This window comes from Pholcus phalangioides, unplaced genomic scaffold (assembly GCF_987345545.1).
Source record: "Pholcus phalangioides strain wild (caught in Gottingen) unplaced genomic scaffold, Ppha-v1.0 ptg000018l_1, whole genome shotgun sequence".
NCBI lineage: Eukaryota > Metazoa > Arthropoda > Arachnida > Araneae > Pholcidae > Pholcus > Pholcus phalangioides.
In genome coordinates this window covers 8,061,055-8,197,493 of record NW_028301611.1, presented here as the reverse complement: position 1 = coordinate 8,197,493, position 136,439 = coordinate 8,061,055, and the positions used below count along the sequence as shown (strand labels likewise).

Sequence of the window (136,439 nt, the reverse complement as noted above, 5' to 3'; positions counted from 1 at the left end):
TCATGCTGTCCTTTCCCAACTTTTCTCTGATTTTTGAATTCGAATATCTGAGCGGATATTGCACATACAAAATTGGAATGTTTTTGTTAGCCTCAGGAGAGACGGGGGAACAATTCTGTAATTAGAAGTTAGAAGGCAGAGGAACCGTGCAAAAATGTAGATGTTTTAGACACTGTGTACTTCATTCTCAATACTGGTGCAAGGTAATTTTTGAACGTCTTTTGAGCATTTTTTAAATTGGAAACCTCTACGACGGACGTTTGATGAGATAAAGGCCGCTTACAGGACACCCTGTATATGGAGTAAAAGACTTTTAAGAAGGCGAGATATCTCGTCAACGCAGGTGAATGAGTTAAAAGTTAATAATAAGTCAATCCAAATAACAAAATGAAAAGTAGAAAACACGCCAACGTGAATGCTATGAGGCTTTTATTTTCATCCATCCAAAAAGACTACATAGGAATACAGAAAAAAATTTAAAAAATTTAACAGTGAAATTTTTCAACGCTGTAATAATTTTCTCCCGTGGAAACCATCGGATGGAAGAAGTGCGCCCATATCTTTTCTCCATAGCATTTCATTTTCTCTGAAAGGTAAAAGTCTAGATATATATGAGACAACATTATAGTTTAATTATTTTTAAACACTATGAGACAACAATATTTTAGTAACGGCAATCAGATGCCATTTTCGGGTAATTTTCCTCCTCCTCTTTGTCAATTCCAGATAAATACCAAGGATTGAGCAATGTTTCAAAATATTATATATAGTGTGCAGCGTTTCTCAACCTCTCTAAACTCAAGGATCAGTGAAACAATAAGACGGACGACTTGTGTCCCGTATTACGGGACATTCCGGTATTTTCAGGTTATTCCGAATTGTTTTACTGTAAAGTTTTTTATCAACTATGCTTATTCAAGTTTGTAATGGCTACTAAAATCGTGAATAAACAGCGTTTTCATAATTATAGTATTATGATAATTATGGCTATTATAAATACAATTTTTTTTTTGTTTCTTTCCTCAAATTTTTCAGCGATTTCAACTGCAATTAAGTATTTTGCTGGCAACGTTTTTGATGACAATTGGCGACGTCTCGTATTTTAGAGATCCCAATTCCCCCCTTACAAGTAAAGTTGGCAACTGCAGCCAAAAAAAAAGTTGTCGAAAATGAGCGAAGTTGACAATTACAGCAAAACAAATTCTTTTTTACTTGCCAATTACAGCCGGAAAGTTATCAAAGGGCAGAAAAGTTGCCAATTGCAGCCCATTACACCCCAAAAAAAATGTCAAACACAAGTAAAGTTGGCAATCGAAGCCAATTTTAGCTTGACCGAAAAATTGTTTAAGTCAAGTCTTTGCAAGATTGCCAATTACGGCCAAAAAAATTTGTCAGAAGTGTCTGTCGTCATGAAAATGATCTCAATTCTTGTTTTCAAAAATTCAAATAAGCTTGATTCAAAATGAGGGTTAAAAACGGAACATTTTACAAGAAAGCTGAACGACCGAAATTACGAGAATGTCCTGTGAAATACCGGGTATATGCTGGTAATATGGTCATCCTGTAGAAACAAATTTCTGACTCGCGAGTGGCGGAGAAACCGCATATTTGTCCCGAGGACTGAAAAGTTTATTAAGCACCTCTACCCTAAGGCAACCCGCAGCATATTAACGAACGTTACATTCGTAAGAGCGAAGAGGAAGTGTAGACTCCTGTGATTGGTCGCGACGAATGATGAAAGTCAATTACGTCACGATTGCCAGGTTATTCTTGGCGAAATTTCCTGTAGAATGGCGCCAAATAAAGAATTTGTCCCACCCATAACCATACGGGGGAAAAACGAAAATAGGTGTTCGTCACGGGTTACTAAATGTATTGTTGTTTCTTAGTTGCAGATCAAAGTGACCCAGAGCCCCAAATCAAACAGGGAGAAACCCTACATTACCAAAGGCTTTCACCAATTCTTGAACTCATTAATTATTAATTCAGCAATTCATACAATTAAATATTTCTTTCATACAAATACAAATACAACGCCACAACAGGCAAACTGCCCAAAGAGGTGGCTGACTCGTTCATCAATTCTGAAGTTTCATAAAATCTTCTGGAAGTATTTCTTTCATTAATTCTGGAAGTATTTCTTTCATTAATTCTGGAAGTATTTCTTTCATTAATTCTGGAAGTATGTATTTCATTAATTCTGGAAGTATGTATTTCTGAATTTTTCATCGATTCTGAAATAATTTCTTTCATAAGTTCTGATATAGTATTCTTTTCCACAAATTCTGATAGTATTTTTTCAAAATAATTCCTTCATTAATTCTGGAATTTCATAATTTTCTGGGGAAAATTATTTATTTATTTGTTGTTGCTATCTATGGTCAATTCATCAGTTATAAATTTGGATTAGTTCTCAGATTATTGCTTTCACCAGGCCTTAACGTTCATTAATTTCGTTATTATTTCTTTCATCAATCTAAAATTTTCCCTCAGTATTCTTGTACATTCTGTACGCATGAATTTTAGGATGACGATTTGACTCCCACAAAGTATATAAAATCGGGGTTTTCGGGGGCGCCCCGGACCCCACGTCTGGTAATGCTAATCCCGCGTATCGTAAAATTTAAATTTAAGTATAACTCGACAAAAACATCATTGAAAACTTCATTCGGGTAACCTAACAAGCTATCAATCTAATTTTAAAACAGGTTTGGAGAAAAGTATCGTTTACGAAAATCGAAAATAACAGGGTTTTTATAAAGACAGAGACAAAAAGAAAATTTATACTTACAAGCTGAAACATGAATAATAGTTATTTATAATTAGGTTGACTCAAATATAATCTTAAAACACTTGCGCAATTACTTACGGTTCAATATAAACTATGTTTCACATAAAAGTTTTGAAACTTCATCTCTGAAGCCGGGATTACACTATAAAACTTTGATAAAGGTTCTTTTATAAAACTTGAAAAATGCCACCAATAAGCGCATTGGTTACATTGGAGCAAATGTAATTGATACGATAATTTGTTGTGTTTCCTAAGTTTTATAAAAGGACTTTTATCGAACTTTTATAGTGTAATCTCGGCCTTTTAGTTCCTTTTCCATAGTCAAAAATCCACTAGTGCGTACTCTTAGCCTCTTTTCAACTATTGATTTTCTCTGTGCCCAAAGCCGCAATTTTTAGAGTGTGTGACAGGTGCGGTCGCACCGCCCCCCCCCCTCCCGAACTCACGGGGTAAATTATTGGAGGCTTTCCCCAGTTCTAAAATTATTTTTACATTAATTATGAATTTTCATCAATTCTGGGGAATTATTTCTTCCGTTAATTCCGAACTGTCTATCAATGCTGAAATTATTCATTATTAATTCGTCTAAAATTTTCATTTAGTTTCGGGAATCGTTTCTCTCATTAGTTTAAAACAGTGATTCCCAACGTGGGCGTCAACGCCCCCTGGGGACGGTAGAAGCTACGGGTTTAACATAGGATCCTATGGGTTAGATTGCGTTGGGGGCGATGGGACAAAAAAAAAGGGTTAGGAAACTATGGTTTAAAACATATGTGCCAATGCTTCCGATTTACCCGGAAGCCTTCTGATTTTTCAGCCTCATTAAAATCTTCCGGTCGGAAATCCAATTCTTCCGATTTTTCTTACCTTCATAGAAAAATCCCTAAAAGTCATCGAATTGAGCTTTGTTTTAAATGGAAAATCCCCAAAGAAAATATACTCTTCCAGTCCTAGCAATTTCAGGCTGACCCCGTTTCCTCAGGAAAAATATGGGGGAATCAGGATTTTCAAGTACGAAAAATTGGTAACTGTCGCCAAGTATGAAGCCAAAAGCAAGCAAAGTGGCTAATTATATCTAAAATAAAATCGGGACAGCGGAAAAGTCGTCCCGGAAAAACGGGTTTAATATATGGTCACCTATTGAAATTTCTAAGAAGTCCCCGGTTTTTCCCTTTTTATTTGTTTGGAAATGTTTTCCTTGATGCGAAATGCGTCATCACGGGATAAACTACAGATTTTTCGAGTCTGTGAATTGGCATCTATGGTTTAACATTTTTAACAAGTACGAGGACTTCGTCCATTAGCAGCGATCTTCAGCTATTGATTTCCGGTTACAACAGCAGACGAGGAAATTTTCCGATTCCCGTGGGATCACACGGCTCTTGCTGTATCTTCGCAGGCGCAGTACTGGTGTTTACTGTTACCACGCCATTCGCTCCGTTTTTTTGTCTTCTTTCTCTTCTCTCTTCTATTCCCTTCCCCCTCTCTCTTTTCTCCTTCTTTCCCATGTAAGCACGAGAGCTGAAAAATTTGATAATTGCCGTTCATGGGTTATAATAGCAAGTAGTAATCGATTAATTATTATTATTCACTTATTTACAACAAGAAGGCCTTCTCCGAGTTTGTGCCAGATGTCTTATTAACCATTTAAGCGGTGATGACGAGATATCTCGCCTCCATGAAAGCCTGTTATTTTACCATTGACAGGTTCAGATATTTTTTAAGAATACTAATTTATCAATAGAAAACTCCCCCCACCCCCCACAACCCCCCTTAGTTTCCAACTGCTGCAAATCGGAAGAAAATCTACTTAATTAAAGAAAGATATGGCATTTTGAAGGAGGGGGGGGGGGGATTAGTGATTTCTAATTGCCGCTTAAAGGGTTAAGTATGGGTTCTAATGAATAAATTTATTAATATAAATTTTCTCAAAAACTTTAGTTTTCCAATGTTTTCCCTCAAAATTATATTTAACGAACACACTTGTATGCAAATGAGTGCAGTTGCGAACTTAGTAGCGTGTAGAGGTCGCTCTCAGTGGACGCCGTCAGACGTCCTCTTGGCGTCGGACTAATGTCGGCTGTTGCCGCCCGCGTAGCTTGTTGCCGCTTCGAGTGGACGACCGGCCTCAGGCGACTACCTTATCGACTGGACTACCGCACCCGGAGGGAATGAAACGTGTGCGGCCATTATAATCCACGATTTAGTGACTAGTTTTTCGTCAGTAAGGCAGGGATTACACCAGTGATTCCCAACGTGGGCGTTAACGCCCCCTGTGGGACGATGAAATGTTCCCGGGGGGGGGGGGGGTAGAAGCTACAGGTTTAACATAGGATCCTATGGGTTAGATTGCGTTGGGGGCGATGGGAGAAAAAAATTTCTGACGAAGGGGGCGATGGAACAAAAACTATGGATTAACAGATTGATAGAAGTTCGTCTATAGAACTTAAAAAATGCAACCAATAAGATCATCAGTTGTATTTTCTCGGATGTAACCGATATGCTTATTGGATAGATTTTTCAAGTTTTGTAAAAGAGCTTTTGTAAAACTTTTATAGTGTATATAATCCCGACCTAAGAAAATACTCTTTTATATATATTATAATTATTGGTATTCATCGAAATTTTTCTTTTTCCCGTAGAAACGTTTTACTTACGACCTGGAAATGAAGAAAAATACATCAGAAAATATTCTAAAGTACAAAATTATTATAATAAATTGAGGAAAAACAATAAATAACATTTTTATGACTTTGTTGGAACACAATTGTTACCACAAGCTGACCATATTTCAACGGAAAAATACGGCAGTTTTGGATCCCAAATACGGGAAATCCCCAGTCGTCGCCAAAAGTTAGCAAAACTGCCAATTTATGACTAAAAAAAAAAAAAAAAACTGAAACTTCAATTCCCAAATGGCGGAAAATGAAGCGCTACTGCAAAATCACGGTAGATCAATCTGTAGTTCAGGCATCTTCAACCGCGTTGCTCGCGAGCACCGCGGTGCTCCCGGAAGTACCCAGAGTTCTCGATGCTCGTGTTCGATTTCGTGCTCGCGAGCACTTGATCAACACTCCAATTAAACACCTTAGATGAATTGCATTCAAGGAATAATTGAAATCATAATCATTTCATGCAATCATTCGTATGTTAAACTTTGCCGTAAGGGTGCTCTTTTCTTTCGATGATGGGTACTGGCAGTGCTCGCGACTGAGAAAAGGGTTGGAGACCCCTGCTGTAGTTCGTGGGGGGGGGGGCATTGAAAATGAATCAAATAGTGAACTAAAAAGTGAGATGAATATTTATCTTCTCAGTCGATCAAATTACAATTTATGATTTTAATCCTTGATTTCATTGAACAATTAGAATTTCCGGGAAATACGGGAAAAAAATGTGACATTTTTAATTAAAAAAAAACAAAAGAAGTTGCTGAAAAATATGGGAATGTCCCTGGAAATATCGGTGTCATATGGTCACCTTAATCATGACCATAGACGTATGTGTCTTGAAAAAATAGTTTTACTTACTCCCTGTGTTTAAATAACATTCATTTGTGTTAATATGTTCACATACTTGATTTGAATGTGATAATCATTCAGTTCTTTAAAACAATTAGCTCTTTCATAATTTCCGAAATTTTTGAAATTTGCAAGTTGGGAGGGGGTGGGAAATTTGGGGAATGAGCGATCAAGATAATTAGTAGAATGGAACTAGTAGTATGGAGGCAAAATTGGTATAGCCACCATATATCCTAGAGAGCGAAGAACAAGGTCAGTGAGCGACCAAAATATCAACCTAGAGAGCGAGAGACCAGATCAGTGAGCGGTCAAAAGTGTGACCTAGAGAGCGATGGGACCAGGCCAGTGCACGACCAAAAGATTGACTTAGAGAGAGAGAGAGGGACCAGGTCAGTGAGTGACCAAAAGATTGACCTAGAGAGCGAGGGACCAGGTGAGTGAGCGGTCAAAAGTGTGACCTAAAGAGTGAGCGGTCAAAAGTGTGACCTAAAGAGTGAGGGACCAAGTCAGTGCACGACCAAAAGATTGACTTAGAGAGCGAGAGACCAGGTGAGTGAGCGACCAAAAGAGTGACCTAGAGAGCGAGGGACCAGGCCAGTGAACGACCAGAAGATTGACTTAGAGAGAGAGGGACCAGGTCAGTGAGTGACCAAAAGATTGACCTAGAGAGCGAGGGACCAGGTCAGTGAGCGGTCAAAAGTGTGACCTAAAGAACGAGGGACCAAGTCAGTGCACGACCAAAAGATTGACCTAAAGAGCGAGAGACCAGGCCAGTGAACGACCAAACGATTGACCTAGAGAGCAAGAGACCAGGTCAGTGAACGACCAAAAGAGTGACCTAAAGAGTGAGGGAACAGGTCAGTGAACGACACAAAAGGGATTTAAATAATAGCACACTAAAAACAAATAATGCACACTGGAGCGTGTGTAAGCATGTGAATGACCAAAATAGTGACCTAGAAAGTGTGTGTAAGCATGTGAATGATCAAAAGATTGGGTAGAGAGTGTGCAAGCATGGGACTGACCAAAAAGAGTGACTCAGAGAGCGCGTAAGCATGGGAGTCACCAACAGAGTGACATAGAGAGCGAAGAACGAGGTCAATGAGCGTTCAAAGGAGTGACAAAAAGTGTTGAAGCATGTGAGTGACTTTGAGACAGACGTGTATTTACAGGGGAAGGGACTAAGTAGACTGGGAGGGGGGAGCAATACCTCGATTATACATAGCAGGTGCAGGAGGTAAATGTCATAAAAATTTTTGAATACTTCAAATTTATTCAGAGATCTATCTAATAAGTAGAAAAGATTCAAGTCCCGTATGTTAGGGAAGAAGGGGGGGGGGTGACAAGAACGAAAATATTGTCCAGAGCATGGGAGGAAAAAATTACTTACAGGCTGTTTGTTAAACGCAAAAGCATTTTGTCGGTATTTGATTTCATAATATACAATATCTTTCTCACAAAAAAAAACCTATTCTCTATAACAGGGGGTGGCCAACAGCTGGCCCATGAGGGTGATTTTCTGCGGCCCGCGACTGGCGTGGTGGTAAGATACTCGTCTTTCACAATGAAGGTTGCTGTCAAGGTCCTAGGTTCGAACCCGAGGGACGCTGTAGGGAAGATATATTTTTACCTATTGAGCTCGAAGCGACCACCGATAGACAGAGAATTCATTCCCAACCCATCTCATCAATGGCAGTTAATTGCAATTTAGCGATATGGCCAGAGTTGGCGTGTTTGGTGAAGTAGTCATCTCTAAATTTCGACGTGGTAGGTTGGTGGCATCCCAAGTTGAAGCAGACTGAAACTTTCTCGTATTGAAATACCGTTATTCTGTTCTCGAGTAATAAGAATACGCGCGCTATGAAGGTTGTCGTCAAGGTCCATGTGTTCGAATCCAGCCAAAGAATATCAGAAACAAGGTCTTTGCCTACCGAGCCTGGGTCAACCACCGATAGATGTCGCCTTTCTCACCCAACTCAACTGGTTGGAAATTTCCGTATGGCCTAGATATGGTCAATGACCGGAGTTGGTGAGGTAGGTGTGCGCATTCTTTCACATCTGTAGTTTGCTGCTGATCCATGCAAAGCTAGTGCATTTTATTTTGGCACCTTCGCGGGTTTGCCCATTCCTGATAGTCAGTAGTATCCACGCGACACTAGCTTTCGGCACGATCCCAATAATAAAACGGCTTCCATCAACGGCCTATATTTCGGCTTCCATCAACGGCCTATATTTCGGCTTCCATCAACGGCCTATATTTCGGCTTCCATCAACGGCCTATATTTCGGCTTCCATCAACGGCCTATATTTCGGCTTCCATCCCAGTAATGAAACTCCTCTCAGAGTCTACCGGTGCGAATAAATTCCTCGAACGTCTATTCGACCCGTGCGACCCCTACCGGTTGCTAAATCAGAAGTAAGGGGTAAAAATAATTGCAGGGAAAAAATGTTTTGTCTGTAAAATTCAAACTATATATGAATGTAATTGAATGGATTAACTTGCAAGAGGAAACAGTGATGTTTTATGCATTGCATCTATTATGATAACTAATGGATACGCATCAGTTTATGAAGAAGTGGAGCCCAGGGGGTAAAATATTATTGAGTAAATATATTGCCCGTTTTCACCACATTACTCGTGATCTGAGCGTTTTCCGGGTCCATTTACAGGTGTGGCTTATACACCCGGAGTGTTGTCCCTGGTGCGGCACGCCACGTTGCATTATGTTGACCATTACGTTGGCACCTTGAACAGTGAGAAGTTGGCCACCCCCTGCTCTATAATATCAACCGGATTACCATCGACCATTTTTTTTTTTTACAATCATCAACTACTAACACGCATGTAGAAAATCATGGTTAATGAGGAAAAACTGGAGAGAAATTTCAGGATTTTTTGGTTCTAAACACGTAAGGAAAAGAACACGTTTATGAATAATAAATGGCACAATTTTCGCAGAGGCAAACACTTGAAAAATTTTTCCACTTACAACCTGAAACGGATGAATATTTATTTATCAGTAAGAGATAATAATTTAAAAATCGATGAATCATGTTTATGATGATTATAATATCGATTATTTTAAATCCTGAATGTTTTCCCCTCTGATATTATTGATGAAAGTTCACTTGAACTCTTTGAAACTGTTTTGAATTCATGAAAAAATGCATGTATTTCAGAAACACTTCAGCAATTAATTCATAACATTTTTCCGGTTGCGTTGAAATTTAATGTTGGGAAAACATACAGGGTGTCCTGCAAGTACTAATTCGGCCTTTATCTCATCAACCGTTCGTCGTAGAAGGTATGGTTTTCAACTTAAATAATGCTCAAAATGCGTTTAGAAATCACTCTGTACCAATTCCGAAAATGAAAACACAGTGTGTTATAAAATAAAATGGAATCTAACATTTTTTATACGGTCACTCTGTGTCCGAAAACCCAATAAGAAATTAAAATTGCTGCTCTGTCCCTCCCCTGAGGTCAACAAAAAAAAAAATCGCTGAGATATTTGAATTCAAAAAACGGTGAAAGGATGGGAAAGAACAGCGTAAACTAAACGACAACGCGTCTTTCCTTTATTCGTGCTGTTCTTTCCCAACGTTTCTCCAATTTCTGAAATTCAAAAATATCTCGACGAATATCGCACTTAGAGACTTGGAATTTTTTGTTGTTAGTACTCGAAAGAGACGGGACAATACACTTTTCAATTAAAAATTAGATGACTGGGGACCGTATAAAAATTTAGATTTTTTTCTTTTTAATTTTGCGACACACTGTATTTTCACTCTCGAAACCGTGGACTCCTAAGTGATTCCTAAACATATGCCGAGCATTTCTGAAATTGGAATTATACATCTACGACGAACGGTTGTTGAGATAAAGGCCGAATTATAGGAGTCGCAGGGCGCCCTGTGTAAAAATCGTCTCGTCTCGAGCTTTCCTAAATCAAAAAAACTGAATTAAGTTACTTAAAGGAAAATTAATAATCATTCTATGATTGTTAATGATGAGAATGAGAATGAGATGAGAATGATTGTAATGAATGAATGAGAGATCACTTTGATCTCTTTCCAAAAGTTGAGGAAACGAATTTGTGTTTAAAAAAAGACCCTATATTAGAGAAATATACATAGAAAGAGAAATTTTTCGCACTTACGAGCTGAAAATTTTAATTTACAGTCAACAGAGTTACTAAAAACGAATTTAGTGAATTTTTATGGCACAAAATGACTGAGACAAAAAAAAAATTTGAAAAATAATGTTCCAAGGTGTAACAGTCTCCCCTATGTAAGGGCCCCACAAAAATTCATATTTGCCCGAGGGCCCGAACTTACATCGGCATCGATAGAGGGGGAGGGGATTTCGGGTTTGCTGACTTTTGATGACGAGGAGGGCGGAGGTGGGGAGGGTTGTTGAATGATGCTTACGCCATCAAAAGCCTTTATAAAAATATAAAATATTCTTAATGGCATCTTAATCGGTGCGCCAAAAACAAGAAAACATTTCGCTAGTTTGTGGGCACCTGAACTAACATTCTCCCTATTCACGTCCTTTACAGAACCACTTTAGTGATCTCTAAATGTTCCGTGCAATGGCGTCGGAACCGGGGGTGCTGTGGGTGCTCGAGCACCCACGGAAGTTTGTAAAACAGGTCCGAGCACCCACAGAATTGATTCAGAAATCGAAATTTCCTGCATGGAACTCAAGACGAGCACCCACAGGTTCGAAACACTTCCGACGCCCCTGGTTCCGTGGATTCTTTAATGTGTCCGGCTCGCTCAAGTGCTATGTAACTGTGCTACACGTCACTCGAGAGATCCTCTAAATGTGCCACGGCCCGCTAAATGTTCTGGAATTGTGCCACGGGTCACTTAAGCGATCTTTAAATGTGCCGCTTAGTTCATTTTTACAAAATTAGGTTTGAGGTACCACATCAGATAACCCCGAGGGTCGCATTTTGTCCGCGGGCTACGGGTTTTCCCCGCGTACGTCTTTGATCCCAGTATCATGTGTAATATTGGGGGCCGAGCTGACGAAATTTTGCTGACGGGGAAGAAAGGAATCGGAGTTTTGCTGACAATTGCTGACGGGGGTCAAAAATGGCTAAAAATCTGCTGACGTAATACTTGAGTGGCCCCTTATGAGAAACGGGCCGCGAATTTAAATATTCCAAATACTGTGCCTCATTACCTACAGTGTGTGCCTTATTACCGATACTTTTATCAGCTAGTGTGCCTTATGTACACACTTTTAAATTAACGCGCATTAAAAAATACTTACTGGCTGTGTATATAAAATAATTTACTTACTTATATATTTTAATCACATAACATATCCGTGAAAGCATGCAATATATACAATTCCCTCCATTTTTTTTTCCAATATGCAGTCAAACTCGGTTATAACGACAATAGAGATTTCGAGAATTTTTTTTTCATTATAACCGAATCGCCATCGCAACCTAGATTCACGTTTTCACGACCTGTTCTCGATGGAGAAAATATTATCAGACGCAATTATGAAGTAATCATTTCATTATGATCAACATAATAGGGGGGTGATAATATTTGATCGTGAAAATTGCGGTAAATTAGGATCGGAATTCCAGCCGAAAATGTCGCCAGTTGCCGGCAAAATTGCTAACTACAGTCCAACCCGGTTTCAACGAGTACAGTTATAGCGAAAAAATCTCGTTTTAACGAAAACTTTTCTAATCCCCCCCCCAGATAAGTTTACATGGGAACAATGCAAAAAAAACCTGGAATTCCTTTATAACGAAATGATTCTCTTGTCTCTTGAAGTTCGTTATAACGGGATCCTACTGTATTGCATTTATAAATGGAGCCCGGATTATAAACTGAAGAGCCAAAAAAACTGGTACAGGCATGCGTTTGCAAATAAAGAGATCTGGAACCAATCAGAGTACGGCGCTGCGGTCGACAACGCCTATATAACACAACAAGTGTCTGGCATAGTTGTTAGATCGGTTACTGCTGCTACAATGGCAGGTTATCGAGATTTAAGTGAGGTTGAACGTTGTGTTATAGTCGGCGCACGAGAGATGGGTCATAGCATCTCCGAGGTAGCGATGAAATTTGGATTTTCACGTACGACCATTTCACGAGTGTACCGTGGATATCGGGAATCCGGTAAAAAATTAAATCTACGACATCGCTGCGGCCGGAAAAAGATCATGCAAGAACGGGACTGACGAGAATCATTAAACGTGACAGACGTGCAACCCTTCCGCAAATTGCTGCAGATTTCAATGCTGGGCCATCAACAAGTGTCAGCGTGCGAACCATTCAACGAAACATCATCGATATGGGCTTTCGGAGCCGAAGGCCCACTCGTGTACCCTGGATGACTGCACGACACAAAGCTTTACGCCTTGCCTGGGCCCGACAACACCGACATTGGACTGTTGAGGACTGGAAACACGTTGCCTGGTCTGACGAGTCTTGGTTCCAATTGCTTCGAGCTGATGGACGTGTACGGGTATGGAGACAACCTCATGAATCCATGGACCCTACATGTCAACAGGGGACTGTTCAAGCTGGTGGAGGCTCTGTGATGGTATGGGCGTGTGCAGTTGGCGTGATATGGGAACCCTGCAGTTAGCGTGATATGGGACCCCTGATACGTCTAGATACGACTCTGACAGGTGACAGGTACGTAAGCATCCTGTCTGATCACCTGCACCAATTCATGTCCATTGTGCATTCCGACGGACTTGGACAATGCGACACCCCACACGTCCAGAATTGCTACAAATTGGCTCCAGGAGCACTCTTCTGACTTTGGACACTTCCGCTGGCCACCTAAATCCCCAGACATGAACATTATTGAACATATCTGGGATGCCTTGCAACGTGCTGTTCGGAAGAGATCTCCATCCCCTCTCACTCCTACGGATTTATGGACAGCCCTGCAGGATTCATGGTGTCAATTACCTCCAGCACTACTTCAGACATTAGTCGCGTCCATGCCACGTCGTGTTGCGGCACTTCTGCGGGCTCGCGGGGTCCCTACACGATATTAGGCAGGTGTAGCAGTTTTTTTGGCTCTTCAGTGTATATGCGTATTTTAGTACAAACCGCACTTTTCTTTATGAATGCATATTGTAAATAATATTGATTGATGAATAATGATGAAATAAATAAATAAATAATGATGAAATTAATTAATGAATAATGGTTTTTGAAATAAAACATTCAAGTGATAAAAAAATAAAATTTCAAAATTTTTAATTTGGAATATTTTCCTCGCATTTAATTTTCCTGCAAAATTTATTTTTTGACAAATTTATTGTCAATCACAAATTTGACATTAAAAAAAAATGAATTTTTTTTTACTCACTTCTTCGGCTAAAACAAAAAAATTGATTAATTATTGTTTGAAATAGCAATTGACGAAAAATAAATTTGAAATTGCATTTGACAAATTTAGCACCACTTTTTTTTTTTTTTTTTTAATATTGAGAACTTTATTATGAATGAAATACAGGGTGATTCGGAAAAACTTTCTAAGAGGTGATAATACACACAAATACAAACAATTGTTATCAAAGAATGTAAGCGGGCCTTAAAATGGCATTCCTGTTGAAATTTATCGGGAGAAAAAAAAAAGGGCATGCATGCAAATGCACCCTGGGGAAGAAGAAGAACCCGTATGCAAATTTGCGTCACAGTGAATAAACGGCGCAGACGTCAGCCCTGTGAAGTTATTCCAGCGTGAAAAACCCATCTAACGGTTGTTATTTACGGGATAATGGCGCACTTTCTTAATGCTGGAAAAAGCAGACGTTCACCGTAACGCTCACCGTACATTCGCACTGCCTCTGTGTTACTTCCGTTTGCAGCTCCGTAAATGAAATGCATGCCTGCTTCTTCACTATCACCAAAAAGCGCCGTTATCCCGTACGTTGCACGCTGGAATAACTTCACGGGGCTGGCGCATCACCTACTAGAGATAGAAGGCCTCTGCACTGTTTGCCATACACGTCATTCAGACTACCCTAGCAGGTTTGCCACATTTTGAAACACAGCATCCTATTTCGTTTCTTCTTATTTTGGTCTAGAATCTTCCTGATTGGCTCACAAATACCGCATAGTGATTGGATGTGGGGGGCACAGAAATTGCCTATTCTCAGCCCGATCATTTCTTTTCCGCACAACGATGATACTGGCACGAGCAAGGGATTTTTTCCCCCTGAAAATGGATTACATTACTTACTGACGTCACAAGCAGCGTGCGGAGGCCTTCTATCTCTAGGAGGTGCTGGTTGAGTGCTCTACCAATGGGCTCAAATATGGCATACATGAAGCTCCAATGGTAAAATATTCGATCGGCCACTATAGTTTCGTTGGTGGAGCGCTCGACCGGCATTCGAGGGACCTGGATTCGAGTCCTGGCAGAGATGAAATTTTTCTAAAAATCTGGGCCGCCTTACACCGGCACGCATCGAACTTTCGACAGGGATCTCCGGCCACCTCACGAAATGGCCGGCCAAAGTCCGAATCATTACTGCAATTCGGACTTTGGCCAATTCGCGAATCGGGCGCACTTCGGGCTTTGGCAGTAACAGGGTGCATAGGTAACAGGGCGTATGGAATTTTATTGGCGAACCATTGATCCTCTAGAGGCATACTTCCAATTAGAAAAAAGTATCCAAATAGCGTGCAATACTCAGATATGCCATTAATGTTGCAAGGGGCTGTATAGTCATTAAAATAGAAAAAAAATTAACTTTTTATCTCCCGTCCCCGTGTACCTCCAAAACCCCATTAGAAGGTTGTCGTCCTGTCTCTCGTGATGGCAACAAAACAAATTCGACGTTTCTAATTGGAATATTTGCAAAGGTATTCAAATTCGAAAAACGGAGAAAAGTTGGAGAAAAAAAACTCCCAGCATAAATGAGGGTAAAAAGCGTTTTCCTTTAGTTTTATTTTATTTTAATAAGTGGGCCGTTCAAGTATTACGTAAGCAAATTTTTAGCCATTTTTGACCCCCCCCCCCCCGTCAGCAAAATTTCGTCATCAGCTCTGCCCCTCTTAATCCTAACTGATATTTTCATAAAGGGTGGTTGATGACGTAAGCACTATCAAAAACCCCCCTCCCCCCCCCCTTGTCATCAAAAGTCAGCAAATCGGAAACCCCCTCCCCATCGATGATGACGTAATACTTGAACGGCCCCTAACTATACTACTCTATTGGAATACAAATGACATCCGAATTTTACATGTTATTTGGACACTTTTTCTAACTGGAAGTGTACCTCTAAGATCAAGGGTTCGCCAGTATAAAATCCCTCCTGTACGTAAAATAACACGTTCTGACTGGACTGACTAATTCATCATCGCCGCGAGCCGCAACAACACCACCTGTAGGACAAGGCCCCCCCGCACGAAGCTTGTGACGTCAATGAAGGAGGCCATTTCTTCTACAGCCATTGGATATACTGCAAAAAAAAGGTAAAGATATCGCACGCGTCGACCTGCTATATCCAACGGCAATAGGTGGCCTTCTTCAGTGACGTCACGAGCTTCGTGCGGAGGCCTTGTTCTATAGGTGGTGTTGGCCGAAACCGCTGAAGCTATAAATATGAAATTTGGTGGGTATTTTTATTTTATAATGTAATTACTCACTATAAAAGGAGAGATTTTTTTCCAAAATTGAAAAACGGATTCAAAATTCTAAAGGGATCATAAGGGGCAATTTTCAGATTACGGAAGCCACGGGTAACAGCTAGTTGTACATAACATCGTGGCCACGTCACGTCAGAGGGAGGTTCCATAGATTGAATAGGACCGAGAAATACATTAAAGTAAACCTGTCGGACAATAGGAACATAATGAAGAAAATAAAATAAAGAAGAAAAAAAAAACTAGAACGCCATCTGCAATTAAATTTAAAAATTTAACCCAAAGAAAAATTCAAATCATCAGAGAATGATTGAATATAATCCAAAATGCCATTCACTAAAGTCATCGTCCAAAAGTGATGGGAGCAGTTTAAGGGTTAAGCCGAGCTTTATAGATATAGGCCTATATACATATTTTCGAATCAGCCTTTGCGTTAATTCAGAATTAAACTGTTTAATATGAATTTTGATTTTTTTTTTTTTTTTATTACGTACGGTACGGCCAGAAAACTGGATCTGGACAACTGGGAGAAACTGAATAAGAACTGAAAGGGACGAAAAACAAAAACCTCATAATTAATAAATCCCCCTATATAAAATTGATTTTGTATCTGCATGTGTGTGATTATGTTCTCTATACAAATCTACAATTTTGGGCCGATCGTCGCCACATTTTGCACATACACCAAACGGAACCCGACTTGAACGAAGGGCTACTTTAACCACTACACGCACCGTACAAGGTTTTGGAAAGAAATTTGGATTTTCTCTCTATTTTTACGAATCAGCTATAAATCTGGTAACCTCGCCCAAAACTAACCGCACCGTCCGCAGGGGGGAAAGAAAAAATAGAAGAAAAGGAAGGAAAAAGTATAAAAGGAAACCAGTATATATATGTATAATAGATAAGAGAATATATATATATATATTTAGTGTCTTTTCACCCTCAACCGCGTGTTCTCTTTTGCTCTCGCATGTATGTAGTTGTAGAGTTGAAGGAGTATAGAAAAAAACGGAAAAGAAAAAAAAACCAATTTCGGTTCATAGGCTTACAATAAAGGTTCGCGATGATGAGAGGAGAGAGGAAAGAAAACAAGAGAACTGTGTGCGCATATTGAATTTATTCAGCACCCACCTCCTACAGATAGAAGGCCTCTGCACGCTGCTTGTAACGACAGTAAGTAGTCCATTTTCCCTCGGAATATTCTCGAAAAAATTCCCTGCTCGTGTCAGTATAATCGTTGTTGGCGCCCGAGTGGCGCCGTAGTAAGATGCTCGTCTGCCACTACGAAGATTACCATCAAAGTCCATGGGTTCGAATCCGGGTATAGAACATTAGAAGCAAGTTCTTTACCTACCGACCACCGATGGATGGAGCCTTCATTTCCCACCCAACTCCTCTGGTTAAAAATTGCCGTATGGTGATATATGACCGGAGTTGGTGTGCGGTAAAGTAGTATATAATCGTTGCGCGGAAAAGAAATGATCAAGCTCAGAATTGGCGGTTTCTATGCCCCCACATCTAATCACCGCGCGGTATTTGTGAGCCAATCGGGAAGATTCTACGCCAAAATAAGAAGAAACGAAATAGGACGCTGTGTTTCAAAATGTGGCAAACTTGCTTGGGTAGTTTGAATGACGTTTATGGCAACCCGTGCGGAGGCCTTTGCCATTTCCACCGGCGTATGGACGAAATATTTCGACCGTGATCATAAAGTGGGGGTTAACGCTGCCAGCACGGGGGGGAAACCCGGGCAACTCCGGTTATTACAGTTAGTTATACGATAAAATACAAAAAAAAAAATCACATTTAGTATAATATTTCTATCATTGCAAAAGAAATGAAATTAAAAAGCAAAGGTGCTCTTACCCATGGCCGTCCCGAGCAGCACCAACACTGCGACGCAAGCAGAAAGTACAAGAGAGAAGGTGTTCATGGTGTTTTCTTGGATGTCGATCGTTCTTCGTACGAAAGAATGATATCTCGGTCAACCTCGATCACGGCAGTTTATATACCTACCTTTCTCTCTTCCTATTTGCTTTTAAAAATCTCATTAGTCTCTGGAGTGGACCCCGCACACGGCATCTAATCAGGCAAATTTTGTTTATCACATGCATCGGAAATTTGATCAGGGCGAGTTCTGGGTTTGATCAGGTGCATTCCGCAGGTACCGAACAAGATTACGCTGGCAAAATTCGCTTGTCAACACACATATTATTGTTTATTAGCAAAAATTGAGAAACCGTTTCGTTTTCATCAACATCCGTCAAGAAATCAAAACAAGTCGGGGATGTTTTTTGTGTTTTCATTATTTTTGCTTATTTTGCAAGCGTTTTTTTCTATGATACAATTAACACGTTATGGGATCAGTGGTGTATTTGCCGGGGGATCTTATAGCGGGCTACAGCCCCGGGTGGTAAGTTCAGAGGAATGAGAAAATTAGTAGAATGGGAGAAGTGAGGCAAAATTTGCATAACCCTAACTAAATCTACTTCTGCCCAGATAGCTAGGAGGGGACTAGGTTAGTGAGTGACCAAAAGAGTGTCGTAGAGAATTTTCAAGCACGTGAGTGAGCAAACAAAGGGGAGAAACCACAAACCAGTGTAAAAAGACATATGCACGTCAGAAACGCATTGCTAGGGAACCACGGTAATCAAAATAAGCATTCCGAAAGTGATTGTTGAGGCCCCGAAAAACCATTGCTGCCCGGCAGTTTTTTCGCCTATTTTGGGCATTTGCCCAGATCTGATAAACTTTTAAAGTAGCTTATCGTTCAAGTCGGGCCCCGTTTGGTGTATATGCGAAATTTGGCGACAATCGATCTAAAATTGTAGATTTGTATAGAGAACACATACACACACGCGCAGAAAATCAAGAATATAGATTTCAATGACACTTGCTTTTGCCTCCTTTTTAGAATATTTCTACAAAATTTTCCACAGATTCCCCCACATTTTATACGTTTTTTAAAATCTCATTTGAAGTGAGGGACTTCTGTCAATTTGCTCCTCCTCAGACGAGATACTGCCCATAAACTTTTGCTGTTGCGTGCAAAGGAGATCCGCCATCCATCGCCTACATCTTGAATGTCGTTCCCATTCACATCCAATCACATGTCTTCTCCAAGGACTCCATCCCCACCTTTCGACAAATGGTGGCTCCTGTTCATGAGCCGAGGCTTTCTAGCTCCTCGAAGTCACGTTCAATAATGCAAATCAGCCCACAGTTTTCTCCAAGCAGAATTTAAGAAAGAAAACTGCAACCGCACATACGTGTGGTGACTACTATGTTACTTCTAAGTTTCGTATCGTGAACAGAGTCACTCTCGTACGTGTGTTCATTTTTCGAGTGAAGCCAGCACCTCCTAGAGATAGAAAGTCTCTGCACTGTTTGTCAAAAACGTCATTCAGACTTCTTAGCAAGTTTGTCACATTTTTAAGCACAGCATCCTATTTCGTTTCTTCTTATTTTGGCGTACAATCTTCCTGTTCGGCTCACAAATACCGCGCGGTGATTGGATGTGGGGGATAGAAATCGCCAATTCTGAGCCCGATAATTTCTTTTCCTCACAACGATGATACTGGCACGAGCAGGGAATTTTTTTCCCTGAATATTCTGAGGGAAAATAGACTACTTACTGACGTCACAAGCAGACTGCGGAAGCCTTCTATCTCTAGGAGGTGCTGGTGAAGCACGCTGACCGGAGACCGTAGGGGAGAATATTACCCAAACTTCCACTCCAATTCGTACTAGGAGACCTTGCACATATACCAAATGGGACCCGACTTAAACGATAGGCTACTTTAAAATTTCGTCAGAGCAGGGTAAATGCCCCAAATGGGCAAAAAACTGTCCGGCAACAATGGGTTTTGGGCCTCAACAATCACTTTCCGAACGTTTACTTTGGTTACCGTGGTTCCCTAGCACCCTTTCTTTCATGAGTTGTGCAGGAAGTCGCCATATTGGTGAACTTAGACGCGGTTTGCATGTCACTCAAAGAAAGAGGGAGATATCACTTGATCCAAAAAAGCCTCATTGAAGAAAACCCGGGCAACGGGTATTATAGCTAGTATTTTATATAGCTTGTTTTGGACGGATTGCACTGATCTCTTAGGCACAACGGAAGTGGACCATGTATGTTGTACGCGTATGTTCGTAGCAGAGTGTCGTGCAAAACCGTCTCAAGCGCATCATAGGTCCCCGGGCCAAGTGATTTTTTCTGAGGCCCCGGGCCGTGTTCGGGTGGGCCCCCATGCGTTAAGACGGCATCGGTGTGGTTTTGTAATCACTTTCTGTGTCTTTATGTATTGTATGTGTTAATAAATTTCAGTTTCAGTTCAAAAAAAAAAATCCAACTTAGTGCTTAATACCTTGAGCAGCATAAAGTTGGATCTTAGCACCCGTAAAAGTTCATGGTATCGAAGATAGATGTCAGTGAGGATTGACGGACTGTCAAGGAAAATGACTTGCTGTCCTCACTCCATCTCCAACTTCTTGGGAAAAGGAGCTTTCTATTCGACTAAACTAAATAATGGATCTCACTTTCTTTCAAACCGAGCCGAGCACATCCGGTCTATCGCCATGGGCAATTTGCTACCGAGCGAGTTGTGCCGGAAGCGTGTGTACTAGGGTGACCGTACTTCCTGCATTTTCCGGGAGAGTCCCTGTATTTTCTATTTTTCTAGCCGCCCCGACTTTTTTGGCAAAAGGTGTCCCGGTTTTTCCCGTATTTTACACGAAGCTTACTTGAATTTTTATTCCTCGTTGAAGTCAAAGACTGAAATTATTCTCCAACTCATAAATTATATTATGATAATTGCAACTATAAATAAGAATATTCATCCCCCCCCCCCATTTGTCTTCGTGAACGTTTTTTCATCTAATTCATTTTAATCCACGGCAATTCGCAGTAATGCTTCTTTTCCTGCCATTGTGATTTCTCCGTAATTTCAGCGATATTTGGCAACTTTGTCCGGTTTTGGCATCATTTTTGGCGATGTCCCATATTTTCCCGTATTCGGAATCCCAATTCCCCGTATTTCTCTCGAGGAAATATTGTCAGCCTAGTGTGTACCTAACAGTCTGAGTGCGTATATAGCATTCTATATGATCTTTCATTGCCGCCATCCACTGGCGTACGTAAAGAGGGGAGGGTTGGGATTCTAATCCCCCACTTGAGCCAAGATTGTAGTGTTATTTTGCAGGGGGAAAAAAAAGTAAACCCCCCCCCCCCCAGAAAAGGGTGAAAATATCTCGAGAAAATTCTGCGTACGCCTATGCCGCCATCTATATTTCAGAAGTGACGCGAGTGGCGCGTAATGATTGAATATTCGTGCTACTGTAGGCCTGTTGCTCTCTTCGGCGAGACTTTTCCATTGGGGAGATCAGCTCGCATTCGCTCTTCGAAATTTCGAGCCACAGAAAACAACCAACTTCAGCCGAACACCACTATGGGGTCATTCAAGTATTACGTCAGTATCGGGGGGGGGGGGGGTTCGGATTTGCTGACTTTTGATGACAAGGGGTGGGGGGTTTGAAGGACGCTTATACGTCATCAACCACCCCCTTTTTGAAGATATGAAATATTCTAAGTTGCTGACGAAATTTTGCTGACGGGGGGGGGGGGGTCAAAAATGGCTGAAAACCTGCTTGCGTAATACTTGAATGGCCCCAAGGAGGGGGGGGGGCTGGAGGGTGTCAAAAATGGCTGAAAATCTGCTTACGTAATACTTAAATGGCCCCTATGGCGATGGTGGGGGGGGGGGGGAAGAGTGGCGTCACTCTGACCACTCGATGACCACCACCACAGCAATGAATCCCACGGTCTACTAAGTTCATTTAAACCACGGGGTTTCATGGAGAAGAGAATTCAGCAGCCCCCTCTTCCGGCAAATACACAACACCATCTTATTATTCCTTCCAATTATGATTTCTTCTGGTTTTCTCTTCCTCAAACGATGCACATGGAAGTGTTTGTTTTTCCACGGCTGTAGCCTGTTCCAGAACATGGCCATCCAAGAAACCACGCAACGAGAGAATAACCGCAAATCACATAAACATGTTTTGTTCACCCCCCCCCCCTACCCCACCAGATTGGATTTCTAGCAGTTTCTGTTTATTCTCCGTTCGTAAGTAATGCGATTGTTGTTATTGTTGTTTTCTCTCCAATTATTTTCCGAGTGTTTTTCAACTGCTGGTCCGCGGAACACATTTCGCCCAATTCATAATACAGTCGAATCCCGTTATAATGAACTCCAAGAGACCGGAGAAATCACTTCGTTATAAACGAATTTCAGGTTGTTCTCGCGTTGTTCTTATTTAAACTTATTTGAGGTATTAGAAAAGTGTTCGTTTTTTAAAACGAGATTTTCGTTATAACGGAATTCGTTGAAACGGGATTCGACTGTATATAGGTCTCGAATTATTTTCCTCCCATCAATCTGTTTTCTCCCTGTTTGCAAACTATTTCTCCCATTTTCACCAATCCTCAGCTGCAAAAAGAAAAAGAAAAAAAAAAAAACACGTTGGTTTCCTACTACAGTCGAACCCCGTTATAACGAATTCACTTAACGACGCTTCTTCTTCTTCTTACCAGGCAGGGACCTGGCTCTGTCCCGCTAGGGATATTAGCCATTTACTCGGCTGAGTTGGTCCGTGCTGGAGAGTGCTGAAGGTGTCCGACCGGGAAGCCCTCGAGATACATTCGAAGGCCATCCGGTCCGGCACATCCAGCCCTCTTTCCTCTTTTTATCCATGAACTTAACGACGCTGGGGAGGGGGGGGGGCCCAGCGTCAAAGGTGGAGTCGACTGACCTAATGTATATATGTATTGACATCATTATCATCGTGCCCCCCCCCCAGACTTCCAAGTCTATCTCCGCCTATGTACATCATCTTTACATGATAAGTGACGATAGCTGACAAAAACAAGTACTGTTTCAAGGATTAAATTATCTGGCATGATTAAGAATGATAAAATAATTCATTCTGGAGTTAAAAAAAAAAAAGAAAACAGGGAAAAAAAATTTCTACTTCAAAAGGCGGGACGTATGGTCACAAGCACGATAAACAATGGTGTGCGGCTTTTTTTATGGGGGAAAAAAAAATCACGTTATCTCGTTATCCGTATATCTCGCGGTCCCTTTCACTGAAGGTCTGTCAGCCTCCTGCTAGGGTTACCATTAGGGGCGGCATATGAGGCTTTGCAGCCGGGCGGCAGGTAAGCTCTAGCCGCCCCTGACTTTAGTCCTCTCTCAGTTTTTGAATCTGGCAATCCTAGATCCCACCCATGTTTGCGAAAGACAATCTCACTACCCGAAGGATATTGCGACGATCTATACTGCGCCATCTATTAGCTAAAGTTACAACTAATTTCACCGACCGGCGCATATGAAATTTCAGACCCTCTGCCCATTAATCGAAACTAGTACTTGTTTTTGAACTTGAAAAAGACTGAACAAAGGGATCATATTCAGGTACGTGTCCATGTAAGGCTGCGGTTATAGTAGAGAAAAAAAGAGATGTCTACACATTGTAAACGAGGCGGAGAAGAGCGAAAATGACCAGAGGGGTCCTGAAATGTAAGGGTGATGATGATGCCTCCGCAGAAGAGAGAGAGAGAGAAACAGTGGAGAAACGAACCAATCAGCAGATAGCGAAAATCCTCTCCTCGTGGTAAAAAAAAAACCAAACCTGATTATTCAAATCGCGCACCTACTTGAGTGGCTTCTTTGTCACGCTGCTCCAGTACGCGCGCGCGTGAGGTGTAGAACAAAACAGTACAATTCTTTTTTTCCCGTCATCGCTTGTAAACAGCGGTGACCGTTAATCTAGGGTATTGAAAAGCATTCTTTTATTATACACGGGAAATTATTATTTGGCCGTAAAAGAGGGGTGGGGGGTGGTCGCATCCGTGGGGGTGTCAGTTGAGTGGGACGAAGAACTATATATTCATACGAGTATATTGCCCCCCCGGAAAGAGTTGAAATGATGGGCCTGTACGGGCTACTTTGGTCCACAATAAAAAATATTATGGAAAGTGGATTAGTTATATCACAGTCGTTTAGAGGAAGGTTTGAACTATCTGAAAATCTCAAGTGTTCTGACGAATAACAGTCTATGTCCTTTGTTTTCCAACTTTACAGGAGATTATAGTTACAGCTGAAAAATAACTGTTTTTTCGCCTCAGAGTAACATAGACCGTTGTTCCAATTATAGAACTCAACATTGCAGCTGTTTAAAACGGTACAACGAAACACGTGGGTCTCTGCAGGAACCTGTTACGCGGAAACTATATGGAATATTACTCAGTCAAAAACCCGCGGGAAAAGAAAATGAGTCAGAAAGATATGTTCCAGTTTTCTCTCTTGAAACCTATAATCTCAGGATAAACTAAAGCTAATTTAGAATCAATTTAGTATTCAAACAACGCGTTTGTTCAACTCGAGCAGATGCAGTCGAACTCGGTTGTAACCACGGCGAAGATTCCGTCGTCATAACCAGATGCGTATTCACAGGAGAAGGAGGGGGGGGGGGGGGTGCCAAGTGAGCTATGGGCCAAGGAGGAAAGTTCGGGGGGGGGGGCGGTAAAATTGAAGAATGGCTGGTGAAGAAAATTATCAGAATGGCTGAGCCCTGTCAAGCCAAATCCTTGTGGGGGCCATAGAATATGAACTCAACTGATGATGGGGGGGGGGGGGGGCTTATTATACATCGATGTCACTCTCAATCGTGTGCAAATAATCATAGAGAAACGTTGTAGGTTACAGGATGTTCGGGAAATGTGAAAAAAAAAGTTTACGGGAAATTAGGAATCCTAAATACAGGACATTGCCAATTACGTAGCTGTCAACTTTGGAGAATGAGAATACGGTTTTCGTGTGTATCCATATTCTGCACAATTGAACAATACCCTTTTATCACAAAAATGAGAAACTTTGCCTGGTTTTAATTTATACAAAAATTGCCTCGTTTTCAAGACAAATAAATTCAATTGGTCAAATGGTCGACCATTCGACCAATTGAATTTATTTGTCTTGAAAACGTGGCAATTTTTGTATAAATACCCTTTTCGAAAAACATGACATAACGACGTATGATCCAAACGCAAGTTCTCATTTTTTCGAATGCCGAAAAGCCTAAATCTCTATCTATTTGTGATATCTATCACAAAAAACCAAACATTTTAGTGATTTAACGCGATGGCGACAATTTACTTACTTGTGACGTCATATTAGAGGGGAAGAAACCAAAAGAAAGGCCTTTTCTGGATGAATGCTTTGGGAGTAATCCCCCCCCCCCCCAAGAGCAGGAATTTCTTTAAAATTCCGATCTCGAAATTCGGGAGATATAAGAAAATTTTTTCACGAGCCCGGGAGATTTGGCAGCTATGCAATTATCACAAAAAAAAAATTGTCAAATTGTTAGTTAAATTTGAATGGCAGGAAATAAAGCACTGGTACGATTCGCTGTGGATTAAAACGCATCCCCCCGAAAAACGTCCAGCATGACAAATTATCACGACATGCTTGCCTACTGTTTTGGACACTCATGTGCTTGCACACTGTTTTGATCACTCGCATACTTGCACATGCTCTAGGTCACGCTTTTAGTCGCTCGCTGACACGGTTCCTTGCTTTATAGGTCGCTCCATTGATCATTTACACTTTTACACATGCTCTATGTCAGTTTTTTTGGACATTCACATGCTTTCACACTCTCTAGGACACTCATTTGATCATTTGCACTTTTACACATTCTCTGTCATATTTTTTGGACATTTATAGGCTTTCACACTCTCTAGGTCACACTTTTTTGGCAGAGGTGGATTTAACGACAGGCGCGCGCCCTGGGCATCGACTTCTAAAGCTCCCCCCGAAAAATCCAAACTTCTCACTTTTTTCTACTGTAAGAGAAGGGGGCCCAATATTTTCTTTTACTTCCGGAGCCTCGACCGACTTTAATCCGCCACTGCTTTCGGTCGTTCACACGCTTGCATACGCTCTAGGTCATTCACTGAAATAGTCCTTCCCTCTGTAAGTCACTCTTTTGGTCATTTACATACTTTCTCACGCTTTAAGTCACCCCCTCCCCTTTGTTTGCTCACTCACGTGCTTGAAAATTCTCTAGGACACTCTTTTGGTCACTCACTAACCTAGTCCCCTCCCTAGCTATCTGGGCAGAAGTAGATTTAGTTAGGGTTATGCAAATTTTGCCGCACTTCTCCCATTCTACTAATTTTCTCATTCCTCTGAAATTACCACCCGGGGCTGTAGCCCGCTATAAGATCCCCCTGCAAATACACCACTGATCCCATAACGTGATAATTGTGTCATAGAAAAGATCAATAACAAAAAAACGCTTGCAAAATAAGCAAAAATAATAATGAAAACACAAAAAACATCCCCGACTTGTTTTGATTTCTTGACGGATGTTGATGAAAACGAAACGGTTTCTCAATTTTTGCTAATAAACAACAATATGTGTGTTGACAAGCGAATTTTGCCAGCGTAATCTTGTTCGGTACCTGCGGAATGCACCTGATCAAACCCAGAACTCGCCCTGATCAAATTTCCGATGCATGTGATAAACAAAATTTGCCTGATTAGATGCCGTGTGCGGGGTCCACTCCAGAGACTAATGAGATTTTTAAAAGCAAATAGGAAGAGAGAAAGGTAGGTATATAAACTGCCGTGATCGAGGTTGACCGAGATATCATTCTTTCGTACGAAGAACGATCGACATCCAAGAAAACACCATGAACACCTTCTCTCTTGTACTTTCTGCTTGCGTCGCAGTGTTGGTGCTGCTCGGGACGGCCATGGGTAAGAGCACCTTTGCTTTTTAATTTCATTTTTTTTTTGCAATGCTAGAAATATTATACTAAATGTGGTTTTTTTTTTGTACTTTATCGTATAACTAACTGTAATAACCGGAGTTGCCCGGGTTTCCCCCCGTGCTGGCAGCGTTAACCCCACTTTATGATCACGGCCGAAATATTTCGTCCATACGCCGGTGGAAATGCCAAAGGCCTCCGCACGGGTTGCCATAAACGTCATTCAAACTACCCAAGCAAGTTTGCCACATTTTGAAACACAGCGTCCTATTTCGTTTCTTCTTATTTTGGCGTAGAATCTTCCCGATTGGCTCACAAATACCGCGCGGTGATTAGATGTCGGGGCATAGAAACCGCCAATTCTGAGCTTGATCTTTTCTTTTCCTCGCAACGATTATACTACTTTACCGCACACCAACTCCGGTCATATATCACCATACGGCAATTTTCAACCAGAGGAGTTGGGTGGGAAATGAAGGCTCCATCCATCGGTGGTCGGTAGGTAAAGAACTTGCTTCTAATGTTCTATGCCCGGATTCGAACCCATGGACCTTGATGGTAATCTTCGTAGTGGCAGACGAGCATCTTACTACGGCGCCACTCGGGCGCCAACAACGATGATACTGACACGAGCAGGGAATTTTTTCCTCCCTGAATATTCCGAGGGAAAATGGACTACTTACTGTCGTTACAAGCAGCGTGCAGAGGCCTTCTATCTCTAGGAGGTGGGTGCTGAATAAATTCAATATGCGCACACAGTTCTCTTGTTTTCTTTCCTCTCTCCTCTCATCATCGCGAACCTTTATTGTAAGCCTATGAACCGAAATTGTTTTTTTTTTCTTGTCCGTTTTTTTCTATACTCCTTCAACTCTACAACTACATACATGCGAGAGCAAAAGAGAACACGCGGTTGAGGGTGAAAAGACACTAAATATATATATATATATTCTCTTATCTATTATATATACTGGTTTCCTTTTATACTTTTTCCTTCCTTTTCTTCTATTTTTTCTTTCCCCCCTGCGGACGGTGCGGTTAGTTTTGGACGAGGTTACCAGATTTATCGCTGATTCGTAAAAATGGAGAGAAAATCCAAATTTCTTTCCAAAACCTTGTACGGTGCGTGAAGTGGTTAAAGTAGCCCTTCGTTCAAGTCGGGTTCCGTTTGGTATATGTGCGAAATGTGGCAACGATCGGCCCAAAATTGTAGATTTGTATAGAGAACATAATCACACACATGCAGATACAAAATCAATTTTATATGTATAGATACATATAGATAAATTTCAATTTGCTTTGAAGTTTAACGGCAATTCTATTCGAATAAAAATAGAGAGGGATTTATTAATTATGAAGTTTTTGTTTTTCGCCCCTTTCAGTTCTTGTTCAGTTTCTCCCAGTTGTCCAGATCCAGTTTTCTGGCCGATAAACTTTCTCGAGGGTTTTGTGAAACGTACCGTACGTAATAAAAAAAAAAATCAAAATTCATATTAAACAGTTTAATTCTGAATTAACGCAAAGGCTGATTCGAAAATATGTATATAGGCCTATATCTATAAAGCTCGGCTTAACCCTTAACCTGCTCCCATCACTTTTGGACGATGACTTTAGTGAATGGCATTTTGGATGATGTTCAATCATTCTCTGATGATTTGAATTTTTCTTTGGGTTAAATTTTTAAATTTAATTGCAGATGGCGTTCTAGTTTTTTTTTTCTTCTTTGTTTTATTTTCTTCATTATGTTCCTATTGTCCAACAGGTTTACTTTAATGTATTTCTCGGTCCTATTCAATCTATGGAACCCCCCCCCCCCCTCTGACGTGACGTGGCCACGATGTTATGTACAACTAGCTGTTACCCGTGGCTTCCGTAATCTGAAAATTGCCCCTTATGATCCCTTTAGAATTTTGAATCCGTTTTTCAATTTTGGAAAAAAATCTCTCCTTTTATAGTGAGTAATTACATTATAAAATAAAAACACCCACCAAATTTCATATTTATAGCTTCAGCGGTTTCGGCAAACACCACCTGTAGAACAAGGCCTCCGCACGAAGCTCGTGACGTCACTGAAGAAGGCCACCTATTGCCATTGGATATAGCAGGTCGACGCGTGCGATATCTTTACCTTTTTTTTTGCAGTATATCCAATGGCTGTAGAAGAAATGGCCTCCTTCATTGACGTCACAAGCTTCGTGCGGGGGGCCTTGTCCTACAGGTGGTGTTGTTTCGGCTCGCGGCGATGATGAATTAGTCAGTCCAGTCAGAACGTGTTATTTTACGTACAGGAGGGATTTTATACTGGCGAACCCTTGATCTTAGAGGTACACTTCCAGTTAGAAAAAGTGTCCAAATAACATGTAAAATTCGGATGTCATTTGTATTCCAATAGAGTAGTATAGTTAGGGGCCGTTCAAGTATTACGTCATCATCGATGGGGAGGGGATTTCCGATTTGCTGACTTTTGATGACAAGGGGGGGGAGGGGGGTTTCTGATAGTGCTTACGTCATCAACCACCCTTTATGAAAATATCAGTTAGGATTAAGAGGGGCAGAGCTGATGACGAAATTTTGCTGATAAGGGGGGGGGTCAAAAATGGCTAAAAATTTTCTTACGTAATACTTGAACGGCCCCCTTATTAAAATGAAATGAAACGAAAGGAAAACGCTTTTTACCCTCATTTATGCTGGGTGGGTTTTTTTTTCCAACTTTCCTCCGTTTTTCGAATTCGAATATCTTTGCAAATATTCCATTTAGAAACGTCGAATTTGTTTTGTTGGCATCACGAGAGACAGGGCAACAACTTTCTAATGGGGTTTTGGAGGTACACGGGGACGGGAGATAAAAAGTTAATTTTTTTTCTATTTTAATGACTATACAGCCCCTTGCAACATTAATGGCATATCTGAGTATTGCACGCTATTTGGATACTTTTTTCTAATTGGAAGTATGCCTCTAGAGGATCAATGGTTCGCCAATAAAATTCCATACGCCCTGTTACCTATGCACCCTGTTACTGCCAAAGCCCGAAGTGCGCCCGATTCCCGAATTGCTGTAATGATTCGGACTTTGGTCGGCCATGTCGCGAAGTGGCCGGAGATCCCTGTCCAAAGTTCGATGCGTGCCGGTGTAAGGCGGCCCAGATTTTTAGAGAAAAATTTCATCTCTGCCAGGACTCGAATCCAGGTTCCTCGAATGGCGGTCGAGCGCTCCACCAACGAAACTATAGTGGCCGATCGAATATTTTACCATTGGAACTTCATGTATGCCAAATTTGAGCCCATTGGTAGAGCACTCAACCGGCACCTCCTAGAGATAGAAGGCCTCCGCACGCTGCTTGTGACGTCAGTAAGTAATGCAATGCATTTTCAGGGGGAAAAAATCCCTTGCTCGTGCCAGTATCATCGTTGTGCGGAAAAGAAATGATCGGGCTGAGAATTGGCGATTTCTATGCCCCCACATCCAATCACTATGAGGTATTTGTGAGCCAATCAGGAAGATTCTAGGCCAAAATAAGAAGAAACGAAATGGGATGCTGTGTTTCAAAATGTGGCAAACCTGCTAGGGTAGTCTGAATGACGTGTATGGCAAACAGTGCAGAGGCCTTCTATCTCTAGTAGGTGATGCGCCAGCCCCGTGAAGTTATTCCAGCGTGCAACGTACGTGATAACGGCGCTTTTTGGTGATAGTGAAGAAGCAGGCATGCATTTCATTTACGGAGCTGCAAACGGAAGTAACACAGAGCAGTGCGAATGTACGGTGAGCGTTACGGTGAACGTCTCCTTTTTCCAGCATTAAGAAATTATCCAGCATTAAGCGCCATTATCCCGTAAATAACAACCGTTAGATGGGGTTTTCACGCTGGAATAACTTCACAGGGCTGACGTCTGCGCCGTTTATTCACTGTGACGCAAATTTGCATACGGGTTCTTCTTCTTCTTCCCCAGGGTGCATTTGCATGCATGGCGTTTTTTTTCCCCGGATAAATTTCAACAGGAATGCCATTTTAAGGCCCGCTTACATTCTTTGATAACAATTGTTTGTATTTGTGTGTATTATCACCTCTTAAAAAGTTTTTCCGAATCACCCTGTATTTCATTCATAATAAAGTTCTCAATATTAAAAAAAAAAAAAAAAAGTGGTGCTAAATTTGTCAAATGCAATTTCAAATTTATTTTTCGTCAATTGCTATTTCAAACAATAATTAATCAATTTTTTTGTTTTAGCCGAAGAAGTGAGTAAAAAAACAATTCATTTTTTTTTAATGTCAAATTTGTGATTGACAATAAATTTGTCAAAAAATAAATTTTGCAGGAAAATTAAATGCGAGGAAAATATTCCAAATTAAAAATTTTGAAATTTTATTTTTTTATCACTTGAATGTTTTATTTCAAAAACCATTATTCATTAATTAATTTCATCATTATTTATTTATTTATTTCATCATTATTCATCAATCAATATTATTTACAATATGCATTCATAAAGAAAAGTGCGGTTTGTACTAAAATACGCATATACACTGACGAGCCAAAAAAACTACTACACCTCGCTAATATCGTGTAGGGCCCCCGCGATCCCGCAGAAGTGCCGCAACACGACGTGGCATGGACTCGACTAATTTCTGAAGTAGTGCTGGAGGTAATTGACACCGTGAATCCTGCAGGGCTGTCCATAAATCCGTAGGAGTAAGAGAGGTTGGAGATCTCTTCTGAACAGCACGTTGCAAGGCATCCCAGATATGTTCAATAATGTTCATGTCTGGGGATTTTGGTGGCCAGCGGAGGTGTCTGAAGTCAGAAGAGTGTTCCTAGAGCCACTTTGTAGCAATTGTGGACGTGTGAGGGTGTCGCATTGTCCTGCTGAAATTGTCCAAGTCCGTCGGAATGGACATGAATTGGTGCAGGTGATCAGACAGGATGCTTACGTACCTGTCACCTGTCAGAGTCGTATCTAGACGTATCAGGGGTCCCATATCCGGCCAACTGCACACGCCCCATACCATCACAGAGCCTCCACCAGCTTGAACAGTCCCCTGTTGACATGTAGGGTCCATGGATTCATGAGGTTGTCTCCGTACACGTCCATCAGCTCGAAGCAATTGGAACCGAGACTCGTCAGACCAGGCAACGTGTTTCCAGTCCTCAACAGTCCAATGTCGGTGTTGTCGGGCCCAGGCGAGGCGTAAAGCTTTGTGTCGTGTAGTCATCAAGGGTACACGAGTGGGCCTTCGGATCCGAAAGCCCATATCGATGATGTTTCGTTGAATGGTTCGCACGCTGACACTTGTTGATGGCCCAGCATTGAAATCCGCAGCAATTTGCGGAAGGGTTGCACGTCTGTCACGTTTAATGATTCTCGTCAGTCCCGTTCTTGCATGATCTTTTTCCGGCCGCAGCGATGTCGTAGATTTAATTTTTTACCGGATTCCCGATATTCACGGTACACTCGTGAAATGGTCGTACGTGAAAATCCAAATTTCATCGCTACCTCGGAGATGCCTTGTCCCATCTCTCGTGCACCGACTATAACACAACGTTCAACCTCACTTAAATCTCGATAACCTGTCATTGTAGCAGCAGTAACCGATCTAACAACTATGCCAGACACTTGTTGTGTTATATAGGCGTTGCCGACCGCAGCGCCGTACTCTGATTGGTTCCATATCTCTTTATTTGCAAACGCATGCCTGTACCAGTTTTTTAGGCTCTTCAGTTTATAATCCGGGCTCTATTTATAAATGCAATACAGTAGGATCCCGTTATAACGAACTCCAAGAGACAAGAGAATCATTTCGTTATAAAGGAATTCCAGGTTTTTTTGCATTGTTCCCATGTAAACTTATCTGGGGGGGTTAGAAACGTTTTCGTTAAAACGAGATTTTTTCGCTATAACTGTACTCGTTGAAACCGGGTTGGACCGTAGTTAGCAATTTTGCCGACAACTGGCGACATTTTCGGCTGGAATTCCGATCCTAATTTACCGCAATTTTCACGATCAAATATTATCACCCCCCTATTATGTTGATCATAATGAAATGATTACTTCATAATTGCGTCTGATAATATTTTCTCCATCGAGAACAGGTCGTGAAAACGTGAATCTAGTTTGCGATGGCAATTCGGTTATAATGAAAAAAAGATTCTCGAAATCTTTATTGTCGTTATAACCGAGTTTGGCTGCATATTGGAAAAAAAAATGGAGGGAATTGTATATATTGCATGCTTTCACGGATATGTTATGTGATTAAAATATATAAGTAAGTAAATGTCTTTATATACACAGCCAGTAAGTATTTTTTAATGCGCGTTAATTTAAAAGTGTGCACATAAGGCACACTAGCTGATAAAAGTATCGGTAATAAGGCACACACTATAGGTGATGAGGTACAATATTTGGAATATTTATATTCGGGGCCCGTTTCTTATAAGGGTCCACTCAAGTATTACGTCAGCAGATTTTTAGCCATTTTTGACCCGCGTCAGCAATTGTCAGCAAAACTCCGATTCCTTTCTTCCCCGTCAGCAAAATTTCGTCAGCTCGGCCCCCAATATTACACATGATACTGGGATCAAAGACGTACGCGGGGAAAACCCGTAGCCCGCGGACCAAATGCGACCCTCGGGGCTATCTGATGTGGTACCTCAAACCTAATTTTGTAAAAATGAACTAAGCGGCACATTTACAGATCGCTTAAGTGACCCGCGGCACAATTCCAGAACATTTAAGCGGGCCGTGGCACATTTAGAGGATCCCTCGAGTGAAGAGTAGCAGAGTTACATAGCACTCGAGCGGCCCGCGACACATTCCTAGAGCACTTGAGCGGGCCGGACACATTAAAGAATCCACGGAACATTTAGAGATCACTAAAGCGGTTCTGTAAAGGACGTGAATGTTAGTTCAGGTGCCCACAAACTAGCGAAATTTTTCTTGTTTTTGGCGCACCGATTAAGATGCCATTAAGAATATTTTATATTTTTATAAAGGCTTTTGATGGCGTAAGCGTCATTCAATCCACCCCCCCCCCCTTCATCAAAAGTCAGCAAACCCGAAATCCCCTCCCCCTCTATCGATGCCGATGTAAGTTCTGGCCCTCGGGCAAATATGAATTTTTGTGGGGCCCTTACATAGGGGAGACTGTTACACCTTGGAACATTATTTTTCAAATTTTTTTTTTGTCTCAGTCATTTTGTGCCATAAAAATTCACTAAATTCATTTTTAGTAACTCTGTTGACCGTAAATTAAAATTTTCAGCTCGTAAGTGCGAAAAATTTCTCTTTCTATGTATATTTCTCTAATATAGGGTCTTTTTTTAAACACAAAGTCGTTTCCTCAACTTTTGGAAAGAGATCAAAGTGATCTCTCATTCATTCATTACAATCATTCTCATCTCATTCTCATCTCATTCTCATCATTAACAATCATAGAATGTTTATTAATTTTCCTTTAAGTAACTTAATTCAGTTTTTTGATTTAGGTAAGCTCGAGACGATTTTTACACAGGGCGCCCTGCGACTCCTATAATTCGGCCTTTATCTCAACAACCGTTCGTCGTAGAGGTATAATTCCAATTTCAGAAATGCTCGGAATATGTTTAGGAATCACTTAGGAGTCCACGGTTTCGAGAGTGAAAATACAGTGTGTCGCAAAATTAAAAAGAAAAAAATCTAAATTTTTATACGGTCCCCAGTCATCTAATTTTTAATTGAAAAGTGTGTCGTCCCGTCTCTTTCGAGTACCAACAACAAAAAATTCCAAGTCTCTAAGTGCAATATTCGTTGAGATATTTTTGAATTTCAGAAATTGGAGAAACGTTGGGAAAGAACAGCACGAATAAAGGAAAGAAGCGTTGTCGTTTAGTTTACGCTGTTCTTTCCCAACCTTTCACCGATTTTTGAATTCAAATATCTCAGCGATTTTTTTTTTGTTGTTGACCTCAGGGGAGGGACAGAGCAACAATTTTAATTTCTTATTGGGTTTTCGGACACAGAGTGACCGTATAAAAAATTTTAGATTTCATTTTATTTTATAACACACTGTGTTTTCATTTTCGGAATTGGTACAGAGTGATTTCTAAACGCATTTTGAGCATTATTTAAGTTGAAAACCATACCTTCTACGACGAACGGTTGATGAGATAAAGGCCGAATTAGGACTTGCAGGACACCCTGTATGTTTTCCCAACATTAAATTTCAACGCAACCGGAAAAATGTTATGAATTAATTGCCGAAGTGTTTCTGAAATACATGCATTTTTTCATGAATTCAAAACAGTTTCAAAGAGTTCAAGTGAACTTTTATCAATAATATCAGAGGGGAAAATATTCAGGATTTAAAAAAATCGATATTATAATCATCATAAACATGATTCATCGATTTTTAAATTATTATCTCTTACTGATAAATAAATATTCATCCGTTTCAGGTTGTAAGTGGAAAAATTTTTCAAGTGTTTGCCTCTGCGAAAATTGTGCCATATATATTCATAAACGTGTTTAGAACATCCGTGTTCGCGCGGATACTTTTCCTTATGTGTTTAGAACCAAAAAATCCTGAGATTTCTCTCCAGTTTTTCCTCATTAACCATTATTTTCTACATGCGTGTTAGTAGTTAATGACTGTAAAAAAAAATGGTCGATGGTAATCCGGTTGATATTATAGAGCAGGGGGTGGCCAACTTCTCACTGTCCAAGGTGCCAACGTAATGGTCAACATAATGCAACGTGGCGTGCCGCACCAGGGACAACACTCCGGGTGTATAAGCCGCACCTGTAAATGGACCCGGAAAACGCTCAGATCACGAGTAATGTGGTGAAAACGGGCAATATATTTAGTCATTAATATTTTACCCCCTGGGCTCCACTTCTTCATAAACTGATGCGTATCCATTAGTTATCTGGTTCCCCCCCAGCTAATAGATGCAATGCATAAAACATCACTGTTTCCTCTTGCAAGTTAATCCATTCAATTACATTCATATATAGTTTGAATTTTACAGACAAAACATTTTTTTTTCTGCAATTATTTTTACCCCTCACTTCTGATTTGGCAACCGGTGGGGGTCGCACGTTCGAGGAATTTATTCGCACCGGTAGACTCTGAGAGGAGTTTCATAACTGGGATGGAAGCCGTTTTATTATTGGGATCGTGCCGAAAGCTAGTGTCACGCGGATACTACTGACTATCAGGAATGGGCAAACCCGCGAAGGTGCCAAAATAAAATGCACTAGCTTCGCATGGATCAGCAAACTACAGATGTGAAAGGATGCGCACACCTACCTCACCAACTCCGGTCATTGACCATATATACGCCATACGGAAATTTCCAACCAGTTGAGTTAGGTGAGAAAGGCGACATCTATCGGTGGTTGACCCAGGCTCGGTAGGCAAAGACCTTGTTTGTGATATTCTTTGGCTGGATTCGAACACATGGACCTTGACGCCAACCTTCATAGTGGAAGACGAGCATCTTACCACTCGGGCGCGTCGTACCATTACCTGCTGCTCCTGTGTGTCCATGAGATTACGCGGAACCGGATCTGCGACGCGCGCGCGCGCGTGTTCTTATTACTCGAGAACAGAATAACGGTATTTCAATACGAGAAAGTTTCAGTCTGCTTCAACTTGGGATGCCACCAACCTACCACGTCGAAATTTAGAGATGACTACTTCACCAAACACGCCAACTCTGGCCATATCGCTAAATTGCAATTAACTGCCATTGATGAGATGGGTTGGGAATGAATTCTCTGTCTATCAGTGGTCGCCTCGAGCTCAATAGGTAAAAATATATCTTCCCTACAGCGTCCCTCGGGTTCGAACCTAGGACCTTGACAGCAACCTTCACGGTGAAAGACGAGTATTTTACCACCAAGCCAGTCGTGGGCCGCAGAAAATCACCCTCATGGGCCAGCTGTTGGCCATCCCCTGTTATAGAGAATAGGTTTTTTTGTTTTTTTTGTGAGAAAGATATTGTATATTATGAAATCAAATACCGACAAAATGCTTTTGCGTTTAACAAACAGCCTGTAAGTAATTTTTTCCGCCCATGCTCTGGACAATATTTTCGTTATTGTTACCCCCCCCCTTCTCCCCCAAACATACGGGACTTACATACCCCCTAACATACCTCCTGAACCTGCTATGTATAATCGAGGTATTGCTCCCCAGTCTACTTAGTCCCTCCCCCTGTAAATACACCTCTATCTCTAAGTCACTCACATGCTTCAACACTTTTTGTCACTCCTTTAGACCTCATTGACCTGGTTCTTCGCTCTCTATGTCACTCTGTTGGTGACTCCCATGCTTACGCGCTCTCTGGGTCACTCTTTTTGGTGAGCCCCATGCTTACGCACTCTCTGGGTCATTCTTTTTGGTCAGTCCCATGCTTGCACACTCTCTACCCAATCTTTTGATCATTCACGTGCTTACACACTCTCTAGGTCACTATTTTGGTCATTCACGTGCTTACACACTCTCTAGGTCACTATTTTGGTCATTCACATGCTTACACACTCTCTAGGTCACTATTTTGGTCATTCACATGCTTACACACTCTCTAGGTCACTATTTTGGTCATTCACATGCTTACACACGCTCCAGTGTGCATTATTTGTTTTTAGTGTGCTATTATTTAAATCCCTTTTGTGTCGTTCACTGACCTGTTCCCTCACTCTTTTGGTCGTTCACTGACCTGGTCTCTTGCTCTCTAGGTCACTCTTTTGGTCGCACACTCACCTGGTCTCTCGCTCTCTAGGTCAATCTTTTGGTCGTGCACTGACTTGGTCCCTCGTTCTTTAGGTCGCACATTTGACCGCTCACTGACCTGGTCCCTCGCTCTCTAGGTCAATCTTTTGGTCACTCACTGACCTGGTCCCTCTCTAAGTCAATCTTCTGGTCGTGCACTGGCCTGGTCCATTGCTCTCTAGGTCACACTTTCGACCGCTCACTGATCTGGTCCCTCGCTCTCTAGGATATATGGTGGACTATACCAATTTTGCCTCCATACTACTAATTCCATACTACAAGTTCCATTCTACTAATTATCTTGATCGCTCATTCCCCAAATTTCCCACCCCCTCCGAACTTGCAAATTTCAAAAAATTTCGGAAATTATGAAAGAGCTAATTTTTTTAAAGAACTAAATGATTATCACATTCAAATCAAGTATGTGAACATATTAACACAAATGAATGTTATTTAAACACAGGGAGTAAGTAAAACTATTTTTTCAAGACACATACGTTTATGGTCATTATTAAGGTGACCATATGACACCGATATTTCCAGGGACATTCCCATATTTTTCAGCAACTTCTTTTTTTTTTTAATTAAAAATGCCGCATTTTTTTCCCGTATTTCCCCGAAATTCTAATTGTTCAATGAAATCAAGGATTAAAATCATAAATTGTAATTTGATCGACTGAGAAGATAAATATTCATCTCACTTTTTAATTCACTATTTGATTCATTTTCAATGTTCCCCCCCCCCCCCACGAACTACAGCAGGGGTCTCCAACCCTTTCTTCAGTCGCGAGCACTGCCAGTACCCATCATCGAAAGAAAAGAGCACCCTTACGGCAAAGTTTAACATACGAATGATTGCATGAAATGATTATGATTTCAATTCCTTGAATGCAATTCATCTAAGGTGTTTAATTGGAATGTTGATCAAGTGCTCGCCAGCACGAAATCGAACACGAGCATCGAGAACTCTGGGTACTTCCGGGAGCACCGCGGTGCTCGCCAGCAACGGGTTGAAGATGCCTGAACTACAGTTTGATCTACCGTGATTTGCAGTAGTGCTTCATTTTCCGCCATTTGGGAATTGAAGTTTCAGTTTTGTTTTTTTTTCTAGTCATAATTGGCAGTTTTGCTAACTTTTGGCGACGACTGGGGATTTCCCGCATTTGGGATCCCAAACTGCCGTATTTCTTTTTTTTCCGTTGAAATATGGTCAGCTTGTGGTAACAATTGTGTTCCAACAAAGTCATCAAAATGTTATTTATTGTTTTTCCTCAATTTATTATAATAATTTTGTACTTTAGAATATTTTCTGATGTATTTTTCTTCATTTCCAGGTCGTAAGTAAAACGTTTCTACGGGAAAAAGAAAAATTTCGATGAATACCAATAATTATAATATATATAAAAGAGTATTTTCTTAGGTCGGGATTGTATACACTATAAAAGTTTTACAAAAGCTCTTTTACAAAACTTGAAAAATTCATCCAATAAGCATATCGGTCACATCCGAGAAAATACAACTGATGATCTTATTGGTTGCATTTTTCAAGTTCTATAGACGAACTTCTATCAAACTGTTATAGTGTAATCCATAGTTTTTGTCCCATCACCCCCTTCGTCAGAAATTTTTTTCTCCCATCGCCCCCAACGCAATCTAACCCATAGGATCCTATGTTAAACCTGTAGCTTCTACCGCCCCCCCCCCAGGAACATTTCATCGTTCCACAGGGGGCGTTAACGCCCACGTTGGGAATCACTGGTGTAATCCCTGCCTTACTAACGAAAAACTAGTCACTAAATCGTAGATTATAATGGCCGCACACTTTTCATTCCCTCCGGGTGCGGTAGTCCAGTCGATAAGGTAGTCGCCTGAGGCCCGTCGTCCACTCGAAGCGGCAACAAGCTACGCGGGCGGCAACAGCCGACATTAGTCCGACGCCAAGAGGACGTCTGACGGCGTCCACTGAGAGCGACCTCTACACGCTACTAAGTTCGCAACTGCACTCATTTGCAGACAAGTGTGTTCGTTAAATATAATTTTGAGGAAAATATTGGAAAACTAAAGTTTTTGAGAAAATTTATATTAATAAATTTATTCATTAGAACCCATACTTAACCCTTTAAGCGGCAATTAGAAATCACTAATCCCCCCCTCCTTCAAGATGCCATATCTTTCTTTAATTAAGTAGATTTTCTTCCGATTTGCAGCAGTTGGAAACTAAGGGGGGTTGTGGGGGGTGTTTTCTAAAGAGAGAGGGGGAAGGGAATAGAAGAGAGAAGAGAAAGAAGACAAAAAAACGGAGCGAATGGCGTGGTAACAGTAAACACCAGTACTGCGCCTGCTAAGATACAGCAAGAGCCGTGTGATCCCACGGGAATCGGAAAATTTCCTCGTCTGCTGTTGTAACCGGAAATCAATAGCTGAAGATCGCTGCTAATGGACGAAGTCCTCGTACTTTTTAAAAATTTTAAACCATAGGTGCCAGAAAAATCTGTAGTTTAGTTCAATTTAGTTCCATTTATAAAACCCGTTTTTCCGGGACGCCTTTCCCGCTGTCCCCATTTTTTAGCTATAATTAGCCACTTTGCTTTCTTTTGGCATCATACTTGGCGACAGTTACCAATTTTTCGTACTTGAAATCCTGATTCCCCCATATTTTTCCTGAGGAAACGGGGTCAGCCTGAAATTGTAAGGACTGGAAAAGTATTTTCTTTAGGGATTTTCCATTTAAAACAAATCTCAATTCGATGACTTGTAGGGATTTTTCTATGAAGGTAAGAAAAATCGGAAGAATTGGATTTCCGACCGGAAGATGTTAATAAGGCTGACAAAAATCAGAAGGCGTCCGGGCGTAAATCGGAAGCATTGGCACCTATGTTTTAAACTAACGAGAGAAACGATTCCCGAAACTAAATGAAAATTTTAGACGAATTAATAATGAATAATTTCAGCATTGATGGACAGTTCGGAATTACCGGAAGAAACAATTCCAGAATTGATGAAAATTCATAATTAATGTAAAAATAATTTTAGAACTGGTGAAAGCCTCCAACAATTTACCCCGTGAGTTCGGGGGGCCCCGGTGCGACCGCACCTGTCACACACTCCAAAAATTGCGGCTTTGGGCACAGAGAAAATCAATAGTTGAAAAGAGGCTAAGAGTACGCACTAGTGGATTTTTGACTATTGAAACGGAACTAAGGCCGGTATTAACACTATAAAAGTTTGATAAAAAATCTGTTATAAAACTTGAAAAATGTAACCAATAAGCACATCTGTCACATTCGAGCGAACTTAACTGATCCGCCTATTGGTTGCATTTTCCAAGTTTTATAAACGAGCTTTTATCAAACTTTTATAGTGTAATCCCGGCCTCGGAGATGAAGTTTCAAAACTTTTATATGAAACATAGTTTATATTGAACACCGTAAGTAATTGCGCAAGTGTTTTAAGATTATATTTGAGTCATCTAATAATAAATAATTATTATTATATTAATGTTTCAGCTTGTAAGTACAAATTTTCTTTTGTCTCTGTCTTTATAAAAACCTTGTTATTTTCGATTTTCGTAAACGATACTTTTCTCCAAACCTGTTTAAAGCCGGTATTACACTATAAAACTTTGATAAAAATTATTTTATAAAACTTGAAAAATGTAACCAATAAACACATCTGGTACATTCGAGAGAACTTGACTGATCCGCCTATTGGTTGCATTTTTCAAGTGAACCAGTAAATTAGTAATTTTAATTTTCAAGTAACCAATCCTTATAAATGAGCTTTTATAAAACTTTTATAGTGTAATCCCGACCTTAAAATTAGATTGATAGCTTGTTAGGTTATCCGAATGAAGTTTTGAATGATGTTTTTGTCGAGTTATACTTAAATTTAAATTTTACGATACGCGGGATTGGCATTACCAGACGTGGGGTCCGGGACGCTCTCGAAAACCCCGATTTTATATACTTTGTGTGGGAGTCAAATCGTCATCCTAAAATTCATGCGTACAGAATGTACAAGAATATTGAGGAAAATTTTAGATTAATGAAAGAAATAATAACGAAATTAATGAACGTTAAGGCCTGATGAAAGCAATAATCTGAGAATTAGTCCAAATTTATAACTGATGAATTGACCATAGATAGCAACAAAAATAATAATAATAATTATAATTGAAAGGAATAATTCCCCAGAAAATTATGAAATTCCAGAATTAATGAAAGAATTATTTTGAAAAAATACTATCAGAATTTGTGGAAAAGAATACTATATCAGAACTTATGAAAGAAATTATTTCAGAATCGATGAAAAATTCAGAAATACATACTTCTAGAATTAATGAAAGAAATTATTTCAGAATCGATGAAAAATTCAGAAATACATACTTCTAGAATTAATGAAAGAAATACTTCCAGAATTAATGAAAGAAATACTTCCAGAATTAATGAAAGAAATACTTCCAGAATTAATGAAAGAAATACTTCCAGAATTAATGAAAGAAATACTTCCAGAATTAATGAAAGAAATACTTCCAGAATTAATGAAAGAAATACTTCCAGAAGATTTTATGAAACTTCAGAATTGATGAACGAGTCAGCCACCTCTTTGGGCAGTTTGCCTGTTGTGGCGTTGTATTTGTATGAAAGAAATATTTAATTGTATGAATTGCTGAATTAATAATTAATGAGTTCAAGAATTGGTGAAAGGCTTTGGTAATTTAGGGCTTCTCTTTGTTTGATTTGGGGCCCTGGGTCCCTTTGATCTACAACTAAGAAACAGCAATACATTTAAGTAACCCGTGACGAACACCTATTTTCGTTTTTCCCCCGTATGGTTATGGGTGGGACAAATTCTTTATTTGGCGCCATTCTACAGGAAATTTCGCCAAGAATAACCTGGCAATCGTGACGTAATTGACTTTCATCATTCGTCGCGACCAATCACAGGAGTCTACACTTCCTCTTCGCTCTTACGAATGTAACGTTCGTTAATATGCTGCGGGTTGCCTTAGGGTAGAGGTGCTTAATAAACTTTTCAGTCCTCGGGACAAATATGCGGTTTCTCCGCCACTCGCGAGTCAGAAATTTGTTTCTACAGGATGACCATATTACCAGCATATACCCGGTATTTCACAGGACATTCTCGTAATTTCGGTCGTTCAGCTTTCTTGTAAAATGTTCCGTTTTTAACCCTCATTTTGAATCAAGCTTATTTGAATTTTTGAAAACAAGAATTGAGATCATTTTCATGACGACAGACACTTCTGACAAATTTTTTTGGCCGTAATTGGCAATCTTGCAGAGACTTGACTTAAACAATTTTTCGGTCAAGCTAAAATTGGCTTCGATTGCCAACTTTACTTGCGTTTGACATTTTTTTTGGGGTGTAATGGGCAACCTTACTTGCCTTTGATAATTCTTTTAGCTGAAATTGGCAACTTTTCCACCCTTTGACAATTTTCCGGCTGTAATTGGCAAGTAAAAAAGTTTTTGTTTTGCTGTAATTGTCAACTTCACTCATTTTCGAAAACTTTTTTTTTTGGCTGCAGTTGCCAACTTTACTTGTAAGGGGGGAATTGGGATGTCTTAAATACGAGACGTCACCAATTGTCATCAAAAACGTTGCCATAAGTCCGCTAGCCGCTGTGATGGTCGAGTGGTTGTAGTGACGGACTCACTACCACAGTGGTGGTCGGCTGAAGTTGGTTTTCTGTGGTTTCCAACTTCAAGGCGCGAATGTGAGCCGATCTCTCCGTTAAAAAGTCTCGCCACAGAGAGCAACAGGCCTACAACGTTACAAATATTCAATCATTACACTTCACTCACAATTTGAAGTATAGATGGCAGCACTGAAATATCATACACAACACTAGCTACACACTCAGACTGTTAGGTGCACTCACTTTGTTCCAGACTCTGCCACGAAGCTGGGCTGGAAGAGATCTCGGCAACGGGATAAGTCCGGTGGCAGAGACCCTGGCGTTCATTCATTCATGCCATAAGTCCGCAAAATACTTAATTGCAGTTGAAATCGCTGAAAAATTTGAGGAAAGAACCAAAAAAAAAATTGTATTTATAATAGCCATAATTATCATAATACTATAATTATGAAAACGTTGTTTATTCACGATTTTAGTAAACATTACAAACTTGAATAAGCATAGTTGAAAAAAAAAACTGGACAGTAAAACAATTCCCAACAACCTGAAAATACCGGAATGTCCCGTAATACGGGACACAAGTCGTCCGTCGAAATGTTTCAGATATTTCACTGGTCCTTGGGTTTAGAGAAGTTGAGAAACGCTGCACTATAATATTTTGAAATATTGCTCAATCCTTGGAATTTATCTGCAATTGAGAAAGAGGAGGAGGAAAATTACCCGAAAATGGCATCTGATTGCCGTTACTAAGATATTGTTGTCTCATATCATTTAAAAATATTTAAAATATAATGTCTCATATATATCTAGACTTTTACCTTTCAGAGAAAATGAAATGGAGGAGAAAAGATATGGGCGCACTTCTTCCATCCGATGGTTTCCACGAGAGAAAATTATTACAGCGTTGAAATTTCACTGTTAAATTTTTTAAATTGTTTTCTGTATTCCTATGAATAATGTAGTCTTTTCGGATGGATGAAAATAAAAGCCTCATAGCATTCACGTTGGCGTGTTTTCTACTTTTCATTTTGTTATTTGGATTGACTTATTATTAACTTTTAACTCATTCACCTGCGTTGACGAGATATCTCGCCTTCTTAAAAGTCTTTTATTCCATATACAGGGTGTCCCGTAAGCGGCCTTTATCTTATCAGAGGGGAGGGTATGGTTTCAATTCAGAAAATGCTCAAAAGGTATTCACAAATTACCTTGTACCGGTTTTAAGAGTGAGCGAAATAAAAAAAAAAATCTAAATTTTTAAAGGGCCCCTCTTCCTGTCTTATAACTTCTAATTAGATAGTTGTGCCCCCCCCCCCGTCTCTCCTGATGCCAACAAAAACATTTCTATGTGCTATATCCGCTCAGATATTCGAATCCAAAAATCGGAGAAACGTTGGGAAGGAACAGCATAAATGAGAGAAAGGAGCGAGGAGCGTTGTCCGTTAGTTATTTGCTGTTCTCTCCCAATTCTTCTCAGATATTTGAATTCAAATATCTCGGCGAAAATTGCACTTAGAAACGTGTTTTTTTTTTTTTTGGCCTCAGGAGATACAGGGCAACAACTTTCTAAGTGGAAGTTAGAGGACAAGGGGACCATATGAAATTTTAGATTTTGTCGCACATTGTATTTTCACTCCCAGAACTAGCACGGGGTAATTTCTAACGCCTTTTGAGCATTTTTTAAATTGGACTTTTCTATCTCTACGACAGACGGTTGATGAGATAAAGGCCGTATTATCACTTACAGAACACCCTGTATATAGGCTATATTATATTACATGCAAAACATCATTTAACCGGAACTACTGCTGTCACCTATCTAAGGCCGGTATTACACTATAAAAGTTTGATAAAATCCTGTAAAACTTTTAAAAAATCCAACCAATAAAGCTCATAGGTTACATTCAAGCAAATACAACCAATAAGCTTATTGGTAGAATTTTTCATGTTTTATAACAGGACTTTCATAAAACTTTTATGGTGTAGTATCGGCCTAATAAAATATGCAACATCGTGATTCTTCGATTGAAATTGACGACCGGTTTTTGATTAGTGAGCTGTATCGAAAAACTTAATATAGTATGATACTAGTAAATATTTTTTGAGCAATAATATTAGTCGAATTGTCGAGTTTGCTTCAAAATTTTAACAGTTGGTGTTTGTTTGCGGTAAATTAACGTAAGTAAAATGTACCAAAACGATCTTTGGGGTTTCAAAATTGCAATCGGGAAGAACCAGTTCGATTACAATTATAAAAATTCCTGCGCATGTTATTAATGTTAACTTACCTCACACAAACATTAACTGTTAAAATTTTGAATCAAATTTGACAATTCAATTACTATTATTGCTTAAAAAACATTTGTTAATATCATATTATGTTGAGTTTTTCAATGCAGCTCACTAATCAAAAACCGGTCATCAATTTCAATCGAAGAGATCACAGTAGTTGTATTTTTTATTCGATAGGTGACAGCAGTAGTTCCGGTTAAATGATGTTTTGCATGTAATAGTACTTTATAATGTAGCCTATATACACGGTGTCCTGTAACTGCTAATGCGGGCCTTTATCTCTTCAAACGTCCGTGGTAGAGGTATAGTTTCAATTTAAAAAATGCTCAAAATGTGTTCAGGAATCACCATGTAACAATCGAGAGTGAAATACAGTTCGACATATAAAATAAAAATAATATAAATTTCTGTATGGTCCCCCGTCCCCCTAACTTCCAATTAGAAAGTAATTGCCCTGTCTTTATTTAGCCCAAAAAAAAACGCCAAGTTTCTTTTTACAAGTGCAAAATTCCCTGAGATATTCGAATTCAAAAATCGGACAAAGGTTAGGAAAGGACCATGGCCCCCACATCCTGAAGCAGGGCCCTCAGGCTAGGATGTTTTACGGGCCCCCGACCAGACATTCACGATGGGCCCCCATTTATTAGGAATTTATAGCGTGAAAAAACAAAAAAATGATGAAAATCCTCCCGGGCCCGAAAGCTGGAGCCTTGTCAACCACCCCATGTGGAGGCCATGGAAAGGACACTATAAATTAGAGATCTTCAACCTTTTCCCAGTCGCGAGCACTGCCTTTACCCGCCATCAGAAGAAGAGCACCCTTGCTGCAAGTTTAACATACGAATGATTGCATGAAATGATGATGATTTCAATCCTTGAATGAAATTCCTCTAAAGTGTTTACAATTGGAATGTTGATCAAGTGCTCGCGAGCAAGAAATCGAACACGAGCATCGCGAGCAACGGGTTGAAGATGCCTGAACTATAGTTTGATCCACCGCGATTTGCAGTAGCGCTTCATTTTCCGCCATTTGGGAATTGAAGTTTCAGTTGTTTTTTTGGTCATAATTGGCCGTTTTGCTAACTTTTGGCGACAACTGGGAATTTCCCGTATTTGGGATCCAAAACTGTCGTATTTTTTTCGTTGAAATATGGTCAGCTTGTGGTAACAATACGAATGCACGGAAAAAGGATGATTTCAATCCTTGACTGCAATTTTTCCAAGGTGTTAAGTGCTCGCGAGCACGAAATTGAATACGAGCATCGAGCACTCCGGGTACTTCAGGGAGCACCGTGGTGGGTGCTCGCGAACAACGGGTTGAAGATGCCTGGCATAAATGATGACGAAGGAAACGTTGTCCGATAGTTTCTGCTGTTCTTTCATAACTCTCCTCCGATTTTTGAATTAAAATATCTCAGTGGATATTGCAAGCATGGAATTTTTTTTCTGTTGGCCTCAGGAGATACAGGGCAACAACTTTCTAATTGGAAGTTGGAGAACAAGGGGGTGGGGGGCAACGTATAAAAAATTGAGATTTTTTTTTTATTTTGTGACACACTGTATTTTCACTCTCACAACTGGTACAGGGTGATTTTCGAACGCCTTTTGAACATTTTTTAAATTGGAATCATACCTCTACGACGAACGGTTCATGAGATAAAGACCGCATTAGCACTTACTACTACTACTACTAAACCACACATGCACCTCGTCAATATTCCGCACCTCTGCGGAATCGCTAACGAATTGGTACGTATTGGAATGTGCGTGTACGTGTCCATGTAAGGCTGCGGTTATAGTAGAGAAAAATAGAGATGTCTACACGTTGTAAACGAGGCGGAGAAGAGCGAAAATGACCGGAGGGGGTCCTGAAATGTAAGGGTGATGATGATGCCTCCGCAGAAGAGAGAGAGAAAAAGTGGAGAAACGAACCAATCAGCAGATAGCGAAAATCCTCTCCTCGTGGTAAAAAAAAACAAAAACAAACCGGATTATTCAAATCGCGCACCTACTTGAGTGGCTTCTTTGTCACGCTGCTCCAGTACGCGCGCGTGCGAGGTGTAGAACAAAACAGTACAATTTTTTCTTTCCGTCATCGCTTGTAAACAGCGGTGACCGTTAATCTAGGGTTTTGAAAAGCATACTTTTATTATACACGGGAAATTATTATTTGGCCGTAAAAGAGGGGTGTGGTCGCATCCGAGGGGGTGTCCGTTGAGTGGGACGAACTATATATTCATACGAGTATATTGCCCCCCGGAAAAAGTTGAAATGATGGGCCTGTACGGACTACTTTGGTCCACATATCACAGTCGTTTAGAGGAAGGTTTGAACTATCTGAAAATCTCAGTATTTATTACATGAAGTGTTCCGACGAATAACGGTCTATGTCCTTTTTTTTTCCAACTTTACAGGAGATTATAGTTACAGCTGAAAAATAACTGTTTTTTCGCCTCAGAATAACATAGACCGTTGTTCCAATTATAGAACTCAAGATTGCAGCTGTTTAAAACGGTACAACGAAACACGTGGGTCTCTGCAGGAACCTGTTACGCGGAAACTATATGGAATATTATTCAGTGAAAACCGTTATTCGTCTGAACCCCTCATTTGTCATTTTCTAGTATAAGATTTAAAAAATGTTTTCCCATGAAAGTGGGCCAAAGTAACCCGTGTTTACGGTACCTTCATGAATTTGATAATTTAAAATGCTTTTTTGGAGGTGAGGCCCTTCTTCCACTGAACACGGCCCTCTACAGTTAATTTATAGCATTAAAAAAATGATAAAAATTGTCCCGCGCCCCAGGGCTGGAGACATATCAGCCTCTTCCCTATCACGCGCAGGCTGCTAGTGAAATGCAGTGTTTTCGATATTTGTTAATTTTTTGTTTAATTGCTCAGTTTAGTGATAAATACAGACCACACTTATGAAGCAAGTTTTTCTGTGATCAAACAACAGTCACGATATTTCGTGAGCGTTCTAGATTATTCTGTGATTGCTCAGGGAGCAGGTGCTCGCGGGAAAAGAAAATGAGTCAGAAAGATATGTTCCAGTTTTCTCTCTTGAAACCTATAATCTCAGGATAAACTGAAGCTAATTTAGAATTAATTTAGTATTCAAACAACGCGTTTGTTCAACTCGAGCAGATGCAGTCGAACCACGGCGAAGATTCCGTCGTCATAACCAGATGCGTATTCACAGGAGAAGGGGGGGGGCGGTAAAATTGAAGAATTACTGGTGAAGAAAATTATCAGAATGAAATGGGAGAAGCTTGGTGAAAAGTTTTACGGATCTACAAGGTCTGCCTGTGCCTAGAGAGCGAGACATTAGGTCAGTGAGTGACCTACAGGGTATTCAAGCATGTGAGGGATCAAGAGTGACCAAGGGAACAAAGAACCCGTCAGTGACAGACCAAAAGAGTGATCTAGAGAGCGAAATCAGTGACCGACCGAAAGAGTGATCTAGTATCTGAGCATGCGAGTGGCCTGGAAATCAAGGGAACACGTCAATGACCGACAAAAGGAGTGAATCACACTTCACTAAGAGAGCAAATAACTTGTCAGTGAATGACCAAAAAAGAGCGAGTGACCTAGAACTTAAAGATTACTCATTATAGGCTAGCTTTATGGAAAATATATATTTTCCCTATATATACATATTATGAAAATATATTGCATGCGCAAGATTTATTTGAAGCTGCTCCAGGTCCACCATAAAAAAAATTTGCCACAAAAAGACCCAAGTAAGCCCACCGATTGCGTTCCTAGAGTGAAGTGAAAACTCTTCTGAACTCCGTGAGCACAGAAGAATTACGATCGAAGTAACACTGAGTGATTCGGCGACTACAGTGAAATAACTGAATGCTTCTCCAAACAGAGGAACCGTGATCAAGAATGTCTACAGATCAATTTCTTCAAGTCATCTTCATCAGCAGATCAAGAGCTTGCTCTAGATGGATATTAATCTTTCAACGCATGAATATAAGGCCCGTGATACATATGCTACAACTAGGTAGCACGAGAAGATGAAACTTTTCAAGCATATGCAACCAATGAGACTATTGGTAACATAAATGTTACCAATGATCTTATTGGTTGCATATGCTCGAAAGCGGTAAGCTTTCGTGCTGTTTAAAAGCAATTGTATCATAGGTCTAAACTCGTACGCCAACAAGTAGAAGACTAAGCATGAACTCTATCCTGCTTATTACTGGATTAAGGAATCAAAATTATGTTATCCACCTGGCTTCAAAATAACAGATATCTGCAGAAACCCCATTCATCATCCAAATGAATCCTAATAAAATCCAGATTCATCGAATAGTGATTCAGAGCAGGCTTTTTCCCATCATTATTATTAGCATTTTTTTACTATTAGTTTCTTTGTTTGTATTTTTTTTTTTAAACAATTATTTGTAATTTTCGGCACGAGATATAGTGGAATGAACAATCAATGTAATTTGTATTGCATGTTTATCTTTATGTAACAGAGTAATGGTTGAATTTTGAGCCAATCTACATGTATATCTGCATTTCATTAAAAAAAGTTGAATCCCGTTATAACAAACTCCAAGACACAGGACAAATGAATTCGTTATAACGAAATTCCAGGTTATAGCATTGTTGCAAACGTATCTAAGGGGGATTAGAAAACTGTTCGCCGAAACAAGATTTTCGCAATAACTGTATTCGTTAAAACGGGATTCGACTGTACTGCATTTTATAAACTTTTATTGCAATCTCACTGTAATTTATGGGATAAACTAAATATAACTGAGCATATATATGTATTCATGAATGATACAAGAGATGGGACGAAAACCAAATCTCGATCAATTTAACAACGCAATAAAACAACGCACGGTGTATTGGCTTAAATCGCATGTTAACATACGCTGAAAATAAAAGTCATTTACGACCCTGGGTTCCATTTGCAAAACCGTCCGTCTTGACCACTCATTTTGGCAGTAGAGTTCTGGAACACCCTTGTACAAAGAGAAAAAAAAGGAAATACCCACACACATAACACTGAATAAAATTTATTATGCTATTACCAACATCATTCGCTCTTCTCTCTTTTTTTTTTGGAATAATAATAATTATTATTACAGCAATTTCTCCTATCGATCATTTTTTTTTTTACATGAAAAACTGGTATTTATTTCTCTTCCATTTTACTCCTCGAATGCTGCTGCTGCTATTTCACAAATATAATAATAAATACGCTTTTATTTCCATTTTCATCTAAACCAGGTGATGACCTTTTTTTCTTTCTTGTTAGTACATTTGTAAAATACAATAAATCAAAGGAGACGAAACAGAAAAAAAAATCACAAAATGGCACTGATTTCAACAATGGTTAATAATTATAATACATTTTTGGCAAAAAACTTGTTCAAATATTGTTTTTTTTCCCTCCTATTCGTACATATTTTCAACTAATGGACTAGATATGGCGACGTAGAAGCCGATGGGTGTATATTGCATTTGGTTACAGTAAAAGTGACACCACAGCTTACTCCGTCATAATTTTAAGTCTGCTGCCGACGTTAAGTATAAATCAGGCAAGTATGCAAAGCCTTCCTTAGGCCATGAAGATAGTGCATGTTGGTTTCCGATTCACGAGTCTGCGTTGTTACGGATTGGTTAAAAACTCTTGAAATTCAGGTTTTAAACCAATCAGAAACGACGGCGATTTCCAGAATCGGAAACAGGCGTGTACTATGTTCGTACACTTAGATCCTGAGAAATATCGATTCCGTCCCCGTATTTTACGGGACTTGGATAGATTCGCTATGGATCAGTGCCCGTTTGGATGACGTAACAAACCACCCCTGCGAGTTACCATTGATTTTGAGGCAGATGAAAAATCAAAATACGGCCATTTTCATCCTGGAATTTTCTTGACAATGGCCGCGCAGAAAATATCAACTCATTCGAGATTATGGGTTGGTCATGGCCCTTACATCCTGCCGCAGGGCTCCTATGCTGGGATCTCTGGCGGCCCATTTTTATTAAATTTATAGTGTGAAAAAACAATGATGGGAATGATCTCCAGCCCTGTCAAGCCAAACCCTTGTGGGGGCCATAGAGTATGAACTCAACTGATGATGGTGGGGGGGAGGGGGCTTATTATACATCGATGTCACTCTCAATCGCGTGCAAATAATCATAAAGAAACGTTGTAGGTTACAGGATGTTCGGGAAATGTGAAAAAAAAAAGTTTACGGGAAATTAGGAATCCTAAATACAGGACATTGCCAATTACGTAGCTGTCAACTTTGGAGAATGAGAATAAGGTTTTCGTGTGTATCCATATTCTGCACAATTGAACAATACCCTTTTATCACAAAAATGAGAAACTTTGCCTGGTTTTAATTTATACAAAAATTGCCTCGTTTTCAAGACAAATAAATTCAATTGGTCAAATGGTCGACCATTCGACCAATTGAATTTATGTGTCTTGAAAACGTGGCAATTTTTGTATAAATACCCTTTTCGAAAAACATGACATAACGACGTATGATCCAAACGCAAGTTCTCATTTTTTCGAATGCCGAAAAGCCTAAATCTCTATCTATTTGTGATATCTATCACAAAAAACGAAACATTTTAGTGATTTAACGCGATGGCGACAATTTACTTACTTGTGACGTCATATTAGAGGGGAAGAAACCAAAAGAAAGGCCTTTTCTGGATGAATGCTTTGGGAGTAATCCCCCCCCCCCCCCCCAAGAGTAGGAATTTCTTTAAAATTCCGATCTCGAAATTCGGAGATATAAGAAAATTTTTTCACGAGCCCGGGAGATTTGGCAGCTATGCAATTATCACAAAAAAAATTGTCAAATTGTTAGTTAAATTTGAATGGCAGGAAATAAAGCACTGGTACGATTCGCTGTGGATTAAAACGCATCCCCCGAAAAACGTCCAGCATGACAAATTATCACGATTTAAAAATAATCCTTGATTCCGGTAAAAAAAAAATAAAAACTCGAGTAAGCTTCATTGAAAATACGGGTCATATGGTCACCATTTGTATATAAGCAATGGCCAATTTGGTTTTTTTTGCAGAAAAACCGAATTAGTTGTGTGCTTTGGGGAGGGGGCTTCCAATATCAGTCAATGGCCCCGACAAGTTGCTTAGCGCTTATACGCCACCTGGGAAAGACTGGCCGGGGCCCACCGCGTCCACAGTCGACCCCATGATGAGATCTGGTACTATGATTTTAGAGAGTAAATATGCAAATCAGGAGGCAGGAACTTTCACCCAGCTGAAGCCCCATAGAATATTCTTTTGCTGGTGGGTCCCTCATGCTGTTAAAATGGTGTAGGCCTACCATTGTCTATTCTGCCCCCCCCCCCCCCAATCACAACAAAATGCAGATTCAAACATACACAAACGTCTTATTACCAGTGGGGAAGGAGCATATCCAGCTAGGAAAAGACATCTGGAATTTCCTGGTACATATAAATGGCAGCGCTTCGAAAACATTGCACCCATAAGCATCGGGCATTCCGTATTTCCCCGACATGTACCAATTCATTAAGAATTCCTCACAGAAATGTGATGCAGGAGCGATTCAAGTAGTGATACCTCAAAGGGGGTCAATTAAGATAACAACTAAGTATGGTTCAGGGGGAAAAACCTTTGGGACTTCAAACAGAAAAAAAGGAGAGTTGGTAACAAATCAACTCTGAAATAGTTTGATTATATTTCCGAACACCCTGTACACATAGACTAGATGCAAACTAAAATATACAAACCAAAAACGGTAATTCAGATGGTGGTACATTGTGCAAAATTTTAAGTAACGTATTCTGTATTGCACAGAAGACAAAACACAAACTTATTGCCTTGTAAGTCATTCTATTATAAATCACAATAATAATCTGGTACACCTAAAAAAACCATAAAATAATATAACATGGATACGATATGAAGAAACACTGCAATCGATTCCGAAACCATATTTTTTTGGCAGTATACAGCCAATAATCCATGATATGCAGCGATAACAGACTTGTGTTAGTTAATGGAAGACTTTCAAATTAAAACTAGCTTTTTTTCATACATATGGGAATAAGGAATGAAATGATTTTTCCGTGTATTAAAGAATTCAGAATCCTGGAGTTATGATCCAATCGTTTAACAAGTTTGTTTCGAGTTTCCAAATATTACAGACTTATTACAAATTTGCATACAACTGAGCTCCATTTTCCCTACCACAACAAGTAAATGTAACATTTCACTTCAGAGCAGTGTTCTTCAACCTTTTCACATTTACGGACTAGTTGAACTAAGAGAAATATTTTGCAGTTCTGCGAACGGATGAGACAAAAATGAAAAACAATGTAGATATTTTTTTTCAACTACAGTTTTAAATTGGTGTCAAGGTTAAATCTCATGGTTTTCTGGAACCATATATCAATCAGCGATTTTATATGTTTTAGGATGTTTCTCAAAGTGTGCATTGCGGTGAGATAAAGATATTAATTTGTGTGTCTATTTACTTATGCTTTGAAGTGGTTCTTTTATAAGATAGAAAATATACTAATAAATGCTTCTGGGGAACTGCTGATGAATTATGAATTGGGCAAGGGAGATGCAGGTGACAAAAGTTTGAGAGCCTTCTTTTAGGGGAAGAAATCTCATGGCATCAAAAAAAACAAATGCAATTAATGAGATAATTTTGTAATCAGTGAAAGTTCAGGATTGATATAAGAAATGGTTTTATAATTTATGAAAATTAATGAAAATGGTTTTGGTATTAATGAGAGAAATATTTTTGGAAATTAATGAAGTTTTGAAATAAATGGAAATTTTGAACTAACAAAAGATAAAATTAATGGAAAATTCAGAATTGATGAAAGAAGTAGTTTAAGAATGGAAAATCGGAATTAACCCCTTCGCTTACAAGCTACTGGCAAGAAATTTAGATGATCTTTATTCGACGAATCAGTGATAAATATAGAAACTTTGTTCTAACAGTACAAAAAAAAAGTAAAAAAAGTAAATGAAAGAGTAATGCAAGCATTACCTTAACTTCAGCTTGATTTCTCTGTTGGTTTCTATGACCAATGTAAAATGTCTCTTTAAATTGTTTTTTTTTACACAAATGGGAAATTGAAAATCATAGTGTTCGCCCCCAACCCCCAACAGTGAGGTGCCCAAACATATAGCAGTTACACGATTCAGGCAAAATTATTCTAGGACCAGCACTAGTTGAAGAACACTGCTTTAGAATATCCCAAAAGAAATGTGCTCAAATAATCAATCAATAGCACATAGAAAAGTAATCATTTTTTTTCACGATTCTTTGGTTCCGTAGAAATTTCAGATATAAAAACAATACTGAGAGGGGGAAAGAAACGTCACCTGTGGAATCAATATACTAGTTTTCTTTTGAAAAGACATTTGCATTCGCAGTTAGAGATAATTTAACTATATATATATATACAAACATATACAAAATCGTGATTCTAATGTTAACACCAGACATGATAATAACAGGTGGGAAGGACTAGATTATGAAGTTTTTGAGAGCAACAAAATATTATCTGAATCAAATTCTAAGTAATCGGGAGTTTTTTTTTTTCAGAATAAGCACCACTGCACCTTTTTTCAAAACTTTAGTTTAGAATTTTGTGGAGCTCATTTTATTTATTTATTAGCTTAAACATAACTTGCAGCCATTAATACATCTGGTTTTAGAGGTTTTGTGCAGCTTTGGCTGATATAGAATATGGTTATATAGCCTACAGAATATGGTTTTAATTGAAACATTCTCCAAACGGGGATCATTTCAGAAATTTCCTCGGACAAGTTTTCAACAGTAATCAAATATAGGAAGTGCTAGGATCATGGCAATAGCCAGTTAATATGGCATACCGAATTTACTCCGCCTCCAGGTATGGCTGCCGATTGCAACAATGACAAGCATTTTCAAAATGTTTTCATGATGCTCCACAACAGTGGATCGCCACATGGTCCACTTCTGATTCTCGGATATTTTAAGGGGACCATTGGTAAAAATGAAGTGAAAGTGGAACAGTGAAAGGTGATTTGGGAGGGGGGGAAGGAGGTCTGAGCTGTGATAAAAATATGGATATGAAGAAATAAAGTTTTTAAATAGAATATGGTAGGGGAAAGGGCAAATATATGTATATATATACTTGGTCGTTCATTGAAGGCGACAACTAGGGGCATCTGCACTCGTCCACTGAAAGCATCCTTTACATGCTACTCAGTTTACCACTGCACTCCATGCAGACAAGTTTGTCAGTTAATAATTTTGAACAAATATTGAAAAACAAACATTGAGAAATGAACCCAGATGATAATCCATACAAATAATAATCCTACTACTAATAATAATTAGAGCAATTATCAAAAAAAGCCAAAGATATCAACAACCATTATCATATTGCTTTGTGAATCACACTTCAGGTGTCTGGAATTGATATTGAACCCTCTTAACACGAGCCAATTGAGGCATGACCTGCAGAGGGGGTAGGGAAGAATCCATAGAGGGATACAAGACATCTGGGTGTTAGTTTTCCATGTAAATATGTAAGCCACAAAACATTCACCCAAGAGGCCCACAACGTTGATATGCCCTACGTAGAACCAGGACAAGATGGAAACTAACAGATCATAGGTCTCTGTGCCTAAGAGTGGTTATTTATGAAATGTTTATCCTTTGCAAATTTCAAAGAAAAATTCAACTTAATGAATCGGGGGGGGGGGGGGGGTAGCCATGAATAACGCAGGGGATGCCACAGACAAAAAAAAGTTGAACATCACACTAATTTTTTTTTTCCCCAAACAGTGGCACGTAAGGCCTATATGGTACTTATTCTGAAAAAAAAGTAAACTTTCCATCAATAAGTCATTTTAAAGGGCCTTGCAAATACTACCAAGATGGCGTTTTCCCCAATGCTTGATTCATAACTTTTTTTCTTAATGCAAAATGGATGATACAATATATCATTATCCACTTACTAACCCTATGCCAGTTGTTTTAAAAATTCTCTTTCGGATCTCAAGCTAAGCGAATAGATTACCGCCAACAGAAAAAACAACAACAAATATTTCATTACATTGGTTCGAACTCATCATCGTTGGATAAATACAGTATTAGTTCAGGTACTCCTAAAGAGAGAAATTAAAAATTTGAGCTTAAACTATCGATAGATTCGACATTGGAAACACACGTACACACACGGAAGATGGGAATAACAAGACAAAAATCAGAACAAATGGGGGCGGGGCAAAAAGAGAGGGGCAATGATTGGTCAACAAACGGTAAAGATCACAACAAGATATTTGACAACACTTTGAGAAGCTCGCTTGATGACATTATTAGGCAGAAGGTATATATATAATATATTATATATATTTCGTTGAAAGCTGAGGCTGACAGAACATTTCAAAGATATATTTCATATGTATGTATATATTAATTTATGTATAATTATATGAATATAAATGTGGTATATATATATATATTTGCGTTTCATATTTTTATATATATATACCTTGGGGGAAAAACACCAAGTCTAACCTTACTCTATTATGTACAGTCTGCTGGATCATCATCAATACGCGAGATTTTTTTCAACATAAACTAAAAAACGAGATTCATTTACAAATGAAGATAGAGCAGGGGGTCTCAAATTAAATTCAAAAATCCCAATGTAATAGGTTCTAACACAAGAAAATAAAATCGTTATAAGCTGCTTATTAGGACCACTGATTTATGTTATCATTAGGGCTAGGATTTTTATTACCGAAAAATCCGCAAAATATGCTCCATAAAAAATTCATTTATGCCCTAAAAGAACTAGAAACATGCATTTATAAATAGGCTGACCATATTTTCTCGAGAAATTACAAGAAATCGCAAAATCATTGTCAAAAATGATGACAATGGTACACAAATAAAATTGCCAAGCCAAAAATGATGACAATGGTACACAAATAAAATTGCCAAGCCAAAAATGATTTTAAAGGTAAGTAAAATTGCTAATCATAACTAAAATCACCAATTGTGGGAAATTAAGCTAGGGAAGAGAGATCTTGAAGAAAAAAAATTCATAAGTGTAATAACCATAAGTAATAACAGTGTATTTCCATACACTCGGTTAACAATGCTCTATTCGGTTAGTAGTAGCAGCCCCGCTATAATTTATGCATGCATGAATCTATTTTTTTCAATAGCCTACCTATAGTGGAGGCAAATGTAATGCAAATAAAATCCCTTCCTTTAGTTCTTAGTCAGATTACTTTAGTTGATAACATAGTTACTCATCCAAAAGACTTTCTTTTAGACAGATATGGAACATACATTTTTCCATGCGTAACGAAATTATGAAATCGTTGCGATTTGCAGTAGTTCTCCATTACCGGCCTTCATTGCCCATGATTTTTCAGTAATTTCAGTGATAAATGGCAACTTTTCTTACTTTTAGCAATTAGGGAAATATGATCAGCCTAGGTTATTGTATTATGTTTATTGATATTTTTTTTCTTCCAGGACACCTTTCGCGGGTTGGAAGTTGTGCACCCCTCTGAATTACCTACAAAATCTCATCACCTTCATTCTATGAGATCAGTCAAGGAAGGGAGCTGTGAGAAAATTTTTCTTCTGAGAAAGGGGGCTGGGATAAGGGTAAAACAGAAGTTTAGGAAACTATGCTGCTGCTGATGGTCTTTCTGAAAGGGGCTGATGGGGGTCAATGATCATATCTGTCTGTCTGATGAGACATGAAGCATCTAACAAAGCACAAAAAAAAATAGTGAAATCCAGGAAACCTTTCTCTTTTAATGTCCCCATTATTTTCACACAGATAATAGGATTCAAATGAATGATGAGTTAGTGAGTATGGTCAGCAAAGGCGAGTTCTTAAGACAAGAAGCATAAACAGGTGCATGTGACCAGAATCTGAACCCTTTTCAGTTCTATTGATCAGTGAGTATAGTTGATATTTAAAAACCTTGGGTTTCCTGTGTTTTTTTATTTTAATACTAGTCATAACAAAATACAATATAATGACAAGCTTATAACAATGTAATACATGTCATAAACGAAACAAATAAGTAAAAATATTTCATCGCCAAAAACAGAATTTTCAAATGAGACCCACTGCACTGATTGGGACAAAGATGAATATTAGACACAATTCAAAGAATTTCTGACATTACTAAACACGGCACTAGAACAACATCAACATGAAAACTACATTCTTTCTCTCTCCACAACGACACATATATATATAATCAGTAAGTAGCTGTAACTCGTGTTTTGTATGATACAATATCTTTTTTTCTTATATATTTTTTTAAGTAAAAATAATATGACTCACAACAGCGAATGGAATTATTGTTACACACACATAATATAAATTACTCTGATACAACACACACACACAACAAACATCATTCGTTCACGAAGCCAAAAAATAGCAGTTATATTATAATCTGTTATTGATTATCTTCATTTTTCTTTTTACTGGAGCATGGCGATACTATAAATCACATAAGAAAACAACCACCTTTCTCCTCCTCTATATATAATTTTGAATGTGTTTCACACCCACAACCTATATTTTTCTGTTGACTATGTATTGCATTTGTGAGACATTCGAGAAAAAAAAAAGGCAGAAATATATACAGCTTCCGGGTTGTTATCGATGCTTTGCCCACATCTGAGGTTTAATAATAATACATGTCTTTGAAACAAGCAAGATAAGCATCGTAGATGTCTACTACACACATGGGGGAAAAGTAAGGACAAATTTCCCGGACCATGGCCTAATAGCCTGGAAGTTGTATATATTTCATTGAACACCGGCAGTGAAAGCCTAAGACAATATTTAAATGAAAGACTATCAACAAGCTAACGAGTGATAAATAAATTGTTAATACACATAATCAGTAATCTCACCAATTTCTGACTAGATACGACAGTCACTGGAACAAAACTGGCAATCTTGGCGGCTGTAATCATTACAATTTACTCTTCATATCAAACAAAATATTATCAAATTTGTTTTTGGAAACTCAATATTCGAGAATCAAAAGAAAAAGGATGAAAATTCCCAATTTTTCAAAAACAACACAGCATAGCAGAAATCATTAAACTCTCCATAAACCCATAAAATGCCCCATATCTTTTTAAAATGAAAAGTGGGCTTTCTTCCGATTTTTAGCAGGTTCAAAGTAAAAGGGTATAGGTGTTCCATTGAAAAATCAACTTTACAATACATCTGGGCCTGTCCAGTGCTAAAATAAGAGGCTTTTAATGAGGAGATAATGCCCCTTAGAAAGTTAACTTTACAGACATATGCAAAGGACTAAAGAGTTGTTACAAAGAGCAGTTAACTAGAGTTGTTAGAAAAAGTGACTTAGTGCCCCGATTGCTGCATCATTCACTAGAACAAGAGTTGAACCAAACGCTTTAATTAGCAAAATCTCTTTGAAGACAGTTTCAGAAATGACAACCATGATAATTTTACCTTTCGGATGCAGTAATTAAGATTTACGTCATGTAAAAATAAAGGGGAAAAAATCAATGTAGAATAAGCAAATAACATAATTGGACAGTCTGCATCAGGGATATATACTTGAGATTGTCCCCAAGACCACACTGATCCAACCAACACACATTAAAATACAGATTAAGTGAGGAAAAATGTATCCTCACTTTATAATGAAAAAAAATTTGTACATCGAAAACTCCCAATTTTACAGGAAGAGCAAAGAAAGGATGAGACATCCCATTGAATAACACACAAAAAAGAGGTTAATTTTTTTCTCTTCTATAGAGAGCAGATTGTTGCCATTTTTTCCTCCGAAAGTTATACTAGACAAGACATGTTCTCAATCTAGAACTGTAAAAGTCATTTTTGGAAAAAATTGACATACAAGATTTCCATTACACAAGTTGACAATATGCTAAATGCAGCCGACACTCATTTTAGGAGCTTATGCAGACTTGAAGAATTAGTTTGTAAAATGAGAAAGACCAAAGAAATTGTATAACCAAATAATTAGCCTTTAAATTGAAGGTCCATAAAAGCATTGAATGTCCATACGAGTGTTGAACATAATCAGGACTAGATAATCCTGAGGTTTCACTGAAGGGCTATACTTTAAGCTATTCCAGAATGAAAAATTTTATTTTTCTGATGTATAGATGATCCAGAAAATAAAATCCCTACATCAGAGTCTTGATAACTTGACGTGGATGGGACAGACGCCACCTCAAATTATTCAAAAAATTCTAATTCTTCAAAAAAAAACCCCCATCAAATGCTGGTTTCACTCAGGAAGGGAAAAAAAAAAGAAAGCAGGTAGAAGAGCTCAAGAAGGAAATTGGAAAATTTTCAGTGCCTTGGATTATCAGGCAACTCGAACTTTCAGGGCTCACATTTTCAAGACTACTGTATTTCTTTTACATTTCTCTGAGGGTACCAGTCCCGTCATTTGGGGGGGGGGGGGGGTGTTGCCCCTGGCTTTTGAAAATACACTGAAAATGGTATATATATATACATGTGTTCCCCCCCACCCCGGAAAAAGTTGAAATGACGGCCCTGGAGGGTACCTGTATCAAGAGCTTTTTTTGTTAACACTAAAACAACGGAAGCTGCCATTTTGACTGCAAAAAGCTACTTTGATATGCGATTACATCCTACCCTCACTTGAGTACGGCTCATTTCATTTCATACCGTGCACCGCCCAGGCTCTATTGATCTTAGTCAATTTTAGCCATTGCCCCAGATGAGGGGACTGGACGGTGTCGGGTGCTTTATTGTGTATATATAACACGCGAATATAAAACAGATTAAAAAGAAAAATAGATTTAAAAAGTTACAATTAGAAAAATTCCCAGTGTACAAAATTTAAGTTTATTGGCTCAGTAATTTGGGGACATATTCCTACAGCGATGGGAGTGCACATTGCACAGGTACAATAAAACATTATTGCGATCATTATTCCGGAGGGCTTTCTGTGTGTACGTTCCAGATTCACCTACTTTGGATCCTCTCTTTTTTTTCAAGATGTTGTCTCTCGATAACAGACTTACAATATGAGAACTGTTATTTCTACACAAAAGTTCTCATGGCACAGTTGATGACTCTTACTTGACAAGCCTAATTAGCATCTCCATCCCATCTCATGAGCAACGGGCTCATAGTTTCTATATGATGTTTTTTATTTACCTCATGCACGCACATTTCGGATTTTTCACCCATTTTACAAGCACGTAAAACTATAATACACAGATGAATATTCTCAAATATTTTTCATAAAGATTTCTCATTGCACTAGGTATTGCACATATTTCTCATTAATTTTCCATTTTATCTCTAAGAGTGGCTGTGGCATCATGATTTTTTTCTATCGTTTTCCATATTAATTTCCTTCTGTTTTACTCATGTTTGTACATTGAATTTTTATGAAATGCATTTTTTTCGGTTTTTTTAAAATTATTATTTTGGGTAGACATGGCTTTGCCTTCCTTGTACTGAATTATCAATTTGCATTTCCATTACGTATATATATATTTGTATTATGTGTTTGTTGACGATTTAATTCTTAATGTGTAAATTTGATGAATTATTGCTATTTTTTTTCACTTTTCTTTTAAATTATAACTTTTTATGTCCATGGTGGTTTTTCCATCTCTGTAATTGGACTCAACCCCGTTAAATAAACAATAACTCTGTTATCCAAAATTACAAAAAAGGTACACGAGCAAGGGTTTATTGTAAAAATGAGAACTGAATAGATACTGTTTTAAGAAGTTTCGGTCAAGAAAAATACTTTGATTTTTTTTGCTATTGCAATCAAAATGATCACTTTCATCATTGTAGGTAGCTCAAAATTCCCGTTATTCTAGTGTTAAAGATAAGCTAATAAATTATGAGAGTCAACGGCTTCTATTTTGTTACTGCAATCTTATTTTTGAAAAAAGAAAAGAAAAACTTCCAAATGGTTGAGAAGAATCACAAGGGTATGAAATATACTTGCTCTTAGGCTACTGACAACAAAATGATAATGTAAAAGAAAAAAAATTGAAACATTTGAGGAACACAAAGCAAAAAAGTAGCTCTTCAAATACACCATGGCTTGACAAATCGAAGGGGGGGGGGGGGGCAAATAATTTAGGTGCAAACTGAATTCCTAGGAAACCAAATATACTTATTCCAGAGAAAAATTATCCAAAATTATTATTTTTTAACTTTTCCTATAGGCTTAGTGACAGTCTTTCTACATTGGCAAACACGTCAATATAATTTTCCTGAAAATTTTGTGTTGTCCTCTGACTCCGATTTAAGTAATCAGACATGCAACTTTTTAGTCACTAAAATGAACCGGAATTTGTCAAGACCTGAAATACATACAATTGAAGATAAAATCAAATAAATATGTGAAATATAATATGAATATGAACAACAATTCGCAAATAACAGATTCAGCAATAAAAAATAACAAAAAATCCATTTTGTACAATATACAAATCTTTGTAATACAGTCAAATCCCATTATAACAAACTCCAAGAGACAGGAGAAATCACTTACTTACTAACCGAAACCCAGTAATAATTCAGAATAATTTCTAACCGATAGGTCACCGCCGAGGAAATAATTTGTTACAACAAATTTCGTTATAAAGGAATTCCAGGTTTTCCGTGGTTCCTATGTAAACTTATCTGGGGGATTAGAAAAGTGTTCGTTTAAGCAAGATTTTCACTATAATGGTGTTCGTTAAAATGGGATTAAACTATATATACATATATATTTTAAACAAACTGGTATTTAGCGCATTAAGCAAAACAAAATCATATATATATACCATACATACACATGTCAACAAGTACTTAATAATGGGGAGAAAAATCTCACAGTAAACCAGCTTGCGAGAAGTGCAAACGAATGACAGAACATTATTGTAAAAACATTATTGCGTGTCAATAATACACCTCTCGACAAGCACCACTGATTGGTTTACTTTGAATAAAAATATATAAAAAAACGAAAAGGAGAAAATACTCAAAATTTTACACTGTGAAGATAGATATTTCTGGGCTCCTGAACCGACTAGAATAAAAAAACTCATAGATGTACGTAGCTTGAAATGCAGTGGTACCTCATCTCACACTAATGATTTGTTTTTCTGATATTTACTTGCTTCACAAAAATTGAATACTCAATTGAAAATCTATGGATTTCAAGCGAATGTATATTTTATCTTTCTCATAAGTTCACTTGTAAAAGGAGACATTCATTGATTGAGGTACCACTGAATATATAAAAACCACAGGACTAAATGGAAAAAGCAAAAAATAAATAAATTGAACAAAACAAAACTATAAATAAATAAATAAAACAATTTTTACAACTACATTCATAAAGCATTGGGGTCTGAGAAAAATCCTCATTCTCTCATCGAACTAAAAACCAGACATGTTTTCTTCTACCGTTGTCTGATGAATAAAATAGTTTTGATCAACTGGGTGGGCCATCATAGATTGCTGTTTACACTCAAACGATTCCCAAACTTTCATGGTCGGACTAGGCTCAGGCATTTGGAGAAGAGCTGGTGTCCCTTGAGTTTTACGGCATGCTGGCTGACACAGGAAAATTAAGTAAGAATTGGCTCAGCTTCAATAGAACTGTGCGGTTGTGATTAGTCACTGCTCACTGAATGTGATTGAATGTTGAAGTTTCCAATTTGTTAAAAATGCTCTAATTGGTTGGCTGGGATGGACTTAACCGATTGGCGATGAAGTCATAAAGCTTTTGCTCTTAAAATGGAGAGGGGTGCACGTTTGAGCACCATCTAAGTAACGAAATGCTGTTGTCATCGAATTAAGTTAGGTTTGGATCTGCGCGTTGAATTTCACACTCCAAAGATCTGCCAAATATTGGAGTTGGAAGGAAACTGAGAGAAAACTCCAAACTACAATGGCCTAATAGCCAAAAAACTTTTATTCATCAACATCAGACAGTTCCCATGTTTCAATTAAAAAAAAAAGTTATGCAAACAGAGATGATGCCATGTCCAACTACAGAATAGTGAAGAATTGTATCTCTATATGTTGTCAACTGGTGGCCAATGTCCTTCATGAGCGTTTGATCACTGAGTATCATTAAGTCAGACCAAACTGTCCATTGCACGGTTCTACTCACCATATATTTGCTCGAGGTAAGAAAATTATAAGTGCTTCTGGGGCGTAGTAGTAAACACAATTGCCCAGATTGCAGAGGCCCATGATTTTTTCCCCTCCAAAAACATCTTGGCATCTGAATAGGCTGGTTTCTTGAAACAAATTTCTCAGATGAAGATCGGAAGCTCAACAAATGCTTATGTTTCATCTTTAAGCATTTCAACAAAGAGAGAAACATTTGAAAGGCCAAAAAAAAAAAAATTCAGAAAATTTCTGCAAAGGGAAATTTTATCATTAACTTTGTTCACTAGTGCTTGTAGCAAAAAAAAAAATCACTCACAGCAACATATTGCGACATCAGAACAAATCACCAGTACATATGCATTGAGCTCATTACCCTTCGACATAAAAATTCTGCAATAAAATTGATTCTTTGAAAACTTCATGTTATGATAAATAAAACATTTAAAAAAAATAAACAAAAGATAATTATGAAGAATGCGCGTGATCACATTAAAGCAGGGCTTGACGAATCCATTAAAATAAAAGGTGATGGTCGAATTTCTTAGAAACCAAGCTTTTTTGACAAAAATGGTCAAAATAATTTATTTTCCATGCTTTTTCTGGCTTTGGCAACATTTTTTTTTTTTTTTTGGTGATTTTTTAATATTTTCCATGTCAGTGAGAAATGCTTAGATAAATTTGGAAAATTTTACGTTGGCCTCAGACTCCAATTTAGTCATCATAAATAGAAAAATTTTATAGGTGCCAACACAATTTTTTTAGTCGCCATGGTAATCGAGGACTTGAAATTCGTCAAGCCATGCATTAAAGATGTATCTAAAATCAAAATTAGATAAAGATCATGTAAACTTGATCAAATCTGCAAAGTAAAAACAAAAACATCAGGAAAATTATAACACTGAAAAAAAAAAACAACAGAAATGCTCGAGAAAATAAAAATAAGCACTGTCTGCATCACAGAAACCCAAATATTGGTCTAAGTTTTCGCGGCTAGATGACACAAAGATATGTTTCTTTAAACAATAACTATACATATATTTTTTCTCTACATTTCAATATATATTCTGCTGTTTTTCTTTCCGAAACAAATGCGGGTTTACACGAAATACAGTTCCTTAACCAATCTAAGATATACTAGTTCCGAATGATTGGTCCTCGAGTTATAAGAGGGCGGGTGGGCATCGCCTTTATATACCAACTGAACATCAAACCAAAAAAATAGCTCCGAAAATGTATATATATGTATTTCTGTTACAATTTCCACAACACATGTCCATTTATTGTAATTTTTTTTCTTCAGTCCTCCTTGACCACAGATCTCAGCCTATATGCATATAGGTAATGCTAATATTACTTAAATTGCTAATGTTCTCGTTGTTGCTATGGATTTGCAAAAAATGCACCAACCGAGTTATTTTACATGTTGCATACTGACGTAAAAGGAAAAAAAAATGATAAAGGTTGATGAAAAAGTCTTTTTTTTTTTTCTTTTGTTCGCCAATTACCAATTTGAGAAAACAGTTACGGCAATGATACAGTAAAAATACCTCTATAGCTGCATGTAAAACAACAAAACTCCTTCGATACATATCACGTTGTCATGGGGTCCACTGAGCTTAAGTTTGCTGCCACTTTTTTTTCTGATAATAGCCACACTACTTTCTTTGGCGCACATCCTGGTGGCCTCTCTGTGTTTGGTCACGAACATTTCGGCTGAAATGACAATAATTATAGCAAATTTTAACAAAACTAAATCTCAGTTTTTTCAGGATAACACACACATAATTATAGCTTAGTACTTACACAACATAACAAATAAAAATGACAAATAAATAGACATACATTTGGCACACAATAGATGGCATTGACAAAGGAAAATTGTGATATATAACCAAATGCAAAATCAACAATTGGTCATAACATCTGGCTGACCTAGGATTCCCCATCAAGACCAGCTACGTTTCTCAGCAGACAGAATTATATAAAATCATAGGCTTCACGCACGCACGCTATTAAAATTTAAATACAATGGAGCTTTGTTACAGTTTGAATTATCAAAAATTTAAATTTACCAACTCTCCTTGAGTTTTCTAATTTAATATAAAAATTTCTTGTTTAATTCAATTTTCTTTTCTCGAATGTTTTGGATAGTTTGAAGTTGGAGGAAAAAATTCATGGTTTTTGTAGAATTTCTCCAAATCAAATTTGCTCATACAAGTCAAACTTTCTCTCAATGAAGTTGTTAAAGAACAAATCTCGACAAATAAAAGTTTAAAATTCTGACAGCATACCGTGGATGCTGTTCTTTCTTTCTTGACTACTGGTTTTCAAACTGCTATGCTAACATTCTGTCCACTGAGCAACGAGTAAAAAGGTGTGTAGCCAATCCCAAAAATAAACCAGAATTTCACGATAGTTTTTTGATAAAAAAATTTGTACTTCCTTGAAAATGGCACCTTTTGTATGCTAAAACGTATGTCAGAATTTAGTTTACTCTTTGCATTGAATTTATTGTAACTGAGTTCAAAATAATAATAATAAATGCAGCTGTTGATCAAAAACCGGTTAAAGTTCATGATCTAATTTTGCAAAACAGACTATCTGTGCCTGAATCAATCCAATAAAAGTGTTGGAATGAGTGAACTATTTCAAACATGAATTGTCGATTTGACGTCTATTTTAACACTGTTCAGCTGGAGTGTATCAAGAATGTGTACCACTTGTTATCAATTATATTGTTCAACCCATGGATAAAAAGGTGCACTCTTCAAAATCTGAAACTTTTTATCTTCATTAAGAGTAGAGAAAGTATCGGAAAGTGAAAATTGTAATACGTTGATGGAAGTATATTTCCTTGATAATATAAGAATGATAAACAAAATTTGATAAATAGTTTTGCAGACATGCCAACATTAGTTTAAAGCTCGCCAGTAGTGATGAATGTTCATTTTTGCCATGGGGGTACCCCCTAGGAAAACACAATCACAGTACAACAAAAAAATCAATCAAAAATTAAATTTTTTTTAAAATTTTAATTCTAAGTTCATTAAATACAGCACCTCAGTAGCACTGGAACCTAGAGGGTTCGAACCACATGAGCCCCCTCCACCTCCCTAAAACAATGTTTCGAGGTCGCTGAGTCACTTAATAATTTATTAATATTCAATGCAATCTAAACCTGCATGTGCCCTTGCAGGCCGTATATACAGACGTCTAGCAACCCTAGACTATCTCCCATCCCTGTTTTCTTCGTATTAGAGCTCCTACGACGAAACATACTTTCCGACACAAGTTCTGCGAGCTCAACCATGCACTATACAAATGAAGCTTGGTCCAGACCCATCATGCTAAACCATTCAAAAACCTGTTTTTAGTCCACAGCGCGGGGTGGTTTTGATGGAAAACAGGTTTTTGCGCATTTGGGCATCAAGTAGAGCCAACAAACACGTTCTATATCAGAAAGCTTTCGCGCGAAGCTTTGACGCCACCCATTTCACCTGCAGCCATTGGATAAAGCAGGGCGAGGCGCATTCAAAATTTTTACCTTTTTTTGCTGTATATGCAATGACTATAGGTGAAATGGACAACTTCAGTGATGTCACAAGCTCCACGCAAAGATTTTTTGCAATAGAGGGTGTTGGTAGAGAAGCGGCTTTACAGATTGCTTTTTGCGCAGACAAAACAGATAGGCTCCAAGTTTGTCTTTTCACGAACTCTCTCGCATGCGTAAACAAATTCATCGTTACGATAAAGATTTATGCAATTTTATAAAAATAATAATGAAAATAAGGAGAACATCGCAAGAAACTCAAAGACCCGATTTTTTAAACCATAGTAATAAGAGTCTTCCGTAGTTCATTGTGGCCATCCGTAGAAACTACAGACAATCTGTAGCAGTCGGCAATTCTGGTTTTGTAACTGATGATCATGAACTGTTTCCTTAAGACTGGGATTACACTATAAAAGTTTGATAAAAGAACCTTTATCAAACTTGAAAAATGCAACCAATAATCGTACCAATTACATTCGAACAAATGCAACCAATTGTGTTTCATTGGCTGCATTTTTTAGGTTTTATCAAACTTTTATAGTGTAATCCCAGCCTAAGTCAGGTTTTGAGCATGATCACGAAATTCTACAGGGATGCTTATTTCGAAAAAATGGAGTAATTTAGCAGCTGTGATCACTATTATAATTACAAAAGTATTAAATTTGGGAAATATTTTTGTAACTGGTGACCAAATTTTGTCGCAATTATTTCCCAATGTGAACACTGATGATTAAGTTGTAATTATCAGTATACTGTATATACTCATAATAAGCCAACCTGCCCCCTCCCAACTCGAGGACTACCAAAAAAATTTAAAACCTGTAAAAGAAAAGAAAAATTGGACACATTTTAGGGGGGAAATGAAATTTTTATACTTTTAACGTGCACAATGAAAAATAATAAAAAAAAACTTCATAATCTCTTTACTACTCTTATTTATCCTGCCAACGCTTTATGAAACAGCTATAAAAAAATTTCTATCGTATCAAGGCTACTGTGTGGGCAAGAAGGCATGGGTATACAATATGCTCAGTCTGCTGGCTGCATACGCAAGACAGCTACCATTCGCAGACCACAAACTGGTGTATGTATCGCGTTATGGGAGTTGAATTTTTTTTTTAACAGCTTTCACACAGGGCAGTCTTGATATATGGGCTCAACTGGAAACTTCCCGCAGGGCCTCATGGTGCACGAGGTGCCTTCGATTTTTCCAAATGATTTTTTGCTGGCTTGGATCCTTTGGGGTTCTTCTGTTTCACATTTCGAAATTTTTTGGTGCATATAATCTGGAGTGTTGATAACAAACTTATAAGCTATGGTATTGGCAGCAAGATAAGTACTCACTTTGATGGAAGATCCTGTTCCGTCTCACTGTACTGAGCACTTTTTTTCCTTTCATATACAAAGATTATTGTACATAAAATGGCTACTTCTGCACAAATCCCAAGAAAAGGCCACAGAGCAGCTAACCTATCTGAAAATTAATGACACAGAGCTTTAATTTTGAAACTAAATAGTCATAAAACTCAACTCTTATGAACATCTCACTTATGTACAATCAAAGTTACGACAAATATTCATTATGAAAATATAGTGAGGTAGAAAACAGGCAACAAGGAAAAAAAGTTTCCTTATCAAACAGATTTCTTTGTGCTTGCATATAGTGTTCAACTGCATCGGGTACGATTTCATCTTTTGAAAGAAATACAGACATATCAGCTTTCGGAGTCCAGAAATCCGGAGATTCTCTTGAGGGGGGGGGGGGGGACTCCCCTCCCTGCACTCATATGTAAGATCAAAAGAAAACTTTGCGTGAAAAAAATAAAAATGCGTTTTTTTAAATCGCCCCTTCCTCAAGCAGGTCTTGCATAGCACCTGAGCAAAATATAATAATGGAAGACATTTGCATCTCCTCTTGAAAAGCAACAATTTTTTAAATGAAATCTAATGAACAGAGATCATTAGAATTCCTCAATTTTCCAATAAGGGGCACCTGTATTTTGTTTTTAATTTTTATGCTATCTGGAACAGACGCGAATCTATAAGGGGGGGGGGGGGCTTGCAAGCACTGCAAATAACCAAGAAAAATCAGTCTGCCCCATAAGATACGGGACGATCCCTGAACCTATGCAGTAAATTGCCCTTCCCCTGGATCTGCAATGTCTTTACATTTTATTTTCAATGCAACTGAATCACGGTGTAACACATTTTATTGGATTGCCAGTAGAAACCTGTGGCGAGTAATCATGCATCTTAGTTAAAAGAAAAAATAGTAAATATTTGAAATGTGTTTTACATGAAAATATTCAGAAATGTATTATACATAAAATAAGTGAAAGTGTTTACCTCTCCACACTGATGGCAGGCCACGGACTGCCGTACGGTTAATTTTGTGAATTAATTCAACCTGTAATAGGCCTGATGTTGTTGAACTCTGGTTAGGTTTTCAATCTTTACAATTTACATTTATATTGATGTCAGATTCAAATTGCCATGATCATTCATTATTGTTATATTACGTATACGCATTACAAATTAGATTACAGACATTTGTGCAACTGTGATTTCATGGGAAAGTGGTTCCAGTGATAAAATGGACTTCCCGTTACTCTCTAGTCAGGCTGAAGCTGGTCGGTTGAGATCTGATTCACTAAACTGTATTTTATTGATTTTAAAACTTTAAAAACTACTACTTACTACATTGTGTTAACTTGAAATATAAATTATTCATGTAGCTAAAATTTGATTGTAATAAATATTTCGTCTTGTCGTTCACTAGTCATCGGCCAACCATTTAATTATCGGGAAAAACAAAAACAAAAAATTAACCAGGTATGCAACTGGCTTAAACGTTGAAGTGACAGCTTTACATCACGTGGTCAGCACACAACAGCGACCACGTAGAGTTCCTACAGATCACCATAGCAGCTGTAATCTATGACAATCACAGTCGCAATGTTCAGCAGAATCCAGACGCATGGCCATGCCAAATGAAACAAAAGCAAATTTTGAAGTGTGGGCCGAGGACATTGAGAATGATTTTGATGGCATGAAAGAACTGCAATTAAAGGAGGTGGAAGAACTCTACATATATGCTGAATCTGATTAGCAAGAAATTTGCATGAGCCGGCAAACTAGTTTTTGAAACATTGCGGTAGAAAAATTCAGTTGTGAAACGAGTGTGACTATCCCTGTACAGTGAAGTTGGCAGAACACGTAAATTATCAGATACAAGCGCTAATTTTTTTATGGATGAGCCAGTTTCATAATGGAAAAAACTATCCACTCATCATTTGCTGCGCGATTTTCTTCATCTGCTTTCATCTGACAACTCTAGTACATTCTTTATTCCTCAAAGCGCATGTCGAAAACGATGTATGTGCAGTTAATGCTCGTATGTTTTCTGCTAAAATCGAGAGGAAAATCAAATTTTTGACTAAAATCGGGAAATTTCCGATAATTTTGGAGAGTAGGAAAAAAGGTAAAAAAATCTGGATTCTCTTGCTTAAATTGGGAGAGGTAGCCCCAATACTATTTGCTCATTTTGCAAAACACTCATAAACCCAGTTTCTTGTAATCCAAAGTTCTACAACTGTCTTTCAAACCAAGTGCAACTCAGGTCTATTACATTGGCAATTTACCTTGTGAGTGTGTACCTAATAGTCTGAGTGCATATATAGTGCTGCAATCCATACTTCAAATAGTGAGTGAAGTGATTGAAATATTTTTAACGTTGTAGGCTGTTGCTCTCTGTGACGAGACTTCTATAAATGGGAGATTGGCTCTCACCTCAAAAGTTGGGAACTGCAGAAAATCAACTTTAGTCAACCACTACTGTGGCACTGGTAAGGTATGAAACGAGGTCCTTGCAATGCAAGTCTAACACTATGACTACCACAGCAGCACGAAGTTGTACTTTCATTCTTTCAAACCGAGCACAACTCAGGTCTATCACCATTTATGGGCGATTTACTACCTAGTGAGTTGTGCCGGTGGTGTAACTGTGTGTACCTAACAGTCTGAGTGCATATGTAGTGTTGTGTTTGATTTTTCAGTGCTGCCATCTATATTTCAGAAGGGAAGTGAGTGATGTGTCATGCTTGAATTAAATTTGTGCTGTTGCTCTCTGTGGCAAGACTTTTAAACGGGGAGATCAGCTCGCATCCACGCCTTGAAGTTGGGAATCACAGAAAACCAACTTCAGCCGACCCGGGTCCTCGCGATGTGAGTCCGTCACTATGACCACCACAGCGGCTTAAAGTTCTACTGCATTATTGTATTTCGCATACTTCATATTGAAGACGAGTATTCAAGAAATTATGAAAAAAAGAACAAGGATCTTCATTTTGGAATCCACGCTTGTATTAACACAAACAACAAGAGTGTGAGACAGTCTTTCATGGGATCATTGCGCTATAAATGGGCTCTTTAAGGCTGGCGAAGGAGACCAACTCAAAGCAGGGCCTCAGATCTCTAAAACTATTGAATATTTTTATTGAAAGACACAATATATATTTCAATTTTGTCTTTCCTTAATTATAAACGAAGCCCATAAAAATGACTGTGCCCACCCCCTGAACTCATTACGATAGCTTTATTACAGTAAGAGAGAGCAAACCGTCAGCTTTTACAGCGTGATTATATGACACTCAGCAGATATGCAAAGCCTCTTATAGACTAGTCCTCAACTGGGAGGCTTTGCACTAGAAACATACTACTCATAGAGAGAAATCGCTATTTCATAAAGTCAAAATTTGTTAAATTTTTGTTGCACATCTGGCAAAACATCCGTAAACTGAAGTTTTACTGTACCTACCTTTTATCCTGATGAAAATGGTAGTGTTCACAGAATTCACGCGGTTATATGCTTCACAAGTGTAGTGTGCCCTATCTTCATACTCTGCTTCTTCTATCACAAGCTTACCATTTGGTAAGCCCTCGAAATCTAGGATTTTTATCCGCTGATGAGAGCCATCTATTTCTTCATTTTCTAGTACAATTAGAAACATTTCAAAGAATATACTTTCATGAGGTAGTAAGAAATGTAATAAAATATACAGGATGATTAAAAACTGTCTAAAAAAGTTTATACCTGAAGAAGTGCAATATACTAACCAACATGATGCTGTCTACAGATAAGTTTTATTTAGACGAATCCAACATAAAGACATGAATATTAATCTTATCCAGACATGCCAACTTTTGGAATATAGAAATCTGGAGATTCTCCCGAGGGGGTACCCCCCCCCCTCCCCGGCACTCATGGACACAATCAAAAGGACATTTAAATCAATTAAGACAAAGTTCCATTCCTTCTTTCCCCCTCAAGGCAGGTTCTACACATTACCCCTGAGCAGAATATAATTCCATGTCAGTCTTTCTATGCAGAATAGAGAAATCACGCCTACATACTGTTCATAAAACATAAGTGTTTCCTTTCATGGATGCTATCAGTGATTGATAATCTTGGATATATGAACTCTTAAAAGCTTGATATTTAGCTTTATACAGCTTAAAGTTTTATATTTTTTTTCTGAAGACATATTTAATCAGAGGAAACAATTTAAAAACTTTAAAATGCAAAGCTGCTGACGAAAACACTTGTGTTTACCGCACGGCTTTTAATGGAATACAATAACGATTATACAGGAATTTAGGCAACCAAGGTCATGCCCCTGATAAATGATTGCCGATAAATGCAACGTAAACAGTCACATCTTTGCCAGTTGCTCAAATGCGGTCACCAAGACTTTTTACTTTTTACAGCTGCTCGATGGAAATGACCACGGCTGTCCTCTATGGGTGTTTTCCCTAACCACGATGGCAGTCATTGACATCACGACAACGTGAAAACTCTCGTAAAATCTAATTTTCTGCCAAACTCCGGAGAGCAGGAGGAAGGATGAAAAATCCGCCTAAATTCGGTGAGTTGGCAGGTCTGCTTATCCTATGTTTTAATGTTGATAAGTGCATGGTTGCTCATTTTGATACGAACAACCCAAGTTTCACTTATAAGTTGGATGGTATTACTATCCCGTATGCAACTAAGATCACCACCAATTTGGGAATCCTCATTGATGAGTGGCTTAGGTTTTCTGAACATTGTTCAGCGGTGGTCAGAAAAAGCAAATGGAATGCTGTTTCATTTTCAAAAAAAGTCTCTTCGCATTCTCCTAAAGTCATTCTTTCGCTTTTCCAAGACTTAGTTCGTCCTGAACTGGAGTATGCTGTAAGGTTTTGGAGACGATAGCTACAGAGGGACATAGACTTGGTTGAGTGGTGAGGAGAGAAGAGCTATGCATGTTCTTGTTGGCACACAAGGCTTGAGCTATCATGATAGACTTGATTTTCGTGAATATGTTTAAGATGGAAGAACACAAGTGTCGGGTGGATATGACTGAAGTTTTTAAAATTTTCAATGGTATGGATAGGCTAAACTAGTGTTTCACAAAGTGGGCAATGGAATGGTCGGGGGGGGGGGGTAGCTACAGGTATAACATAGGATCCCATGGGTTGGCTTGAATTGGGGGAAAAAATTTCTACAGAAAGGGGCGATGGAGCAAAAGGTTTGAGACCATGAATTGTTAATACACTGTCAATCCGCTTCGACAAAGGGGAATCCATTGTGATTTGTTTGGCTCATTTCTGTATCTGATACACGCAGATGAAAAAGATGAGCTCCTAGAATGTCCACACTGTTCAGTTTGATGCTAAGGGTCTTACACTGAAATAACATGTACTTTGAAAACACAAGCTTCTTTTATTTTTTCAATGCATTAGCAATGTCTATTAGTTGAATATTTCATTTTATATAGAATGATTTGAAAAATTTCAGAAAGTAAAGGTGCATCTCGAAAAAGATTCTGAGGTGAACAGGCTCGAGTGACATTAATTCTGATGATTAGTGCGAAAATTCAACCATCAATGTGGCTGTTTAGATTAGCATGTGCATCCATATCAACAGAAATGTTCATTAGCCAAGGCAAAAGAAATTATGGAAAAAATATCTTTGCTAGCCAAAAAATTCTTACGCCATGGTATCGTCGTACTTGCCAAGATGGTTTTTTTTTTTTGGCAGTATATTCAACTGGTCTGGAACTCAAAGACATAACTATTGGAGTTTGTGACTAACTGAATGTAATAATAATAAAAGGAGCCACAAACTATCACTACTTACATCTCAGCAAGTATAGAATGCAAGTGAAAGTCAGTGGTATACATGGATAGATTTTGTTTCAAAAAAATATGTACAAAGATATCACACCGATGTGAAGATGTCTTAAAGTTCTGGTATCAGGTTCTGCCAGTTTTGTACCGTAATGTACAGATCAACAAACCCCAGGTGGCTATCGCGAGTCTCTCAGTAACGGCTCTGCCCTTATGGGATGCAAAAGATATGTGCATTATGGGAAAAGGAAATAAATCTGTCATTATCCATAATTTCCAATTATACATAATCACCAATTTCCTCGGTAAGTTTGATAAATTTTTGTACATTTTTTTAAATCACTTTTACAAGTGATTATGCATAATTCTCGAATGAAGTTCATAAATACAAAAAATATGGAAGAAATCATGTGGAGATATCACTTAAATTCAACCACTCATCTGTATCTCTTATACGTTATGGGTGCACTACACATACTTCGCCATAAAAATTAAATTACATTAGGATAAAAACATATAAATTATCATTCTTCTAATGTTAGCTTTGTTCACATTTTTAAACATAATAGACATCATCGATCGAATCCATCATCCTAGACTGAAGTTGGAGCGAAATGTCTGGTAAATTTAAATAATTCATTGACGATTTATTATATTTATTGCTGCTCCTCCTAACCAGATCATGGCCCGCCTGTTTCAATGAAGAGATTGCAGGTGAAGATGACCTGGGCCATGCTGGAAAATGTGCATGTATGTGATGTGAACCTAACATGGAGTTTTGTTTCTGTGTAATGCTTGTTATAGTGCTGCTATCTGCCATCAATTTGTCTATTAGTGAAATGTGATGATTGAATAATTGTATCATTGTAGACCTGTTGCTCTCTGTGGTGAGACTTTTCAACGGGGAGATTAGCTCACGCTAGCATCTCGAAATTGGGAGCTACGGACAGCCAACTACCACTGTGATGCCAGTGAAGTTTGAACCATGGTCATTGCATGATGCAAATCTGTCACTATGACCACCATAGCGGCACGAATACAAGGTAGGGAATTTTATATCATAGCGATAAATTTGCGACATTTTAATCACTAATCAAAATGATCAGTGACTATGCATAATAACTGGCAATTATGCATAATCACAGGATTTATCACATATGCAGGGACATGTGGCCACATCGATTACACAAAAAGGCTTTTTTTCAAATGTAACTATTATCTTTGGCATTTTCTGTTTTCCCAGATACTTTGTTTTCAGTGATTTGAAGAATGTCCTTTTCACCTTGGATTATCGAGACTGTTAAAACATTGATGTGTTTATTACATAACATAAACTCCTCTCGATATATACCAGACATATAACTGAAAACAAACAGTGACTTAAGGTTTGTGTGCATACCTCTAAACCACTTGATTGAAGGTTCTGGAGCACCTTTAGCCAAACATCGGAGCTCAAACCCAGTGCCTTGAACAACCACGTCTGATGGAACAAATTTCTCTAGCTTGATTTCAGCTGTGAGGGAAAAAAATTTATGTTACCAATGAAGTTCATTACTTTAAAATAGAAAAGCCTTACATGAGTATATTAGCACTTGTAAAGCAATGTACGAGTAATCTACTTCAACTTGGAATTAATGTCATATACTTTGTCTTTGTAAGGAGAACTACTTTACTGCACACCAACTGCAATCACATCGCCTCAGGGCAACTTCTTACTAGTGCAGTAGGGTGGGAAATGAAAGCCACATCTATCGTGGTCGGACTAAGCTCAATGGGAAAGCTTGTTTTCTATGGTCTTCCCCCGGATCAAACCTGTAGACTCTGACAGTAACATTCATGGTGGAGGACGAGCATCTCACCACTGCACCACTCTGAATTACAAGGCGAAATGGAATATTCAAACAAAATTGACTAACACTGCTACTATCACGAGTTATTGGCAATTTATAGGTTGCAATCACATTGTGTTAAGGTTGATACACTACTACCTACACACATTAGTTATACATCTGTAAATTGGCTCCCATCAACATCGTGATCAAGTCTATCGAAGTGAGCTCAAGGATATTTCCTTTTGAAACTGGATATAGTTCCTTCAAGGATACTTCTCTTTTTTTGTACAATCTAAAAATTCACCATGACCTATGGTGACTAATCCCACAACCACAAATCAATTGAAGAAGCTCCTACCTGTATCAATTTCATGCAAATGTGTCATGACTTTAACACATTGGACTTGATCGAATACTTTTTGGAAATCTAGATGCAACATCAATTTTTAAACCAAAGTTTTAGTTACAGGATCAATTGTACCAAATGTTATTTTTAATACAATATAATCTCCCAACTTGGAAACTTCTATATTCTGGGCATTTCCCCATGTTGAATGGTTTCAAATGGGACCAGTTATAATCCTATATACAGTTAAACCTTGTTAAGTCATCACTCCGGTTAAGTCATAGTTTTTCTTCAGGCTTGTCTAGCTTTCATAGACGACAATGTTATTAAACCCTCGTTTACTCGTCGCAAATTTCGGTTAACCTGTCACTATGAAAAAGTTTTAGAGAGTGAAATAGATTAATTTTATGGTTCAGTTTAAAAAAAAGCTTGTTAACAGCAATGCAATATGCTTAAAAGTCACCATAAAAGCCTTATGTACCAAAAGGAAACAGTTCAAAGAATGAAAGTTAGCTGGGGGATATAATCTATTTGCCGACTCAAGTTGACCTGATTTCTGCATGGGCCCAATAATTTAGGACTTCAAATTTAAACAAAATATCTTTGTTGAAAAACCAGACATTTTTCCCAAAGTTGAGGTCTTCTAATGCGTGCTTTTCCTCACCCAAGGTCCCCTCAATTAAAAAGTGGGATTAGTCTAAATTAAAAATTACTAGTATGAATCAAAGTGTACCAGTTTATTTTACCATAATAAGCAATAAGAGCTCAAAAAAGGTAAAAATGGATTTTTTTCTTTTGCAATCCTTAAATTTTATTAATATTGTAAATATAATTCATATTTTAAAAAATGTTGTATTACTTTAAATTTATACGATTTTCACAGTATTTCACATTAAACTGACGGCACTTCGGTTAAGTCATCCCTCCGCTTAAGCCGTCATAATTTTTCGATAACATAAGGTGACGACTTATAGAGGTTTTACTGTATATGTGTCTGAGAGTGGCGCATTGGTAAAGTGCTCAACTTCCACTATGAACGTTGCTGTCAAGGTCCATGCATTCGAATCCAGCCAAAAGAGCAGAAGAAAAAGTTCAAAACTTATATTATTTTACAACCAATGAGGTTAAATACATAACAATTATATCAACTACGATTGAACAATAATTAGTGAATTTTTTTTCCTTCCAATTTCTGTTGCTTCTTTCGGAAGAAACCCAACCCTGATTTGTTGGCAACCATCAATTAATATTTCTGTTCAAGTTTTAGAAATGTATTAACATATGTAGCATGCATCGTAGAGATGCATCAATAGCGCAGTAATTTGATATTAAATTATTCAATTTCCTTCCAATTTCTGTTGCTTCTTTCGGAAGAAACCCAACCCTGATTTGTTGGCAACCATCAATTAATATTTCTGCTCAAGTTTTAGAAATGTATTAACATATGTAGCATGCATCGTAGAGATGCATCAATAGCGCAGTAATTTGATATTAAATTATTCTGAAAACTTTACATATAAGCTAATCATAGTTTCAATTTTCTTTAAATTTGTTTCATAGTCCGAGCTTTAAAGATGTTGTATACTATGTTCATAGTATGTATAATTGCTATGATTTGTTGCACTGCAACAATCAAAACTTTTGGTGCACTGTAACTTTTTGAAATTACATTTGCTTTTGGTACTTGGAAAATTCCTCTACGTCTTATATATCCAGGTTTTTTTTTTCAGTGAAACCTCAAGATAAATTTCTTTTCAAATCTTGTTTAGAATAGTCTATAGCAGTTTTCTTCAAACTTTTGTTCCATCGCCCCCTTCAGAAAATTTTTTTTCTCACTGCCCCCAACTCAAAGAAACCCATAGAATCCAATGTTATAATTGTAGTTTCCATTGCTCACCGGGGGACGATATTGCCCACTTTGGGAAACACTAGTCAATAGTATAATGTTAAAATCCTCTCGATACAAAAAATTAAATGACCTGCGGCATATTTACAAATCACAGCAACACAGTTCCAGATTACTCAAGTTACCAGCGGTGCATTCCTAAATAACTTGAGTGGCCTGGGGCACTGTTCATGATTGCTTGAGTGACCCATGACAGAGTTCCAGACCACTCAACTGACCCACAGCACATTTACACATTCAAACGGTCACGACACATTCCCAGATCAGTAAATAAGTCGCAGCATATTTACAAATCAGCACAGTTCCAGGGCATTCAATCGACCCATGAAAAATTTGATCACCCTAGTAACCCATGTCACAGTTCTACATTCTTAAAGTGTGCTGTGACACATTCTTTGATTATTTAGGTGACACGCAGAAAATTTACAGATCACTGCGGCACAGTTAAAGAGTATTGAATTGACCCACACACACACATTGACTGAGATTAGTCAAATCCGATTTTCCCATGCAGAGATAATACCCAGAATGAAGTATTACTGACTTTTTTAAATATCCAGCAGCACAGTGCCACTATTTAAATACAGTAAAACCCCTCTTAATGGTCACCCCTACCCCTGTTTTACAGCCAAATAAAAGGATCCAGGCAAAAAGCCTATTTAAATAATGTATTTGGAACCCTTATTTAACTGTCACCCTCAGATATGGTCACAGTCACTATTTTCATCATTCGTTTCATTGGACTAAAACCTTTGTATTGGACACCAACATTTGTGATTTTGGTTCGAATTATGCATGGCAGAAAAAATTTAAATATTTGATCGACTTTTTTATATTTGGCTACTTTTGAATGAAACTTTGGCTTGAAGTTTGTTAATGTTTGACACCTCTGATGTCCAATTAAGAATCTGAAATCATGTGGTGCTGATTGCGCTTCTATATTTTACATCACTCCCTACTGTTTAATATGGCCAGTTTTAGTACAAATCATCTCTCCATCACTAAGGGGTCATTCAAGTATTACATCATCATCGATGGGGGGGGGGGGGGAGAGAGAAAGGGTTTTCAATTTGCTGACTTTTGATGACAAGGGGGGGGGGGGGTTTGGATAATGCTTACGTCATCAACCACCCTTAATGAAAATATGAGTTAGGATTCAGAGGGGAAGAGCTGATGACAAAATTTTGCTGACCGGGGGAAGGGGAAGGTGTCGAAAATGGCCAAAAATTTGCTTATGTAGTACTTGAACGGCCCCTAAGAGAAAAAAATTGATGTCTCAAATACAGTGAAAAATGTGAAATTGGAGTTTGTGCTCTTGTAATGAATTTAATGCATTGATTAGATACATTTTCCTGTAAAACGCAATGACGGAAAATCATTGGATTTAGTCTTCCAGCTTAAAATACATTTCAAAGGAGTTGAAATACTCAACAAAACTCACCACAATAAGGCTGATCAGTTTTTACAAAAGATGTTAATTCAGTATGTAAGCTTCATATATTTTTTTGTAATTTTAATTTTGTATCTATGCAATAATTATGCATTTTTATGACTTTAAATGTGTCTCATATTGTCAGAATTTCATTCATATTCAAATACAGAACTATTTCAGTTACTGTTAATACTATATAATAAAATTAATACAAGACCCTCCCCTCTGATACGGCCACTCCTCTTTAACAAACAATTTTTTTTTGCCCTGTGAATGTCTGTAAAAGAGAGGTTTTACTGTATTTATCACTTGAGATATGAAAAAGAATACATAAATCTACTTTACACAGGAAAGTACGAGTATACACATACACTGCACGACTATAGAAGCATTTAAGGCAATATCCAACATTTTCCTATCGATAGCACACACATAAACACCAGAGTCTTCATATTCTGCTTGATGGATAACAATAGAGTTGTTTTCATCATAAATATGTAGATGATCATCACTAACTTTGGGCTTGTCATCTTTATACCTTGAGAAATACAAGAAAATGTATGATATATGCATCAGTATCAGACAATAAGACATCAATTAAGTAGAAATATAAACTTAATACAACAATACCCTGTCGTAGGCTAATAGATTATATGTTAAAAAAACATTCAAAAGTAATGAGATTATAAAAAGCTGCATGTATTATCTGTAGCTTTTTTCTGAGATAGAATAAAAATGTATTGCTTCATGCAAAAAGGAAATGGTCTATTTTTGCAAAATTTCCTTTTTAGTATTTGAATTCAGTACATGTTTTGTGAAAAAAGCATTCTGAGTAGTAGAAATACCCGTACAAAACAGCTTGAAAAAATTTCATAAATACTATGACCACATGTCCCGTTTGGTTGAACAAAACAAAATGGAAATGGGCCAACTATTTTTCTTTCCCACATAACTTGTTTAAAAAATGTTAAATTGTGCCTTTTTTGTTTTCCATATTAATTTAAAACAGGATTTTTTTCCCTTTCAACTAAAATTCTTCATTTGATTCAGCCGTTGTAGGAAATTGAACTGTATAATGTAGATATATTTTTTTAACAGAGTTTATATAAATATCACTGTTTCTAAAAGTCTTCCAGTCGAGAAACTGTGAATGCGGTTAGTTTGAAGAAACTGATCAAAAACTGAAGAAAAGGACTTTTTCTCCTTACACCCACCTGCACTATAAGGAAAGCTATTGCAAAAGCAGCGCTATGCATACATGGATCATAACAGCTATTATGGTCCAAATGATTCCATTATCCTTGATTTTGAAAAGCAGCATCAATTGTATTTTTATTTGCAATAGTACTTCTTATTATATTTTATGAAAGTTACTTTGAAAATTTGAGTAGTTCGTAGAATGAATCAAACAATTTTCCATACAAACCTATGGGAAATCACAGTTTGGCTAACGAATGTGATTTTGAAACTAAATATCTTTGTTAGTTGAGGTATCACTGTAATGTTTGTGGTTTTTTTTTCGGGATTTTATATTCTTTTCCTATTTTGACAGACAGACTATCATGAAATCAGAAAATTTTGTCATTCATAAATAGACTGCAATTAAGCAATCGCATACAGAAAATTTTAAATGCAGATTTTATAGTTGTCATGGGAACCTGTCACTCTGGTACAGATAGATACAAGGGGGGAACCATATTAGCAAACCATACATACCAGACCACCCTACACTGAGGGCATTCTGTTGTATTGCATTGCAAAACTAGTTCCTCTCCAACAACCAGCAATTTTCCCATACCAGGTTCATCCTCATTCGTCTCAATCATGTTTTCTAAAATATATAAAATTTCAACGTTAGATATATCTGAAGAATAGCAAAGAACAAAAGTTATGACAGTGAAAATATTTAATGGTTAATTATAATGGCATAAATAATGCTTGAATTATCAGTTCTGAACCATTTGTGCGTCCCACCTACTCTTGTGTATCAATAAGATGAAAGCCACTGACCCCTTTTATCATTGATCCTCAGCCTTTATAATAATGTAGACATTTTAATTACTTGATGGTTTTTGCAAACACTGACAATTAGAAGAGAATTTATCAGGACAAAAGCCATTGTCTTATGAGTTAATTTTACTCAATGTTGTCCCCATCACCAGGATGATGCCTTAACTTGATATTAAATTCAATGATTTGTTTTAATTGAAATCCAAGACTTTTAACAGCTAACTGGTCAATGATTGCAGCATTGGCTTATGCTTTTGACAGCTATATCAGATATTCTGCTTCTTCTAAATATCAAATTGTTGATGTTCCATGAGTGGTATCATAACATCCTTGGACAAGGATCTGTGTCTTGCTAATGACCTCGAAACAGAGGGTCTGATGTAACTTAGAGCTGGGATCAATGTCCTGCTGAGCATTGGAGAGAGCTCCTTCTCTCCCACACTGGGATCATTGGTCAGGAAATGATTGAAAAGTCAAAATTCCAGCTAAAAATGAATCTTCGAATATGGCGTGGTTACGCCTTCTGATTTCAACTGTCATCATCATTCACAGCTTTCATCATTAAGGGAAATGCTAAATAAAATGAGCCTTTTGACCAGAGAGCTTCTCTTCTATAATAAGTTAATTCTTTTTCATACAAGGTCACAGACTCAGAGTAATGTAGCAGGGTTATTTATTGTGCAAGTTCGTTGGAGCATCCTCTTTTTTTTTTTCTTTTTGCAGGAGAGACAAATTTTCCCCATGGTTATTTGCCCCTTTCATAAAAACAATTTTCTCAACACATAACTTTGTCTTAGTAATAAAAGATTGAATACATGATTAATTTTCCCATTGCAATCACACAAAAAACGAAACATATAACAAAACGCAAAATATAAAAAGGTTTTTATTATTTCATCTTGTATAATTTGATTGAAAAGGACAGTTTTTCTTCATCTTACCAGTAACAACCACAACTCTCTGAGAATAAGGACTGAAGGTATTACATTTGTACTCTCCGGAGTGTACAGAATCCGCTTCCTCTACAATAAGTCTCATTGTCATGTAATAGGCAAATTTTGGCGTGCCGAATTTTGGCGGATCTTGCTGCAGGTGGTATTTGTTGCTTGAGTTCGGCACGATTGGTTTACCATCCTTATACCAAAGATGGATTCCTGATAGAGGCACATGACACACAAGTATGAAATTACCACCTTTCTGAACATAAGTGGTAGTGATTCCATTTTCAACATCAACACTGGCGAGTGCTGGAAAGATTCAGAGGAAATGGCTTTTCAAAGAAAAAAATAAAACACATATATCATTAATAACAAACAGTAGATAACACACTTGGTCGGTAACTAAATTCATTCCATGTTAATGCATTTAATTATTGATACAACCTCTGGATTTATACACAAACACAGAACATAAAAAATGTCTTGCATAGAGGCCAAAATTTTTAAAGGGACTCCAAAAAAAATATTTTTTTATCAATTCATTCTATAAAAGAAAAATAGGTCGTCAAACCTACAGGTTCAAAACTCCTCACTATTTAAAAGAAGGGAGAAAGGGGTGTCTATCCTCAGGATAATGAATCAATCAAGGGCATATGAAGGACCTACCTTTAGAGGAGGCCCAGCAGGGCTGTCTTAACGCATGGAGCCACAGATACATAAGGAACCTCTATGATGCATCCACACACACAGCACTATGATTTTCTCGAATTAGTACATGAGTATTAGTGAGTGGCCAGGACCTTGCATTGGGCAAGTGGGACCTAGAGCTCCATGACCTTGTCAGCCAAAATTTAAATACCATGATTAGGTCCATCATTTCACCTTTTTGGGGAGGGGCAAAGAACATGCACTCAATGTATGTATACACAGGATGGACAGAAAATCCATAGGAACTTTAAAAATTGGAAAAATAACTGAAATAAAAAACGGTTATGCAGGGTTAGCATCGCTAGGTCACGGGAATGTTTTTAAGACAGGAAAAAGAAATAAAAACTGTGATGACGTACACAAGGCAAAGAAAAGATACACAAATAACAAACAGAATGCCTCCAAATCATTTATTACAACAGTATGTGTTCCACATGACCAACACCACAGGAGATAACACATTGCAGGCAAGTCACAAATCCAGCAACGGCAGAGTGTAGTGGGTCCACATACACGGTTTACAATGGTGAACTGATTGTGGATTAGTAGCGCAAGTTTTTACAACCGTCTCATTTGCATATTTCCACCGAAGTGGCTCATACCTATCTGCTGTTTGTCAGTCTTTTTTTTTTTCCTGTCTTAAAAATTTTAAAGTTTCTACAGACTTTTTGCCCACCCTGTGTGTATTTATATATATATACCATTTCTAGTGTATTTTCTAAAGCCGGGGGGGGGGGGGAACGACCCCCTCTTCCCTGACCTCCCCCCCCCCCCCCAAATGACAGGCCTGATCATGATGCATAAAAGGAGAGACGCACCTCTAACAAGGTAGACGAGTGAACATGGCCCAATTTCTGCTTTGAAAGTGGGGGAATCCACCTGGGGGGGGGGGCAACAAAATTTCATCATCCATTCACAGGCTTACCACACATCTTGATCCTAGTCACAAATCCCCCCCCCCCCACATCAAAGATTTGCCTCAGAATACCCTTTGTCTGTGATGCTAAAAAGATGGCCCTGGGGGGCACAGCGATGGGTTGGAGACTTGTCATGAAACACAGGGCATCGGAAATTAAGAGTTGCCTAACGTTAAAAGAAAAAAATTTGGAAGCAACAGAGACTGATAAAACAGCAAAATCATTTTTTTCCCCATGAAAATATTTTTGATTCGGATAGTCTTTAGGGGGGGGAGGGGGTGGCAGCCCTCACACCCGTTTCTCTCCCCTCCCGGAGTCAATCTATACTTTAGTTTCAACTTCACGATCAAATGCAAATTTAACGGCAAGTGGACGGGCTGAAGGGGGGCCTGCAAAACCCCGACTTTACATTTTCTTTCGAAATTCAAAGGGCAGAATATTTTCTTCTTGCCCCCGGGGACTCAACCGGCCTTAATCCACCTCTGCCCACGATCAAAACACGCGGGTAAGTCCCCCCCCCCCGCAAATAACCGCTTTTACACACGCAGGCCAGCTAGTGACCTGACCGATGCACTACTGGGACTTGAACCCGGGACTTCTCCCCTCCCTCGATCCTTCCCAAAAGCAGCCTTGCACGCACGCTAACTATTAGACTGCGATAATCAAAACACAGTTTCAATGCAATCGAATGAATACCGAATCATAAACTCACCTATTATGTGGTAAAAGATGCTCCAGATCAGTGTTTGCAGGAATTTTTTGCTGGAAAGTCCTTCATCCATAGTCAAGAAAAAAAACACACACACACACACAAAAAATCAAGTCGATATTTATTGTTGTTGTTATTATTATTATAAAACACGGAGACCTATCAGTAAGTCGAACTCCATTGGGGGAGGGTGGGGGGAAGATGAAGAACAATTCAAAATTTTTTTTTTTTTTCAAATCAACATGAGAACATGTCCTAAAAAACAATAGCACGTAGGACTACACATAACACCACAGCGGCAGTGACAGCGCGTACACCACGCAACATCTCAGTCCCATCACCACAAGAGAAATGAAGAATCCTGCGCGGGAAACGTCCGACTTCGGCCGCGGATCGCGCATCAATCTCAAAAAAACAAAAACAAAAAAAACCAACCGACCAACCAAACCTGCGCGCGCAGCAGGCGGCTATCAAGCGTGCCGGCGAATCGCAGACGACATCTCACGCAGACTGCGCGAACGAATTTCCCCAGAGGTGTCGTCTGATTCGCCAGGTGTGTGAGGATGGACGTCAGACGACGCGTTTCTCTGAAAATGTGGAAAGAAGTAAAAATTTTCAAAATATAGAAGAAACAGTAAAAAAAGAATAATTATTAAAAAAAAAAAAAAAATGGAAACTTCAAGTATAATTTTTAAGGTTTCTCTTTGGCAAAAACACCCACAGAACGACCTTCGAGCTCAATAAGCGATCTTTTTTTTTTGAGAGAGAAAGATCGTAAACAGATTTATATACGTATTATTGAATGTGTATCGATCAATGGATGAGTTGGACGAAATTGGATTTTAATTATCGAATTTTATTTTTTTATATATATATATATATACCTAACACGAAATCGCCGTCGGAAAGAATGTAGATGAAAGGATCACTGCCACAGATGAAGCCCCCCCCCCCCCCCCGACGGGGGCTGTGGCTCTAGCAGGGGCGTAGCCAGAAATTTCGTTCGGGGGGGGGGGACCAAAGTGACAGAACAATGGATTTGGCCATCTTTTTCCCCTTTTTTCGGTCATTTTCTCACCAGACCCCCAAGTCCCCCCCCCCCCGGCTACGCCCTTGGGCTCTAGGGTCTTCCGTGGGTGTAGAGATGAATGTTTGTTTATTGTTAACAAAGCAGCAACTATTCAGGAATAGGCGGTCTGGTTTCCTGGACACCGGACTTGGGGGGGGGGGTGTATAAATGTGTTCTTCACCCCGGCTGACCAAGCTTCTAGTTACGGCCCTGATTGTCATCTTGATTTTATTCCCCCCCCCCTCCGATGGTTCTCAAGGCATGCGTGGCTAAGTTGTTGTTGTTGTGTGTGTGTGCCTGTTCAATGTTCTGAAATAGTTCTTTACTTTGGGGGAGCCGCGGATAATCCATAGACGGAGATAGACATGAAAGACTGGGGGGGGGGGGGAAGCACGATAATGAAAGCTGGATGGGGCATGATGATGATGCCAATTCATACATATGCATATACGTAGGAGAGTCATATTAATTAAATCACTAAAGATGGTTACAAAGTGACTTAAAGTGATAATCCAAACTATTTTTATTTCTCACCATAATCTTCCAACAATATTTACGCACTTATCCCACCGTTTCATCAGTGCATCAATACCAGCTGCGTAAAATTCTTTGGGTTGCTGTTTCAGCCACATCAGGACTTCATCATGAAACTCTTTATCATCTGCAAAGTGTTTGTCTCCAAGATGGTTTTTTAGGGGGGGGGGGACTATGGTTTTTTTGGGGAGGGGGGCTAAGTTAGGGCTGTAAGGTGGATGTTGAAGAAGTTTCCAACCAGATTTTTGAATTGTCACTTGTGTTAGGCGAGCTGTGTATATATGTCGATCAGCCCGAATCAATTCCTCCACCAGCTGTACTGTTGATTCTGTCTCAAGCAAAGCGAAACGTGCGCTTCGATCATTGGCACGAATTTTTGAGTGGCCTTGAGAAAATTTCTCGACCCAATTGTACACTGCTTTACCCGATAAACACTTCTCTCCATAAACAGGAAACATTTCTCTATGAATATTTTTTGCATCAATTCCTTTTGCCCACAAAAATCGGACGACAGCACGCTGCTTCTCTATCGCACAATCATCGAGCACCATCGGCATTTTGAAATTGAATTACGCATGCGTGCGAATTCTACAAGTTGATATGAAAGGAATATCATAAAGTGGGTGATGCTGTCATCTATTAACATTCTTTGAAAAGTATTTGTTACAACTCTTAAGATATATATCAATTTGTGGCTTACTTAATGACTCATCCTCGTACATTAGATCAGTTGGCTCCATCAGTGACGCTGCGCACCCCCCCCCCCCCCCGTATCTAATCGTTGGATAGATACGGGGATAATCGTTGAATGCGGCAAGAGAGCCAAGGTTGGCAAAGTTTGAAAATCTCTGACATCAAGAATGATTCGTCGATTCAGTTGATCCTGGTTGACACTAACAGCATATTTGTCATTTTCAACGTTTCTTTTCGAGCAATACACTATAAAAGAGCTCATCAGCAGCTCTATGAGTTCATTAGCTCATTATCGAGCACACGCTACATTATAAATACACCATCATTTTCCTCCTTTGGCGACTATTGAGATATTTTACTTACAACCGGAAATGTTGTGGATAAAAGTTACCTTGGTAACATTTTTGGCGACAATCGGCAAATATGTCCGGTATTTACCCTAAAATTCAAGATACCGCTTTAAGATAAATACAGGGTGTCTCATTACTCAACCGCCAAAATGAGACGAGTGATTAGTGAACGTCATAACAAATAATTTTTGCCATGGAGCCCTCGCTCGTTAATTACATATTTGTTTAGCACATGTTAACATGGAATTTTAGTCGATAGTCACAAAAAGAAAGAAAGAGGGAAAGGGCAGAAGAATTTCCTGAAATCTAAAGTAACCCTGGGAATGAAAAAAAAGGAAACAATATATTTTCCCAGACCTAACTTTACATAGAGAAGAAAATGGATATTTCCCCCCCCCTCCGTAATTAACTGTGAGTGGTATCCCTTCATATTGTGTATGCAAATTCCCTGATTGCTCCTCATGATGTGAACTAGGTTGATATATTTTTATGACTTCTGAGGTAGGGGAGGGGGTGCACGTCTCCCAAATGAGTGGGTTGTGACGCTGGGTTGCTTAGCAAAAATTGTTTATCTTGATGTGTACTGTCACCCTTCTCATGTTCCAGACTATGCTGGAAGAGATCTCGACCACGGGATAAGTCCGATGTCAGAGTTCTGGCATTCGTTTCATTCATGTCAGCCTTCTCATTTTGATGGTCGATTCCAAACCTCCTTCTCTATAAGATTTCCCATATAATTTATAAAAATTCCCAAAAAAGGATACATATTTGAATGTCATAAACAGGCTGGCTACATTTGAAGGAAAAAATACTGGAAATCGGGATCTTTAATAGAGCCAGACCAGAATCAGATTTCCCCCACCCCCAGCGCCAAAAAAATCCAAAAGAGATCGGTACGGATTGGTTAAAATCCCGAATTTAACCAATCCGTTACGATTTCTAATCCTTCAACCTGCGATTGAAGTTAAACTCTGTTGGTGAATACGGTCGCAATCGCGGTGATCACTCAGGCTGCCGTGAACGCAAAATGCTTGTCACTCTAACAACAGTAATTCGAACAACAGTAAATTTTTCCCTTCTTAATACAGTCGACGCTCTTTAAAACGACCCCCTTCGTTCAACCGAAAGCGTACATTACGTTGGGAGGTCATTATATCAAACAAAAAATCATAAAGTGTAGCTTCTCTGGAAAATTTTATAGTGTTGACGTAATAAAAAACTGTTTCATTCTGTAATAATGCTGCAATAAAAACACATAATATGGCTGGAGAAAAAATCAAATACATAATACAGTCTGAACATTATACTTACGGAAATACTACATATGGCCGAATCCACATTTATTTTTCACTACATGCAGCAAAATACAGTAATAATTTATTTTCCTGTATATTTTCCCATAACGAAATTACACAACGGAATTTAGAATAAGATTTAAAAAAAATCAACGTGGGAAGCGGGAGTGAGCCAACGTGTGAGAAAATAAAACAGAATAGAGTAGCACGGAGTTTCCAGCGATGGCACTTGATAACCAACGGGTTTCTCGTAGAAGTTACAATACTTTATCTTCAAACCTTCTATTTTTCATACTTTTTTTTCTTCAAGCATTAACTCTTAGAACGAAAATTCCGAGATATTTCGTCAAAGTTGATTCGATTTATTTCTGTCACCCCGAGATATTCCGTCTTCTAAAAACGTAATGAAGCTGTTTTTGCAATAAAATATGTTTTCCATCCCACCCAACCAACCAATCAACTGTTGTGGGTGGAATCAGCTCGTTCAACCTTAGATAAGAAGAAAGCGCGGGAAAAATAGAGACAGAAATTTACGCTCGGTGTACAAAAAAGTATTTTTCTTCTTAGAAAGTCACAACACATGGCAGGTGTTTTTGTACCATAGTGAGGGAAATGAAAGTGATGGGCGGACTAAGTTTTCTTGTTGGGTGGAAAAAGCAATTAATTATATGCTAGCAATCGGAAAATCTTTTTAAAATACTTGGATTTGGGAAGGTTTCGCAATTTCAAATGTAGTAATTATAATGCGGATCAGGAAAATTTTGAAAACCGCTTAAAGGGTTAAAGGTCATAATCAAACATACTCACAACAACGGATTTTGTCCATTTCTTGCAAAAAAAAAACAACAATAACAAAACAAACGGGGAGCCGAGCTAAGTTCGGTCGTTGTAATGGATTGAATGGCATTTACCGGTCGTTATATTGGATAAAAAATAACAAGATGGGAAATATAGGAAAATATTTGGGATCCGTCGTACTGGTCGTTATAAAATGGGCGGTCATTGTAACGACCGTTAACTTTATCTGCTGTATACTAGCTACAATTCCCGGCGCTGACCGGGTTTTCTTCAATTACTGGGAGGATTGAAAAAGTGACAATCCATTCATTACAAAGGAATAAACTATGAGGCTTTTTGGATCACGTGATATTTCCCTTTTTTGTTGAGGGACATACAAGGTAACCAATATGGCGACTACCTGTGCGATTTATGAAAGAAACAAATCTGAATTAAAGAAACAGAAATGAATCGTTTTTTCTTCTTTTTAATGGGATCTAGAAATTTCGACTTCAAGTTATTGATGTGCCTGTTTTTCCTTCAAAAAATGCTTGATTAAAGCTGCGGAATTTCTTCAATGTAATTTATATGGGCCCGTAATTAATTTAAAAACATCCTAAACTATATGGATTGATGCAATTGGATAATATAAGACAATACGGAGACATTAATTCTCCCGCTTAATTAATTTTTCCGCTTGAGAAGCTGTAAATAAAAATTTGAAATCAATGTTATTGCATGAATATCCACCTCAAAAGTGGGTCTGGCTCATTATTTTATATTTGATTTCCTAGGCTTCGTATCTCTAAGCGAGCTCAATATTTCGAAAACCAAAGATTCAATTCAATTTTTAAAATTATTGATGTGGCGGAAAACTCCACTAAATTTCCACATTTCTACGCTGAAATCGGCAATTTTAACATTGATCTCTAAGGGGGGGGGGGGATCATCCAGTGTATGTCCCTCAGGAGTGATGCTGATTATGACGTCTATTCGAAAAGCCTCATTATACATAATACGGGCAGCACTAAAGAAGTGACAAACCATTGTAAAGGCATATGAATGTCTGAAACGAATTATTGGGAATCACGGTAACCAAAGTAAGCATTCCGATCGTGATTGTTGAGGCCATTGTTGCCCGACGGTTTTTCGCCCATTTCCAGCATTTGCTCAGCTCTGACAAACTTTTAAAGTAACCTATCGTTCAAGTTGGGCCCCGTTTGGTGTATATATATAAGCAAAATTTGACGACGATCGATAGAAAATTGTAGATTTGTATAGAGAACATACATGGACACGCAGACAAAAAAAAAAATCAGTTATATTATCGGTATATATAAAATTGATTTTCTGTGAGTGTGTTATGTTCTCTATACAAATCTACAACTTTAGACCGATCGTCGCCAAATTTTGCATATATACTAAACACGACCCGACTTGAACGATAGGCTACTTTAGAAGTTCGTCAGAGCAGGGCAAAAAAAAAAAACTGTCGGGCAACAATGGTTTGTCAACCTCAACAATCACTTTCGGAATGTTTACTTTCGTTAACGTGGTTCCCTAGCAATACGTTCCAGACATGCATATGTCTTTTTCAATGGTTTTTGTCTCGTTTTCAATCCTCCCAGTAATTGAAGAAAACCCGGGCAAAGCACCGGGCTTATTATATGGCTAGTACAGAATAAAATCTTTCTTCATGAGAATATTACATTTGCACAAATCGCATTGAAATATACCAATTCATGGAAGAGAATTTATAATTTTTGATATGTTCGCAAAAATATATTAAATATATAAATATAACATCATTTTCCGACTTGAAAATAATCTGGAAGGTTTCCTCTCCCCCCCCCCCCTCGTAACAAAGAAATAGAGAGGTTTTATTTTTTTATTATATTTTCAGTTTTTACCGTCCAACCTTTTCAAAGCAATCCGAGAAATTTCTTTTGCCACGATTTTCGAAGAAAACACGTACTTTGTTATTTACTTATTATTATTATTTTCAAAATAAAAGGAATCATATTTTTATTTGTGAGAATTTTTCCAGGAATTTTTCGAAACTATTGCGATAGCTATAACGTCTCACGCTGCACTTATATAGGTATCCTCCCCCCCCAATCCCCTCTGTGGTTCCCTCTATTGTTAATAAAGAAGTCTTACAATGAATGAGGCGAATCAAATAGAAAATTCGTATCGCAAGATATTTTCAATATTTTGAATGAATTCATATATTTTGCACTTGTGTTTCGCAAACAAGGGTATTTGAAATGTAAGAAATCGGCACGTAATTCGTGTCGAGGAGAGTTTCTTCCGAGAAAATTAGTTTATCTATTCGTCTCGAACGAACGGACTCTTACAAAGAATTATTCTGAATTCTTTGTTCACGTTTGACCGAGTGGATTCGATTGTAAACACTTTAGGCACGACCGGACTTGGGCAGGTTCGAAAGGTGCATCCGCACCGAGATGCCGCAAAAAACGCATCGCGATGACCCGGGTTCGAACCCCGCTGTCGCCACAGTGGTGGTCGGCTGAAGTTGATATTCTGGGGTTCCCAACTTTGAGGTGCGAATGCGAGCCAATCTGCCCGTTATAAAGTCTCGTCACCGAGAGAGAGAGAGAGAGAGAGAGCAATAGACCTACAATGGAACAAATATTCAATCATTATACTTCACTCTTAAAGGGCAGGACTGAAAAATCAGAAAACACTAGATGTGCACTCAGACTGTTAGTTACACTCACTCGGTAGTAAATTACCCATGGCGATAGACCGGAGTTGCGATCGGTTTGAAAGAAAGTAAGTACATAGTTTAATAACCGTTTTTCGGTGCTAGTCTAAATCTGACGGGAACCAGTATGCCCGAGGATACTGGAGGATGGGCAAAAACTATTTTAGAGGGGGAGGGGAGCAAAGCTGTTCTCGCACCGAGTCACAAAATACTCAAGTCCTTCCTTGACTTCAGGCCCACCCTCAAACCCATGGCCCCCCACAAAGGGTGGGCTGGCAGGGCTGTAGCCCTGGGGCCCGGGACAATTCTCATTTTGTTTTTGCTTTTTACGTTATAAATTAACTACAGAAGGGGCCCGTGAAAAATCTGACTGAGGGGCCCGCAAAAGATCCCAGCCTAGGGGCCCCGCTCCAGGATGTGGGGGCCCTACTCAAACCACACTCAATAAGTAAACCACTAGGGTCTGTGCCAGTGTTATCTGAAAAAATAATTCTGAAGAGTAATTACACACCTCTTCACTAAGGGGCCATTCAAGTATTAGATATTACATAAGCAGATTTTCAGCCATTTTTGACCCCCCCCCCCCCGCCCCGTCAGCAGCTTAGAATATTTCATATCTTCAAAAAGGGGTGGTTGATGACTTAAGCAACCTTCAAACCCCCCCCCCCCGTCATCAAAAGTCAGCAAATCCGAACCCCCCCCCCCCCCCACGATTCTGACGTAATACTTGAGTGACCCCTAACTCTATCGAGAAAAAAAATTACCTAAAATTCGAGGGAGTATTTTCACTCCTCTCAACGAAATTCGAAGGAATAAAATTGAACCTTGATGCGTATTGGGGGCAAGTTTGCTCGGCAAACGAGAGACCGGGGTTCGAGTCCCCGTGGGGGCAGAGATGAATTTTCTTCTTTGTAATCTTCACACAACACACATCTCCACAAATAACCAATCTTTCAATGAATCTCGTACACTGAAGAGCCAAAAAAACTGGTACATCTGCCTAATATCGTGTAGGGCCCCCGCGCGCCAGCAGAAGTGACGCAACACGACGTGGCATGGACTCGACTAATGTCTGAAGTAGTGCTGGAGGTAATTGACACCATGAATCCTGCAGGGCTGTCCATAAATCCGTAGGAGTAAGAGGGGTTGGAGATCTCTTCTGAACAGCACGTTGCAAGGCATCCCAGATATGTTCAATAATGTTCATGTGTGGGGATTTAGATGGCCAGCGGAAGTGTCTAAAGTCAAAAGAGTGTTGTTCCTGGAGCCACTTTGTAGCAATTCTGGACGTGTGGGGTGTCGCATTGTCCTGCTGAAATTGTCCAAGTGAGTCGGAATGGACATGAATGGGTGCAGGTGGTCAGACAGGATGCTTACGTACCTGTCAGAGTCGTATCTAGATGTATCAGGGGTCCCATACCACGCCAACTGCACACGCCCCATACCATCACAGAGCCTCCACCAGCTTGAACAGTCCCCTGTTGACATGTAGGGTCCAGGGATTCATGAGATTGTCTCCATACCCGTGCACGTCCATCAGCTCGAAGCAATTGGAACCGAGACTCGTCGGACCAGGCAACGTGTTTCCAGTCCTCAACAGTTCAATGTCGGTGTTGTCGGGCCCAGGCGAGGCGTAAAGGTTTGTGCCGTGCAGTTATCAAGGATACACGAGTGGGCCTTCGGCTTCGAAAGCCCATATCGATGATGTTTCGTTGAATGGTTCGCACGCTGACACTTGTTGATGGCCCAGCATTGAAATCCGCAGCAATTTGCGGAAGGGTTGCACGTCTGTCACGTTTAATGATTCTCGTCAGTCGTCCCATTCTTGTATGATCTTTTTCCGGCCGCAGCGATGTCGTAGATTAAATTTTTTACCGGATTCCCGATATTCACGGTACACTCGTGAAATGGTCGTATGTGAAAATCCAAATTTCATCGCTACCTCGGAGATGCTATGTCCCATCTCTCGTGCGCCGACTATAACACCACGTTCAAACTCACTTAAATCTCGATAACCTGTCATTGTAGCAGCAGTAACCGATCTAACAACTAGGCCAGACACTTGTTGTGTTATATAGGCGTTGCCGACCGCAGCACCGTACTCTGATTGGTTCCATATCTCTTTATTTGCATACGCATGCCTGTACCAGTTTTTTTGGCTCTTCAGTTTATTAACAAGTGGAGAGGACATTTCTATATGCATGTGGCCATCTGGTTAGCCTATGTCATCCACGAGCCATAAGTTGATTGCTGCCGTCGTCCATGTACGGAGCCTTTCGATATATATATACATACGCTCTAAGGTTTAAATATTCTGTTTCCATAGCTTAGTTGGTAGAGCACCCCTTGAAATCACCAGCTCCCCAAAAATATTTAACCAGTCTTTTGAGGGAATCTTGTATTCATCATAATCTAAGCATATGAATACATGTTCAACTAATTGAATTGAAACAGTATTTGAAGAATTTTTTCAATATCTCAATTTTTTTTCACTCACTATCCTTTTTTTCTTCAATTTTCGATCATCTTTCGTGGGGTAGCAGCATTGAAAGTGATTAGGAATTTCGGAATCTTATTTTATACCCATATCTCACCCCCTCGTGTGTGTCTTTTAAACGGGAGGGGCATCATGATTTTACAGAATGCTTAGATGAGACACAGTGAAAAAAAAAGTTGGGAACCACTGGTCCAGAGCCGGCGCCAAGGCATGAGTGATGACCATACCCGAATTTGAAACAAATGCCCAAAGGCGTTGTCACCCATGTTAAATTTTTTTTGTTGTTTAAATAAAACAACCTGGGAACTTCTGGGACCCGGGTTGTGAGGGTGTGGCTGGCGGGGGACCCTTCGGCCATCGCTCGGGTTCATGGGGCCCATCCTGGGCTTGTCTGAGATGGGTAAGGGGCTCGGTCGATTGAGCCGAAAATGGGAGTGTTTGTATTCCCCCAACAGGTCGATTGCGCCTGTCTGGAAATCGGGGTAAGCGCAATCGACCTATAAACGGTTTATCTCTACAGCCCGGGCATAGGGGGATTCGGCGCAATCGACCTACACCCATGGGAAAAGCTGCTGCTACTGAGGGGTTACAACCCAAGGCTTCGCGCTTGCAGCCAAGACTTAGAGAGTCGTAGTATCGGGAAGGGGCGCTTGCAGGTGGTTCACTGCAAGCGCCACCCGGCCAGGGGCTGGTGGTGCTCCCCAGCACGATCTAATCCACACGGGTGAAAGGGCTTACATCCCAGAAGGGACAGAGTTCGGGTCGTGTCTGGTTTGACGGAGGCATGAGGTGACAAAGCAGCCGCTTAGATCAGGCATGTTTACACAGGGGGCGACATTTCTTAAGGTTTGTTATGATGGTATTTTCTTTCTTGTAGATTTGCACACATCGAAAACGTTTGGGGGGGGGGGGGGAAGCACGAGTGGGTAAATAATAAGTGCAAGTGAATACACTTTTTTTATGGGCACTGTATAATATTTTATCATGAATATGTATTGTTTCTAGTTTTTATGATTGAATTTTTAATTGGGTTGCTGTATTTTTGATATATATGACATACATATTTTTGTTATGGGCATTTTGCCTGTGGCCTTGTATTTGTAATGCTATCAAACTATTTTTTTGCTATTCAACGCTCAATTCATCTCAATACAAATACAAGGCCACAACAGGCGAAATTCCCAACGAGGTGGCTGAGAAAAAGATGCCCATAACAAATATGGATGTCACACGTTTCTAAAATACAGCAACTCAATTAAAAATGCAATCACAAAAATTACAAACAATATTTATACAGTCGAATCCCGTTTTTAACGAATACCGTTATAGCGAAAATCCCGTTTTAACGAATACCGTTATAGCGACAATCCCGTTTTAACGAATACCGTTATAGCGAAAATCTCGTTTTAACGAACACTTTTCTAATCCCCCAAATAAGTTTACATACGAACAATGTAGGTAACCTAGAATTCCTTCATAACGAAATTTCGTTTTAATGAAGTGATTCCTCCGGTCTCTTGGCGTTCGTTATAACGGGATTGAACTGTACATGATGAAATGTGTTATACAATACCCATAAGAATACTTATGGTTGTCTTATTTTAAGTATGGATAGAGCTTCTCGATTTACCCCAACATGTTTATCGTATTTATTTTTAAACATGTCAATTGTGTTACAATTTACTACCTCCGCGGGTAAGCTATTCCATTTATTAACAACCCTATTACAAAAAAATTCCCTGCGACACCATAACCTTGCATTGTCTCTCACCAATCGATACTACTAAACCAGACACGCACCTCGTCCACATTCCTCTGCGGAACTTCTAACGAATTGGTACTTGTTGGAATGTACGTGTTGTGAACCTAACGTGACGTTTGTTTCCGTGTAATGCTTGTTATAGTGTTGCCATCTGCCACCTATTTTTCGAACTGTGAGTGATGTGTAATGATTGAAGATTTTACAGTTGCGGGCCTGTTGCTCTCTGTGGCGAGACTTTTTAATGGGGAGATTGGCTCGCATTCGCGCCTTGAAGTTGGGGAATACCAATCGATACTGTAAGTCTCCTTGTAAAAGCAGTCGATTGACGGCGTATTAATAATTGATGGTCCATCCTACCCATCCCCCATTGAAAATTTTGAACACTTCGATCATATCCCCTTCGACACCTGACGTTCATTCAATGTAAACATATTCAAAAAAATGAAGTCTATCTTCATAACTCAAGCCCCGTGTGCCAATAAGGACACGCGTAGCTCTGCTCCGCACCACCTTCAACCAAGTCTATGTTCCTCTATAGGTTATGGTCTCCAAAATTTTAAAGTACATTCCAGTCCAGGACAAACTAAGCCTCGGAAAAGCGGGAGAATGACCTTAGGTGAGCGCGAAGAGAACTTATTGAAAATGAAACCGAGCATTATATTCGATTTTTTAACCACCTCTGAACAATGTTCAGAAAAACCTAAACCGCTCGTCAATAAGAATTCCCAAATCGGTGACCCTAGTTGTACCACCACCATCTTGTTATCAGATAACGATGGTGACGGTTGTACCCAGGGCCGGACTTAGGTGCAAAGGGTGCAGCCGAACCGGGCCGCTAAATTTTAGGGGCCGCAAAACGAATTAAAAATACTTTGTTTACACTGAGAAAAATACGTTCATTACATTGAGTTACATTTTGACTTCTTATCAAAGCAATATCTTAAAATTCCGTCCAACACAGGGCAGATCTTCCCTCGAGATCTATGATTTTGACAACCCCCCCCCCCTCCCGAACCCACGGCCTGCATCTCATAAGTTCTTGCCCTGGGCAAATACTGTTTTTGGGCGGCTCTTGTACGATTTTCTTTGAGACGGAGGCGTTGGGAAGAATTTCTTATAATTCAAAAAGCAGCCAAATTCTGCTCCCTGTAAATTTGCGGGCACGTGCCCTATTTGCTCAGGGGCACTGAATCAGAAAGAGCGCCGAATTCTCACTCTAACGACGTACTTATTTAAAACTACTCGGGGGAGAGTTGTGGCAAGTTAAGATAATCCGTCGTCTAGCCCTGACAGCCCTTCCACTGTGATGTGCTGTGTACAGATGTAGTAGAGATGGCGCCCACATTTTGCAGCAGAATGGGTTCGATGCCTATGACAGAGAATAACATAGGCATCGGAACTTGGGGGCTGAGTCTTATTTCAGCCACCTCAAGGATCGGGAAAAATAATTTTGGAGGGCCGCAAAGCAGCTGTTTTCGCACCGTGCCGCAAAATAGTTAAGCCCCGTCCCTGGTTGTACTCCCTTTTCTGCACTTACGAAAAAAGTGGCGCTCGCTTTAGGTCTCTACAGATAGGACGGGCAGCCGAACTATATCTTTTCCAATTGCATCCATCTTTTGGGAAAGTCCGAAATTGCATAAGTGATGAGAACCTCAACGCATCTGATCTTTCAGGTTCAGGTCTCTACAGAAGCTTGGGTTTCTGAAAAATTAGGTTCCTTTTTTTTTCTCTAAAGGATCTTTTCACTTTTTTTATCAACATTTTTCTAGTTGATTCTAATTATGGCCGGATTCCTCAGTAAGTTTGGATTCTTTGTTCGCCTTCCGACATATGCCCCTTTCGGCTAACACCATGATGGAGATAGGCCTATCTCTAGCGTGGTGCTGTTTCGGCTAAGAATTGTTTTAATAGCTCGTTTTTGTATACCAGCGGTTCTCAAAGAGCGCATCGCGGTTCCCAACCTTTTGTCAGGGGCTGTCGCGGTGAGCTTGCGATATTCATATGTGTCCGTTTGCTGTTTTTCGAAGTGGTTTTTTGTTAGACTATTCTTGGGGTGCCATGGATCAACGTTGACTGGGACAACGAAGCCGCGGATGAGGAACGTTTGAGAACCACTGCTGTACACCTCCTTCAATGCCTTGCCGGAATCGTCTGACAGACTCCTCTTCTTTCAAACAAGGTGCTATAAAAAAAAGCCGCTGGCTTTGTGTCATTGTTGAGCAGCGGTCTTCACGAGGCTTCGAAAATTGAATTATATTTTGCTTGTTTTGACCCAACTCGGGGCCGCTATTGGATGCTTGGTCAGAAGACAGGCACCTTCAACTGCGATTGGAGCGGAGGCAAGCGGATCAAGGGCGATGCGTCGGAGAAGAAGCGATTTATTGTTTAGGTGCATTGAATCATCCCGTATTTTTAACGGGACAGACAAATTTACTCCACATTATCCGGCTTTCAGAAAGGGACGATCGCCCCCAATCGCCCTCCTCTGGATCCGAGCTTGCACGATACGCGATACCTCTTCTTAAAAGCATCATCCATCAAATGACAGAGAGAGAGGGTCTTACACTCATTCTTAACCTAAACAAATTTAAAGAGCACAAAAAAAGGGGCGGATAAATTGATTTTTCCCCCCTCAAAGTGCTCAGTGTTCAAAGTGATTTGGAATTACGCCAGAAACAGCATCATTGCAAGGACGACTTTTTTCTTTACCTCTCAAGCATCTAAATTGTGGTCTTGAATCTATTATCAGTCGACCTTAAATAGCGATAAAGATCCCGGCTTGTCCAGGACAGACCCCCCCCCCCCTTCCTTCTGCACTCGTCCAGACGCAGAATGGCGTCCTTATGGGCGCCAGTTGCTGCTCAGTATCATATCAGCCTTTAAAAGTTCACGCATTCCTCTGTTATTATTATTATTATTTTTCCTTGTCCTTCAAGGTTGTCTTTAAACTTTGTGACCACCGTAATTCATCAAGTTGGAAATTAATTAAAAAGATGAAATTTAATAAAAAAAAATAATTTTTATACAGTAAATAATTTTTATTTGAAGTTTTAACGAGGAGTGTGTATACAGGGGTGTCTATAATCAGATGCGGTTTTAGGGTTTTGCCATCTCTGTGGGCTTTACGAATAGAAAACTTCGCTGCCCTTCTCCCATTCTCGTCCGATTTTCTTGGTCACTAATTCCTCTGGATTGACCGCCCTGGGTTCCGCGCTTTTTCAGCACCCCTTAGAGGTCTCAGTGCCCCCCTCCCCCTCCATCACTGTAAATGAGACGAATGGCTCTTTTATCACTCTTTTGGTCTCTCACACGCTTGCAAACTTTTTCGATCACTATTTGGTTACTCACACGCTTGCAAACTTTTTCGATCACTATTTGGTTACTCACACGCTTGCAAACTTTTTTGATCACTATTTGGTTACTCACACGCTTGCAAACTTTTTTGATCACTATTTGCCCACTCACTGACCTGTTTCCTCGCTCTCTAGGTCACTCCCCTGATGCTTACACACACTCTAGGTTATTATTTTGATCACTCCTGTGTTTACACTCTCTCTAGGTCACTCTTTGGTCAGTCCCATGCTTACACACACTTTTGGTCATACATGCTTACACGCTCTCTAGGTCATTTCCATGTTTACACTCTCTCAGTCACTCTTTTGTTAATCCCATAGATACACACTCTCTAGGTCACTCATGCTTATACACTTGAACAAGCATGCATTACAAAATACGCTGACGGCGCTTGTACAATCACGATGCTCGCGAAAAATTCTTATACAGACGCTCAAGAAAGCGTGTACAAAAAACAGATTGCCCACGCATGCTTGTCAAGCTTGCAGTTACGTGTGTGTGTAGGCAATTTTGGACACAGAGGCATATTTACGGTGTGGAGGGGAGGGGGATCCAAGCAGGCTATAGATCCCACTTCTTGGAGGTCAGCATAAAAGTTAAATCAAGGGCGCATGGAAGCTTAATCATTTCTTAGAATGTCGTATGAAATGGCCAGAGGGGTTCTGAAATGCAAGGGTGCGATGATGATGATGATTACTCTACAGAAGAGGGAAAGAAAAAAAAAAGAGGGAGAAACGGACCAATCATCAGATGGTGAAAATCAACAAATCGAGGTGAAAAAAAGTCGTGCTCCTGGTTGAATGACCTCTTTCTCGCCTTCAACTCGTTTCTCTAGTATGTGCGGTGTAGGATAAGCGTACGTAAGCGCACGCCAGACAGAATGTGTATGCATACTTCCAAAGCCCGAAGTTGGCCAATTCTGGCCCGCTATGTCGATCCCTATATATGGGTCACAAAAATATGGATATTCAGATTCCTTTGTTCGTTAGGGTTGCCTTATCTAACCTCAATAATTATGGTTAGCTATGGCTAATTTTAAATGGCCATAATTATCACAAAAAATACACCGACGTGGCGATGGCCCCGAATCGTCGGGATCGATGTATAGGGGCCGGCCAGTTCGCGAAGTGGCCAACTTCGAGCTTTGGTTGTAACATATATAGTTGAAAGAGAGAGAAGACAAACTCTTGTGTACCCTTGAGAAGCCGTCTCAAAGAGACTCTGTAATCAAATTTCTGCTTGTGAATACGTGTAAATAGAAGTTCTAAATAAATCTTTGACGTCCTGCATTTTGTTCCTTCCTTTACACATTTCAAGGACTTATGTGAGAGACATTATGTGGAGCAATACGGACCCCACCGGCTACCAAATAACTTAATTTATCAAGAATCACCTATACGAAGGAATAAGGAAACAGTGATTCTCAAAGTAGGAATCCCGGATCCTAGAAAATAGGCTAAAGTTTCTGTCGAGGGTGTTGCTGTACCATATCTTTTATGCATTCGACCCACTAGGAGCCGCGGAGTCACGTTTGGGAACCACTGGAACAAAAATAAATTAAAGTACCAAACCTCTGACGTGGACGTAGACGGTTCCTTCGTCGTGTTCCGTGGTCGCACCACCATCCATCGAATTCTGAGCTAGACACGTATACTGGCCTCTATCCTCGTCGTCAACGTCCCTGACTGTCAGCGACGACCTCTGGTGAGTAGTGGTCCCGGAACTGTAGACCCATATTCTAGGATCATCGTCTATGAGCTCATCGACGAGAAGATTATCTGATTGATAAGACAATCGATCACGTGATCATACGAACGACATAAAAATTATTCAAAAATGAACTAATTGGAAAAAAAAATAGTTTCTTTAAGGTCTTTCTCTTTGATAAGGTATACATATGCATATACAGGGTGTGTCTCAGACCTCTTATCACTGATATGACAGGGATGATAGCGCATGTCAAAAGACAAAGGATATTTTGCAACGGAACACGGGGTCGCAACCACTTATTCGGGAGATACGTATATTATCCAACTTCAGAAGCCGGCAGAATTTCTGCTTTGGTAGAATCATTAATTGCAATCTACAACATTTCTAATGTTTGGCAATATATCGATGATTTCCTCCTCAATTAAAATGAATTGCACGAATTTTTTTGATAGGATTTGTAGTGGAAAAGTAGGGCAAAAACTGGAAAGAAGAACAAAACCAGGAAAGTAGGACAAAAGCAGGGCATTTCACAAAAAAAAATAGGACAAGCGGGAGCCCTGGTAAAACAGGTTTGTATAAATATATATATATATTTTTTTATTTGAAATCATTCAATTTTTTAATCACTGAAGTAAAAAAATGTTTCTGAAATTCATAAAATTGTTTTTGTATTTATGAATTTGACTAATAACAGCCGAAACTGGTCCGAAATGCTACAAAATAATTTAATTCCAAAAGTGGGTTTTTGTTACAATGTAAGAAAAATTTATAGATTAATTAAGTTGATGTAATTAACTCTCTCTCTATTGATAAAAATTGTTCTTTCGGGCTCGAAGACCGTCGTCCGTTTGAGTTTGTTCTCAACGTTTCCCCAACACTAGTGGTTGGCATCATCAGGAGAATTGATAAATTCTATTCTCAATAGGCCAAAATATTGTAATTAACAGGGGGTCTGTTCAGCCGAAATTTGGGTTCGTTTTCTGGACCCTTTACAAAATACAAATTAACAAAACCATAAATCTGGCATTTCATTTAGTTTGTGATAAATTAAATTGTTTCACTTCCCACAAAATTACTTCATTTTTCACAAAAATAATGACCATTTTCACAAAAAAAAAAAACAAATATTCACAAAAATGAAGAAAATTTTCACACAAACAGGACCCTACAAAAAAAAGCCATCTGGACAGACCCCTGATTAGTTATTTGAAGTTTAATTTTTTTTTCAGAAGTATAGTAATTTTTTCAAAAAAATAACATTTTTTTACCAACCCTGGCTATAGCCAATGCCGTCCGATTATCATCGACGTTATAAGGAAAGTTAATTAATAGAGCCCGGAAGTTCAGGCAAAATACCATAAATGCCTTTTTGCCATAAGACTTCGATATTTTTGACAATTGAGAAGAAAATTTTTAAAAAGAACAATTATTTATTTTTTTTTGAGAATTCTCAATATTAATTACCATCCGGAAGCGCCCCCTCCCTCCAGCCCCATTTAAACACAAATAAGTGATCTGAGAGATTGGTGTTGGCATGCATTAACTTTTGCTTTGACCGGATGGCGTTAGACGTGAATGATTTTTCTTCAGATGAAGGCAGCCCATGTTAGAAAAGCGGAGGAAAATTAGAAATCTGTTTCGCCACACATGCTTCACATAACATGTCCCGCTCAGGCATTGTATATTGCGAGACATATAGCCGGTTAGACTGTATTGTATATGTATAGCTGGCCGATGACTGTCCGAAGAGGTCATGGCTCACACAAGGCGAGGTAGGAGTAGACAGTGCTCTGGGGCACATGTTGTTTTAATTTTATTTTTTGCACCATAAATGCACTGCAAACCAACCATGGCTAGTTATTAACCATACATATTTAGTATTCGATCAAACTGACCAGAGTCGACCTCAGGGGCGTGTGACAGATGTGGCCGCACGGGGCCTCGCGCTTGAAGGAGTCCCGCATAGGCGGTAATATAAAAATTGTTAACTTTTTTTAGAACAAGATAGTCATGTTTCAACTATAGAAATAATGATTATTCCAAATAATACAGCAAATAAACGAGACCTATTTGCAACTCAAGAAGGAGCCCCCACAAATCATTTCCCTCTACTGGCTCCGCGTCAGTAATCCTGAGGGTCTACTAACATATTATTTTGGCTTGAAATCAATTTAACTTGGATAATAATGCAGTTATTATAATTAAAACTTGTTAAAACAGTAGACGGATTAAGTGCAACCAATTTTTCAGCTAGTTTTGGGCCCTTATAATACCTTTGTTTCTAGTTATTTTTTTCTTCCTTCCAAAAAATCATAAATACCTTTTTTTTAGTGAAGGTTCATACTCATTCTCCTAAAAAAATTTCCCTGGCTTTTCCAGATTTTCCAGTCAACTTTTCAAAAAATTCCAGGTTTTTTAAATCAAAAAGTTGATATAAATTAATAAAAATTTACAAAAAAATAATTATAAAATTATTTATATTAATTATGAAATTAATAATTTTAATTACAATATCATAATGACATCATAATCATAGATTTTTTTACACGCATTTATGCTTTTTCAAATACGCCTGATGGAGAAGAAAAATGGAACAAAATTAAGAAATGAAAGATTTTTCCTTTTTCTGCAATTTCAGTGCCCACAATATTTAAGCCTTTACAGTTGTTTCCTTTGTGACACAATTAGTCAAAGATGTAGTTGGTTTCACTGCAACAAAATTCTTTACAGTTGGCTTGCACTCGCGTAAGCGCTGGAACCGAGAAGCTACGCAATCGGGGGTTGTTCACTGAACTCCTCTGATTTCACATGCTTGTCAAGGTTCTGGATAACTTATCTGCCCATGTTACGAGTTTTGCCGCAAAGCTCTGCCACCATGCTTTATACGGGTCATTTTTGACTGCTTCGATCTCATGATACTCTCTTGTGTGAGCCTACTGACAATCCGCTCACACAAGTTTTCTTACAACACAAAAAATCGTTTTCAAATAAAAGTATACCGAAGTGGAAATCAAAATATACACGTGCGTCATCCGCCGTTCCTAACCGAAATCAACTTACGAAATTATCGCGACTCAGCTTTGTAATCATCACTTTCTACGATGCGTAGTTATGATGTTTCTGGAAACACTAGAAAGAGTTACGATAAAGGCTGTAGCAATACGCTTTTCCTAGCGGACTTACGAAATCCTCGTTCCTCCTCGGCAGTATCTCTACTGTATAGTTTTTGCGATATTTTGCGGATTATAAATATTTACGATGTTATCGGAATTCCCTTTTCTATCCCGACGGAATTTTTTTCCCCCTTTATTTATTTATTTATTTTTATCGATTTTTTTTCCGATCAAACGACAATCATGACGATTTTCCAGGTCGTTGTCTGAAATTTCCAGGTTTTAAAACAAAAATGGGTCATTTTCCCTGTTTTCCCTGACTTTTTTGAGTAAAAAAATTTTTCCCTGACTTTTCCAGGTTTTCCCTGACCCGTACGAAGCCTGCTGCTTATTTCGACTATTTTTAGTCCCTAAACTTCCGGGCTCTATTAATTAATGTTGTTCTCTTTGGGAATTTTAGCCCGAGCCCCTAATTATTGCCATTGTAATTTATATATAAAAAAAATCATTAATATACGCATAATATGGCATATTTTACACGAATGGGAAGGGGAGACAGAAATCGGACTGTGACCAAATGTGATTACTGAAACAGGTCACCCGTGAAATTGGACACTGGCCGCTTTCGGACTTTCGAGGTGTAATAATTTTTTTTTCTTTTCAAAAATTACTTTCGTTTTCCTCTTTCCGGCCTTTCAATAAAATGACCTCGGCTGTCACGTGACGTGATACAATTTCTACTCCTGGTCATAAAAATTGGTCAGGGAAATCAATAAGAGAAAATTGCATATTCTACTCACTTTTGTACCAAGTGACTTTCGGTGGCGGAAAACCGTGCGTTTCACAAACAAGAGTCAAATCATGTCCTCGCTTTACGCTCTGCCTGCTCGGGAAATCTGTGATTTTGGCTGGTGCTGTACACAAAAAAAAAATAAAGAAATAAAGAAAGAAAAAAGATACATCAGGGGTTCTTATCACGTACAAAATAAATATTAGGTTTGATACGTATTGGGGTAGGGGGTGCACAACCTCCGGCCCGCAAAAGTTGTTCCGGTAGAAAAGTATAAATAAACACAACACGGATAAATACCATACTTCCATTACGCTGGCTATATCTCCGTCATAATAAGATTTCACCAGAACGATTGTCAAAGGCAAGTAAAGTTGCCATTTAAGGCCAAAAAACTTTTTAAGCCGAATGTGTACGAGGTGCATGTACGGTGAAGTACAGGGTGATTCTTATAGAACCAGCCCCCAATGAATTCGCTAATGATTCCATAGCTGATGCATGTGACAAATATTTGGACATATTAATCTGTCGGTAATGTACAGTGGAATAATCGAATAATTTGCGAATGGCGCAAACAGGTGGCAGCGCATACGGCGCTAAGTTCAAGGACACATAAGCCCTCCCCCCCCCCCCCACCCACCTTTTTTCTTTGTGGGGTAGAGTTTCTGAAAAACAGAATGTAAACATTAAACATTGAAGGGGCTAGAGACAGGACCGGACTTGACAGGTACGAAAGGTGCGGCAGCAGCAGGCCACTAAATTTTAGGGGCCACAAAACAAGATAAAAATACTTTGATTACATTTCGACTTTTACTATTTTAACGTTATTTTGACGTTAACATAGCAAAAAGCTTAAAATTCCGTCTAAGACGGTCAAGATCTCTAAAATCCTACCCATCACAATGCAGCCTTAACGCATGGGCCCAGGGTCCTAAAAAAAGATATACTGTAGTTGAAATTTTCGAGGAGTGTGCATGTGAATTTGCCAGCTGGTGCCTCAGAAAAATCACTTGGACCGGGGGCCCATGTGCTCTTAAAACGGCCTTGTCTGGCCTAGAGTTTTTACAGAATCCTCCCCACTCCAAGCCAAGATAATGATGAAAGTGGATCTAGTGCCCCGATGTTACAGCACTGGAGGTGAAGGTGCAAAATTCTTCTTTCAAAATTGTTCAAACTTACACGAGGAGGCATAATGCATGCTTGCCCGACTGAAAGAGTATCTAGTTGCGGCCCTGGGAAGATAATCGGTTCTCCTGCCCCGACAGACCCCCCTTAAGTGTCTGGGGACATTTGCAATTTTTTTCCCCAAAGGATGGGTGTATACCAGAGTGTACACAAGCAAACCTACATTTACACGTTGCAAAATTTGAAGAATAACATTCCAGCTGCGATCAGGACAATCACCAAAAGAACACTGCATTGAACATTGGACCGGACACACTCCGCTTCCCATCTCAAGGAGCTGCACGATTTCGAAGCATTCGCGAAAGATGGGTGCATCCGGAATTTTATTAAATGAGTGTGTATATATATGTATGTATATATATAAATTCGTATAACACAACAACAAGTCCGACCACAGGAGTATAATCAACGAAATAACTATGATGAATCGTGGTCTAAGAATCGAAGTCTAAATTGATATTGTAGCGTCCTTGGCGCGTCTGGACTCGATAACCACAGTTCCGTTGGTGGCGGTCCGTCCGCATGCGTTGGATGTCACAAGTTGTAGTCGTGTAGGCCGTACAACGACAAATCGATGTCACGTTTGCGTCACATGGAGTCCAGGTCCAAGTCAGCCAATGTTCGGACTCCCAGGCGTTTTAGCTCGTTCTGCGCTCACATTTCTGTTTCATAAGTATCCTACATCTTAATTCGCCTGGGCAAATAGGAGAATTTCATCATTCCTGAAACTACATCGGCTGGCTAGCTTGATTATGGGTGACATTGATTCACCACGTTTACCTGTTAAGTGTTTATTGTTTCTCCAATAAAAGTTCGCCATTTAAAGCCATATCATTTTCTTGAATTTCCAATACCCCTACGTGGCTGCAAGTCGTAAACTCTCCCTGGTATCAGCTTTACTGGTCTGGAAGGCTGAAATTCATCCTGCTTCTTCCGTAGTCCACCCTTCTTGTCCTTTGGTTAAGGTCTAAAAATTTCATTAAATTTTGAATGCGAGAGAAGTTCATCGGACTTTTTAGTATTCTTCTTCCCCATGCCGTCATCTGGATTTGTGACATCTGACCAAAATTAAACGCTGATGTATGTGGACATTGGCAGTGTCATAGCGAGCCCGTAGCACCACACTTTCAAGCATTGTGAAATGATCGTTCAACGCGCTGCAAGCATATCGGAAACGGGCCATGCTCAGTTAAGAGGATCGTTTTTGCTCGCGGCCATACACACTTGAGCAAAGCCACTCGACGTTGTATCCTGTAGACTTGTAGGCGTCAACACTGCAACACATCAATGAGAATATGGAATATCGAGTGACCGCGTGCCTTCAAGAAAAAAACGGCACCCATTTTCAACACCTGCTCTAATCAAGATGAATGACACTAGAACATACAGTACGCAATCCAGGGTCAGTTATATTATCAAGCAAATGATTATATGTGTGATATCTTTTGTGATTTACCTCATTTTGCGAGGCCAGTTATGTATGAATCACCCTGTAGTAGTAGCATAGGCCTACTATATACTACTTAACCGCACAGGAATTTTTCCACACATTCCTTCTGCGGAATTTCTAACGAATTGGTGCATGCCGGATTGTGTGTTCTGAGTGTACCTATGGCCCTAACGTATTTATTTTGTCAGAATTGTGCTTGTCGTGTTCTTGATGGTGATGCCATCTGTCGCCCACATTATGAAGTAAAGATGATAAATGATAAATGTGCTTGAATTTTCCTGTTGTGCAGGCCCGTCATTTGGGGGATCAGTCCTCCCCCCCCCCCACCCCGGCTTTTACAAAAATTTAAAAAATGCAATAGAAATGGACAAACAAGGTGAAATATGTGTGTATATATAAGGCCTGATGTTATGTAGGTATCGTATTGTAGGTCGGTTATCGTATATACTGTTACGAGAGAGAAAGGAAACTCTTGTGTATGCTTGAGGAAGCCGTATCTCTGTTCTGTTTAGCGTGTGTAGTCAAATCTCTGCTTATGTACGCATACGTGTAAATAGCTGTTCTAAATAAATCTGTGACGTCCTACATTTTGTGTTTCGTTTAAGAACTTGAGTGAAAGACATTACAAGGAACAATACTGTAAGTCCCAAACAGTTCCGAATGATTAACACTGCTTTTCGAACCACTTTTGAAAAGTTTGAGGGGAAAAACGGCATCTTCATTTTGTAGTGTGGTCATTGTCTTCAGATATATTCCCACTCGCGGTATTATTAATAGAATACAACGCATATGACATACTTTTTATCTGGAATATCCTTCCGATGTCTGTGATTCCAGTCTGGAAAGGAGATTCGACAGTACACATGTATTCGCCGGCGTCCTCTTCCTGCGCGTCGTAAATGACCAAATGCTTCCTGGTGACTTCCATGTTGGGCGACAGTTCCGGTACGATACTCCTGCCGTTCTTATACCTATAGGAACCATCATTACATGTAATTACACGGTTGTTTCAAGGGGGGAAAAAAAACAAGAACATCCCAGAAATACATGAGAGCAGTTCGTAAAATGCACAAGCTGGGAAAACAAAAATTTATGTTATTGCCGTAGTTTTTGCATTTACATATTCTAAGAGACAGAGATGTTAAACATTTTTCCAGTCGCGAGCACTGCCTGTACCCATCATCAAAAGCAGAGCATTTCATGTATTCGTATGTCAAACGAATGCATGAAATCGAGATGATTTCAGTGCTTGAATACAATTAGTACAAGGTGTTCCATTGGAACGTTAATCAAGTGCTCGCGAGCACGAAATCACACACGAGCATCGAGCACTCTGAGTACCTCAGAGAGCACCGTGGTGCTCGCGAGCAACGGGTTAAAGATGGCTGTTCTAACAGATTCTTGTTTTGAAAAGAAGACTTTCCACGGGGTGATTTTATAGCATGGGAAAAGAAATCATGATGATAGTTGTCCCGGGCCCGTGGGCTGGAACCCCGTCAGCCCCACCCTTGTGTGGGACCCATGATGAATCCCATTATCGCTGTTTTCAAGCTGGCTTGCATTTGGACAATTTTTTTCTTTCTTTTCGTGTGTCACCACAATCTCGTGATAGAATTATCGTCAGGTACCATCATCAACTATCACGAAACTACCACAGCATCCATTTAGTTTGATGGAGGTGGCCGAATCTTTGTTGGAAACTTCGTTTTTCCCATCTCCAAGCAACGTCTTGGAGATGGGAGGCGTCTTGGATAGTTGAAATTTTCTAGGAGCATACATTTAAATTTGACTGGTAGGAGCTCAGAAAAATCACTTGCCCCGGGGAGGCCCATGGTGCTCTTAAGACGATCTTGGTACTATATACAGTAATAGGCTGAAAGTATATACTGTATCTACGAAGTAATATCTTTCTCACTGTGTAAAATCACAGAAATATAGACCAGATTAACATGAAGCCACAGGGCCATGAATTTCAAAGCTCTGTGGTTTTTTTTTGTCTCAATGAAACTCGTGATTTTTTTTTTCCCCAGCATGGGTATGAGTATCGTTTCATTATCCGGAATCGGGGAAAGCGGTGGTGTATGAAAACTGAAGAAGCCGTATGAAAACCAAACATACGAATCGGGTCACGGCTAGTCATTATTAAGTATCATTATTTTTCCGTTATCCTCGATCTTGTTGTGATATATGTGATATTCACATGGCTACCGTCCATTGACAGATATTTATGTGTTTATTTTAGCTCCACGATTTCGACTGCAGCTGGTGTTTAGATTTTCGTTATGAACAGTGCACAGTGAGAAATTGCGGGGGAAGGGTGGGGGGGGGGGGAATGCGTCTCTTTTTTCTGGGTCATTTCACGTACTTTGGGGACCATACAAGTATTACGTAAGCAGATTTTCAGTCATTTTTACCCCCCCCCCCCAGCAGCTTAGAATATTTTATATCTTCAAAAAGGGGTAAGTAAAGGTTGTAAAGGTTGATTGTAAGGGTTTGTAAAGGTTGATGGCGTAAGCAACTTTCAAACCCCCCTCCCCCCTTGTCATCAAAAGTCAGCAAATCCGAAACCCCCTTTCCCCCCACCCTCGATGCTGACGTAATACTTGAACGACCCCTTTTGTGCCCCTTCAACACAAAATTAACCCCTTAAGCGTAGCTTATGTTTCATGAAAACCATCAAAAAAATTAACTGTTTTCTGTATTTGAAAAATTTGTTAGTTATTAAGTTCCTTAATGAGATATACAATTATTTATAATTTTATGACAATATTTTTAAGCTCTTACAGCTGTCTCAGGGAAAAGCTAACATACAGGAATTCTGCGCCTAAGTGTTGGTTATTCAATATGCAGATTATGTAAGACAACAACAAATTAAAAAATATTGCGATAATTATAGTAAACTAGCTACAATACCCGCACTCCCGGGTTTTCTTCAATTACTGGGAGGACTGAAAAAGTGACAAACCATTATAAAGGAATAAACTGCTACATAATACGGGCAGCATTAAAGAAGTGACAAACCATTGTAAAGGCATGAATGTCGGAAACGCATTTCTAGGGAACCATGGTAACCAAAGTAAACGTTACGATAGTGATTGTTGAGGCCCAGTAACCATTGTTGCCCGACAGTTTTTCGCCTATTTCGGACATTTGCCTAGCTGTGGTGAAATTTTAAAGTAGCCTATGGTTCAAGTCGGTTCTCGTTTGGTATATATGCAAAATTTGGCGACGACTGATCTAAAAGTGTAGATTTTTATAGAGAACATACGCACTGGAGACGGCCATAAGTTAGCAATGTCATAATTCCAAAGAAGAAGTGTAACGATGTCACGCGCGCGAATCGTCGAGATTATTCTAGAAGGTTTCTTTTACCTATATAAGTGGCTCCTGTTGAGCTGGATTCATTCGCAACGTCCGACCTTCAGAATTAGCGCATGCCTTTAGGGGCGGGACGCGTAAACTAATGAGCTTACCTATATAAGTGGTGTCACTAAAACGGCACTATGCCTAGTTGTTGAAATTGTATCGAGAAGACGAGATCTTCTTTGTCGATCGCTCGCTATTTGTAGGTTGCTTTCCGTCGAATCGCTGCTTGTAAATACAGTTGAATCCCATTATAACGAACTCCAAGAGACCGGAGAAATCACTTCGCTATAAAGAAATTTCGTTATAAAGGAATTCCGAGTTTATGCATTGTCCCTATGTTAGCTTATCCCGGGGGATTAGAAAAGTGTTCGTTAAAACGAGATTTTCGCTGTACCGGTATTCGTTAAAACGAGATTTTCGCTGTATCGGTATTCGTTGAAACGATATTTTCTCTGTATCGGTATTCGTTGAAACGATATTTTTGCTGTATCGGTATTCGTTGAAACGATATTCGACTGTATGTGCTGTCTATGGAAAAAAATCTGTGACGTCCTGCATTTTGTTTCTTCCTCTGTTCATTTCATGGACTTGCGAGAGGCATTATCCAGAACAATGTATTATTAAAAATATTGCCTCAAATGTGAGAATTAAAGTATATACGAAAATTTCCGGGCACGACGAATAAAAAAAAACGCAAACTATAAATTATAGCTGCGTTCATGCTATTCAGTGTATGGTTCAGTTCGACAATATCACGGGGGGCGACGAATACAGATCGACATCCCCCCCCCCACCATCTCCTCCTCCCCATGGAGAAATTCACCAAAAAACGGAAACAGTATTCTGAAAAACAGGGGGGGGGGGGAAGATCATTTTCTAGTTAGCATGTTTTTTATACTAAACGTGCTTTTTAACATTCTCCATGTAAACGGGACTCGTTTGTCTTGATACAAGGGGCCATTCAAGTATTACGTAAGCAGATTTTCAGCCGTTTTCGATCTTCTTCCCCCTTGTCAGCAAAAGCCAGCAAAACACTGACCCTCCCCCCCCCCCTCCCGTTAGCGAAATTTCGTCAGCAGCTTAGAGTATTTCATATCTTCAGAAAGGGGTGGTTGATGACGTAAGCAACCTTCAAACCCCCCCCCCCTTGTCATCCCCCCCCTCGATGCTGACGTAATACTTGAATAACCCTTAACACATGGCTATAGAATGATTATACTGAGGGTAAAAATCTGGTTATAAAATTATTAGAATTACTGGCATTATTATTCATTATTAGTGATAGAATTTTACCAGTGGACAGGTATGTCGTCGTCCTTAGCGGAGGTGCACAGTAGAGTAATGGTCTCGTTCTCCTGTAGTATCTGATCGTTGGAGGTCACTTTCCTCACCGACTTCTCTTCATCGCCGTCTTCATCGTCCTCTTCTAGGTCGTAATCTATATGCAATATTATCAGAAAAAACATTTAATTACTTGAAAATAAGTGAACATTTATTAGAGTCGTTACTCAGCGGTTTTCAAATTTTTGGCGTCGGTGGCTATCGAGTGATTATAATTTTTGCCTTTTCTTGGCAATCATTTACCCAATGTTCTCTTGCGCAGCTATCAATCACTATATACCAGGGGGTCTTAACCTTTTTTTAGCCGTGATCCAAAATCAGCAACAATATCAGCCTCGCGACCCATGTGACTTTGTTTTTCGAAATTACAGTGAAAACAGTGAGACAATAAGTGCATTTGTAACAGGACTGCAAGTGGATTTTGAAAACCCATCTTGGAAGCCCATGCCAATCAAATCTAGGTGGTGACCCCAGTGCCGTAACTAGCATTTCCTGTGCCCTGTGGGCAAGAATTTGCATTAAGGCCCCTTTCTGGCGCATTCTTGGGCACGGAATAGCCCATTTAGGCCCATCCTGCCCCCCCCCCTCTTCCAAGAGGGTCCTGTGAGGGTGCACCTGCCTAGTTAAGGCACTGGGTGACCATAGCACGAGTCCCTGACTTGGTGGAGTTTTACGACCCAACTCGGAAGCTCCAATGAATGAAGGCTGGGTCGTGATCCATAGCTCAAGAATCCCTAGCTGTAAGTGGATTTGTACGACCCTTCTCGGAAGACCCTGCGAATCACCTTTGAGTCAGGAGTTAGTTCAGAGTAGTTTCCCCATAGTTCAGTGTCCCAAGTTGTTATTGGATTTAGATAACGACCCATCTCGGGAGCCCTCGGCGATCCAAGTTTGGGTGGTGACCCATAGGTTAAGAACCCCTGCCATATACGATTAATTAAGATGGAAAAAATCATAAAATGGCAAAATAATTTACAATTTACACTTTGATCTTAGGCCGAGGAGCGATAAAAGTAAGATTAAAATAAGTTATATCCAAAAGTTTTCTTTGGAATGTTATGAAAATGACGTGTCACAGTGGGGTATGAAAGACTACAACTACGAAAAAATATAAATCTACAGCAATGCGAAAAATCGAAATAGTGAAAGAAATATTAAAAATCAAACGTAACATAATTTATTTGTCTTCCAATCAATTATGATAAAATTATACAAATTAGTTTATAATAAAATTACATATTTTACAATATTTAATAGAAAATACAGAGATAAAGAAAAAATTATATTTGAATTGACAAGATAGAACAGTTAATTCATAATGTGATGAGGGAAGTTGGAACAGGGAAGAGAGCATTAGCGCTAAAAGCTATCAAAACTTAAAATGTAAAAAAAAACTCAAAACAAACAAAAAAAAAATCGAAATGTTGAAAGAAATGCAAAAATCAAAATGATTAAAAAAAAAAATTAATCGAAATGGTGAAAGAAAAGCAAAAAGGAAAAAACCGAATGGTAGAAGAAATGTAAAAAAAAATCAACTTGTTGAAAGAAATGGAAAAAAGAATCGAAGATAGAAAAAAATTGAAATGATGTAAGAGATGAAAAAAAAAATCTGAACGCTGAAAAAAGTACAAAAAAATGAGAATGGGAAGGAAATGCAAAAAATCGATATGGTGAAAGAAACTCAAAGAATCCGAATTTTAAAAGAAATGTAAAAAAATCGAATTGTTGAAAAAAATGCAAAAAAAATCTAAAAAATACAAAAAAAATTGAAATGCTGTAAGAGATGCAAAAAGTATCTGAATGGTGAAAAAGTACAAAAAAAATGTGAATGGTGAAAGAAATACAAAAAAATCGAAATGTTGGAAGAGATGCAAAAGAAAAACTGAATGTGGTTAGAGATGCAAAAAGAACTGAATGGGGAAGAAATGCAAAAAATGGGAATGGTGAAAGAAATGCAAAAAATGGGAATGGTGAAAGAAATGCAAAAAATGGGAATGGCGAAAGAAATACAAAATAATTAAAAGGTAAAAAAAATCGAAATGGTGAAAGAAAAGCAAAAAGAAAAAAACCGAATGGTAGAAGAAATGTAAAAAAAAATCAACTTGTTGAAAGAAATGGAAAAAATGGAAAAAAATTGAAATGGTGTAAGAAATACAAAAAGATTTGAATGGTGAAAGAAGTACTAAAAATGAAAATAGTGGAAGTACAAAAAATGAAAATGATGGAAGTAGTACAAAAAATCGAAATGGTGAAGGAAATGCAAAAAATGGGAATCCTGAAGGAAATACAAAAAATCAAAATGGCGAGAGATACATGTACAAAAAATCAAAATGATCCAAAAGTAAAAAAAAATCAAAATGATCCAAAAGTAAAAAAAAATCAAAATGATCCAAAAGTAAAAAAAAATCGAAATGGTCAAAGAAACGTAAAAAAGAATAGAAGATGAAAAAAAAAAAAATGAAATGGTGTAAGAGATGAAAAAAAAAATCTGAATGCCGAAAAAAGTACAAAAAAATGAGAATGGGAAGGAAATGCAAAAAATCGATATGGTGAAAGAAACTCAAAGAATCCGAATTTTAAAAGAAATGTAAAAAAATCGAATTGTTGAAAAAAATGCGAAAAAATCTAAACAATGCAAAAAAAATTGAAATGCTGTAAGAGATGCAAAAAGAATCTGAATGGTGAAAAAGTACAAAAAAAAAATGGTGAAAGAAATACAAAAAAAATCGAAATGTTGGAAGAGATGCAAAAGAAAAACTGAATGTGGTAGAGATGCTAAAAAAACTGAATGGGGAAGAAATGCAAAAAATGGGAATGGTGAAAGAAATACAAAAAAATCAAAATAGCGAAAAAAATACAAAATAATTAAAAAGTAAAAAAAATCGAAATGATGAAAGCAGTATATACAAAAAAATCCGAATGGTAAAAAAAATCAAAATGTCGAAGGAAATGCAAAAGAATCGGAAGATGAAAGAAACACGAGAAATCAAAATGGCGACCAAATTACATGCTTGGTCAAAATTTGTACATGTCGGGCAACAGATTTGTCAGCCGTTGTGCATTAACATCCATGATGAATTTCTTGTTAATGATTAATGGCCGTCTTTAAGAAGGCAGCTCGTGATCGTCTACTAACTAATACTCGTTGCCAATCTTCGCAAAATCATTCGAGTGATATCACTTAAGCGGAATTGTTTCCAGTATCAAAATTGATGCTTTCCGACATTTTACATCCATTCACTTAGCGACGATAGAAATGTTTGATTTCAAATCGAAACTTGACTATCAGGTTGCATTTATAAACCACTCCTAACCACTGCTCCAACTGCACATGCTGAGTGTAGTCCTAATTTAATATTTTAATCCTTGAACATCCCCTTGCCGCTTTCGTGCATGCGCTCTCAGAATGGACACGAGACACTATTCCCCCGCTTAAGGTATACTGTATTTATATCGGGCAAAATACAATCTGAATGCACTTTGGCTGAACAATCTTGACCTTTGCGGTTAAGATTGCGGTCCAAAGGTTTCTATCGGCACTTCGGTGGTACAGTTCGTATAGCGTCTCCCCCGTAAGGGATCATTCAAGTATTACGTCAGCATCGGGGGGGGGGGGGGTTCGGATTTGCTGACTTTTGATGACAAGGAGGTGGGGAGGGGGATTTGAAGGTTGCTTACGTCATCCACCACCCCTTTTTGAAGATATGAAATATTCTAAGCTGCTGACAGGAGGGGGGGGGGCAAAAATGGCTGAAATCGTGCTTACGTAGTACTTGAATGGCCCCTAATGAGGAAATTGTCCCTTTGCGTTTTTGTATAGCTTATGAGTTCCGCTAAGAAGTCGAATTCACAGTAGCATGTCACCCACGCCCTCCCCCCGGATCAACACCTGTATAGACTGCTCTGTTGGATTCTGAAAGCAGTCACATTTTTCCCACCATATTTTCAGTTAACCCCCCCCCCCCCCCACGCTTATAAACTTTTGACAAGAAATTTGGATTATCTCTACCTGACGAACACGGCGATAAATCTGGTAGCCTCGTCCTAACCTAACCGTACGTTAGAGAGGGGGGCGAGGGCAGTGAGAAAAATATATATAAGGGAAAAGTATAATATGTACGATACATAAGTGAGTTTTTTTAGAGTCCTCTTTCCGCACTCACCCTACGTGTTCGCTTTCGCTCTTACACATGCATATAGTAGTAAGATACATTATATGCGTGGGAAAAAAATCATTAACCCTTGAAGCAGTTTTCAAACTTTTCCTGATCCGCATAATAACTGCTAATCACTAAACCTTCTATAAAGTGCCACCTATTTTCAAGAAGGATATTTTTCCCCGACCTCGGAAGCTGATAAATGCGCTCCCCTAACACAAAATAATAATTAAAAAAACAAGGAAGGGGGAAAAAAACTATATCGTTTTCTGTTACTTATGCTGTGAGCATAATCGTATACGACCTAGAAGGAAAAGGAAAAACATCCTTTCTCTTCACTTCCCTTCTGTTATCGGAATTTGAACAAAAGCTGACTCTGCCCACTGGCAGTTGATTGACAGGAAGAGGGGGGAAGGAAACATGCTATCAGGAGAAGAAAACCTACAACGGTATTTGGGCTCGGGGTTGAAATTTTGAGAGAGTTTTAAGAACCCGAAATATTTCGGAATTGCCTATATATATATATGTTAGGGTTTTTAATAACCCGAGATATCTAGGGATTGACACTGTAAGGGTTGACAGAGTAACAAAAAAAAGGAAGGAAAGAAAAAGCAACTTTAGTTGAAATATTGTTACCATAAAGAACTTTTTTGTTCTTTCTTTCTATATTTCAGAAGTGAAGTGAGTGAGACGTAATGATTGGGTATTTGTACCATTGCAGGCCTGTTGCTCTCTGCGGCGAGACCTTTTGATGGGGGAGATCGGCTCGCATCGTTCGCATCAATTCGTGACTCAAAGCAGTGCCGTCTTAAGGCACGGCCCGGGAACCTCAAGCGAAGAGGGGCCTCACAAAAATGAGATCTGGTTGAGATTTTCGAGAATGTTTGGTAGGGCCTCAGAAAAATCAATTGGCCCGGGGGCCCCACGATACTCTTAAGAAGGCCCTGACTCGAAGTTGGGAATCACAGAAAACCAACTTCAGAAGATCACCACTGCGGTGACGGTGGGTTGTTACCACAAAGCTTCGTGGTGGTGAAAAGAGAGGAAAGAAATCAAAGAGAACTTAGATTAATAAGTTCATTTCTTCGTATCTGAATTTTTTCTCTATGGCCCGACTATCTGTCATGGCTCCCATTTCCCACACTTGATTTCCACCCGTGGCCACCTTAAAATATCCCAGGTTTGGTAACCGCTGCTGCTCTGTAACACCAATACTTTTTTGACGAAGCTACCTCCACAAGAGAGAGCACACACGCAGTATTTTTGAATCGAAATCGGATTATGCAAATCAAGCGAAAATAAAACTCGAGAATCATTTCCCGAATTTCCGATTAGGAAAACAAAGACGGAACGAACGCGCGCGGATTTCCGCTCTGTACACAAAGAGCTCGAATACATAATAAAATGCCGGATGTGTGAACCTTGATGACGGATGTTCCGCACATACAGAGATCGAATGGATAAAATTAGCGACGGATGTTGTCCTTCACATTTGATTGAACATGATGAGGATTCAATAGATGAAAGACTTCCCCAAAAATTGTTTACGTCGTCGCTTACGTAAATAGATAATGTGTTGGGGTGGGGAGAGGGGGGGGGGGTCCATTTTCTTTTCTCGATGATTGTATTTGATGAAATTCTGTATCGATGTATCGAAATCGATTTCCCCGAGGAGAACTATTTCCGAGTAAAATCCACAATTATTAAATAGCTTTCCTGAAGCGCGTGGGAATCATCTTACCATGGAGACATGTGCTTGATGTATTAATTCCTCTCGAATATATTGAACTCAACTGCAACTCTGACTCTCGTGGATAGAAAGAGATAGAGTGGATTCCGGGAACGCAGTTGAAATTCTACGAAAACGCGCCATCTAGCGATAGGGCATTTTTGTGATGACGCGTTAGTTCATGTCTAGTTAGCCCCAAGAGAAGAGAAACCTCAGAAAAATGAATAGTATTTGAATTTTTCGAAAATTTGCCCAGTACAGCCTCCGAAAAATCACTCGGCCCGGGGGCCCATAATGCTCTCAAGACGGCCCGACTGTATGTGTTTATTAGGGGTTCTTAACCTATGGGTCGCTGCCAAAACTTGGTCGTAAGGGCTGAAAGCGCTCAAGTAAAATGGACAATTTATCGGGAGAAAAAGAACACCATGCATGCAAATGTAACCTGGGGGGGGGGGGGGAAGGGGAAGAAAAATAAGAAACCGTATGCAAATCTGCGTCACAGTGAATGAAAGAAGCGGGTGCCAGCCCTGTGAAGTTATTCCAGCGTGGAACCGTTCTAACAGTTGTAACGTACGTGATAACGGCGCACTTTAGTAATGCCTAAAAGCAAACACGCATTTCACTTACGGAACTGCAAACGGAAGTACCACAGAGGCAGCATGAATGTGCGGTGAGCGTTTCTCTCCCCCCCCCCACAGGCGGTTCTCCAATCCGAAAACATTTGCGCCTCGGCAGCTGCGAGAAACGTGATACTTCCTCACTTCACGGTCTGATGCAGGTCGTACAAGGACTGCTAGAACATCAGGTGTGAAAGACGATATTTTGTAGATGGTGGCAGATCAGCCAACTACAAGCACACCAGTTGTTGGCTTGATGTGCCACGTGTCCACACTTGTGTGCCACAATCCACGACATGGCGGATGCTGAAGCGCAAGAGGTTGCACCCATACCATTTTCAACGAGTCCAATCATTGAATGAAGAAGATCATGTTCGTCGCGTAGACTTCGCCCACTGGCTCTTACAGCAGAGTGCAGTACGTGCAGATTTTGCGGCAACTGTTCTTTTTTACGATTACGCGATAGTTCATTTAAAATACCCACAATATAAACATGTATGGGCGTCTGCAAATTCACATGCGCATTAGAGACACTTCTCAGTGTTTAGGCAGCAATCATCTTCAGTTCGATACTCAGTTCGTCCTTGTCAGAAAACTTTCCTGACACAGGGGTACAACAACAAACGGCGACTTGACCGCTGCAAAACATTGCTACCTCAGGGAGTCCCCGATGGCGGCAGGCTTGCTTTTTATACTAATCGAGGGGTTGGTACGCTAACCCCTCGATGAATATAAAAAACAAGCCTGCCGTTCGGAATCGGCAATAAATTGTAGGTCCCTGTCTAATTAGCCCTCGTGTGCAGAAAATGACCGTGGTGCGACAAAAATGATATGCCTCGAATATTCCAGTCTGTTCTTCTTGCATCACCGTTGGCGGTAGCTCTTTTCAGCAATTATTGTAAATTATTCATTGAAATTGCTTTTTTTTTTTTTAGCATATACGTTATTCTTGTGTATCCTCGGTTTTACTATGTTGCCCCCTGTGGCACGTTTGCGTTTCATGTCAGACCATGCATTCTATAATGAAAATTGTTAACTTTTGTGTGTACTACCACCTCTTAAAGTTTTTCCTGAATCACGTTTTAACATCAATTCTTTTGTGTTATACTGTCGGACTACAACTCGGAAGGGTTTAGTACCCCAGACCTCGAACGTGCAATTTCATTATAGCAATCAGCATTCGCCGCTCATATGATGGGATGGGGGGGGGGAGATCCCCGCAATGTCGCGACTGTTTTAGGGAGCGGGAGGGCCGCCCCCAACCCAACTCCCGCTATAGTGATAACGAAAAATATTTCCATGGAAAAGGGCCAAAAAAGAAGGGGGCCCTGTATTTTGCGGAAGTGTCCCCAAACCCCCACGTGCGGAAATGCTCAGTGCGTCCGTCTAAACACCGCTTTGAAAGAGTCACTGGGTAGACAATCAGGAAGGCAAGAAAGGTCTGCGTGGGGCCACTTTGGAAGGGTTATTATATAAGATCAGTAAATTTTTTTGTGGGGCCCTGGGGGCAGTGCCTCGATTGCCCTAGCCTAGTTACGACTTTGCTATGAACTGAATAATATTTCGCTCAGCGGGATCCACAGCTTTCATCTTATGTGCACAAAACGGGGGGGGGGGGGGGGGTCTGTGGAACGCAAAAAGAACCCATACTGTTTTCATGGATACCAAAGTTAATAAATAATTGAATATAAAATAAATTGTAATAATTTCCATGGAAAATACCAAGCGAAATATTATTCAGTTCATAGCAGGGCCGTAACTAGGCTAGGGCAACCGGAGCAGTGCTCCAGGGCCCCACAAAAAAATTTACTCATATTACATAATAACCCTTTCAAGGTGGCCCCACGCAGACCTTTCTTGCCTTCTTGATTGCCCCCCCAGTGGCTCTTTCAAAGCGGTGTTTAGACAGACGCACTGAGCATTTCGGCACGTGGGGGTTTGGGGACACTTCCGCAAAACATAGCCGCCCCCCCCCCCTTCTTTTCTTCTCCAGCATAAATAGCCTGAAGTTTAAAGGGAAGCTGTATCCACATGAAATTGTGCCACTGAAACCGAAAGAATTGTGCCAATTCTTATATAACTATGTCTATATTAATATATAAATTATAGTGAGCTTGCCCCATGCAACAGCACGGACAGTGAGCCACCATGACAAAATTTAAGCGAAATCGTTGATTAATAATTAAAAATGAACGATTTCTCTTTTATTATGTCGTAATTAATTAATATATATAGTAATAACGATATTTAATCGTTGCAAAAACTCTTGGATTTGGTATTACACTATAAAACGGATACTGAGTGGAAAGTATTCGTTTCATAGTGGAAAATAATACAAGTGATAATTTTTTTTTCTTGTGTGATATCATGTTTTTTTTTCATGTTGAAATAATTCAATTATGGCAAATTAATTTTTTTTCGTGGAATTTTTTTCTTATGAGTGCAAATTGTTTTTTCAAAGTGGATATGGCCCAAACTATAAAGTGTGGTTAATTTCATCTTCTTTTTGTGACTTAAGTAGTCTGACCATATTTGCTCGAGAAAAATACGTGAAATTTGGCTTGGCTTCGAAATACTGGAAAATACAGGACATTGTCAATAATTGCCAAAGGACGCTGAAAGTAAGCAAAGTCGCCAACTCGCGATAAAATTACAGAAAAGTCACCAATATCGAGGAACCTGAAGCGCCATTTGAAAAATTGCCAATAATTTTAAAAAAACATGGCTTTTAACGAATAAAAACGACTATTTGTAGTCGTAATTATCGTAATGCTATTTCTGAGTTGGGAAAGATAATTTTAATCTTTTATTTAAAGAATATAAATAAAGTTGGCTTCGTTGAAAATACGTGAAAAACCGGGACGCATGGTCACCCTAGACTTAAGCAATAATTAGCAGTTTTACTTATTTTCCGCACCATTTTTGGCGACAACTGGCAATTTCCCGTTATTTGGAAAAGTTACCCATTTCCCATATTTTTCTGGAGGAAATGTGGACAGAGACTAAACCAGGTCAGGAGAGATGAATTTCAACGTACAGTAAAAGCCCTCATAACGGACACCCCCCTCTCAAATGCGGTCACCCCTCTTTTGCGGCCAAATAATAATTTCTCATTGTATAGTAAAAGTATGCATTTCAAACCCCTAATTAACGATCACCCCCCCCCCCCTCTTTTACGGACGAATTTTTTTCCCTTCCCGACAGTGTCCGCAAAAGAGAGGTTTTACTGTACTCTGAAGGTAAAATATGAGCACCAACTTACCGAGTCTGAGTACTTTCAGATCGTGGTAATCTCGACTGTACCCGTTACACCTGTATTGGCCTTCGTGGTGCAACTGGGCTCCATTAACTCTGAGAACCATCTCGATGTGAAATGTGTCCAAATCTCTTCTTGATAGGATGTAACCGTGGTCGTTGTCTTTCTGTATGAGGTGGCCATTGATTGTCCACTGGGGATAGTCGTTCAAGTTCAAAACGCACCTGATGGTGAACGGGTAGCCTTCGTCCACGAGGTCTGGGCCGTGGTAGGACACGCCGTGATCGTGGAAAACCGTTGAACCTACGTGCGAGAATCAAGAATTTGTGTTAACGAAATGTGAAATTTGCGTCAATATTCCAAAAACAGCCATTCCCCGACTTACAAACGATCGACTCAGTCTATTAAAGGACTCGGGGCCGTAAGTGTGGGGGTAACTGTCCCGGGCGGAAAAATTTAGGGGGAAGTGGCAGTTTTAGGTGGGAACAAAGAACACCATATTACAAACTAGTACGTTTCGTCTCCGGTACATTTGGGCCCCCGGTCATTTCACCTGCCTTGACCGCGTGAGTTACGAAGTGAATGGGTGGGTGAGTGACCTAACCCCCTCACTCTCTGGGTCACTGTTTTGGTCACCATTTGCTCGCACACTCTCATAAATGGAAATGGATTTCATCGGGGTAGGACACGATGATCATGATGCCAATACACACGATGCATGCAAATATGCTTAATGCATATTAGATATGTAGCCTATATTGGATTGCTTGGCTCCAACGCTGGGGTGGGGGGGGGGGTTCCATGTACTCTATGTAGCTCACTCTTTTTGTCATTCACATGCTTGCACACTCTTTAGGCAGTGCCAGTTTGGCACATAGGAGAACGGGGGCGTTTGCCCAGGGAACACAAATTTCAGCCCCCGGAGAATTTATTTTGATGATAATCTCACATAATTGCTACATAATAATATTCTGTAACTATGCCTCAAAGAAAGCGATATGCAAAGAGGATCCAAAAATTCATGTTTGCCCAGGGCCCAAACGAGCCCTGTCTATAAGTCTATCTTTCGGGCATTCACACACTCTTGGTCACTCACTGGCTTGTCCCTCGATCTCTATGCTCAAGACAGATGGCAACAACAGCATGAACACAAAACAAGCACAATTCTGACAACATAAATAGGTTAGAGTCAAACATACACTCAGAACACTTACATTCCAACATGTACCAATTCGTTAGAAATTCAGTAGAGGAGTATGTACGGGTAACTAGTAGTAGATCACCATACTCATCTTACATAATAGCCCTTTCAAGGTGGCCCCACGCAGACCTTTCTTGCCTTCTTGATTGTCCACCCAGGGGCTCTTTCAAAGTGGTCTGTAGACAGACGCACTGAGCATTTCTGCACGTGGGGGTTTGGGGACACTTCCGCAAAACATAGCCGCCCCCCCCTTCTTTTCTTCTCCAGCATAAATAGCCTGAAGTTTAAAGGGAAGCTGTATCCACATGAAATTGTGCCACTGAAATCGAAAGAATTGTGCCAATTAAATTCGTTAATTCAATTTTTGACCCTTTAATCGGCAATTAGAAAATCACCAAAACCCCCCTCAAAATGCCACATCTTTATATCTTTTTTAATGAAGTAGGCTTTCTTCCGATTTGCAGCAGGTGCAAACTGGGGGGGGAGTATAGGTAAAAGTTTTGCATTCAGAAATCAAATTTGCAAAACATCCCGGATTGTCAATGCGGAAATAGGAGGCTTTTGTAGAGGCGAGATATCTCGGCATTGCCGTTTAAAGCATTAATGATATAATCAGCGATTAATAAAAACGATAATTAGTCGTTGCAAAAACTCTGTTTTATTTAGTATTTTCAAAGTGGAAAGTATCTCTTTTTATACTAGACCAGAGGTTCTCAACCGGTGCTCTGCGGCCGCTCGAGGAAAATGGAAAAAAACCAGTAAATTTGAAAAAATTATAAATATTTTTAAATAATAAAAATAATTCAGTAACTTTGATGAATAAATAATATAAAATAGGCCTACGTGGGGCTCCACCATAAAAATTATATACCAGAAAGGGTTCCGTGGATCAAAACAACGTTGAGAACCGCTGTACTAGACTATCTATAATACCCGACGCTGTCCGGGCCCCCCCCCCCCTCCCCATGTACTGGCAGCATATGCATATCCGAAACACATTGTTAAAGGAACCACGGTAACCAAAGTAAACATTCCGAAAAACATTGCTGAGGACCGGAAACCATTGTTGACCGACTGTTTTTTTTTTTTTTTTTTTTTGCTCATTTGGGGCATTTGCCTTGCTCTGATGAACTTTTAATGTAGCCTATCGTTCAATTTGGGCCCTGTTTGGTATGCAAAATTTGCCGACGATCGGTCTAAAATTGTAGATTTGTATAGAGAACACACACACAGAAAATCCATTATGCATATATAGATATATATATGATCCACACAAACATATACTCGTCTCTCACATATAAAATGCAGTAAATTCCATCTCTAAAATAGGTGAACAATGTGATTTGGATCCATCACAGCCCCATACAACTCCTACCCACTTAAGGAATGGATAAAATAAAATATAGGAAGGAAAATAGAATATGGGGGGGGGGGACAATTTTTTAAGAATTGGGCTTGGTTGTGCGTAAATGCCCGTAAATTACACTTGTAAGGAAATGCCATTGTGCGTATCTGTCACCCAAAGCGTTCAAAGCAATGTAAAAACAATGAGTTTTAATTGTTTTCTCATTTAACACCGACCTTACTGAAATCTTTCCAAAGACCCGCAAGGGGTCCGTGGCTCCCCCCCCCCCTTCGGGTTAAGAACCCCAGGGTTAAAATATACTTTTACATCAACTCGTCTCTCACATATACTCACCATTACACGGTGATGACGTGATGCACAAAACCAACAACATCCAGCTCACAGCAGCAGCAACGCGATTCAAAAGCATGCGACCGACGGATGCCATCATCGCCATGGATCCACCTCTACTTTTCGAACTGTTGTCTCTCTTGTTGAAAAAACACTTTTGGGGAAAATCTCCGAATTTCTATTTTCTTCAGCCTTATCAGAGAAATTCACTTGCATCAGAGGAATTCGGTTCCTTTCTTGGAGAAGAATCTCGGCGGAAAATATGGCGTTGAGATGGTGAAAGTATTTTTTTAGAGACTCTCGCGGTGATTCGTGTGAAGATCACAAGGGGAGCTCCATATCACTCACACACATCCTTTGCTCAACTCGAGTGAGGAGAAAAGTTGTATTTAAAAATAGTTCCTCTGTGGTTGCTTTAGGTGTATATAGGAGAGGAGCACAGAGAGAGAAAAAAAATACTCTCTTTTTCTCACCTCTTTTCTCTCTCTTCTTGAAACCCTGACACACAAGTTGGCAGAAATCATAAACAGTGATTTTTATTCCCATGCTTGTACAGTCAAACTCGGTTATAACAACATAGGTGACGTTAACCTCTCTATGGTCCAGGGTATATTTGAATATACATGGCGGGCAAAAAGTCCGTAGAAACTTGATCCCCCAGCACTATGTTTTTCTCAAATAAGTACATGGGTATTAGTGAGTGGCCAAGGTCTTGCATGGGGCAAGTGAAGCCCAGAGCCCCATGGCCTTGGAGGCCAAAATTTGAACATCATGACCAGGGCCGTCATTTCAACTTTTCCATGGAGGAAACGAACATGTACTTAATGTATGTATATATATATACAGGGTGGGCAAAAAGTCAGTTGAAACTTTAAAAATTCATAAAAACCGGAAAAATAACCGAAATAAACGATTTACAGGGTTAGCATCGCTTGGTCACTGGAATTTTTTTAAGACGGGAAAAAAAAACAGCAGATAGGTGGCACTGACGTACACAAGTCAAATAAAAGATATGCAAATACCGAACATAATGCCTCAAAATCGTTTATTACATCGGTATGTGTTCCACATGACCACCACAGGAGATGACACATTGCAGGCGAGTCACAAATCCAGCAACGGCAGAATGCAGCAAACCATACACGGTTTACAGCGGTGAACTGATTGTGGATTAGGAGCGCAAGTTCTGATAACCGTCTCATTTGCATATTTCCACCGAAGTCGCTCGTACCAGCGCCACCTATCGGCTTTTTTTTCCTGTCTTAATTCCCGTGACCTAGCGATGCAAACCGTTTTTTATTTCGGTTATTTTTTCGGTTTTTATTCAATTTTTAAAGTTTCTACGGACTTTTTGCCCACCCTGTACATGGCAAATGCATGGTCAAAAAACCCATTGCAGGTATCCTTCGCTATAACGCGATTTTTAAAAGTGATATTAGGAATGCCAACTGCAAAATTCGGCTTGGAGTTCAACTTTTGTCCTGGAAATGGGCTTGTAAATTGAAGATATATATACAGGATGTTGCCTTGAAGTGGCGACAAACTCAGAAGGGGGGGGGGGTGATATTAGGCATCGAGAGAAACAAAAATTACCATAGAATATGGTGTTGCAAACCACGTTTAGTCGGTGAAAATCGCAAAAATACTTGTGAAAGTTGTGACGTCGAGTGGGACAAAAAGGCCAATAATAAGTAGGAAAAACATTTATTTGATAGCGTGATTACAACACAGCCTGTGCAGCACAGTTCAGTGTCAGAGAGTAGACGAAGAGAAATGATTACAGGAGATTTTGTACTTATTATTGTACTTTATTTTTACACCACAGGCTGTGTTGTATTCACGCTGTCAAATAATTGTTTTTTTTTTCTACTTATTATTGGCTTTCTTGACGTCACACCCTTCATAAGTATTTCTGTGATGGTCTATGGCTATTTTTGTTCCTAATATCACCCCCGACTTCTTAAATATAAAGCTTTATATTCGGTCGGTCCTCGTCGATTTCAAAAAAGATCTGTCAAATTTTGGACCTGGTTTTGGCGTATGTGAAATAAATTGCCATATTTGTTTTTGGTTCATTTATCTACGATATAAAAAAACAAAATCAAAATAGCATGAAGCTCTAGGGTTAGAGCCCTGTCACCTCCCACCCCGGCCTTTCGTAGTATGATGTCGACTAAAGAGGGCTATTAAGACAGTTACCGGTCAGCTATTCAACTGCAATGCTGTGCAAATGCACGAGCAACACATGTGGAGAAACAAACAAATGTCTACTTTATTCTCAGCTTTCTTTATACATGGGTTGCTTTCGCCTAGAACTCTTAATACCTTGTTGCGAATTCGGCGGTATTCCGATTGCTATCTGAAAGCTACGTATGAACGGAGATGAAAAGTCTTTGTCCCTTTTATGCCTTACACCAATTTTCCTATCTCTCAGTACAGAAAATGGCCTCTGAAGTTCACGAATAAACATAAAACAATGTCGAAATAGACATTTACGGCATAAAATTATCAAAAAAAACATTTTCACCAAAAAAAAGTTTGAAAATAGGCAAAAAAAGGCATTTTGCCTGACTATTAGTGGCATTTGTGCCGCAATAGGTGCCTTTATACGTAGAAGGACTTAAAGTGGATTTTGAAGACTCATTTGAAGTTTTTGGGCCATGACTCATACATCAGGAATTATAGGTTACAAGCGATTCGTGTGCCCTGTGTGGACCTGTCAACCCCCCCCCCCCCTTTCCACGAATCAAGTGTTTCAGACGTCCCCCATAGTTCAAGAATCCTTGCTGTAAATGAATTTCTACGACCTATCTCGGAAGCCCATGCACCCCGAATTTGTATCCATAGAAGCCCCAATTTGTAGATAACGATCTCTATCGCAGCATTCGATGTCACAAATACAAACCCCATTTCCATGTACAACAGAACCTCTAAATAGCAGACGTCCTTCGGATGTCAAGGGGGGAAAAAAAAGTGTCCGCTTAGCGGGAGTGACCGTTAATAGATAGGTAAACTGAAACCAGTTGACGTAATATTTATTCCTGTCATCAATTCGAGATTATTTCTTTCATCCATTCCAGAATTAATCGTTTTTCAAGGTCTTCAAACATTTTCTGAAAATGGACGGGCTAAGGGGGAAAATTTTTATATGGGCACCTTATCCTAATGAACCGAATTAGAAAGTTGTTGTTCTCTCTCTTCTGAAGCCAACAAAAAAAATTCTGACTTTCAATGCGCAATATTCACCGAGATATTTGAGTTCGAAAATCGGAGAAAAGTTGGGAAAGAACAGTATAAATGAAAGAAAGAAGCGTTGTGTTACCCGTTAGTTCGTGCCAAGCATCTTCAACCCGTTGCTAGCGAGCACCGCGGCGCTTCCTGAAGTACCCAGAGTGCTCCGATTTCGTGCTCGCGAGCACTTGATCAACGTTCCAATTAAGCATCTTGTACTAAATGCATTCACGGATTGAAGCATTGAAATCATCCTTATTCCATGCATTCGTACGTCAAACTTGCAGAAAGGGTGTTCTTTTGATGATGGGTGCAAGGGCAGTGCTCGAGACTGGGAAAAGGTTGGAGACCTCGTGTTTATGCTGTTATTTCCCAACTTTTCTCCGATTTTCGAACTCAAATATCTCAGTTAATATTACGCTTAGAAACTCAGAATTTTTATTTATTTATTTTTTTGTTAGCTTCAGAAGGGACAGGGCAATCACTTACGTTTTTCAGGATACGGTGCCCATATGAAAATTTCCATTTTTATTTTGTGAAACACTGTATTTTCAATCTTAAAATTGGTAAAAAGTGATTTTTGAGCATTTTAAGCATTTTTCAAAGTTCGAATCATTTCTCTACAATTTTATGAGATGAGCTGCCGAATTAGGACTTATGGAACACCCTGTGTACAGGCCGTCTAAACCAGTGTCTCTCAACCGCCGGGCCATGACATCGATCAAACCGGGCCGTGAATGGTTCATCGTTTCATTTTTTCCCGTTTATATCAATCATGTGTATGACCGGTCTTCCCACTCACGAGAGAAAATCAACCGGGCCGCGGGCTTCCAAAGGTTGATAAGATAACCACTGGTCTAAAAAGTATCACGGGGAACAAGGGCAAAAGTCTTCCGGTACATCAAGCGGATGTGTAATCAGCTACGGGATCCCGTATTTTAGATGCGTACATCTGGGTGCAGTTTTGAATGAAATGATTTCAGCTCAGCTCTTGGATCAGTAAGCCCACCACCTCAAAACCCGGCACCAAGTGGCACAGTGACTAGAATACACTAGCCCGTGTTACCATTGCCACGACGATGTTAAGTGTAAGTGGCTGAGCAACTGACCTCCAATGATGCGAGAGATATTCGAGAACACAAAGGGTTCCCGACTCGACCAGCCAAGAGGTCAAGAAACTCGGTACCTCGTTGATCCGAAGAGCTGAGCCCCACCTAACCGAGAGGACAACTAGACACAAAAACGCCAAACGAAAACATCGGGGGAAATCCTCCCAAAGCTACCTAACCCATGTAAGGTACACCCAAGCCCAAGAAACTGTTATACTTACTTCAGCCTAGGTTAGACCTCAAAGAGATAGGCCTTTCCTTGGAGGCCAGACGCGAACGCGTCTTACCGGAGGGAAAACAGTGATTCGAATGATCTTCAACAGACGCTTCAATACTACAGAAGCGCATTGTAAGATTTTACTCAGGATCGAGAATGAGATATCCATTCGTTGAATAACATTGTTGCTGTCATCTGTTAGATGAGTGATTAGCACTCGAACCCGAGCTTTATCTCTTTTTATTTACTGGAATAAGCTAACCCAGGGGTTCTTAACTTTTTCAGTCACATCCCAGAATCTACAAGATCAGCTTTTGCGACGCATGGGACTTTGCTTGTTCTTCGAAATTAATGAAATCTGTGACGAAGTGCATTTATAATAGACTGTAAATAAATTTGTACGACTCGCCTATAGGAAGGTCCTGCGAATAAAGTTTGGGTCGTGAACCATAGCTCAAGAATCCCTGGCTATAAGTGGATTTGTACGACCCATCTCAGAAGCCCCGATACGCAGGGCCATGAAATCTGTAACGCCTACCTCTTCTCTTGGGCCTGCGTGAGGACCCATGCGTTACGACGGCACTGCCTGTAAATCAAGTTTTAGGTTGTGACCCATAGCTCATAAATCCCTGGCTATAAATGGATTTGTATGACTCTTCTCGGAAGCCCTTGCGACTCAAGTTTGGGTCGCGACCCATAGTTAAGAACCCCTGCCCTAGTGTAATTGGTGAATTCGATAAATATGGAAAAAAAATCCAAATGAGTCTAGTATGTGCAATGAATGTAGTCGGACCCCGATATAATGATAACAAATTTTACTACCAATCCCTGATATAATGATACAATACATGTATGAATTGCCATGCATAGTATAACATATGGTACGATTTATCATGTTTACCAATGCAACGCTCGAGTATTATGTATAATCACGAAGGTAAAAGTGATAATTTTGTTAGTGTGTTATTATTAAAGTGTACTTATTAAATTTACCAATGACGCTTGGGTACTATGCATAATCGCCAGTAAAAGTGACTAATTTAGGGAAATTTATCAAATTTACCAAAATGCTAGGTAAATATGCATAATAATCGCATTCATCACATTTACCGTAACATTTATATAGCTAAATAGTAAATCCTTTCATGACGAAATACGTTAAATTTGATGATTTAGCTGAGACAAATAAGAGAGAAATTCTCAGATACAACTCACCAGGACTCACTGATGAACAACGTTTGGTGACACATCGACAATGCCATGAGAAATTCAATCAAAAAAAAAAAAGCAGTTTCAGTGAAACTAGAATTTTCATATTTGCGGAGAAATGTGCGGAATTCTCTGACTTCCACTACTAAAGTGTTTATAAAGAAATGAAGAATGTTACTTGTCAGCCGAATCTTGACTGTTTCATTAAGAAGAGTTGTTATCAGCCTGTCTCATACCAGGCTGTTCATTAAAGAAAGCATCCACACACGCACTAGAATCAATCAGAAGTAGTGAATTTCTATTCTATTTTCTCGGACTCCCGAAAAATTCTTTTATCTCCCAAATTTCGCCCGTAATTCCCGTAATTATAAAAAATCCCTACATTTAGGGGGAAAAAGTATTCCCCAAGAATTTACCCGAGGGAAAAAAAACTGGTGGTTCATAAGCGTTGTGTAAATTGTTGCTATTTCGTCAAATCACAAAAAAAATATTTCATTTTCGGGGAGAAAACACAAAATTAGCCAATCAGCAAGCGTCAATCCGGCCTTTCGAAATCCAAGATTGCCACGATCTATCTGCTTTATCCGTATGTCCCGTTTCGAGCCCGACGGGGATTTTTTGGTTTGCGAGATTTGATTTTTGAGAGTAATAATGACAGGTGATTTAGCCTGACCAAGGACTTTAGCGTACTGGTTGGCCATGATTGACGATGGCTTGAACGGTCTCACGGTTTTTCCAACGGGAAAATATCCCTAAAATGTTTCTTTTACTAATGAAAACTCCCTAACATGTTTTAAAAGATCCTTTTACATTTATTGGAAGAATTTGGATCCGCGCGAAAACCTCCCGAATTCTCATTCTCCAAAATTGGCAGCTATGAAAGATAGTATCTTTCCCATGTTAAATTCAACTCGCTTTACGCGGTTTCGTCTTACGAAACTATTTGCAGAAACAATTAATCGCGTAAAGTGAGAGAGACGGCTACAATTCACAAAATATGGACTTTTGGAGTCTGAGAATGCTACCGTATACATATAGGTTTTTGCTGCGCAAAAAAAAGAAAAAATTCCGCAATTGTTTAACATAGCATGTTATTTTGTCATCCCGCACAACTATCGGAATTCTGTGCACAGATTAACATAACAGGTCTATACAGGTGAAGTAAAAGACGATATACGTCCTATTCTGGAGGGAAAAAAAATTAGAGGGCATATTCATTATAACGCAATTCATAAATTAAGCAAATTATCTTCATCCCTGTCTCTAGTACAGATTAGGCATTAAAATAAACTTCATTAGAGAAATGGGAAAAGGGGAAAATCCTGGAATATATACATGTATACTGGTCATGTTAAAGCTCCTTGAAAATCAGGCTGATTCACACACCATCGTACCGAGCGAAAGTATAACTTATTATCGTGAAAAAAAAATTTAAGGCACTTGGAGAGGTGGGCGAACTCGTCATCCTCCATTTTGGAATGGCAAAACCAGTTGCTTATATAAAGTGACGTATAATCGTAAAAAGCAATTCGGGAACAGCTACGCGATAGCACTGACGTCACACTGGCTCAAAGAAATGGTGGATAAGCCAGCATGCGTTTTCCAGGAACCCAAGCCAGCTGCTGTTCCCTATTCAAAGATAGAGATCGACGAGTCCGCTCCCCCTTTCTAGCACCTTAGGTCATGTCACTGAGCAAGCTGGAACTGTCAATCATGCAATAATGGTCTTTTTTTCAACGTTGGGTATAAATATAAAAACAGAGTAGCATTCCCTGGTTGTGATCAGTTCCAACCGTAGGAATTTCTTGGGAAAACGACATGGGAACAGAAACAGAAGTGACGGAAAATTTGGCGTTATATCCGAGAGGGTTGCTTTTCATCGACGTTATAAGCAAGGTTCATTAACATTATTCTCCATGGGAATCAGCCCGAACCACCGATCGTTGACAGACGAGGCATCGTAACAACCGAATTTGTCCGGATTCTTAGCACTTTTTTTATCACTAGGATGTTTCGCACTCAAAATTTTAATTACGACACCTCAATTTGATGACTCATGATTTTAAACTATTTGTTTGTATTATCACAATAATAATAATTTGGGTTGAGACGATGTCATCGACACAATCTCAACTTGAATATGTCACTGGCACTGTTTTCGAGGAGGTCGAGACTGAAAAACAGGGCGACTATGGCTGTTTTGTGTCTAAAAGGATTAGAAAATATAACTGATGAATGGAATAAACAGGCTCTGTTTAACTTTGTGGTTTCGGTTACCAATTTTCAGTTCAGTTTCTATTTAAATTTTTTAGACGATGTAAAACTGCCCTTAAAACGAAAGATTAAGAGGCGGCTTCATTTCTTTATGCAAGATTTAACATTCTTAATTGATATTAAAGAACATTCGAATGACTTGAATAACAAAATTCCAGGGAAAGATCAACTAACAACACACGGGCAGGTTTCAGGTGCAAATTGGATTTGTTTAGAACCCATTTCAAAGAGAATATTTTCAATTACTTCCCTATATGTCAACAACGTTGATCAATAAAGATTCATCATCAAAGTTCTACTTGTTTTATCAATATTGTCCAATCCCAAAATAGAAGAGATTACAAAAGGTTTCGAGGAAATTCAAAGATTTTTCAAGACTTTATTTACGCCTTTTTTAAGCTTCATTCTCTTTTAAAATGGAAAAATCTTAAAAATTTTAAAAATGGAAAAACAATGAAAAAAAGAGTCTTATTTATCTCAAATGGAACTAATTGATTTTCAGAATGATTCCATTATAAAAGAGAAGTACGGAGAAATCGATGTTCTAATTATATTAGATCAAAAATACGTAGGAATGAAAGTTTGCAGCGAAAATTCTATGAAAACATCTATTTAAGGAACAATTATTATTAATGATGAAAAACAACAACAAAAAAAAAAAAGATCCCAGATCAAGATTAACTTATACCATTTTCTGCCATGATTAAAATTCGTATGCTTTGGATCTTTGAATCCAAATTTTAGCATGATTCTTAGTGAAAAACGGTGTCGAATGTAAAAGGAAAAAAATTAATTTATGACAAGTTACAAAAATTACTCGAATTATACGAAGACCGGATTTAAGAATCATCCGCTTATAAGAATCAAAATGGCTGAAACACACGAGATTCTTATAAGCGGGGGCTACCGCACGTTAAATTGTGATCTTGAATGCGTAAAGCATTAGCCAATACCGTAAATCGGCATCGCCAGTTGTCACCAAAAACGATGCCACAGGCTATTAAAATCACCAATTGCTGCTGAAATTGTGGAAAATGAAAGGGTTACTGGAAATCGCAGTGAACTGAAATGTAGTTTACTGAAAAAGAACGTTAAACACGAGACATGCGTGAGATGAATATTTGTATTTTTGACCATAATTATCGTAATATAATTTATAAATTGCAAATATTTTTTCTTCCTTTTCCCTTATTAAAGTAAAGGTGACAAATTCAAATATTCTTGGGATATATGGTCACAGAAAAGGTACTGTAAATTAGTACTCCGTCGTATTGGGTCAAACATTTCACAAAAGGTCAAAAATGATAAATAAAACTTTTATTTATTTTTTTGTTTATTTTAACATTCAGTTAGATGTCTGAGCTTGACGCTTTTGTAAAATATCTTATTTGCGAGGTCGAATTTCGGACAGGCATACTGGAGGCACATTTATGGTTTTTCCGCCAGTAGGCCATATGAATTTTGCCGCCCTTTTCCCAATTTCTAGTCTAATTTTCTTGACTACTCTTTCCTCGAATTTGACACCCT

At 39.1% G+C, this 136,439-nt stretch overlaps 1 protein-coding gene across 1 annotated transcript; it reads right to left on the bottom strand.

Moving 5' to 3' along the window:
- Positions 1-65,317: 65,317 nt before the first annotated feature.
- On the bottom strand, positions 65,318-127,220 carry LOC149071648 (peroxidasin homolog). The gene is made up of 12 exons (XM_089247939.1): positions 126,876-127,220; positions 123,982-124,278; positions 114,169-114,313; positions 110,308-110,480; positions 106,885-106,998; positions 102,833-103,039; positions 82,637-82,751; positions 81,292-81,458; positions 76,804-76,917; positions 73,054-73,227; positions 69,582-69,711; positions 65,318-66,400 (listed from the first exon to the last, which is right to left on the bottom strand). Exons 1-12 carry the CDS (start codon positions 126,976-126,978, stop codon positions 66,343-66,345), a joined length of 1,797 nt encoding a protein of 598 aa, XP_089104065.1. The 5' UTR covers positions 126,979-127,220; the 3' UTR covers positions 65,318-66,342.
- Between the last annotated feature and the right edge of the window lie 9,219 nt (positions 127,221-136,439).

What these genes read in the sequence shown, in the direction of transcription:
- LOC149071648 (XM_089247939.1), bottom strand. Translation starts at nt 126,978, where the DNA reads ATGGCGATGATGGCATCCGTCGGTCGCATGCTTTTGAATCGCGTTGCT. An exon ending in TTCAATCAAGTGGTTTAGAG is followed by an intron (nt 73,228 to 76,803) that starts GTATGCACACAA and finishes TAATTGTACTAG; the next exon opens with AAAATGAAGAAATAGATGGC. An exon ending in GAACAGGATCTTCCATCAAA is followed by an intron (nt 66,401 to 69,581) that starts GTGAGTACTTAT and finishes TTGTCATTTCAG; the next exon opens with CCGAAATGTTCGTGACCAAA.